The 112,417-nt window shown below is 36.5% G+C and overlaps 18 protein-coding genes, 1 long non-coding RNA gene and 1 pseudogene across 28 annotated transcripts; 13 read left to right on the top strand and 7 right to left on the bottom strand.

The window, feature by feature from the left end:
- The first annotated feature begins 1,530 nt into the window (after positions 1 to 1,530).
- LOC110859501 lies at positions 1,531 to 5,096 on the top strand. Its single transcript, XM_022108459.2, has 2 exons — positions 1,531 to 3,000; positions 4,704 to 5,096. Exons 1-2 carry the CDS (start codon positions 1,531 to 1,533, stop codon positions 5,094 to 5,096), a joined length of 1,863 nt encoding a protein of 620 aa, XP_021964151.2.
- A 10,477-nt stretch (positions 5,097 to 15,573) lies between these two features.
- On the top strand, positions 15,574 to 17,842 carry LOC110859500 (RCC1 and BTB domain-containing protein 1). The gene is made up of 8 exons (XM_022108458.2): positions 15,574 to 15,915; positions 15,989 to 16,356; positions 16,419 to 16,490; positions 16,547 to 16,897; positions 16,956 to 17,080; positions 17,148 to 17,254; positions 17,424 to 17,554; positions 17,611 to 17,842. Exons 1-8 carry the CDS (start codon positions 15,669 to 15,671, stop codon positions 17,719 to 17,721), a joined length of 1,512 nt encoding a protein of 503 aa, XP_021964150.1. The 5' UTR covers positions 15,574 to 15,668; the 3' UTR covers positions 17,722 to 17,842.
- A 551-nt stretch (positions 17,843 to 18,393) lies between these two features.
- On the top strand, positions 18,394 to 20,245 carry LOC110859499 (TD and POZ domain-containing protein 1-like). Its single transcript, XM_035859536.1, has 7 exons — positions 18,394 to 18,777; positions 18,834 to 18,902; positions 18,975 to 19,346; positions 19,411 to 19,535; positions 19,603 to 19,709; positions 19,870 to 20,000; positions 20,067 to 20,245. The coding sequence occupies exons 3-7, from the start codon at positions 19,035 to 19,037 to the stop codon at positions 20,238 to 20,240; spliced, it is 849 nt and encodes a 282-aa protein (XP_035715429.1). The 5' UTR covers positions 18,394 to 18,777; positions 18,834 to 18,902; positions 18,975 to 19,034; the 3' UTR covers positions 20,241 to 20,245.
- A 10,229-nt stretch (positions 20,246 to 30,474) lies between these two features.
- LOC110859556 lies at positions 30,475 to 31,775 on the top strand. Of its 2 annotated transcripts, XM_022108523.2 has the most exons (4): positions 30,475 to 30,600; positions 30,718 to 30,834; positions 31,353 to 31,451; positions 31,591 to 31,775. In XM_022108523.2, the coding sequence occupies exons 1-4, from the start codon at positions 30,529 to 30,531 to the stop codon at positions 31,675 to 31,677; spliced, it is 375 nt and encodes a 124-aa protein (XP_021964215.1). In that variant the 5' UTR covers positions 30,475 to 30,528; the 3' UTR covers positions 31,678 to 31,775. The 2 variants fall into 2 exon arrangements, with proteins under 2 accessions (XP_021964215.1, XP_021964216.1); XM_022108524.2 differs by lacking the exon at positions 31,353 to 31,451.
- Positions 31,776 to 31,779: 4 nt separating this feature from the next.
- LOC110859557 lies at positions 31,780 to 35,591 on the bottom strand. Of its 2 annotated transcripts, none has more exons than XM_035859601.1 (7): positions 35,065 to 35,591; positions 34,537 to 34,911; positions 34,384 to 34,427; positions 33,974 to 34,089; positions 33,047 to 33,253; positions 32,506 to 32,586; positions 31,780 to 32,243 (listed from the first exon to the last, which is right to left on the bottom strand). In XM_035859601.1, exons 4-7 carry the CDS (start codon positions 34,059 to 34,061, stop codon positions 32,005 to 32,007), a joined length of 615 nt encoding a protein of 204 aa, XP_035715494.1. In that variant the 5' UTR covers positions 34,062 to 34,089; positions 34,384 to 34,427; positions 34,537 to 34,911; positions 35,065 to 35,591; the 3' UTR covers positions 31,780 to 32,004. The 2 variants fall into 2 exon arrangements, with proteins under 2 accessions (XP_035715494.1, XP_021964217.2); XM_022108525.2 differs by having other exon boundaries at positions 34,537 to 34,612.
- A 3,621-nt stretch (positions 35,592 to 39,212) lies between these two features.
- On the bottom strand, positions 39,213 to 41,747 carry LOC118438777 (annotated as a pseudogene).
- A 1,211-nt stretch (positions 41,748 to 42,958) lies between these two features.
- On the top strand, positions 42,959 to 44,007 carry LOC110859498 (thioredoxin-like). Its single transcript, XM_022108456.2, has 3 exons — positions 42,959 to 43,138; positions 43,236 to 43,466; positions 43,749 to 44,007. Exons 1-3 carry the CDS (start codon positions 43,034 to 43,036, stop codon positions 43,812 to 43,814), a joined length of 402 nt encoding a protein of 133 aa, XP_021964148.1. The 5' UTR covers positions 42,959 to 43,033; the 3' UTR covers positions 43,815 to 44,007.
- A 7,161-nt stretch (positions 44,008 to 51,168) lies between these two features.
- Positions 51,169 to 52,247, top strand: LOC110859456. Of its 2 annotated transcripts, XR_002548861.2 has the most exons (3): positions 51,169 to 51,288; positions 51,372 to 51,534; positions 51,635 to 52,247. XR_002548861.2 is itself a non-coding variant. In XM_035859511.1 (2 exons), exons 1-2 carry the CDS (start codon positions 51,483 to 51,485, stop codon positions 52,036 to 52,038), a joined length of 456 nt encoding a protein of 151 aa, XP_035715404.1. In that variant the 5' UTR covers positions 51,307 to 51,482; the 3' UTR covers positions 52,039 to 52,247. The 2 variants fall into 2 exon arrangements, 1 of the variants encoding a protein (XP_035715404.1); XM_035859511.1 differs by lacking the exon at positions 51,169 to 51,288 and having other exon boundaries at positions 51,307 to 51,534.
- Positions 52,248 to 52,527: 280 nt separating this feature from the next.
- Positions 52,528 to 54,070, bottom strand: LOC110859455. Its single transcript, XM_022108413.2, has 4 exons — positions 53,882 to 54,070; positions 53,747 to 53,809; positions 53,255 to 53,364; positions 52,528 to 53,180 (listed from the first exon to the last, which is right to left on the bottom strand). Exons 1-4 carry the CDS (start codon positions 53,921 to 53,923, stop codon positions 53,018 to 53,020), a joined length of 378 nt encoding a protein of 125 aa, XP_021964105.1. The 5' UTR covers positions 53,924 to 54,070; the 3' UTR covers positions 52,528 to 53,017.
- Positions 54,071 to 57,948: 3,878 nt separating this feature from the next.
- LOC110859497 lies at positions 57,949 to 61,496 on the top strand. 3 transcript variants are annotated; one of them, XR_004837052.1, is made up of 3 exons: positions 57,949 to 58,279; positions 58,604 to 59,559; positions 59,632 to 61,496. XR_004837052.1 is itself a non-coding variant. In XM_022108454.2 (2 exons), exons 1-2 carry the CDS (start codon positions 58,264 to 58,266, stop codon positions 59,104 to 59,106), a joined length of 519 nt encoding a protein of 172 aa, XP_021964146.1. In that variant the 5' UTR covers positions 57,949 to 58,263; the 3' UTR covers positions 59,107 to 61,496. The 3 variants fall into 3 exon arrangements, 1 of the variants encoding a protein (XP_021964146.1); XR_004837053.1 differs by having other exon boundaries at positions 58,604 to 59,923; positions 60,009 to 61,496; XM_022108454.2 differs by having other exon boundaries at positions 58,604 to 61,496.
- A 549-nt stretch (positions 61,497 to 62,045) lies between these two features.
- LOC110859454 (abscisic acid and environmental stress-inducible protein) lies at positions 62,046 to 63,747 on the bottom strand. Its single transcript, XM_022108412.2, has 3 exons — positions 63,319 to 63,747; positions 62,458 to 62,628; positions 62,046 to 62,387 (listed from the first exon to the last, which is right to left on the bottom strand). The coding sequence occupies exons 1-3, from the start codon at positions 63,464 to 63,466 to the stop codon at positions 62,260 to 62,262; spliced, it is 447 nt and encodes a 148-aa protein (XP_021964104.1). The 5' UTR covers positions 63,467 to 63,747; the 3' UTR covers positions 62,046 to 62,259.
- A 2,886-nt stretch (positions 63,748 to 66,633) lies between these two features.
- On the top strand, positions 66,634 to 67,771 carry LOC110859452 (platelet-activating factor acetylhydrolase IB subunit beta). Its single transcript, XM_022108410.2, has 3 exons — positions 66,634 to 66,955; positions 67,044 to 67,165; positions 67,334 to 67,771. The coding sequence occupies exons 1-3, from the start codon at positions 66,726 to 66,728 to the stop codon at positions 67,684 to 67,686; spliced, it is 705 nt and encodes a 234-aa protein (XP_021964102.1). The 5' UTR covers positions 66,634 to 66,725; the 3' UTR covers positions 67,687 to 67,771.
- Positions 67,772 to 68,329: 558 nt separating this feature from the next.
- Positions 68,330 to 71,712, bottom strand: LOC118438773. Its single transcript, XM_035859507.1, has 6 exons — positions 71,405 to 71,712; positions 70,491 to 71,173; positions 70,260 to 70,383; positions 69,080 to 69,581; positions 68,767 to 68,900; positions 68,330 to 68,549 (listed from the first exon to the last, which is right to left on the bottom strand). The coding sequence occupies exons 1-6, from the start codon at positions 71,459 to 71,461 to the stop codon at positions 68,469 to 68,471; spliced, it is 1,581 nt and encodes a 526-aa protein (XP_035715400.1). The 5' UTR covers positions 71,462 to 71,712; the 3' UTR covers positions 68,330 to 68,468.
- Positions 71,713 to 73,092: 1,380 nt separating this feature from the next.
- LOC118438775 lies at positions 73,093 to 76,471 on the top strand. The gene is made up of 5 exons (XM_035859510.1): positions 73,093 to 73,364; positions 73,571 to 75,028; positions 75,099 to 75,321; positions 75,495 to 75,658; positions 76,205 to 76,471. The coding sequence occupies exons 2-5, from the start codon at positions 75,011 to 75,013 to the stop codon at positions 76,322 to 76,324; spliced, it is 525 nt and encodes a 174-aa protein (XP_035715403.1). The 5' UTR covers positions 73,093 to 73,364; positions 73,571 to 75,010; the 3' UTR covers positions 76,325 to 76,471.
- On the top strand, positions 73,355 to 74,046 carry LOC110859453 (ribonuclease 3). The gene is made up of 2 exons (XM_022108411.2): positions 73,355 to 73,364; positions 73,571 to 74,046. The coding sequence occupies exons 1-2, from the start codon at positions 73,355 to 73,357 to the stop codon at positions 74,044 to 74,046; spliced, it is 486 nt and encodes a 161-aa protein (XP_021964103.1).
- Positions 76,472 to 78,137: 1,666 nt separating the features above from the next.
- On the top strand, positions 78,138 to 79,122 carry LOC110859457. 2 transcript variants are annotated; one of them, XR_002548862.2, is made up of 2 exons: positions 78,138 to 78,249; positions 78,945 to 79,122. It is a non-coding gene; the product is annotated as an uncharacterized LOC110859457 (long non-coding RNA). The 2 variants fall into 2 exon arrangements; XR_004837054.1 differs by lacking the exon at positions 78,138 to 78,249 and adding an exon at positions 78,258 to 78,716.
- A 1,867-nt stretch (positions 79,123 to 80,989) lies between these two features.
- On the bottom strand, positions 80,990 to 83,630 carry LOC118438776. The gene is made up of 3 exons (XM_035859512.1): positions 83,280 to 83,630; positions 82,103 to 82,242; positions 80,990 to 82,035 (listed from the first exon to the last, which is right to left on the bottom strand). The coding sequence occupies exons 1-3, from the start codon at positions 83,332 to 83,334 to the stop codon at positions 81,778 to 81,780; spliced, it is 453 nt and encodes a 150-aa protein (XP_035715405.1). The 5' UTR covers positions 83,335 to 83,630; the 3' UTR covers positions 80,990 to 81,777.
- A 4,091-nt stretch (positions 83,631 to 87,721) lies between these two features.
- LOC118438774 lies at positions 87,722 to 92,870 on the top strand. The gene is made up of 3 exons (XM_035859508.1): positions 87,722 to 87,848; positions 87,986 to 88,214; positions 88,565 to 92,870. The coding sequence occupies exons 1-3, from the start codon at positions 87,831 to 87,833 to the stop codon at positions 88,858 to 88,860; spliced, it is 543 nt and encodes a 180-aa protein (XP_035715401.1). The 5' UTR covers positions 87,722 to 87,830; the 3' UTR covers positions 88,861 to 92,870.
- A 3,266-nt stretch (positions 92,871 to 96,136) lies between these two features.
- Positions 96,137 to 100,041, bottom strand: LOC118438771 (zinc finger protein 615-like). Its single transcript, XM_035859503.1, has 3 exons — positions 98,314 to 100,041; positions 97,768 to 97,983; positions 96,137 to 97,677 (listed from the first exon to the last, which is right to left on the bottom strand). The coding sequence occupies exons 1-3, from the start codon at positions 98,582 to 98,584 to the stop codon at positions 96,425 to 96,427; spliced, it is 1,740 nt and encodes a 579-aa protein (XP_035715396.1). The 5' UTR covers positions 98,585 to 100,041; the 3' UTR covers positions 96,137 to 96,424.
- LOC110859451 (zinc finger and SCAN domain-containing protein 12) lies at positions 98,417 to 104,612 on the top strand. 4 transcript variants are annotated; one of them, XM_035859505.1, is made up of 9 exons: positions 98,417 to 98,551; positions 101,393 to 101,465; positions 101,615 to 101,980; positions 102,049 to 102,144; positions 102,235 to 102,445; positions 102,676 to 103,320; positions 103,575 to 103,877; positions 104,087 to 104,161; positions 104,234 to 104,611. In XM_035859505.1, coding segments are annotated over exons 3-9 (1,686 nt in total). In that variant the 5' UTR covers positions 98,417 to 98,551; positions 101,393 to 101,465; positions 101,615 to 101,625; the 3' UTR covers positions 104,235 to 104,611. The 4 variants fall into 4 exon arrangements, with proteins under 4 accessions (XP_035715398.1, XP_035715399.1, XP_021964101.1 ...); XM_022108409.2 differs by lacking the exon at positions 98,417 to 98,551 and adding an exon at positions 101,025 to 101,246; XM_035859504.1 differs by lacking the exon at positions 98,417 to 98,551 and adding an exon at positions 101,025 to 101,281.
- Positions 104,613 to 112,417: the final 7,805 nt, after the last annotated feature.

The following is a 112,417-nucleotide window of genomic DNA, read 5'->3' as shown; positions in this document are numbered from 1 at the left end:
AAGGTAAATTGGTAGTGGTGGTGGTGGATAAATTGACTGCAGTGCAAATTGGTTAGCAAATCCCCAAATTGCAACGAGAGATTTTTTGGCCAACTCTTCACCAATCGAGTCATTTTCAAGCCTGCACTTTCTCCGCAAGTTTACTGCCATGTCAATGAACGATTTCAACCAAGGTTCTTGGTTGAATATTATTGCTTTATGCAAGGCAACTACTTTCATTCCCTTCTCCAGCAAGTACCGTAAATGCTTATGTAATAGTACCACGTGTGATTTGTTGTGTACGTCTATTGAAATTCGTGGTTCTCTTAAAGGATCATGAGATCTTTTCATCATCATGTTGTATTCTTCTAGTTGTTGAGGTGAAAGTTCCAATGCAGAGATTATTCTTTTTCGGGGACAGAGAGGAAGAAGGTCTGTTTCGTCCCTCAATTTCTGACTATATGAAAGCGAACATTCTACAATTATTCCCTCGTTTCCCTCATCGGGATAGTGGAGAAAGTCAACTTTCTCCAAGTCATTCATGGTCATTCAGCGATATCCACTCTTTGGAAGATAGAATTGGCTACAGCCCGGAAAGCAATTGTTGGCATCCAAAGAGAATATAATACTCTTGCCTGGGTATGCCTTAGAAAATTTGTAATTTGACCAGCTCAACGCTGCTATCGTGTTGTCTTGAATCCATCTAATAATGTCTGGTTGTTTGCAGCACTCAAACTCAGCCCTGGAATTGGACATTGCCACTAAAAAGGAAAATGTTTTACAGTATAGCGGTGAAAGAAGGAAGTTTTTCATGGAATAGTGGACAAAGTGTCTAATTACGTCACTGAATTGCAATACAATTATAAATAAAACATTTTCCAAAAGTTTAACTGAGGTTTTGCAGTTTAATGCATGATAGATATGCCTCAATTCCTCAAATGCGTTTCTCGACATTCCTTTCTTGTTGTAATCTCGCAATAAATTATATTCTTCTGGAAACGTAGGATGATCTAGGAGGTTGGCGATAACTTGGCAAGGTAAAATTCGATATAATAATGGATTTGTCGGGTTAAACGCTGGAGAAATGTTTGCAAACAGAGATTCATATCCTTTGTGAAAAGCTGGAAACCATGAAGAGAGGTTTCTGGTGGTGGTTGTGGTAGTAGTGGTAAAAGTATTCCAAGAGGAGTAAAGTCTGCGGACGAGATCGCTGAGGTCGGCGTCTAAAAATTCTCTGCTGCCCGTGAACTATCAAAGGACGAGATAAATGCACTTGAACTTGGACTTAATTATGCCCTCCCTTTATTCAGACACAAACAACTAATTATTGAAGCTGGGATAAATGTGGAACTTTGTCTAGGCGATTTTGAAACCAGCGAGTCACACAAAAATCAAGTAAGAGCCGGAATTGCAAGGATCCTACATTCAGAAATAAACAAACCAAATAATTTGTCCAAAGAAATTACCTGGATCAAACCAATCTGCGAAAAATTAAAAAGTGACCCGAGCATCACAATAATTCCTGCCGATAAAGGGAACATGACAGTAGTAATGAATACCTCAGAATACAACAGTAAGATCCAAAATCTACTAGATGATCAAAACTACAATATCGTTGAAAAGGATCCCACTACTGCACTCCAGAAAGAAATACACACACTCTCAAAAGGTCTTAAAAAATTAAAAAGACTGAGCGAATCCGAGTTCCGTCACATTTCCCATTCCAATTGCAAAATTCCACGTTTTTACGGATTACCAAAAGTCCATAAGGCCAATATCCCTCTCCGCCCAATTGTGGACTTCCGAAATTCTCCTTCCTATAACCTAGCTCACCATTTGAATAAGATTTTAAAATGCATGACGATCAAATTTCCAACTAATCTCAAAAACTCATACGAATTTGCACACAAAATCAAGGATTTCATTGTCCCAGCAAATTATGAATTCGTCTCATTTGATGTCGTCTCATTATTCACAAAGGTACCGATACAACAAACGTTAGCATACATCAAGAAACGCCTTGAAAAATCTACTGAGTGGAAAACAACAACGAGTTTAACTTCAGATGAAATTATGAAATTACTCAAAATCACTGTAAAATCCAACTACTTCACATGGAAAGGTGAAATTTACAAACAAACTGACGGCTCACCAATGGGCAGTCCAATTTCACCAATCATCGCAGAATTTTGCCTACAAGAGCTAGAAGAAAAAGTTGTCTTAGATCATCCAGACATTGCCTTTTTCAAACGTTTCGTTGATGACGGTTTCGCCTGCATAAGAATTGGATCCAAAGAACAAATTCTCCAAGCCCTGAACAACTTCCATCCTTGTATTCAGTTCACATGCGAATCAGAAGTAAATATGAAAATTCCATTCCTAGATGTTCTAGTTACGCGAGATAACATGGGAATAGTTCATCGACAAGTTTATAGGAAACCCACCCACACAGGAAGATATCTCAACTATCATTCATACCATCATCCTTCACAAAAAATCGCAGTTATTGATGCCCTAGCATACCGAGCATTATCAATTTGTGATGACGAGTTTCTAGAGGACGAGTTAAAATTTATAACGGATTCTTTAACAAAAAACGGTTATCCCAGAAGCTTGATTAACATGCGACTTTCTAGAATGAAGGACAAATTCACTAACCAGTTGCAATCCCAAAATCAAGACCCAGAAGATCAGTCACCGAGAATAATTCTACCATACATGGGGCCAGTCACTCACCGAATTACAGCATTTCTACAAAAGAAATTGAAATGTAAATTTGGATATTTGACCGGAAAGAAAATGAAGCAAATTCTTTGCTCTTACAAAGAAAATCCACCACCGGATAAAATAGGAATTTATCGAATTCGATGCTCATGCCCATCAGATTATATTGGCGAAACAGGTAGACCACTGCATTTAAGAACCAGAGAACATTTGAATGACATCAGAAAGAAAAACATAAAATCGGCCCTGGCTCTTCACATGCTAGAAAAACCCAACCACCAAATAAATCAAGACTCAGCAAGTCTCATTTTACCGGAACGTCGAAATTTTCACAGAAAATTTCTTGAAAGTCTTTATATCAGAAAAACAAATAATGCGATGAATCAAGATCAAGGAATGAGTCTAAACCCAATATGGTCATCATTGATGTTACCCCTAATAAAAAACCCTTAACAACAATTTACAATTTAAATTAATGCCCAAAGGTTCATGTTTATCAAATATTTTTCCAAATATTAATTTAAAGATCCCTGATGATGATACAAGTGTAGTATCGAAAGCTCGGAAATAAATCTACTTTATATTAAAATCAACCATGCCTTCCGATAAATCTACTATAAACTCTGCTGCTTATTATATGTATGCTGTTGTTTATGATAAGCCCGATTACACGATTATCCTTCATTGTTGTATCAATTCGAAAAAGGCGAGGATGATTTGTGGTTAATATAACTTTCGCGTCGGTGTCCAATATTTCTGATCCTACAACAATTAAGCAAAATTTCTGCATCTTAGCATTACAGGAAACACACGCAAACGAAACGGTTGGGAATCCGCTAGAGGTCGCCCTCGGGTCATCTCCTCGTATGTAGTGATGGTGATGGGTTACGCGAAACCTTTTCGACGTATACTTTAATCCACAATACGGGCAAGAATCTGTACTAGCCGCGGCGTTAGATGGCGCTGTTGGAAATATAGCTTTAACACATGTGTAACTTGGGTGATACAGTAGTCTGAAAGAATTAAGAGTGACTCGATAAAGAATGTGCATGCATTTTCGCCAACGTAGCTCTCCCCGTGACTAATTTTGCCAAATGGATCAATTGCACAAATTGCAAATCCAGCCACCTCATTTGAATTATTAAATATGAGAATGTAGAAAATCTTGAAAGTGACGTCATTCTTCATCTCTTGGTTCTTGAAAGTGTAGTGTGTTTCGGATGGAAAGGTCATGACTTTCTCTCCTGTTCCGCAAGTCAGCATATGCAAATCATAAGTTTTGGGAACATTTGCTAGACAACGAGAACAGATTCGCAACCTCTCTAAATGTCGATCCCCTTTATTGTTGTACACTGTTGAAATATCCTCCATTAACACAGTAATGATTTTTATCCTCTGGTGGGGAAAGGAGTAAAAGATGCACAATCTCTTTCTTGCATTTATGTATCTGCATTTATGTATCTGGGAGTTACATGGCTAAGAGCTGCAGCAGAAGAAGAAGAAGAAGAGATTTATCATTAATTATTATGCACAATGACAGCTTTCTTTCATGCAGCTTCCCCATTCAGTTCAGGTTGTTGAGATGAGTCATCATCTAGATGAAGAGAGATATCTAAAGAAGAAAGTTTTAAGTCATTAAAATTCAAGTTTGAACTGTACACACGCACTGCATGAGTCATGATTCTCTGGTCAGAAGATGAGTCATCCGTTTTCAAGCGGCGGTCAGTATTACCAACCTAAAACACTGAAATCAGAAATTTAACAAATATATATAGCAGGTGGCTGGTGGACTCTCCTCACACATACTGAGGCAAGCAATCATGAAGAAAGCAACGAGTACCAGCAGCTGCAGCCATAGAGAAAATCGCATTACATGGGAGGACATGGTAGGAAATTTTGGTGGGGACAGCGAAATTTCCTCCTCAACAAATAACAGCAACAATTCCACCACAACAATGGCTTTACCCAGCTCACAATCATTTGATTTTGGAACTTCACAGGCCGACTTTCTCAAATTTCTGTCCGCTTCTTTGCAGCAGCAGCAGCAGAATTCACAGGATTCCGTACCTGCATTATACCAGGACGAACCGGTTTATAAACATCCGCAATTTTGGAGAGATGTAACTCCGTTTGGAAAAATCCAAATTCGTCAATTTTGGGACCCATTGGACTTTGCATATTACGCAATTATTCGCAAGATTAATCGCAACGAAAAGATAGGAAATTTACCAGACTCGTTGATTCGCATACCCGTGAAAGATATCGCAGATGTCGTATCGAGAATGCGAGAATTATTCACAGAGATTGACTCTACAAACGTGCGGGATGAAATTCCATCTTTGAAGGGCAACCCTTATGCTGCTATCGAAGATAGAAACGATGATAACTTTTGACATCCGAGCTTTACCAAAATTTGTGAATGAGGGCTTCAATTTCGGCCAATAAGAGTGCATAGATTGCTTTTAATTAAGTTGCTCAGTCCACGCACCAGTATATATGATTCGTGGAAGGGCGTCTCCATCACAATTCCCGTAGGTTGCCTGCATTACATTATCCACCAACTCGAGACATACGACCAGGATATCCAACAAGCAGAACAAAGTCGTCTGCTTTCACTTTCAGCCTGAGCAGCGGCGTGCATAAAAACGAGCGGAGAAAGCTTCACTTGCTCAGAAACATGCCAACTCCTTCCAACGAACACCACTCTCGTCTTACTACCACATTCATCGTTGCAAAAAAGTTTCTCGTTTCCCTCTGCTTCTGCTGCATATCTTTCTGCTGTGCTCCGTGATGAAGTCGGAAATTATCGCTCCAGAATCTCCTCATGTTCCCCGAACTGTCGACTCGTCGACACAAACACCATCATCTTCTCCCATACTGATAATACCAAATCCGCCAGTTTTCAACTTTGGGGCGGAGGATATTGAAGACTCAAACGACGGATTTGGAGAGACTAAACCCGCACCTTCATCACAAATAGAACTGTTGCAGAATAAAATCGCCGCTCTTAGGCAAGTAGTCCGCACCTCGCGAATTACGCAAGATGAATATCAAAAGGAAGTAGCCGAAGCAAGAAATTACAAGAGAAATTCCGCAAATACAATCCAGATGCTACTTAAAGGACTTCAAGCTTCGCAGAAACATCTTAATGATCAATTAAGATGTGCAGAGAAGACAACAGACCTCATGGGGCGAGTGTTGCAAATTTTGCCCCACTCAACGTCCCAATCTCCCAATCGACAAGATGATCCAATCCCATCTTCTTCTTCTTCTTCTCCTCCTAAAAAATAGACCTCTGCCTCTGCAGAAAAGTAAGAATTTTGTGTTTATAATAATTTTGGTTTTATAATCGTATAATAATCTTTTGTACATTAAACTTTTTTCGTTTGCAGATTTTTTCAGTATGATGACTCTTCTTGGCACTTTCTCCTCGTCGTTTCTACTACATACTCTCCTCGTCGTTTCTACTACATACTCTTCATAAATAATCTTCATGTGTGGGGGTACTTTGTCTAAAATTTGTAACATAAATGTAATTTTCAATAATGTTTGTATACTAAATTTAAAAAGTGTTTCCAACAATTTCCATAATTGTGTTGTGCAATAATGTTTACTAAAAAAGTTTTTCATGCAACTTTTTATAGCGTGAATGTATTGTCAATGTTTAAATTTAAAAAGTTTTTCAAGCAATTTGTAAGAAATAGTAATTGTCAAGTACAGTGAATGTAATTTGTAATTTGTGATTTATTGACTAAGAATGTAATTTGTAATTTGTGATTTATTGACTAAGAATGTTAAAATGCAAATAGGCGCCATTCACATTATCTAATTTGTGTTAAACCTTAAATACTTATTTGAAATTTAAAATAAAGATTAAGTTTTTTTAGTTTAAAAAAAACCTGTCTCAAATTTTGCAAACTCAATTAGCAACATGTGCATGAGAGAATGAAGCAGCCTGGATTAATTTGCATTTTACATGTCGAACTTTTCGTTCCTCGCATCTCATGTCGTTTTGATGGCCAAAATACATCATCAAGCCTGGATGGTTTTGCCACGGGTGGTGGAGACTCAACTCTTTGTTTCGTAGTCGTCTTCCTCGTTGTTGTGGTGGTAGTGGTGGTGGTGGCTGGCTGTGACGCTACATTAAATTGACGCAAACTTTATGCATGCCAAGGATGAAATATTTCACATATACATATGTACATACATACCATTCGATCTTTCTTTCTTCCAAAACGGGCCACTGGTAGTCGTGGTGGTGGTGGTGGTGGTGGTAATGTTGACCAAAAGGCGATGACGGCTCACATGAGATGAATCTAAATGAAACGAAAATTTAGTTTATAATCATGAAATTTCTACCAAACAGCACATTTATGCTTTTGCCTTTATTATCTTGGCGTTTCAGGGGGGCTAAAGTGGTGCTGGTGGTGGTGGTTGCAATGATTTTTGCAATCTTCCTCTTTAATGGCTTCTCAGCTATATTTAATTAATATTGTCACACATCCTTGCGGTATTCGGGGATAACACTTGATTTTATTTTCCAAATTGCTAGCTTTCAATGACCACGGTCATCTTCATCAGGCATAAATAGAAATCTTGGATATGATTTACATACAATTGTTTCATTTGACATGCATATACTTTGATCAATATGAAAAAATTCTAGCAAATAATTGTTACTAAGTCACAGCTTTAATTATAAAAAATCTAGTAGTGTTGAGGACCATATAGGGTTGACATTGAGTCCGTTGGATATGTTAATCTTGTGGGATAGCTTTCTGATGTGTAGTGATTCCTTAAACCTTCTGAAAAATTTTCTATTTTCTGGGACAATTAGTTTAACCGAGTTTGGATCTATATGGTGGTCATTTTCTAGCATATGAATGGCGACAGGCGAAGTAGTGCTCCCTCGTCTAATGTCGTTTTGGTGTTCAGTAATTCTGGTCATGAAATCTCTTTCGGTTTCGCCAACATAAACGGCCGGACAAGAATCACATTGCATACTGTACACTCCAGCTCTTGGTCTTATTATTTTCTGCTTTGCATTGCACAATATTGATCCAATTTTCGGACCAGGAAGATAACCAATCTCTACATCTAGCTTGTTTCTTAGATATGTGGCGATCTTTGAAGTTACGTCTCCAGCCCAGGGAAGAATAATTCTCTTTTTCATATCTTTCTCGTTTTTTTCTTTTGGAGGTTGTAGACATTTTTTCCGTACCCTTATTAATCTGTCATTGATTAAAGATGAAGGGTATTCATTTTTCATAAGGATTATTTTGGTTAACTCAATTTCATCTTGCACGTGTTCAGCATCGGAAAGTTTGACGGCACGAGTCATTAGGGTGTCAACAACTCCAATTTTATGTGCTCGTGGGTGAAATGACCGGAAATTGAGGTATTGACAGGTTTGTGTAGGTTTCCTGTAAACACAGTGACCTAAGGAAGAGTCATGTTTAGAATAGATTAGGATATCAAGGATATCATTTTTATATTTAATTAAGTTAAATTGACAAATTTACCCAATTTACAAGCAAAAAATACACTTCATTTACGTTTGCACTCCAGAATACGTCGCGTAATCTCGAACTCAAACTCTTGGCCAAACCCGTAACACTCAAATTCCTCGTCAAAATTTATCCCCACCATACATCCAGTCTTCGCAAGGCAGCTAGCGCAGTCGTTGACCAAGTCACAAGCTTCAGGAGGGCGAGGAAGGGCCACACCTAACGCCACGACACTGTAAAACAGCAACAAACCCAAATACATTTTACGTTGTTTGTACCTATACATGTAACTTGAAGGAAGGGAGGGTTTGTGTGTGATTCAAAGGGAGCAAAGAATCGATCTGATTAGTCATCATTGTCTTCGTGGTGGTCGAAATGAAAAATTGTTTAAAGTTGTCTCATTTTTCGCAACAGTCTCCAATTTCATGTACCTCAAATCTGTCCCTTGAATATATGTAGCTGGAATAAGATAAACAATCATGTCACTAGTCATACGCGGCGGCTGTGTCTGTGAAAGAAATGTTAAAGTCTCGGATTACTAATCATTAGCAGAGTTGTTGAACTTTGAGTAGCACACAGTCTGAAAGCTAATTCTTTACTCTCCTTCTCCGTCATGGACAAATTGAATTGTTTCGACTGTCTCAGTGTTTTTTAGAAATTATTTCGGAAGTATGGAGAATAAAACAACCCTCTGCTTTTCAGCACTGGGTCCACCTAAAATTTATTTCGAAAGAATAATTTCAGTGAAGGAAGAGTGCCCACAGGACGAAAATTCTTGTAAGTAAATATCCGAGTACATACATACATATATACTATAAGAAATTGTTTACATAGCAATGAAACAAAAATTCAATTGGTCATAACTCGTTCACCGCCCAACCGATTTCCAAAATGTTATTGTCGATTTGTAGACCATTAATTAGTGTTTCGAACCGCATGCATTATTTGTCTGGAAATATCAAATTATGGAATTACGAGCATGAGTAAAATTTAAATCCAAAAATCAGCGCGAAAAAATTGTTTACACACTTGCAGTCTTTGGCAGATTAACGATGGAAAATTGCTGCTCCTATCGAGATAACTTAATAAATTCGATGTATAGGTATTCTAGGAATAAATATAAAAAATAAAGTGAATGTCACTTTCGCAAATGGAAATTCCTGTTGAGATAAGTGAGCCACAAATTCATGATTAGAAATTTTATGGAGTCGATGGTTATCATACAGAGCATAAGCTACAAAACACAAGTTGGTGACATCAACAGCTTCAGACATTACACGAGAGTTAAAAAATATGAAATGCATTTAGGAAAAATTAGAGGGGTGGAAGAATAACAAAATTTTCCCGAAATATGTCCCATTTCTAGTGAGATTGGTCGTACTTAAACAGTAAATATGCGATGTGTGCGAAAGAATGATAAGCCAAAGTAAACTTAACACTTGTCAGGAACATTGGACTCAGGACAAACCAAAATACCACTAATATTGAAAATATTCAAACGTGCCCAAAAGTTACGGAGTTATATACCTCGAAAAATAAGTGCCGCAAATCGTGAAAGTTCGAGCATACATCATTTCCTGGGAATATGTCCTCAGTCTGAATTATTCTCATCCCAGAATGGTCTTCTAACTAAAAAGTATTATATTTATGTATGTATTTTATACGCATTTGTTCTCAACTCGAATATCGCGAGATGATAGAATCCTAAGATATACCATCTCGAGGAAACGTGAACTGAAACTCGTCGCGCCTTTAGGAGATAGCTCCGTAACTTTTAGGCACGTTTGAATATTTTCAATATTAGTGGTATTTTGGTTTGTCCTGAGTCCAATGTTCCTGACTAGTGTTAACTTTACCTTGGCTTATCATTCTTTCGCACACATTTACTGTTTAAGTACGACCAATCTCACTAGAAATGGGTCATATTTCGGGAAAATTTTATTATTCTTCCACCCCTGGTTCTGGAAGAAGAGAGGAAGAAGACAAGCATTGAATATATATCCTCACCTAATAGAAGAGAATGTCTCGTAAGAGTTATTCAGCCACCTCGATCTGAACGTGAAATGCCCTGATTGGCGGAAAAGTGGTGGTGGTGGAGAGGGTAAGAAATAAGTATTAGAAACCTCTATGAGTCGCCGCACTCCAGTTTTTACTCCATAAGCACGCCGTGGAGAGAGGCCACGGACAAAGATTTCTTATTCTGGAGGTGGGTTTGTTTTCTTGATATGGCCAGCCAATCACATTACTAGACGGACTTTCCTATACTGAATTATTTACCATTGGATTTCTCATCTGTATAGGATACCGTGATCTGTGGAAGACAAGTACATATTGCAGAGGAAATGCCTTTGTTCCCACTCGGCGGCGGCGACGAGGAAGCAGCTCTCTGATAAGGCAGCGTGTGCAGAAAACTGCCATTTTCATAAATAGATGTATGTAGATGTATGTAGCAACATTTCTTTATTTAAAAAACCTTAAATCATATACATTAGCTAAAAGATTTGTGTTACAGTTTTATTTTGCATACCATGCAAGAGAAGTGAATAAATTTGCCAAGAGAATTCAATTTACATATTTAATTGTTCACTACACAAATTTATTTATGTATGTACGAGCAGCAGTCCTTTTATAAAAAAAAGTTCTTCCCTCCACACAGGGATTCCGCTTCCAGCGATGATCCTTCTCCTGGTCGTCATCGCGCATGACCTTGCGCATGACGGCGTCGTCGTTGCGCATGACCTTGCGCATGACTTCGTCGTCGTCGTCGTCGCGCATGCTTCCCTCTCGATCCCGGCGGCCAATAGAGGGTCTTGTCCATACATCACGTCGAATATCACCAGATCGTCAAATTTCGGAAGGATTCCGCCATTTTGTTTGGAATCTGCATCGGTCCATAAATTTGCACCTCGAAGTTTTTCAAATTTGGGAAAATCTGCAAAATTCTGAACCAAATGTGCTCCGATGTATCGCAATTTATGTCGAAGCATTTCAATCTGAGATCCTCTACAGTTTTCCATAATGCTCTTGAAAATCCGTTGGTAAAGTAATTCCCGAGAAATCGAGTACCTCTGAAGGTATATTTAGCTATGAGTAGCTCAACCCGCTTTAAACTCGGGAGGTCATTCTGGGTCAATTTTGCGAATCCGAGGTCAAACATGTCCACAGTGGGGAGGAATAAATAAGTGAGTTTCTTCATTGTTGGAAATACGAATCTGGTGGGGTCAACCTGTGGAAATTAATATTTGTTTCAGACGCGTGTATGGCAAAAATACGAAATTAGAGCAAAAAAATTGGCGTACTCAAGAAATTATTCGCATATCCCAAACCAGAAAATATGCACAAAACAACGCGACTTATAGGAATTCGTACTTTGAGGTGTTTTGGGGTAAAACGAATTTATGTATTCGGTTGGAGGAGTTATATTTTTTCTCATAAATATGTTTTTTTTTAAATTAACATAATTTTACTTATTTGGCAAGATAAGATTTAACGACGTACATACATACATAAAATGCCTGGAAACTAAATAAAATAAACTGTTTTGCAAAACTTGCGAAATTAAATAATGCAAATTTGCTAAGCGTGTTGTGATGGGAAATTTTCGTGACTTGGGCGAGTTTTAAATTACATGGTTCACGAAGAGTTGAGCCATGACGGAAATTAAAATTTCTGAGAAACCTTGCCACTTGGAGGCTCAGAAGGCTTTTAATTAAACTAAAGGGAATCTAGGACTGAAAGTGGCATAGTTTTCAATTTCCTGGGTCAAACCCATCTGACCGTATTATTTATAGTAGAATATAAAATTTGGACCCACCTTCAACCAAGGCTCCTCGAACGGCCTTGCCACAGCAGCCTGGAAATATTCTAGCGATTCGGAAACCTGAGTCAACATGTCGAGAATTTTTTGAATTATGACATCATTACTGAATTGTGGACTGAAATTTTGAAACAAAAATTTAAAAAAATAAAATAAGTACAAAATTATATTTATTTTTTTTAGATAATATTTAACGTATGACTTACAAGTTCGTGTTTGAATGGAACGGGAGAAATTTCCACTTGAAATACCTCAGTTTTTTGCAAGATGACAAATCCGGGAAGAAATTGGTTTCATCACATATCTTCAAATTCTCCAAGTTTAAGGACTACTTAATAATTTTCGAGGCCAGGGAGTGTCACTCCCTGGAATCAGTTATCACTCCCGGAGTGATAACTGATTCCAGGTTCGGACATCTCGAAGAAATTATGGATGTTTAAGCACCTCAGGTTAGGCATGTTGAAGTTGGCTTGCAATTCGCAAATTTCGTGTTGTGGTGATAAATCACCCTTTATTTTGAAGACATGAGTTGTGAGAGATTTCAAATTTTGAAATTTCACGTTCTGAAGGAGAGAAAACATCGTGTAGAGATTGTCGTACATTGAGAAATTAATTTCATGAAATTTGTCTTCATATTTTGCAACGAAATTAGCGAAACTCTATTGAAATAAAGGATCGCGGACATGTTGAATATCGTCCGTGCTGACGTACCACGGTATGCTGGCGATATTAGAGGCGACCGAAATGTGGCGTAGGAGGTCGCTATTTAGGGGATAATCGGGATTTGAACCTCCCAATTTGAGGAGGAATTTGTAGTAACGAATGTAAAAAAATATCGTCTTCTTATTCCGAAAAATCTTGTTTGCCTCGTTTTCCCAGAATTTTGACACTTTTCTAACCTCCTTCAAATCATTGGTTCTCAAACTTCTCAAGTGAGCAAAGATTCCGTGGAGAATCTATGGAATTTTTTAGATTATTTATTACTTGTATAAAAAGTAAACGAATAATTCGTCTTGCGTCGAAATTCGAATTAAGTGTCGACAACTTGTGAAACTTTTGTAATTATTCGACCTACCAGAGAATTTCCTAGAGCTAGATTAATGGACAAATTGGTTGACTTGGGTGAAGTCATGGCTTATTTTACCAGACTCGAAAATGAAATTTGTGTATAATTTTGACTTAGAAGGTGTGAATGAAACTGGAACAAAATATGTATGCCGGTGTGACGTGTAAGTTCACTGATTACTTAACTTACACGTACATATATGCGCATATGTATGCACCGAAAACTTCGGTCCTAAATTTGAATACAGCCACTAATCCTGGACTTGAACTAAGGCATGTAACTATTTATAACATTTTAAAATTAAGCATAACTAAACTGAACCCTTTGACGTGTATGCATATGTAAACCATATTAACATGTAAAGTACTTATGTACATGCATGCATACATATTTATTTTTATTTATTTATTTATTTAATACAATAAGACACCCCAGTTGACTGGGTCATTACGTCTTAAGGAAAAAACAATACATAGCTTGAATAAAATAGAAATAGGTTATTTATATGTATGACAAGACATTATAGGGTTACACGAAGAAAATTGTGTTTTTTATGTAGAAATTGATTTTTGGATTAAGTATAATAATTATGATTAGGTCGACAATATTCTATCCTTTAGTGGGCATATAATTATTAGATTTAGACCTTGGATGTCGATAAACACGACAATAATTGATTTGTTGAATTTTAGTTGGATTTTCAGGCTTAAAAATATTTTCAGATACAATGTTATGATGATTAAATACATATTTACTTTAAATACACACTTTAAATTCAGACTTATACCATGACATTACGATAGACAATATATCAAGTTATTTGGCGAAGATTTTTCTCTCAATTTTTAGATGAGATTCATTTTTGTAGATTTGAAACTGAATCCTTCTTCAAGTCAGGAGGGATTAACGTTCTTACATTTCCATATTTTGTGATGTTGAGGGTAATTGGGAACTTTGACTCCCACTTGCAGTTATTAGCGAATATAGCACCATCCTTGATTTTGAAGACCATGTCATTTGTTCGCACAACTTTTTTGCTCCATTCCATTTTAATTTGTTTTGTAGAATAGCCTTCACTTATGAGTTCTTTTTTCTTTTTCCGCATGCTTGTTTATGTATGTACATATTTGTGTGCAGTCGTATTCTTGAAGTAGAGTTAAATATTTTATAAAATTAGTTTGTATCGTGGATAATGTGTAAATTTGCATGTACTGATACCTATTTACTTCCTGTATAAATGAGTCTGGTCCTATATTTAAGCGATATGTGTAATTCCTAACAAATATGCTGGGGAGGCTTTGGCTACGCCAAAGTAGTGCGAAGCTAGTATTTAAGAATAAGTTAAGCCTTTCATAAAAGTAGACCAGTTTACTGTTTCGTTTATAAACGTACTAGTATGTACATATGCATCTCTCATTGTGAACCCCGTGGTGAAAAGGTAGAAAAAGATCCAACCTAATTGCATACATACATAAATATGCTTGTACCCAGTGTTTTTCCCCTTGGAGGTCCTAGAGTGTACAGGCAAAATATTTCGTATGGTATCCACACCGCAACGTGATACTTGTCATTTAGTTTTTTACGACTTTTATTTCAAAAAAGGGTACAAAAAGAAAATATGTATGTAGGGTTAAAAATATGCCAGTGCGACTTGAGTCTCGAGCTTGTAATTTTGTAAACGTCGTAATTATAATATTTGTAACATATTTGTACGTTTCCCTATATATTGTGGAATATTAATGACAATTTTTAAACAAAATCGGGTTACTCGTGACCACACAATTTTATTGAATAAGTTATACCTAGCAACTTATAACAATTTAGAACTTATTCCTAGACATTATTCCTAGACTATTACGATAGTACCAAAATAGTCGAATCTATAGGCCTGACTCAGGCTAAATCAAAACTGCACACTGCAGGTTTTTTATAGCTAAATTCTAAAAATTCTAAAAAAGTTTTAGTTATTTGTTTTTAGAAAGTCGACCTCAGTGTGAATTGTCAATTTCCTATTTATTACGTTCTTTATTGTCGTTCTTTGAATATGTCAAATTGAAATGTTTATTTTAGGCTTTGTGGTACAAGATTCCGAGATCAATAGCCAAGGTCAAAAGGTCAAGACATTAACTACGTAACTCATAATTTTTCAGGTTTTGGAAAGGACTGTTGTCAAGTTTATTCTTGAAAATCGACTCAAATAAATTCATCATTTCATCGACTTGGTGGGGGTGGAGGCATTCCAAAAATTAGCAGTGGCCGTATTTCTTAAATAATTTGCGATTTTTGGATTCAACAATAGTTTTACTTCAAATAAAATTGTAATTTTTCACTATTCTAAAAATTTGTTGCCCGTGTTTTAACTAAATAATTGTTAATCATATAATTCTCACCTTCCCCACCACAAGTTGGCTCGTTGACATGACATTAAATCCCAGTTCCGGCTGATCTGGTGATTTTTTCTCCTTTGTCCTGTCTACTAGACAGTGTCTAGTTGCAAGTTGTTGCACATTAAAAATTAACTAAATTGATTCTCTCCATCCATTTTTATAACTTTAAGTTTTTGGTCCCTCGCAACATGGAGCCATCCAGTGGTGTCATTCCCACAAGCCAGTTGACGATTTGGGATGTATTTGACCAAGTTGAACCGGAAGGCGAGGAGATTTTGAAGACTGTGAAATTAGCACATGTCAACAACCAGGAAGGCTTCGTCGTCACCACGGCGGACGAAACTTACGCCTTCACCCTTGAAGAACCAGATGATGGGTCGTCGGAGGTAGTTAAAACTACCCGAATTCCGGAACTTTGTGGAGTCCAAGTGAAAGGTAGACGGGGAAATTATTCAAATTATTTTACATGCAAAAAGTTAAACGAGGTTTTGTCCAAATTTATTTCTAGAGTTTGCTATTGGATCGATAAACTTGGCGATAACGGAGGATGGTCAGGTTTACTCGTGGTGCAGTAATTCTGACCCAGATCGTGAGCAAGTCCAGCAGTTAGGCCGGGTAAGCGGGGAGGGAATAAGGTCAGCTGGTCGCCCTGCCCCCGTCACGGGGAGTCTGACGGGGCAGAAAGTAGTGCAAGTTGCGATACCGGGAGAAAAAGGAGGTCACGTCGTAGCGTTAACTGTAAGTGGTGAGGTGTACGAATGGGGTCCCCCCTCATGGGTTCCGCGACCCATGCCAAGGGGAAGTTTTGGGGGGAAGAAGATTATCTCTGTGGCCTGCCGTGTTGACCACAACTTGGCCCTAACGGAGGACGGAAGGGTAAAGCAAATTGTATGCAATTTGGGCACGAAACTAATTTTTCCATCTTTTTTTTTCACCAGCTGTTTGAGTGGGGATTGGGGACATTTGCTCCGCCACACCGATCGGAACTGTGCGGCCCACCAGTGATCAAGGTAATTTTGTAGGTTTATGTATCCATTTATGTAACTGACTTGGAAATTTGGTCCAGATAGTGGCGACAAACCGGACTTTTTGGGCGTTGACGGTTAATGGAAACGTGCACTGGTGGAGGGCGCGAGGATCTAAAATGAGAGATTGGACCCGGATATCAGATTTGGCTAATGTCGAAGACATCGTAGGCTGTTGGATACAAGATGTTTTGGTTGTCGAGGCCAGGAATAAGTCATTCTTTGGGTGTCATTTGGCTCCGATAGGGTGGACGATTGAGCCATATTTCAAAAATTCAATTGACAAGGTACTCGCGGATCTTGCACAGATAAGTTATCGAACTCTTGGAGCGTCAATGAAGGCTAAACAACGTACGTTGGGTGGTGATATTGCAAACTTGTGGAGGACAAAGGTTAGTGGAGAATGGATCCAAAATAATGGTAAATTTATAAAAATTGCACATTTTACAGGAAAACTCGGACATTACGTTTACCGTGGAAGGGAAAACCATCACAGCGCACAAGTTTATTCTGACATGTCGAAGTGAATATTTCGCCAAAATGTTAAGCAATGAGTGGAAAGAGGGGAACGGATCGTAAGTACATATTTTAATTTTTTTACAGGTTTAGAAAAATGCAATTAATTACGTTGAAATTTCGCAGCGAGATTGTCATCAATGACACGGTGTATGCCGTCTTTGAAGCCATCCTCTTCTACATTTACCACGAGGAGGTCAAATTTGCGAAGGACGAGTATGAAAACATTTTTGGTATTGAGAGTCAATTTTGTTTAATAATTACCTTAAAATTGCAACTCTATTTTTTTATTACCATTAAGAGTTTAAAGTTGAAACAATTTTATTTTGTTTGAAATTTTTTAATGAGGCAAATATCTGGGCCAGAAAAATATGAGTTATGACGTAATTATTTTAATTCCAGACCTCATGAAGTTGGCCGACTCCTATTGCGAAATCACCATCCGGCAGGAATGCGAGAAGATTCTGATTCGAAACGTTAGCAAGGAAAATGCCTTTTTCCTCGTGCGAAACGCGGCCTTGGCGAACGCTTCGGTACGAAATTTATATAAATTTGTTGTGAAGATTTGGTAAATTCGTTATCATTTTAGGACTTGGAAAGGACGGTGGTCAAGTTTATTTTGGAGAAGGGACTCCTTTCTGCAAGATCACCGCCTCAAGAGTTGATCGACTTAGTGGGGATGGAAGCATTCCAAAAATAGGCCATGGCTACATTTCGTCCATAATTTGCGATTGCGGAATTCAACAATGATTTTACTTCTTAATTTCAGATTAAATTTAATTTCTTTCAATTTTTGAAAAATAAAATCCAATTTTTCACGAGTTTTAGAATTTGCTCTTTGAAGCTGCATAATTTTAAATACTTGAATCATTTATGTAATTCTGTCTCAACTTCCACACCACAACTTGGCTCGCTGACACGAATCCCGGCTGATTTTTTTGGCCAGATGAACTGGGTAAATTGTTGAGAGTATAGCGGTTCGACTTAAACGTGTGCTCAAGTTAAGGGAAATAAACTTTTTACCTTGTTTTGTTTTCGCTCATTAAAAGTTAACTAACATGGAGCCATCCACGCCTGGTGGGGTCATTCCTATGCACAGGTTGACCAAGTTTGACGTATTTACGGATCTTGAACAAAAAGGCGAGGAGATTTTGAAGACTGCGAAATTGGCACATGTTAACAACTTGGAAGGATTCGTCGTCACCACGGCGGACGAGACGTATTCCTTTTCCAATGATGATTTGCTCAGTTCTGTCGCTACAATTACGCGAATTCCGGAACTTTGTGGGGTCCAGGTGAAAGGTAATGATTGTAATTATTTTATGTATTTTATTTTTAAAAAATATGACAATTTCTTTGATTTTTCCACTTTCCAAAATTTTTTATTGGATCAATTAACCTCGCAATAACGGAGGATGGCCGACTCTACTCGTGGAACATTAATTTCTCCCTACAAGACCACACACCCAAACAATTAGGCCGTTTGGTTTCTCCACGTGGCGGGGAGGGGATAGGGTCAGCTGGTCGCCCTGGTCTTGTCACGGGGAGTTTGACGGGGCAGAAAGTGGTGCAAGTGGCCATCCCGGGCGAAGGAGTGGGCCGTGTCGTAGCGCTAACTGGAGGTGGAGAGGTGCACGAATGGGGGGGCAATTCCGGAGTACCGGAGACGATTTCCAAAAGATATTTTGAAGGCAAAGCGGTCATCTCCGTGGTATGTAGTTTTGAGGAGACCCTCGCCCTTACGGAGGATGGAAGGGTAAGGTAACAGCAACATTTTGGCAGGAAACTAATTTTTACGTGCTTTTCCATCAGATTTTTCAGTGGGGAAAGAGTTCATACAAGCCATGTAGGTCGGATCTACGCAGCACACCGGTGACAAAGGTAATTTTTGTGTGATCGTGATATAAATACGTACACTGCTGGGTTGAAATTTTTGTATTTATTTGGGTACAGATTGTAGCGTCAAGAAAAGCCTTGTTCGCACTGACTGTTGATGAAAACTTGTACTGGTGGATGGATCAAGGATCTGGAACGACAACTACGTCGGTTTGGTCGAAGGTGACGACGTCTCCAGAGTTTCGCAACATCCAAGACATCGCAACCTGTTGGAAGAGAGATGTTTTGGTTGTCGAGCTGAAGAATAAGTCGCTCTTTAGGGACGAGTTGGTAAATCAGGGGTTTAAAATTGAACCGTATTTCACAAATTCTATAAACAATGTTACGGACATGTACTACGTCACCCGTCGAACTATTGGGGCGACCAGGGCTGGAGAAATTAAACCACGCACGGTGGGTGGTGACATTGCCACCTTGTGGAGAACAAACGTTAGTGGGGAATAAATTAAAGTGAAAATTTATGGAAAACTAATGAAAGTCGTACATTTTACAGGAAAATGCAGACGTTACGTTTTCCGTGGAGGGGAAAACCATCACAGCGCACAAATTAATTCTCACGTGTCGAAGTGATTATTTCGCCAAAATGTTTAGCAACGAGTGGAAAGAGGGGGACGGATCGTGAGTATTTTTTGGAAAATTTTGGAGATTTAAGTTTTGTTTGTACATATTTATTGAAACTGCGCAGCAAGATTGAGATCAAGGACACGAAGCACGACGTCTTTGAAGCCTTCCTCTTCTACATTTACCACGACGAGGTCAAGTTCTTGGATGACGAGTATGAAAACATTTTTGGTAAATTTTCTTGACTGTTACCCTAAAATTTCAACTATCACTTTCTAGAATTTCAATTTGAGTCAAAATTTCGAATTACAAAAAAATGTAATCCAACTCTATCTTTATGACAGAGTTGGGCAAAAATTAGTTCGACTAACACACATATTTTGCATTCCAGACCTCATGAAATTAGCGGACTCATATTGCGACATTACCATCCGGCGTGAATGTGAGAGGATTCTGATCCACAACATTGACGAGGATAATGCCTTCTTCCTCGTGCGAAATGCAGCCTCCGCGAATGCCTCGGTATGAAATTTGAGTCGGTCTGTTGTCCTAATTTGATAAATAAGTAGGTCATCATTATCATTCCAGGCCTTGGAGAGCACTGTTGTCCAGTATATTTTCGAAAATGGACTTCTCGCCGACAAATCATCGCCTCAAGAGCTTATTGACTTGGTGGGGATGGAAGCATTCCAAAAATTGGCGATGGCTGCCATATATCATTGCTCCATAGTTCGCGATCGAGGGGTCCAACAAGAATTTTAATTTAATTTCTGTCAAATTTTTCGAATAAATTGTAATGTATCCAGGATCGAGAAAAACGAGTTGTTGATTATGGAGATTAATTTATTTATTCGCACATTATTAGATTCGTTCAAGTCATTCTATTTGATGAGAAATTTATTTAAAAAATCTACTCTGCAAAAAAACACGTTATCCGGAATCAGTAAATTATATTGAACTGCATGATGGAGGGACGAAATTACTTTACGAGTATGGAAAGGGTATGGTCGTCCGTCCATTTGTCTGTATGAGACCGCAATAGCTCCCCGAAATTTCGAATTTTCTGAGCAAATTTTGCATGTGATTCGGAGTACTAACCTAAGAAACCTTGAGTTCGAAGATTAACATTACTTATCTCGTACAGATGCTATAAAAATGTATCGGTTTATGTTAAATATTGTATGAAAAAAACATTCAAGTTTATTCTGGTAAGTTGACTCCCCCATATGCAGCGGTGGCGGAAGATGACGTCATCGGGGGGACATTCCCTATCCCGTAATGTTAACACGCTGTCTATCCTTCAATGTAAAATTCCACGTTGAGGAAGCATTTCGGTTTCAAAATATTTTGCAATTTTTTATTATCATTGATGTACATGATGATTAGCTCGTTAAGCTAAAAAAAATGTAATTTATTTCGTCGAGATCGAATAGCACGTCGTGACAATCGGTGCCATCAATGGCACGTGGCACCGCACGCAGAATTTTTCGACTCGGTGGCACGCAGCACGGCACGTCACCCCAAAGTTACAAGTGTGGCCGTGAAGCATATAATTCTGTGACGGAATCTCTGTCTCAATTTCCCCACAACTTGGCTCGCTGACACGAATCTGGGTTGATCTGGTTGGATTTTTTTTGTTTTGTTTTTGCTCATTACACATTAAAAATTTACCAAATTTGTTCTCGCCATTAACTCGTTTCGTTAATTTTTTGGTTGTCACAAGTATGGAACCATCCACCCCGTCTAGCGGTGGTGTCATCCCTAGAAGTAGGTTGACCAATTTGGTAGTATTTACTGACCTTGAACCGGAAGGAGAGAAGATTTTGAAGTCTGCGAAATTGGCACATGTCAACGACTCGGAAGGATTCATCGTCACCATGGAGGACGAGACGTACTCCTTTTCCTATACTAAGGGGGAGTCTGATATTAAAATTACCCGAATTCCGGAACTTTGTAGCGCCCGTGTGAAAGGTACATCACGTCCTGATTGTCATTATTTTAAGGAAAAATTCTTTAATTTTTGCACTTTCCAGAATTTTTCACTGGATCAATTAACCTGGCTGTAACAGAGGATGGTCGACTCTACTCGTGGTGCATTAAATTCCTCCCAAATAACGACCGCACGAAGCAATTAGGCCGTTTGGTTTCTCCACGAGGGGAAGAAATAGAGTCAGCTGGTCGCCCTGGTCTTGTCACTGGGAGTCTGACAGGGCAGAAAGTGGTGCAAGTGGCCATCCCGGGAGAAGAAGTGGGAAATTATTGCCGTGTCGTGGCACTAACTGTGGGTGGAGAGATGCACCAATGGGGGGGGCGTGCCGGTGGCGTGCCTGAGACGATTTCCAAAGGCAATGTTGAGGGGAAGGAGGTCATCTCCGTGGTCTCCAGTGCCGACCAGATTCTCGCTCTGACGGCGGATGGAAAAGTAAGATAAAATTAATGACATTTAGGCATGGAACTAATTTTTACGTGCCTTTCCATCAGATTTTCTAGTGGGTCGAGTGGTCAATCAGGCCACGCATGTCAGATCTGAGCAGTCCACCAGTGACGAAGGTAATATTTGTTGGTGCACATATTAACGTGATATAATATAAATATGTACATGATTGTGTTGAAATCTTATTTTTTTCGCCTTGACTGTTGATGATCAAGTGTACTGGTTGAGGGTTCAAGACCCTGAGAGGTCGGTGGTTTGGACGAGGGTAGCGACGATTCCACATCTTCCCATCATCCAAGACATCGCAACCTGTTGGGCGAGAGATGTTTTGGTTGTCGAGCTGAAGAATAAGTCACGTTTTCGGTGCCGTTTGGTTAAGCAGGAGTTTAGCATTGAGCCAAGTTTGACAAATTCGATTGACGAAGCTGTTACGGACATTTCCGAGGTAACCAATCGAACTATTGGAGCGTCTAGAGCTGGAGAAGCTAAACCACGCACGTTGGGTGGTGACATTGCCAACTTGTGGAGGACGAAGGTTAGTGGGGAATAAATTAAAGTGAGAATTTATGAAAAATTAATGAAAATTGTTTTGCATTTTACAGGAAAATGCAGACGTTACGTTTTCCGTGGAGAGGAAAACCATCACAGCGCACAAGTTTATTCTGACCTGTCGAAGTGAGTATTTCGCCAAAATGTTCAGCAACGAGTGGAGAGAGGGGAACGGATTGTGTGTGTTTTTTGGAAAAATTTTAAAGATGTAAATTTTGTATATATTTATTTAAATTGCGCAGCAAGATTGTCATCAAGAACACAAAACATCAGTGATGTGATTCTGTTTGACATTTTACGAGAAGAAATAAGGAGAAACATTCTCACTCTGCCCCACTAGTTTTGACGATCTTGAATTTCACCTCGAGAGAATGATAACACTTGGCTTGAATTAAATAGTCGCAAATATTGTCCAATGCAATAGAAAATTTTCACTTTGGTTTTCTCCAGTTATTTATCGATAAATTAATTTCTTTGTACAAATCCGGCCAATTTATCAAGGTGAAAGTGACGTGCATTAGGGGAGGATATTTATGAAAAAGTCCATAAATTTTAAATAATTTGTAATTTACAAATTATAAAACGTGAATTTTATTTAACAGATAATTTTTTTTCAGCAATTTAACTCGGATTTCCAATGGAGCCCCTCAGTGTGGAAGAGATCGCACTAAATAATCCAATCGTAAGCCGAATAATGTCAAAATTATGAATAACAAAATTGTAATATTTTTCTAAAAAATTGCAGATTTTGACAGAAATGTTAAAGCGGACATCAAAATCGTTGAAAACTGCGCGACTAGTTTCCAAATTTTGGAACGAGATGGTCCTCTCCCTTCCAAATTCGAAGCTTGGATTAAACCTGCACTACAAATGGGGCGGAAGCGAAGATTCGTTCCCACTTTTCGGAATAAGTTTCAATTTGGATAAGCGCCTTGCTAAACGGATAAGCGCCACCTGCCCTGCCCTTCCCAGGCCGATCTCCCCTCTCATCATCGTCACCTTCACCTCAAGGCTGACCTATTTTTGTGACAAATTTAGCGAAACTGCAAATTTTAGACCTTTCCATCAGTGATCCAGCTTGTCTCAAATATATCCATCAAGTTTTATCAAATTGCTGCCCGAATTTAAAACAGGTCCGAATTGAGTGTGAATTTAGACGTTCTAGAAATTTGGAGGAAATTTTGTCGGCCCCACTGCCACCAAAAGTTAACTTGACCTTGTTCAAGTTCTCATATTGGATAGAAAAGTCCCCGATCTTTCCTCTGACCAGTTTTGTCCAGGGAATTGTCAACGCCGCCCCAAATTTGAGAGAGGTCACCCTTCCGTGGGGATTTTGTCCAGATTTTGCAAATTCTAAGCATCTCTCCTCCTTAACGATAGGACTGACTACCCTGAGAGCACTTGACGTCGTTGGCTTCAACCCTGCTGATCTGTCCCACACATTAGATCAAGTTAGTGACCAGTTGGTCACGCTTTGTTTCGAGGAGAACAATCACATCCCAGGCGCATTCGGCTCGGAGGCCTGGACTCTGGCAGAGTTACCGAGAAGGATGCCAAAGTTGAAAAAATTTCAGAACGTGGCTATCGACATTTTTCCGTATAACGACGTTTTGCAAGATCTCGACAGAATGCCAGTCCTGGAAACGCTGGTGATTGGAAAAACCGTAAAACCGGGGACTTGTTTGCATCAAATTTTACAAAAGATTATCGACTCGAAACGGGTTTTTGTGGGAGTGAGAAACTTGAAGATTCTGGAGTTGCAGGATCCCCAACTTTTGGAAGGATTGAAGACGACGTTTCCCTCCTTGGAGAGCTTGTTGTTGAAGACATTCTTCCACGGGGTGGGGGATAGGATGAAGTTGGGCGTCGTACTCAAGGCGTGTGGGGGTTGGAAGGGCTTGAAGCATTTGGATTTAAGGCTGCCGGTGTCTAATCGAGCAGAAACATTTCGCGTTTTTACAGAGTTGTTGGAGGGGAGGGAATTGTATAAGGGTGAGGTTTTGAATTTGTGTATTTTCGCAGATTAATATGTATGCTAAATTAACTCTTCAGGGCTGACAACGTTGGAAATTTCGAAATACGGTGGGGACAATGTTATCCGGGATTTGACGGAGGGGGAAATGGATCTGTTTAAGGAGCTGCTCATCGCAATGGATGGAATGGACCGGGTGACCATTTATCTTTCTGTGAGTTATTGTACATATGAATTGCTTAATATTGAACAGATGTGAATAATTTGGTATTACATATTTCTGTTTCCAGTTTGGTGGTGAATCTAAGAGAAATATTGTGAAGTTCATGACCTCCAAGAAAATGTTGGTGTCCAAGTTTAGGATGTTTAGTGGAAAATCGACGTCTATCGTGGGTGAATGAATAATAGTTACAGATTTGAATTTCGCTAGCACATACCAGATCACAACTTGCACAAAATTAGTGAAAAAGTTTGTCCAGGCATGAATTATTGAATTTGTATTTATTTAATTTTCCTCTTAAACTAAGAAAAACTCAAAAAATATGTAAATAAGTTTCTGTGTAATTTTAAGTTTATGCACTCGTAATCATAATTATATAATACCCTTCACTAACGAAGCCTTGAATCGAATTCGAGTCTTATATATCAATAAATAATTCATTAATTTATGTTTACAAATGTATTTAATTGACATAATTATAGTACATACATGATGATGAATTTGCGTGAAAAAAATTATTAGCTTGCAAAAAATTTTTTTAAAAACGCATGTTTGGATTTTTCTCCCATAAGCGTACCCCTAACATCAAAATTCTTAGAATTACGTCTAGTTTCAATAAAAAAATAAAACCACCAAGAAAAAAAATTTCTGCGGGTACCTGAGTTTTGGGGTTTTAGGTCAAAGCCAGGTCACCTTTGACCTATCCGATTTTTTTCAAAGGTTTAACCGTGACCTTCCCACAAATGCGATTGGCTATCACGGTGCAAAACTTTAGAGGTCTATCTTGCTCCGGTTCTGAGATATAACAACGGCAAAAGTGTCCGGTTGAATATGAGCTATAGTGTAGTTTCCCTCCACTGCAGTGGCTTACATAAACCTATCTTATCGTATGCTTATCTTTAAAACTGCTAATAATATGTAAATACGAATGTGCGTCGAATATCAAATTTGAGCTAGAGCAATAGTCTTTCAGAAAATAATATAACTTGGTTCTGATATTTTCCTGCAAATGATTTAAAACCTTATCCAACCCTAGTTTTCTTTGCCACTTAATTGCCATCTCTAAATCTTAACACAAAGTAACAAATTAATCGTGCAGATTGAAATATTTGAATAGAAATCACATATCGTTGCCCCTTTGATCTGGAAAAATTGCATATTTCCAATCCCAGCCGGAATCCGGAGCACCCTTAGCGACTTAACCTCCCTGTGTAACAACCTCCTTTCTCCTCTAGCCTCCAACATCCCTACGGCTTGTCTCATTTTTACCAACACTATTTCTGACAGGTCCCCAAATTTAATAAACCTACCGGCAATGACGGGAATTATGGTTAAAATTACGACTGCAAAACTAGGAAATATCATGTAAAAATAAAATGGCAAGGCATTAAACATTTTCAGTGTGACGAAATTAACCACTAACGCGACGAAGAATAACGCAAATAAATACAGTCCGGCAAAAAAATTGAGAATGTATTGATCCCATTGAAGAATGACGTGTAGTTTGATATAGGACGAGGCCACCTCGGGGAGTGGGAAAGTTGTGAATTTTGACAAATTTTGTGACAGTTTTGTCATGTAAAATGTGTAGTAAAGCATTCGCTGTGTGGCGAGGATGATGGCGCATGAGAGTGATCTCAAGGCTTCGGTAATTCCGATGGATAAGTAGAGAAATTTGCCAAGAAGGATAATTGCGGTGAGGATTAATGACCCGCCTGCGAGGGGCGGTCCACCTGCAATCTTGTAAAGGACGAAGGGTGCGCCCAGGTCACGATGGAGATAGAATGGCACGATGACCAGTGGGGTGAATGCATATACGGTTGGAATTAGTTGGAATGCTCGAACCAGGGTGGATGGTGGTGATGATGAAGAAAGTAAAGCTTTACGAGGTTTGTGTTCTACATAATTGGAAAAAAATTGTTAAACAGTTGGGATATTCAAATGGCATTCAAGAATGTTTTTTGAGTGAGGAGAGCTATTTGAGTCGTAGGTCTGTACATACATACATACATATGTAAATAGGTATGTTGAATGTGCATTCTTCCGGTCTGAGTCCTTGTATTTCATATTTGCAGATTTTGAAAGTTGGTAATTGATTATAGATTGTTTCTAAGGTGAGTTAATATGTTTTACTATTGACGAATACAAAGTAAACACCCTCTGTAAGTTGATCGCCATATGCAAATCATGTTAAACGTGCAAGGAAGACTTCTTGCTAACGCACCAGTATACATATACATATGTAAATATGTACATGCATACATACATATTTACATGCGTACATACATACATGGATAAATATCACGGGGCCGTTCATTCGATTTTCTGGGGAAACACCTCCAAAAGTTTGTAAAATTGTCAGACAAATTTTATCTGAAAACAAAATTCGGATAGTCTCTCATATCTCAAATTTTATGGTTCAAAGCTCCCATTCGAAGGAGGTCTTTATGTTTGCATATTTACTTACGTTTTCTCTCTAATAGGAATAAGCAGTCGACAAGCGCATTTGCCACATTTGTCAGTATCTCCATCTTCCCGGATAGTTCATAATAAGCTACAAATGCCGATACATAGATAACACCAGAAACCGCACATATCAGAATTTGCTTCGTATCGAGAAGCCTGACGGTGGATATGTTAACCAAAAACAGAATGGCCAGGGATGAGAACGCCGTAGCAAAGATGAAGGAACGAACAAGGAATATACCAAATGTCGAGGTGATCGATCTCTCCATGTGGTTCAGTTGTTGATTCTCAATGCTGAAACTGATCGGAAATATCCAATGATATTTGTAACATTTCACAAATGTTGATGCGACAAGCCAAATGTTGTCAGTGTCCATTTTGATGGGGTTAAAAAGAATAGTGATGCTAATAGTAGGATGACGGATGGAAAGAGGTTTCAGACTTTTCAAAAAGTTGAGCCCTGGGAGGAATTAAAATTTTTAAGACACTACGCAAGTTTGAGTCTCAAAATTCCTTGGATGGCATATATCTTGGATTGTAAATACATGTGAAGTCAGAGTGATTATAATTGTGCTAAAAGTGGATTGAACAGCAATTTTTTCTCGATTTCTGCCAAGGCTCATCTCTTTCTAAATTCAGACCATGTACATATGTATGCACATTGCTCGTGTGCTAAATTAAAACTTGCTTTATGAAGACAATAGCTAATTTATTTATGAAACCTCCTTATCGCTATTTATGTATGAATTTTCTATTATTTGGAGGTCGATTTTATTAATTTATTGCGTCTGGATATGTAAATGTGTAGTTGAATAGTAAAAAATATTGACCTTTCTGTTGGAGTGGAGTTTTATAAGTTATTCAAGGTAGCATTATGTATTTACATATGTGAATACCATGTTTATGTACATTTGTCAACATTTTACTTCTTTTTAATTATGCATTTAAAAAGAAAGAAAGTTGATACATATGCAGGTATGTAAGTGGCATTAAGTTTTATGAACCATTTAATGACTTTATTCTATGTAAGTCTGGGATATGGAAATGGTCGTTCTATTCAATTTCTTATAAGTATACATTAAAAGTTTGCTAAAAATTATTGCTCGAATTACCCATGGCTAATACATACATATTCTAATCTGAATCAATAACTCCAAGCTAACAATTTTCCTCTTCGTAAAATTTACCATCTGCATTTGCACGTCAAACATATGCTCAAAACCTTATGTACAATAGTGAATCAGATAAATGATGTGAAATCTAGTCATGCAAGCACTACTGAGGGTGGGGCAAGATGTCGGAGAAATTTTCAAGAATTTTTCTTACCTATAGTCGAATTTTTTTTTTATGAGATACTTGCTCAATATGGTGCCCCTTGTTCTTAACTACAAGCCTGCATCGTTTTTTCCATGATGAAAAGACCTCTCGACACTTTTCTGGGGTAAGTTTTGACCACTCCTCGTTCAGCGCGTGCCAAAGTCCCTTTAGAGTTGTCGCTTTCCTGTGAAAAGCCCGTTGTTTTAGAAAGCCGAATCCGAAAAAATCCAAAAGGGCAATCTCAGGTGACTTGACAGGGATGTCCTGATTTTCTATGAGCTCGGGACCAAAATTTTCTTTCACCGTCTTGGCATACAGTAGGGTATTCCGTGCGGTATGCGAAGACGCTTTATCGTGGTGAACATTTACTTTCTCCTCCTCCCCAGGACAGAGCTTTGGTATTTCTTTTTCAACTAATGGCACCAAAACATCAGAAATATATCGGGCTGCATTGATTTTGACATTTGGTGGCACTTTCGTCCAAGGAAGGGGACCACGGCCGGATAATGCTCCGATGATCATCACTTGGTCACCTAACCTCTTCTTCTTCTGACATACACATTGAATGGGACATTTTCTCCATGACGCACGCAGCAAATTGATCTCGTCCCGCTGCAGTCATCTACCCTGAATAGTGCTTCGTCGATTGTGACGACGAACTTGTCCATTCCTCCTGCAAGTCGTCGTTCAACCAGCTTTCGGGCGTCGATCCTGCAATTCTTGATGTGGCGTTCGTTCAGGGCGTGAACTTTGGTCTTTTCCGCTTGACCTTCCCCAAATCCCTCTTAATAATTCTGCGGATAGTTGTTGGGTTGGATTTGAGCAGTTTTGCGATGCTGCTAATGCTCTTTGGGTTTTTCTGGTTGGTTAAACGATTGAGCGGATTTTTAAGCTTTTTGGTACGTTCCGCAATTGGGTGGTTTTTTGGGGGAGGAGTCAATCCCAAGTTGGTGAATTGTCTCTTAATACATTGTCCGTTTCGTATTTTATAAATTAAGGACAGATTAGCCTCATGGCCATTGGTTTAAAGTCTTTTTTAAGCACACTTCCGGTCCAACCTCGTTTGGTAAAGTCTTTGACTAGTACCTCCACTTCCGAGGAGCATGTGAGGTGCATTTTTGAAATTTTTGAACCAAAAAAAATCACACAGAGTTTTTGAGTTTTGCTACAAGATTCTGGAACCAATTTAATTTGCCCTTCCCGGTTTTTGAATATCACGTCGTCAAAAATTTCTCCGACATCTTGCCCCATCCTCTGTATTAGATCGCGTTAGGAAGTCGGCAGAATTTTGAGCTAATCACAAATTCTTGTAAATATTAAAAACCTCTCCAACAACGCAACAATGAACACGTATGTTCTCATTGTGCATGCAACACCTATATAATCCTCCGCACAGTATGGAACGACAAACTAGTACATTAAAAGGTACATATGTACGTTACGAGTACATTAATGTGTACATGCGGACTTTACTATTTACCAAGTTCATGAGAACAATAATGATTAAAAACGTTAAGCGATTGATGTAAGTTATCCCAACTTTTAAATATTTATACTGCAGGTATGTATGTATGTATCAAACATTATCAACAAGATGCGACCGGTACTTATCGAACAATCAATCCAACATCTCAAGTGTTAATTAAGCTGTGTCATGACAAACACAAGATACATACGCAATTGACGCAAGAGAGATATGCATATGTATGTATTTATGAATGTGAATGTATGTACCTCCTTTCATTATTGCCTACATACATCTATCTAATTTGGGACGTGCATAAAGAATGACGGTTTGGGTTAAATGTTTATGTAGAGTATCTCTTTAGCATTCTGCACAACTTTGTATGTATGCATGTAGTGGTTAAAACGACCCACATGCTTTATCTGCTAAACCGTGCACGTTTGTACTTGAATATTAATTTGTACTCGCATTATGATAATGACAGATTACAGTAATTGAATCGTATTTAATTCCGATAAGCGAGAGATCACCGAACGTTTTTCCCGTACGTATTTATTTAAGAGTATAAAACAACACGCCATCGTCCACAGGGGTCATTCTTTTTTGTGTCTCCTGATAAAACGAATAATGGCGTCAGGGAATTTCAACATGGTGAAAGTCACACTACTTGGTGTGCTGTTGGTAGGGGTTTTTATTCAGGTGGTAAAAAAGATTAATGGGAAATTTTGTAAATACAACGCAAACATACGCAATTTTGTATGCAAATTAGTTAATTGTTGCAAAATATACTAATTTTATACATATTTATGCACACAGGCCAGCCATGGGATGGATGACCAGGTAATAAACCGACCCGTCGTACCATATCCAACAACCAGGAAGGCTGTCGTGATGCAAGACATAGCGAATAATTTGGGACCAGACAAGCCAGAGGTAATAATTGTTTAAAATTTTATATTTCAAATTGCAATTTTCTAAGTTTTTACGTTTTATGATACGTCGTGTGTGCATGTGATAATTATGTATGTGTAAGAATAGCCTCAATAGGCCATGAACTAAAAAATTTGCACAAACAAAATTTATCACGCGACCTGGAATTAAATACACCATTTGATTTTAAAATTTAAACAAAAAGTCAGCCATGGTGGATAAATGAGTACCCAATACACATTATTGCATGTGAGGTGAGTTTGGGTTTGATGATTGGGTACAGAACTTGCTAAAATTCATTATAAAACATGATAAAATTGTGTACCAATCCATGTACCTGCTCCGCACAATTATATGAAATTGATTGCATTTTTTAAAGTTTTTGTAACTTGTGCCGCACTAAATGGTGGGCTCATAATTTAGTTAAAACTGATGTATGTACAAGTGTTTCATTTTTAGGTATATGTCAGGCTATAAATTAAATTATTTAATTTGACTTGATTTTTAATTAAAAATATGAGAGTTCTGGAGTTGGGGACCAGATTATAAACCGACCCGTTGTTCCATATCCAACGACTAGGAAGGCAATGGTTGTAAATTTTGGGTTGGATAATGCACAGGTGATAATTAGTCAAATTTTTCCATTTTATGATTCTTACGTTCTAAACACGCACATGAGACGCCCTCCCCCTAATTTTAATGGTCACCTTCTTACGAGATATCAATGATATAACAATCAATATACTTAATTTATTTTAGGAGGTGGGTCAAGTTGAAGAAATTCTACAAATTGATAAACGACCTGTCGTTCCACGTCCCACGACTAGAAAGGTTCCACAATTTTGAGAAACGGACAACAAATAAATTGAAACTAATTTAATCCAGGAATTTTATAAATTTGTGGCATCGAAAATGGCATCGAAATAAAAAGTCAAGTTAACGTTTGTAGGTTTCAGTTTGTGTTTAATATTTCTAAAATAAATATATATGTAAATCAAATTCTTAACATGCTGCCTAAGCATGAAGCAAATTCATGAGCACACGAAACTTTCTCCCCTTGAAAATTAGCCATTGTCATAAACACATAGTATTTATTTAAGTCCACATTTCTAAATCCAAATCCTCGGGGCAATCCAAACACTTTCTGAACACTTTGAAATATTGACGGTACATTCAAACTTCTGGGCACTTGAAGGAATATCTGGCCTTTCTGAGTTCGTTAGCATCTACAGGGTCGGGTCCATCGCCGCCCATTTCGTGGCTCAATTTTATCCAATCAATGCCATACTTAGCCCTCAAGGCTTCCCGCCAGTCACTCTTCTTCCTCCCATAGACGTCCACAATCCTCGCAATTTCTGGAGGTGCAAAGGGTCTGATTACATTTGTCCAGAGTGGGACTGCTATGTCGGGAGCTAAATAAAATAAAGTTGTGTACTTATTTATCTATAATTTGGTCGGCACATTCTAAATAATCCGGTAATAAAATACTTCCGAGCGGTAGATCGAAAGAAATACTAAAATCAAGTATTTACTACAATATTCTATACAAAATACGGGCATAAGGTTTTACTGCACAGGTAACAATTTTTCTACAAATAAATTGGTAACTTTACTACCCAACCGGATGATTCACAGTGTGCACGCAAGTAGAGTTAAATACATTATTTTTCTTACTATTTATTCCGAGCGCAACATAAATCAAGTTAGGGAAATGGGCACCCAAAGATTGCACGAGATAAGTGTAGAAGGGAATACCTGCAGAAATAATGTCGAGATTATTCATTGATTCCGTATTGTGTAAGCTTTTAAATATGTAAAACGTTTCTGAATTAACTAGTTTGATGCCACATTTATAAAACTAAAGGGTGTGAAAAAAGGTGAGTTAGATTTTTTGGTAAAAAATCTAACTGTAAAAATGTATGGTTTAGGTTTTATGTACTGTAAAAAATTTTACAGTACGAAAAGTTGAGTCTAAACGTATCTCGAATTTCTGTAAGTTAAAATATTTAGTTTCGGGTCGAACTTTATCGACAATAAAACTGGCAATTCGAAATGAAGTTCCGTTCATATAGAGTGTATTTGGGTTTCGAAAAATTGCAGTTTATGGCGAGATCATTGAATTATACGGGTGCATTTAACTCTGTGCGAACAAAAATTTCCAACTTAATTGAAATAAACGGGCTGTGGAATTCATAAATAAAGAAATTTCACTTACACCGCGGACAAGCTTGAACTTGCAAACTTAACGAGGCCATGTCCAGTATTAAATTTATCCGCGTAGCGTTGGCCCCATCAGCTTGCATATTTCTTAACATGATGGACATTTCTTCAAAGCATTTGTCAATGTAGCGACGCAATTTGTCCGACTGGCCGGCAATAGCAGCTCTGCGCATGTCCCATTCACCAACGAAGAGGACTAAATCTGGATGAATTAAGTGATTTTGTATTAAGCACGATTAAAAATTACTGTGTGGAGAATGTACGTATGTACATTATAGGTATGTAGAGTTGTACTCATTCATATGCCTAGGGCATTTAGGCATTTATGGCATGCCTTATTTGCCCAATTTGCCCGGCGTTTAAATTTATGTATGCCCACATAAGGATAATGTTATAATAAATGCCCAGGGCATAAATGCTATGCGCTAAATGCGCTAAATGCCGGTCATTTATTTTTATGCCCTGGGCATTGTACAACTCTATTAATGTACATAGCCAATTAATAGGTGTGTTACAAAGTTGGGTATGTAAAGATACAGGTGATAGAAATTTTGCTAAGATCGATACATGTATTTTTTAAATCCTCGTGCGATTGTCTTATAGAACGCATACAACACATTTCCAATTTACTATGTAATTTACAACAACCTTAAAATCTCAACTAAAATTCCTTCGAGTGTGTAACTCGAAGCAAAGACAGATACGATTCGACACCAATTTAACCAATTTTTTAACTTTGTTAAATTTCAAGAAAGTGAAATTTTTAGTTTTCAACATAAAACTCATTTCCATATGTATGTATGTATGGTCGTAAACCTGTTGGACCAGGTTTAGATGATAATATTCGTTTCAAATCCGGCAACCTTCCCATATTGTAACATTTCCGTGCATGAGTTTGTCCCTGCTACATAAATAAACTTACTTGGGTTTCCCTTATCATCGCAACCATCCATATTAAAGCGATACTGGTTGTTGAATTCGGTCCAATCCTCGTCCAGTAAAGTGTCCATTTCTTTTTTCCTTGCGCCACATCAGATTCTAGGTGGATATATAAAACGACGGTTTAATGCATATCTGCAGATATGCCACTTCATCCCAGCACATCCTAAAGATATACCTAGGATCTACCAATGTCCGCCAAAAAGACGTCTTTTGGACGTCTCATATCTCTTATAACATGGGGCACATCCAAAAGACGTCTTTTTGGCGGACATTGGTAGATCCTAGGTATATCTTTAGGATGTGCTGGGACGAAGTGGCAGATTGGGTGTGTTTCCATAATACATAGGTATTTATGTATTAAGCTGTATATAAATTTACGACCCGACCTACCTCTCGTAACATGCCAAGAGCCGCAGGAATATCAAAATTTCGGACTTGTGTAAAAAATTAATGCATATGTTACATATGTTACACTTTGACATTTGTTAAACTTTCGAGTTCCACAAGTATGAAAGCAAATAATTTGATATGAATGCAACTTACCTCGAAGCCATTGGATGAGGTAAATGTCTTTCTTCATGTACTCGTGGGGCAGATCGGGTTCCATGATTTCCCTAAACTGGAAATTGTTTATTAATTATTTAGTTTTATTGTATGCTTGTTTTCCTTAACTAAAACATATGCCTGATTTCAAAGCGGAGAGTTTAAATTTAAAACCATTTTCCTAAATAAATATATACTTTCTAATTCTAGTTTTAAATATTTCAGTAATTTCTGAGCTCGGCATAAATACGTAAAGAAGTACTTAACTGGTTCAATTTGTTCATAATATCTTTTTACCGTTCCCATTTTTATTCCCATTGCGCATGGTCAGCAAGCGCTCTACAACGTTGGTTTAAGATATGGACATGTCCAAAGCTTATAGGAACAACATATGCAAAACTTTTTTCGATATTTTGAACTTTGATATGCTCACGTATGTACCTATGTACAGATGGACAGAACTAGGATTTTCTCATTCCCTTCATGTCAATGTCAAAAATGTACATAACTGATTATTAAGTTTCTTACCTCGTCCAATTTCAATTTCTGTTCCCAACTTATGACCAAATCATCGTTTTGTGCCTCAGAAGGAAACCCGTTCACAACCAAGATTAACACAATCAACACCGCGAGACACATCTCGACAAAATTAGTTAGTATTTACTGCGGAATAAATCTAGTTTAATATTTATAATCCAGCCTCGACAAGAGTGAAACTCATTCTGCGTAAAATAAGTAAATTACAGATGTATACATATTTTTTCCCACAAATTTTGTAAGTGAATCATTTTCCTCAACCGCTCTAGACTATCTACATGGCAGCGTAAAAATTACTTACATAAATATTTAAGCACATGAGACACCAGAGTAGGCATCGTGGGAATATTCTATATTTGCATAAGTTGCATTCTTGTCGGATTAGAGGAAATGGAGCTCAATCAAACAGTGTGTCTGCTTTGTAATTTATATAATGTCGTGAGCTCTATTAGATGTGCATTTCTTTTTTGACCTTGTCGTCTGAGAAATTGCGATACTAATCTTTTACATAAATCCTGATTTATATAAACACATACATAAATACGTTATGAATCTTTTGTAGTCTGAGGTTAACATTTCAGTAAAAAATACATACATTTATTTTTCTATATTTTATCCATCTATGTAAATACGTATTTAAGTATATACACTCTTAGAAAAATCATCACCAAATCAATTCCACGCGGTGTCACTATGTGACTTAACCGGGTTGGAAACAAATCGATTCCGTGCGGATATTATTCTCGTTTTCACCGCAGCGGAATCATTTCCTTCAACTAAGGTGACAATATCATCTCCGCTCTGTTACAATCTGGTTCATGGTTTCGGTGGCAGATTGTAACAAGGCAGTGTCAAACTTAACCCGATTGTTATAATTTTTGGTGTTTTCCGGAAATAATTTTACTCCGGCAGGTGTTCTTGCTTTTCATGTACGGTAACGATGGTTTTAACCATTTGGAAATGTAATCAGCACACTTCAGGTACAATTTTTGTAATAATTTAAATAAAATTGACATTTATTATAATTCAAAATCTCTAATAATTTATACAACTTACAAATTAAATTATAATCATGAAGTACAATTATATTGGATGTAAATATGTATGTATGTAAATACCTCGCCTGTTCAAGGAGGGATGATGGCGCAAGATTGGTCCAAGTATTTAGGAAATTAATTCATATTCACTGGGTGATGTAGGGAAAACTCACAGTTGACCTGTATAAAGATGAATAAATCCAATTAGTATTTGCTTGAACGTGGATCTGTATAGCTCTACATTGTACATTAGAATTTATAATTGTTCACATAAAAAATTCAAAAAAAAAATTATTTTGATTAAAGAAATATCTACCTTTTTATAAAAATGAGTATTTTGTTCCCAAATCGGACTTCCTTTTGACTGTGGTAAGTTAGCAGTAGGTAGCGAGTCGAATGAGCCTAAAACATAAATAAATATTTGAAAACGGACGAAATATTTGAATTAGCTAATAACTAAAATGAATTAATTGATGAATACCTCTTAGGAACTTTCCCCCTTAAGTTCAAAAATTACGTACGAGCCAGTATGACGACAGGACCTCACCATCTACTTTTGCGCTGTGGTCGCCCTTGGGCAGAATTTCGTCCTCAAAATCTGTTCCAAACTCGGATTTTATTAAAATATACACAATACAAATATTTACTTTGTTAAGTCATTAATTTATAAATATGCGACCTTACATGTCTCTAAAAAATCCAGGCAATTAGTGAGGAAAAAATTAATTTCCTTCCTTTGATGGCACGGGATACACGAATTAATTTTTTCTCCATGTTGTCGCTGGTGGTGGCGAAGAACAACTACGCAATGGAGCATGCCGCTTCAACAGGCTAGATTGTTGCATTGTTGTGACAAACTGACCACAAGCGGAATTAATTCTATTCCGTTGGGTGCAAAATATTATCACTAGCTTGGTAGACGAATCAACTATGCAACAGTAATAATTAGATTACTATTATGGTTAAAATTTAACTCTGTATTGTGTTAAGTTTAACACTATGTAGAAGTGTTTGCATTTTACGGTACGGTATTACTTCTACACTTTCACGGATACAATTTCGGACATAATTTTATTTCCGTGCCCGTGTTGTTCCTTATAACGGAATGAGGGTTGCGATTTTTTTGGGAAATCATTACCGGTTTGCTAAGAGTGTATAATTATTGTACTAATTTATATTATAAGTTGAAGTAGAATTCCTGTTTGTTTACCGGCAGGTTTTATGAGCCTTAAGTACATAAAGTGTGAAGCTATTACGAATGTATTTCAAGCAGGTGCTCGTGGTGGTAAATTTTTGCGATTAAAAACCAGTTTTAATCCCCTAGCTGCGACTGTGAATATGTATCTAAGACGAAGTAATAAATATTTTACCCGATTAATATCTCCACAATTGAATTAATTAAGTAAATATGTGGCCTCTTTGATTTGACCAATATAATCATGTTACCCCCGAATTTGCATGTGGTTGAGTCGTTGAGTGTTTGGAAAAGCTGGATAAGCTTACATAGGTATTTACAAGTTAATGATAATCTACCCCATTTTCATGGGTATGTATATTATTACCTGTAAGCCAAAAACACCTTGCAGTTCACTGATTAAAATATTATCGATTATGTGCTCAAACGTAAAATAATAAATGTGATGCAATACAAGAAGTCCTCAATTTTATAGTATCCGTAACTTTCATACCAATTATAAATAATGTTTAGGTTTCCGAAATTTAGAACGAATGAAAATCCACCCATAAAATATATTTCTTCCCGAATTGCGTATGTATGCTCGCTTTAAAATTTAATGCTGCGCAATGCTTAATTAAATATAAGTAATTAAAAATATGTAAGTTTACTCCAGTTTTAACCTTAATTTAATTACAATACAAGATCAAATTAATGTTGGTGGTATTATTTACATATGTGTTTGCGTTTCCACTAAGAACGAGCAATATTTGCATAGATATGTATGTAGCCACATACTTATGAATTGTGGGTAAATATGTATGCATGTAAATAAATTCACACGTACATAATACTCAACTGTATAAATCATATACATATTAAGAAAATGGCAATTTTGACGACATTTTGATACCTTAAATTGTCAAGGGCACAATTTCTGAAATAAGGGCCGTTTCCCTGCGTCCATATGCATACAAAAAATCTTACATTTGATTGGACATGACGACTACCGATTATGCAAAATAATACATACTTGAGGGCTGAAAAACTCCAATTTGGGCACAATCAACACAACAGTTACAATGTTTCTCAATCACGACCAATTCAAAAATTTTGAGCTTATTGCAAAAGAAGACATGCCAAGCTTCGATGTAAGCCCACAAACCTTGAAAAATTCCAACGAAAATTGACAACATGAGCAATCATGTTTTGGCAAACTTTGGAAAAACGCTTATTTCAAGCTTCCGAAAAAAAGTTACATCAGTGGTGGGATATAGATTCTTAAAAATGGTCCGAAAATTAGATGTATATTTATCCTAGTTTAAACATGCCAAATTGTATCAAAATTCATTTGACACTTTGTTAATTACAGATGAAAACATCGGGTGCCCCTTATTCTGTAGGGTTTTAATAACGAGTGGGATATATGGAGGTTAATATGCAATGGCAGAATGTGGGGCTCTATGGTCTAAAGGTATGACGCTTCGGATCTAACGAAGAAGTACAGGTTTCGAGTCCTGTTGGGTCCCCTATTTTTGCCAATTTGCCTATTATTCCTCCTGAAAGTTCTCAATACACTCGCCTCCAAATTCCAAAGTCAATATTATCAGTTTACATATTCTATTTATCAATCATTCAAACTAACTACCATTCACTACCTCTCAATAATATATCCCACAATTCACCACTTCACCATAAGTAGTATGAAACACTTTGGTTTATTAGTCGATTTCGGCTAAACAGGCAAACCACATAAGAGCGTTGTTTAGAACAATGTCGGGATATTTAGTGTTCTTTGTTATCCATTTTTATACATTGATAAGAACACTGGGTTTTAAATCGAGCAAGTCTATATATGCATATATGTACATTTAGACTGAGGCAACAGTTTAATTCGTGCATGAAGTGATGTATGTATGTCCAAGTAGTACATTTTTCACATATATATTTATTTCACCTAATAAGAAAATGACTCATTTCATAAAATGTAAAGACGTCTGACTTTGTAGAAATTAGAAATTAACCCAATTTCTCTTAAGAGGCTAAAGCATCTACAATTTTCCACGTGGTATCTTCTTTAAATAAATGAGGGCTATCTTTCGAATCATACCGGCTCGAGTCTGCAATCCACACTTCTCCATTGTAATGTCGAATAAATCTTTGCGGGTAGTTGTACGATTCAAATTTGAACTCTCCCGGGTTTTCTCCTTTTCTTAGGTAAAAAGTGGCGTCCAATTTTAAAAGAGTGCTGCCATCGTCGTGGCTTAGTTCAATGCGCCAATTTCTATGGCGCAAATATTGACCGGGGTAATTGAACGATTCCAAGGTAACCAATTGTTTATTTGCTAGTCCGGGAATAAGCCGCCAAGTCGAGCTCTCTCTACCGTTTTGACTTTGAGTTGAAGTAACATGGTTTAGAATCCATCCCTTAAAATCCTTGTGACCCAAGTAATGATCCGTTATTCCGGGTGTGGTTACTCGGATAGACTTCCAACTGTTTAGGACGTTCTGCTCGCTGTGAATTTAAAAAAATTTTAGGAAAGGCCATAATATCGACCTCCATGATATAGCTGGGAGAAAGTTCTTGCAACTATTTTTCGAAAAATGAAAGGTGAAAAAAACTCTAGAAACACCCGTCGCTATAATTCCGGGTCGCTAGATAGTTTCGTGCACTTTCGTACGGTTTTTACGCGTGCGTTCTCTGCATTTTTACAGTTTTTTTGCATTTCTTGATGGGTTTTTACTATTGGTTGAAGTTACTTGCATTTTTACTTATCTGTGTAAGAAATGGAGCAAGTCCTTAGGAAATGATATTTAACTAAATGTTAAATTGCACGCTGAATAATTGTAAAATTTTAAAAAAATAATTCTAAAAGTTAAAACAGAAATATGTGACTCCCGTCTTTACTTTGAAATAATCTTCTCGATCCATGTCGAATATTTGGAGACATCCGTGTAAACTCCCGGGACTCCAGTCATACCGCAAGAAATTCCGAAAGAAACCACGCCACATAAAACTTTATTGTTGCCATCGTTACAAACAACCGGTCCGCCAGAGTCTCCTTTAATAAAGTACATACATAATTTTTATTCAGTGATTAGTCTTCGATAATTTGCATTTTAAATGGAAAATTTGATAAAAGTGTGTAATACCTTGACAAGAGTCTCTTCCGTCACCTCCGAGGCAAATCATATTATTTGAGATGACAGCTTTTCGGTGGCATAAACTTGTCGACACTTGTCTTTCAAGGCTATTGGAATCTGTACTTTTTGCAAAATATCAGACAACTTTCCATCATGTGTCACTCTTCCCCATCCTGTCACTGTTGCAGTTCCTTAAAAAAAGTTGAGAATCCCAAACTTATTAAAAACACTTCTGTCATGTGAGATTTTTGCACATAAATTTCTGTCTTGCAAAACAAATTCTGTCTGTCCCATGAAACATTTTTCTCATTTTCTCGATAAGGGACGGACCGACATGACTGTTCCATTAGCACCGACTTGGGATAAAGAAGTCTAACCTAAACTCAACCAACCTGCAAAATCAGTTGCTATCTTCGGCCATGGAATTGGCTGGACAAACGTATTTAGTTCCAGTTTCTTGTCTAACTGAATAATTGCGATGTCATTGTTATACCTTGTCGGTTTATCGTATGACGGATGGTTGTGAATCCGACCAACTTTGCGACTTTGTTCGGTTCCCTCGTCCTTTGAAATTGTGTGGTCGCCAGCCACCACAGTCATACCGTTAAGTATTTTGGGATCTTGCAAACAATGGGCGGCAGTCAGGATGAAAAGCGGGGCGAGAATTGAGCCCCCGCAGAAAATTTGGTTATTTATATCACGGAGATTTACCTGGTAGGGGAACTCGTTGGGGATTGCGTTACTTCCGAGCAAGATGTTCAGAGTTACCCCTAAAAAATTTGGGGGTTGTAAAATTTTACTAAAAAATATGTTATTTTAAAGTTATTTTTAAGTAATTAATTACCTCCGAGCGAATAGTTTTGCATTGTTTTTATTTCTGGGGGTGTATTTAAGTTTTAAAAATATTGGCCAAATGGTGTTAAAAATGTGAAGTTGGAAGTTGTGCAACTTTGTTTACTAAGTAAAAATGAAACACGGTCGAATTTGAGTTACAAAAAATTGCGATTGTAAATATTTTCAGTGCACCTTTATCCCTACAACATTAATATATATTATAACACGATATATTTAACATTTAAATATTTATGTATCATTATTAAACTGTGCTTTCACCTTGTGCACAATATTTAATGCTTGTTTAATGTGTATTCATTTAATTTTACTTATATTACAGATATTAATTGGGATTTAATACATGTGGATATTTTTCAAGTGAAAATGTACACTCTGGAGTTTGGCGTATAGTGGGTAATGATGTAAATGGTAAGAAATGATTTAGGTGGTACATACATCATCACGTAATTTTGGAAACCGGTTTCTCGTAGGATTTCTTGGAAAACTTTTTTTGACATGTGCAAATCTTGTTTTTGGGCTACGTGATGGAGCGTTAAAATAGTCGAGGACCATATGAACTTGTTAGTATTTAGCTACATACATGCATATTTGTGTTTTATAGTAAGCATAAGAAAGGCTAAGCAGATAGCCGTGTTATTCCTCTATAATTACACGAACTGATGAATTGAGAACGTCATCCAGGGTGGGGGACGAATCGTCCAAGCATTTTGTGAGGATAAATGAGGAGAATAAATTCGTTTTTATTTACAAAAATATGTTGTTTTTTACAATCATGTAGCAGGTATTACTAGGATAAGATTGCTACCAAAGCGAAGTAAATTTGTTACCGCATAGTAATATTTTTCATGCAGGAGTTTGACTTATTAACATGGAATGAATCCTTTGAGTTATGTAATCCCAGGTGAAATTATATCTTCTTGCGAATCACATCCCTGCAAAGACAAAATTTCCTTCCATCGTGGGAACACAGGTAAATTGGCATTGTGTTTGTATGCACGTATGTTTATGCAGAAGGCATTAACTGATTCGAAATTGTTAATTATAATTATAAAGCCAAATTTAAGAAAATATGAGGCATTTGAAGTGATTTCTTCTCTTGGGTAAGCAAGTTGATTATTTGTATGACTCATATATGTATGTATGTAAGTAATCAACTTCCTGCATTAACCGGAAAGAAAGTAATTATTGCAATTGGGGAAGAAAACCATGCCCGTCTGAGGATAGGCCTCAATTTTATTACGAAAATTAAATGCAGAGGTGGAGGCGGAGAGAAGGGGAGGAAGTTGGTATTGATGGAACGTTCATAAATCAACAAATCTCGTTTAATGAAAAAAATGCGGAGATTTGCACGCATTATTTTTGCAAATGGGGTTCTGCCTGAGGATTATCTACCAAAAGGAAGCACAATGAACTACCAACACTATGTGGAAGTACTGGATAATCTAAATTACCGTATCAAAAATGGAATAATTTGTGTATTAATAAAAAATACAAGTGTGTCTACAAGACTAATTGATAATTGATGACACGGGTTTTCCGTTTATTGTTTTACCCTATTCCAACCTATGTTGCATCCATGTAACGCTAATTACACCTCACAAATTGATAAATTGGATCAATTAGTGGACATAATTACCATGATATTACTCACCTCGCTGTAAATAAAAGCAGGATTCAATTCAAACCAAGCAAACTTCACTTCTAGCTCTACTCAAAAATTTCCACTGGTTTTGTTCTTCAAATTTTTACCATGTTTCCAAAATTTGGTGGTGTTTTTAATTCCGTAATCCTGGCATTGTTCGTCATAACGGTGATCTCCGTGAAGAAAGTGTCCGCAGAAGTGCATGAAATAAAGGTAGAGAAACATGCTTAAAATTATTTTTGTACTTTATCGATAAATTCGTACATAAAATGAATATTCAATTCTATAATTTTTTCATATTTTTCCAAAGTCGACAGCTGAATTTGACAACTTCCTCCAAAGCGGAGTTTTTGCCGCGAATTTTTATGCCGATTGGTGTGGCCAATGTAGTGACCTGGCTCCCCAATTTGACCAACTGTCCCGAGATTACCCAAACTCTGTATCCTTTGTGAAAATTGATGCCGACGCGGTGAATGAGTTGGCCAGAAAATATGGCGTTCGGACACTTCCAACAACAATTATATTCCGAGACGGGCACTTGGTTTGTACTAATACTAAATAATTTATGTAGTAATATTAGGCAGGTTGAGAAAACGAGGGAGTAACGGAATATTTTTTGATTGTGACGGTACATATTGATGTACTGCTGATTTTTTTAGTCTTGACGAACCGAACAGTTAAAATTTACTAAAACCTGTAAAAATGCAGAGTATGAAGCTAAAGCTTTAATTCGTTTAGTCTCAATTAGTTCGCCTTCTCAACCTGCGTATTTTTGCTATACCGACGAAAACATATTTCATATAATGTTTTTGTACGTATATAGCAGAGAACTGTACCTGGAGCAAGGATTGAGCCCATAAAACAAGCCATTTTGAGTGAACTTGAATAAGGCAAACAAATCGATGCCAGGGACAACGAATCTGTATCACTATGTGGAGGCAATAATTAATTTAAGGTTCATGAAATTCTGTAAAAAAGTTCATATTTGGAGTGAAAATGCGACCAAATAAATTATGATACGAGAAATTATCGTAAATATACCTTAATAGATTTTGAGAATAAATTTGACTTGTTGAGTTATCATGTGCAAGTACATACTACAGTCGTCAAGCTGAAGGTTTCGTGCATTTTTTTTGTGCCAATAAGTTTCCAATTGCCAAGTTGTGAGCATATTGACATATAATTTTCATATAAATAGAATTTGCCGTAATGAAAAAATACTGGTTTAAACAGGTTTGAAATTTGTATGTACAACTTGAAACCATTGACTATTTGAAATAAGATTAACGCTTAGAAACTTCAAAATTTGTAAGAATTTTACAAAATGACGTGCATTTTATACACTTATGAGAATCATTCAGACGGGTTTACATTTGGACGGGGGTGTGGACTCGGACGGACACACTGTTTTTACATTGCTACCAGTTTGGTACCTTTCATCATAAGTTGAAATTTGGAACTTCCGAAGACTGTTCATTTGAGTTAACACTACCTGGAAATTAAGCCATTATCAATTAATGGAGATACATATTCCAGCCACCAGCGGCAGATACATATGTATATATTTCGCCTGTTTTCAGGAAAATGCACATGCTTCAATAAATTATTAAATTTCTAGCGAATTCCTCTTCATACGCTTCAACTTAAAATAAAATAAACTAAATATTAATTAACATCACATGGATTTAGGCTATACTTGTGACCGGCCTCATGGCAATAAATATACAGCTATAAAACACACTTACTGAGAAATAGATCAAATTTTTTGCAAATGCATTTGTTTATAAGTTAACCCATATCCGTGGAATAACCAAAATTCATAATGTTTTGCGCACTAGGGAAATCAAACTTAATTATGTATGTATGTCATCTACAATTCATTAAATGAAAACATTGCTGTTATATAAACATACTGCGGGTTACTTACTAGCAAAGTTAATATTGTTATGAAATACCAATGATTACGGTGAAATATATCTAAAATAACATGACATGCTCACCACTAAATTTATTCAGACACTAAACTTTCTGTCATGATTCTGTTATAATCCTGTGTTCTACTTAAATCCAGGAAACAGAAACTTCAGAAACTTCCCGAAATACGAATGCAAAACTTATTTTCCAAATCATCATGTATTTCACTCAGTTTCTTCCTTTCATATTTCGCCATGTCAAATTATCCAACCTCATACACAGCGCTCCTTTCGAATTTGACTCGAAATCTGGGAAACTCATCCTTCTGAAATCCAGTTGGCGTATCACACAAATGAATTCTCTCCTAACGCTGATGTACATTCTGGTGTTGCTCTATAATTTTTTCTTTGGTCACCTTACCATGCTGAAAAGGTTGCAAGGAATTCCATTCATTATGAGCTACGTAACCCTAGTCTCGGATGGAATTTTCAACTGGACATTGCCCCGATACAAATCATCAACACAATTCTAAAATTTGAACGTGATATAATTGACGGTAAACCAATTTCTACTCAAATTTTCAGTAGTTTTAATTTTAATTTAACCCTTTATTTAGTGGAAGACAGTCCCTCAACATCGCTGGAGGTGAGGGCTATGCTGATCTTCTTCTACGTGGCAGACTTCTCGATGATGGCGATTCCAATGTTTGTATTCTTACTACTTGTCGTTGATCCATGCACGCCTCCCTTCCTTCTCTCGTCCTCTGCTGGCTGCCTGGGTATTGCTGGGATATCGCAAGGGCCGAAATTCTTTATAGCCTTGTTCGAGGCATGGGTGGCTCTGCAACTAATCTATTCCGGAGCTTTTTGTATATTGGATGTCATGTTTACCGGAATTGTAGCAATTCTAAGCTACTGCCAGCTACTGGGAAGGTTAATTTTTTACAGTTACATGAATTCTGCATACTGCGACTACAGGGTCAGCGGCCGTATTTTGCTAAAATTATTACTGACCTTAAAAATGTAGTCGACGTCGATGCATTTGTTCCGTTGGTTCAACGTGTTCCCCAAACCTCTGGCTAACTTGCCTACATCGCCGTTTCCACGAATTCATTACTTTTCCTATATCTTCGAGGGTAATCTTCTTCCACTCAACATTAATTTTTTTCCAAAGGCAACCAAAGTTGTATCTCGTGTGGAATGAAACTTCTGTTTCAAAAGTCCAAAACCATAAAAATCTAAACGACTGGCATCAGCGCTCTTCACAGGTATCCAGGAAATCGGAATAATTGAAATCCCTAACTATTGTTTTTATTCGGCTGAATATTGGATCCTTCTTCGACACGTTGTGCGAGGAGGCGGCGTCATGATGTAAACACTTTGTCCCTCTCACCAGGAGAAAGTTTTGGATCTGGTTTTTCCAAAAGTGGTTTAAAACCTTGGCTATATAATAGCCTGCATTTTTCTTCACTTTTTCTGGAACTTTTATCAGAAGAAACACACCACGCCCACTCATAACAGCGACCACCATAAACTTTTTGTAAAACTTCTCTTTTTTTCATGCAAAAATTCCGGGTCGGATTCTGCAGCCTTGCAGGAATATGTTTTTCTTTCTCATTTACCATTTTGAACATAACAAAGGGCCTCATCAAAAATTTAACAAAATTCCCATATTCTTCTCACATAGCTTCTCCTACAACTTCCCAAAGTTGGTCATCCAGTTTTGCTTCAGAGTAGCATTTAGTCTGTGAACCTTGATCATTTTCGTCACCTTTTTTTTGAATCTTGTTCTTATTGGCCGTACTCACGTGTAACTGAGATATTTTCACGACTTTTGCAATTTGGTTTTGGTCGAAAGGTTTTATTTCCTTGTCAGGGCGTCAATTCTTCGAAAAACGGTACGCGACACCTTTTTTTGGGGCTGAAACTCTTTTGGCGATGAGTGTGCTGCAAATTAAGATTTTCTTCCAATTCCAACGGAATTAAGTACATTAGGCACTGTTCTGCGAGAAACACTATCTCCGGATAATTTGAACTTGTCAACAATTTTTGTTTGTGACAATCTTCCTTCGGAAAAGTGCTTCTTGAGATGGTCGACTTCGGGGGACCATCTTCGTCATTTTTGGACCAATTTTGTTGAACTAATTGTTTTACAGATCTCTGACAACTCCAGTTTTACAAAAAAATATATAAGTACGCAAAACTACTTTCGCGCGGAAGTTTGTCAGTTTTTAGGTTGAGCAAAATATGGCCGATAATCCTCGGTACTGAAACATATTTAAAGAATCCACATACTCTGGTAGAATCTTGTGGCAGATAAAATACTTTGTCAGTCTTTTTTGCATTCAATTTCAACTAAATCAATTTCAAAATTTCCCATGTCTCACGTGCCAGTGTAAAGCCATTGATTTGCTAGTATGGTAAAATAATGGTTTAATTTAAATACAGGAGGATTGGAAAATGTTACAACATTTCGGGAAATCTCGCTTGGATAAAACTCTATCGAAATGTTCAGATTTTGGAGAAACATTTGAATGTGTTTCTAATGGTTCGGGTGGTCCCAACGGTGATAATCTGCTCCATAACGCTTCAAGTCATCTCCCAGTACGTCTGCATCAAACTACATGACAAGATAGCAATGCCAGGCTTCCTCGTGTTTCCACTGATGTGCGTGGACGCCTTTGTGGTGAATGTGCTAGTGTACAGTCTGGCTTCTTGGGTAAATAGTACGTCGACTGAGGTCCTTCAATCGTTCGAAAGAAATACGATTCAATTTGGCGGGAGGAAGTCCATTCTGGCGAGAGAGATAAGAGCATGTGGCGTGCTCAAGGTAAAATTTGGCTCGAACTTTATCGAGAACGGGACTCCGTTGGTGATTCAAAACTTCTGCTTGGTCCAGACCCTGAATCTGTTACTGATCAGTGGGGGCAAAATAGGACGATAGAGACGTTAAATATTTATTCAGTTGGATAAATATCCCTATGCTTATGGTGGTTTCTCCTACGGGGAAAACTGCAATTACAGAAAACAATTAAAAGCTGATTTTTTTTGGGTTACTTTTCTCACTGAATAAAAAGGAATGTATAAATATTTTTAATAACCGTTGTGACGCTATAAATAAGAATTTGTTAAGAATTTAACAAAAAAATTAGTACATTAAAATATATTTAAACTATGTGCCGGATATTTCCCATATGTTGCAGGAAACAACGGCTACAATGTGAATTATTTACATTTGTAGTTTACATACATATATCCAATATATGGTCAAAATCTATGATTATTGCGAAAATGAATCATTTATTAACATCTTAAATCGTAAATTAACAGTTTATGTAAATATCTGTAGCCAAGTTAGAGGCAACCCTCCAGCCAGGAAACAATTTCAGAGGAATAAATCAACTTTGTTTTACATTTGTCTCACAGTGGGATTATCGGTTCGTAAAATAATTAGGTCTATCTAGAGTTATATGCAGTATAGGAAAATTAAAATTAATTATGCATGTCGATGGAAAATCATTACAGCAAAAAATGGCTATTATGCAAATATAATGTTATATAACAATGTAAGTATTGAAATCAAATTGGTACATGTACACATTCGGAAATATTTACTAACATGGAAATGTCATACATAAATTTATGTGAAAGTCTTGAGAATTAAAGAATCCGGTTCAATATCGAACTATTCGATTAATCCCACGAATCCGGTCTGACCCAAACATAAAAATAGAAATTTCCAGAAAGAGCGATACAAAAGCTTCACATTTTTCTATTTAGGTAGTCGCAATGTATTTCACTCAGTTTAATAATTAATATTGCAATATTTATTTGTTAAATATTGGCATAAATTTGAACATATGTAGTTCGGAAGGTGTTGCGAATATGAATTAGAGGGCAGTCCATGTTTCGATGAGTTTTACCGCGCTTTATGTTTAAGATACTCAAAATCGAAGAATTCAAATTTATAGCGCAATAGATATTACGGATAATTTTATTAATCATCCGAGTTATGTATTGAGCCAATTTATCTATGCAGCCCAGGTCGTCATGTCACATATAATAAGCAAGTTCATAGTCTTCTTGAACCATTTCAGTAATTCATTTCAGTCATATGTACATACATATGTACATAATTTGATGCTACTTATTATGTTCGTCATAAAAATGAGCTGGGTTGGCGTAAATATTATTCTTGTAATTTCATGTCATCATCATATGACAAATTTATGTATATTATTTAATACAATTTTCATAGTCATGCTACACTAAAGTTAAATATATTTATTCAGCTTGAAGATGATTCATGATGTCATAAATTATCTTGACCTTTGATGTTTAATTTAAGATATCAGTGGTGATGTTTGTCGTGCTTGTGCCTTTCCTTATGCAAGGAAAGCATACATCTGTGGCGTGATTATTATAAAAGCAAATATGTGTATGAGTCATCCATTACAGGGTAGTGTGCATAATCATAGATCGGCATGGTCGCGCGACCATTATTGGCAATAATGGTGCGAGCTACATATGTACAGTGTCGGACAGATGTCTACGTCCACATAGTCGCGTCAATTTCATTTTCAAATTGTCACTGAACTACTGAACCAATTTTCATCATTGATATATCAAATTCTCACAAATTTAACGTAATTTCATAGCACATTATTAGTTTTCCGCTAAAAAATTTATTTTAGGCCAGAGATGTATTTTAATTCAAAATGAAAACAATTGGATGGACAAAAGTCAACGTCCAGTCAGAGAAAACATTAAAAAAAACTGTAATTTATAAGGAATGTTATAACAATTAATTTTTAATATTTGGTTGGGCCTCCGTTCGCTTTAAGGACGGATTCAAGGCGTCGAGTCATAGAGTTTACCAAATTCTTGGTCACATCTTCAGAAATGGTTTCCCAAACTTCAAGAATTCTGGATTTTAGGCCCGGAATTCCTGAAAAAGATTGTTTTCTTATTTCTCTTTCAATGTGGTCCCACAGATGCTCAATGGGATTCAAGTCTGGAGATTGGGGAGGCCATTCTAGCTTCGAAATTTTTTTTTCTTGAAGTATTCCATGGTGGACTTGGCAGAGTGTTTCGGATCGTTGTCTTGTTGGAAGACAAATCGTCGTCCAAGTCCAAGTTTTCGAACAGATTCCTGGATATTACGGTCGAGTATTCCCTGGTACTTTTATTGGTCCATAATTCCGTCAACAAATTCCATTTTTCCTGCCCCACTTGAAGCCATGCATCCCCACCCCATTACCGACCCGCCGCCGTGCTTAACTGTGGGGTTGAGATTTTTTGGATTCAATGCTTCTTTTGGATATCTCCACACTCTACGACGCCCATCTGACCCAAAGACATTGAACTTTGACTCGTCAGTCCATAAAATACTGTCCCAGAATGTTTGTGGCTTGGAAATGTGGTCTCTGGCAAACTTCACTCGTTTGGTTGCATTCCTCGGTACAATAAGAGGCTTCCGGACTGCTCTGTGGGATTTCAAATTTCCCTTGTTCAGTGTTCTTTGGATGGTCCTAGGACTAACTTGTTTGTCGAACATCTCCTTGATCTCGGTAGATAGCTTTGGAGCACTAAGTGAGGGTGTAACGTTGACTTTGTTGAGCACGTGGCGTACTTCTCGGTGAGCCAAAATCGGTTTTCGACCACTTCTGACCTTGTTTTGGACTGAACCATTAGCTCTAAAGTTCTTAATGATTGTCTGGATGGTTGTCCTTGCTAATTTATACTTGGTCCCTATTTGTCTCTGCGACAGCCCCCCTTTTTGTCCACCCTTCCAGTCCTGAATGACAAGATCTCGAATAGCGATAGGAATTTCCTTGCGTGTCGACGCCATCATATTTTTCTGGAAGAAAATTATTTAAAAATTAATGCGGCATATGTTATTGATAGATTTATTAAGTTACCTGATTTTATAAATTGGAGAGATTTTTGTTGTTGACAATTAAAGTGAAGTGGACGTAGACTTTTGTCCGCTCAAATTTCATCCTCTCTCGCTCTGCACTATGATTCTCAGTTTTCCCAGAATTTTCAGAAATAACTCATGTTTTATGAAATTACGATAAATTTGTGAGAATTAGATATATCAATGATGAAAATTGGTTCAGTAGTTCAGTGACAATTTGAAAATGAAATTGACGCGACTATGTGGACGTAGAGATCTGTCCGACACTGTATTAGTCAATGGTTGCTAAAAAATTGGTCACTGTAATTAGGCGTTGGTCAATGGTCGCAAAAAATTGGTCACTGTAATTAGGCGTTGATCAATAGTCGATGATATGCCGATCTCTGATCTTTTAGTCAATAAAGCCACAAAGAGTATTCCAGAATATAAATAATAACAATTCTACAGAACTGAAAGTCAGTCGACGTGCACCAGAACTAGGCCAAGTAACCAGACTGGTTTGAACTACTTATAAAAAAATCAAACCTTTCGTAAGTTTTTAAAGATATTGTTCATCTTCCTGTACATGTTTTCTTTCTTGATTTTATAACAAATCATAATTATTCGAAATCAGGACAGCAAGTACAATTTGAGGCCCCACAGACACTCAAAAAATACAGTTACATATTTCTGTAAGATAAATCCTTAAATAATTTCTCCTTTGGGGACCTTCTCCACTAAAAAAATGGAAAAACAAATTATAATCTTGTTCATGATCCTGGGAATTTTCCATATCGGTAAAATATTTTAAACCAAAGTTCCAAAACTAAACAAAAATTCATCCAAGTTAAATATTATCAGGAAAATTAATTATAAAATTAACTCCTTCTTTTCTAGGGTCTGATGCCGCATGCGACTCGGGTTTATGTGACCAACTTTGCGAAAATTTTAAACTAAACGGCGCCTGCGATTCGGAGGGACGATGCGAGTGTACCTTCCCCCAAAAATGTAGCGGAATGGAGGTGGCGTGTGACGTGGCGTGCAAAGCTTTGGATATGGACGGTGAATGTGATGACAATGATAATTGCGTGTGCAAAGCAACTCCGGAATTCTGTAACCCATTAGACTGCTATGAATCCTGCCTATCTGATCCAAGGGCAATTGGGTGCATCTTAGTGGTCCCAGATTGGTGCGTATCGTATGGACCGTTCAAATTCTGTGGTTGTATTTGCTACAGGTATGGACGGGGAGGGTATCTTGGGCAGAATTATAATGTCACAAAATTTGTCAACGATATTTAATTTGGGATTTGTCATGTCATTGCATATTTGCTATTAGAATTATTTCAAACAAAATTAATTATAAGTATAATCAGGCTATAAATAAATATTTGTCTACTTTAACTTTAATTTCATGACCGTATGTGTAATTTTATGTTGAATGTGGTAAAATACATGATTTCCAAATTCAATATACACCAATAAACTGACTGACTAGGTGTACTTTTTCATGTTATTTGAAATATGAGTTATAATTTAACTTTTTGCATGCATCATGATGTGGTTGGATGGCAAAGTGCAAAAAATTTTCTGCGAAACCCATTTGCGAATATTTTATCAGCCTAAAAGATTGTGAAATGGGCGTGGAAATAGTGGAGATGGGAGCGGTTCATGCAACGCATTCGTCATTGTCACTCGATCACTAACTCGATTGCGATGTGGATTGGTGAAACAGAGGCCACAGTGAGAACTTTATTTGCTTAAATCTCACTAACCGATTTTCGGCGATATAGGATTTCAATGCTGAGTAAACTCTGTCTCTTGCGAATGCGTCATAATAAGCAAATAAAGTGAACCACGACAATAATTCTACAGCATGTGCAAATTTACTTAAAAAAAATATATAAAAAAATGGTACAAATACTTGTATAACTAGTTGGACGTCGAGCCCAAAGTGTGAATTTATGAAGAAATCTTTATGAAAATATTTTCGAGGTTGATAATACATACATAAATGTCCGACGTATACATACTTATTATGACTCCTAAAATGTGAAAAAAAATCGCCTACCAGATAAAAACCCACAGTTTCACATTATCAAAATATTTATTCAATACAGTAAACTATAAAAATTGTAAACTTTTTTTGAACAAAAATTGGACATGATTATCCAATCAATAATAAATAATAAAGTGAGTCAAATCAAACTAATCAATTATAAGTGAAATTTAGTATCAATATCAGCGTAATATGTATTACCGCTATATATGTATTGTGACATTACCAGACAGGTGGTGGAGTTTCAACAAAAACTATGGAATCTGGAATGGTAGATACACGATTTCCCCCATTGCCCCACCCCCCATAATTGCCCTGTCCATAATAGGACCCAGCTGTTGGATAACTACCCTGATATCCAAACCAATTACGTCTGGGAGGATTGCTAAAACATGTAAAATTTTAAAAAAATAAGAAGAGTTTTTATAGAAAATTAAATTAAAGTTCACTTATTTTTACCATCCACCATAAATTATGAATGGGAAGGATTGTCGAGATTTCCTCTTGTTTGGCGTCAAAAATTGTGGGGGAGGATTACTTTTGGATGGATGTTTCACAAGATCGGCATCCTAACATTGAAAAAATATGTATATGATTGATTATCCATCAATCATTTTTTATTTCAAGAACAATTTTTAGTCTTGGAGTATTATTTTTTAATTAAAATGCACTAGCAGGAAAAATATGCTATCACAACGTCTAAAAATGCAAAAATTCCCTTGGAAACATTTGTTGGTTATTTTCACAAACGATTTCATTATGATGATGCAGTGATTTCGCACCTCTGCAATGTCATTATTATTGTAATTATTTCATTCAAACCATCTTCAAAGGCCTTACGAAGTTGCTTAAAGTAAGTTTTCTACTATTAGAATTGCTGTCTTTTTGAAATAATTTTTTTTATATGTGATTTACTAGTGAATAGGGAAAGTCAAGTATTTTAAAATTTACATTATCCGTCTCAACCGGTAAAGCGTGACCAATCCCGATCAATGTTCCCAGTAAACAGAACGTCTAAGGAATAAAATGTGTATTTATTGCTTGACAAATTTGGAATTATTTAATTAAATGAATTTTTATAATTACCAACACTATTTGTACATGCGACGTTATATTCTTGGAATTCATATTGTATGGAAATTTTAGATACCAGAAATTTCAAATTATTAAAATATGTAGATAACAATTCAATAAAACAAATTTGAACCTTTGAAATTGTTAAATGCAAAAGTTTTTTGGAACTGTATTTTTATATACGTTGTAGTTCCACTGTCACTGATAATACTGACGCAGATAATAAAATCAGAGCTAAATAAATAAGCGATTTTTATATAGAGAAATATCTCACAAACTGGTCCACCAAGCTTAGGTCATCTTCATCTATTTTATTATAGGTGGGACAATTCATACATATGTACAACCGGGATATTAAATAATTTCATTGGCTTCGGGTTGTGTAAGGTAAATAATTAAACCTCTTAAACCTCCTAAATAATTCAGTGTAACTGTCTACATCATAAAAACTGTCGTGTAAATAATCGTAATAAAACAATTTCACGTACATACAGGGTGGTTTTTAAGCCAGGCTACAATGGAAATTTTTCTATAGAAAAATTTAGAATATTTCCATTAGTTCCCAAAGTTTTGCCCCTGAAAAGATACATTTAGTCGTATTCAAGAACAAAATGTATAAGACAAAAATTTTCCTTGTCAATTTAAACAGTTTTTTGTCAGTCGTCATAATATGGCAGTACCGCGGCAGTTGACCTCGGAAGAGAGAATCTGGGTCAATGGTGAATTTGTTACGACAAACGGTGCTATTGCACGAATGATTCGTTACTGGTCATTTTTCACTGCACGAACAAATGTTTACGGGACAAAGAAGAGGTTTCGTACAGGATCGATTCTGGACAAAAAAGAACAGGTAGACCGAAGTCCGTAGTGACTGAGTAAAACTCTGATATGATCCAGATACCTATTCATTAACATGGACCTAACAATTTCCACAAGAAAATTATCTCAACTGACAGCGATAGGCAAAAGTTCGTGCGTAAAAATCATGAAGAAAGGGTTAAAGATGTAGCCTTACATTCTTAGAGTAATGCAGGCTTTAAATGCCAACGATCCTCAGTTAAGGTACGATTATTGCATGTTTTTTTTTCTTATGAAAGTTGATCAACATTTGTAAAAATTTTCTGTGGCCGAATTTCAAAATAACCCACAACTTCACTCTTTGACTTGGTCGTCGGATGAAGCATAATTTCATTTAAACGGAATGATTAATCGTCACAATTTGGGAAAAAACCGAATTTTGGAAAAACTAATTTTGGAAATGTATCTTTTCAGGGGCAAAACTTTGGTAACTAATAGAAATATACTAGATTTTCCGATAGAAAAATTTCCATTTTAGCGCGACTTAAAAACCACCTGTATATGACGTTGGCATCCGCTACCAAGCTTGCTAACTTATGTACATTGCTTGATTTAAATCATGATTTTAGTGGTTTTAATAAAAGCAATTACGTAAGTGATATTGTTTTATTACGGTTATGTACACGACAATTTTTATGATATGGACAGTTAGACTGAAGGAAGAGGTGATGAGTACCTCACACAATGTATGTCTGGTACCCGGAGCCGATGAAATTACTATTCCCGTTGTATGTATGAATGGTCCCAGCAATAATAAAATTAGATGGAGATGACCTAAACTGGGTGGACAAGTTTGTGAGATATTTTTCCTTATATAAATCGCTTATTAATTTGGCTCTGATTTTATTATCATATGGAAATATATATGTCTGTATATGTATGTAGCATGACGTCTTTATATTTTATTAGGCTAGCATTTCAGCATTTGATGTAACAGGCTTATTGTAAAATCCTTGCGATATATTTTTATTGAGGAAATTAATTCCTCCTGTTGGATAGGGATGGATTAAAATAGAGCTTTTACGAAATTTTATAACCAGAGGTCGACGCCGACCAATTTTCGGAGGCGCCGGCCACAATTTTTGGTGATTTATCGCCGGCGGCGGCGCCTAAACTGCTACCGGCGCGAGATCGGCGGCATCGACCTCTGTTTATAATCTTATTGCGTTCGTTTTGCATGGCTATGGCTACATATATATTTATTATCCATTCACAAAGAGTTGAGCCTTTGTAGATTTTGTGAAACTATGCCATTTTCGTCACAAATTTCGTAATCAGCATTATGAGACAGGAGGTTCTAAAAGTCTGTCATGGCTCAACTCTTTGGAGAATATATTCTCCAATTAATGCCTCTGTTGCTTAAAGTATTGATTTTCGTCATTAGATAATTCATATATTTTGTCCGTTTTCAAACACTTACTTATATTTTCGGTTTATTCACTCGCTACCTGCTGCTAACTTACCACAGTCAACAGGAAGTCCGATTTGGAAACAAAATACTCCTTTTTATAAAAAGGTAGATATTTCTTTAATCAAAATAGTTTTTATTTGAAATTTTTTGTGTGAACAATTATAAATTCTAGTCTAATTTAAAATGTAGAGCTATATAGAGCCACGTAAAACCAAATACTAATTGGATTTATCCATCTATATACAGGTCAACTGTGAGTTTTCGCTACATCGCCCAGTGAATGAATTTAATTTCCTAAATACTTGGACCAATCTTGCGCCATCCATCCTAGAACGGGCGAGGTACATACATACATACATATTTACATATATACAATATAATTGTATAACATGCAATATAAATTACATATGTATGCGGTATAATTGTGTGTATGTACATCATGATGATAATTTAATTTGTAAGTTGTATAAATTATTAGAGATTTTGAATTGTGATAAATTTCAATTGTATTTAAATTATTACAAAAATTGATCCAAAAATGTGCTGATTTCATTTCCAAATTGTTAAAACCATCGTTACCGTGCGCGAAAAGGAACAACAGCTGCCGGAGTAGAACTATTTCCGGAAAACACCAAAAATTATAACAATCGGGTTAAGCTTGACACTGCCTTGTTACAATCTGCAACCGAAACCAGGAACAAGAATGTAACAGAACGGTGATGATATTGTTACCTTAGTTGATGGAAATGATTCCGCTGCTGTGAGAACGAAAATCATATCCACACGGAATCAATTTATTTCCTACCCGGTTAAGTCGCATAGTGACACCGCGTGGAATTGATTTGGTGATGATTTTTCTAAGAGTGTATACAGAAAAAAACCTCAAATGGACTAATATTGAAGCCTAACTCATACCAATACAAATACTTCTACACATTGAATATCTACATATTTATGTATGTACATAAGTGTTATCTCCCTTTTTCACTGTTTCGTTGAAAACATGTGCATATTAGCAAAAATATACTAGTACAAACACATACATATGCACGTAAACACATGCCTGCTTATGTACAAATATTTTCTTCAAAAATATATAACGGTAAATTTCATTATAAACTAAAGAAGATATCATCATTTGTTTTTTACTGAAGTGTTTTGTATCAAATCTTCCTCCACAGTTTTGAAAACTCTTAGTTTTTTCATGCAGAAAGTTCACTTACAAGGGCTGGCAGAACGTCGAGATACCAAAATCATGCAAATCCAAAGCCGATTAAACTTCTGAGTTATGCATGTTTTGTTTGCATTTTTTGCAACTACCGATATTTCATACGCTCGTACATATGTATGTATTCTGTAATCGTATATGTACATACATGTACATATAATCATGCTCGCATACCGACATTTATTTAATATGGGAGAAAGCCATTTTGGTATCATATACATGCATTTGTGTATCCATAATGTGCATTTCGACCGTTAATGGACCCTACGGAAAGCATGTTGCAGAAAGTAAAGTAATTAATTCTCACGAAAATATTCAATATGCTTCGACACGTGTCCGTAAGTACAGAACTTGGTGAACTAAATAATACTTAAATCAATGACATCCTTAGTGCATGTCCACATAACTAACTCCAACCTACACACACATTTCGACAACGCCAACAAAAGCATGGGCGAGATACGACTAATACTGTTTATGTGGATGACATTGGCCTTATGTGCATATGCAATAAGAGAGCTATGCATTTGGCGAGATGGGTTTGGTTCGTGTTTTGTCATTCATTTGGGTAACCAAGTTCGTAATTTTTTGCAGACTCACCTTGTATCTGAACCAGAGTTCGCGAATTGTGCATCAGCACCACTAGTATTCTCTCTTTCTCGTCCAGACTTGTCCAAACTTGTTTCGCACAGAGTGAGAGACCAATTCACTCCACATTTTGCGAAACGTCACATATTTACTGGCTCTTGTAACCGAGTTGGTTTCATTCATATAAAAGTGCATCGACTCCACCAATGCAGGCACACTTGTTTTTTGGAAGCAGGAAGGGAAAGATTCTCCATGAAATAGTAAAACAACATTGGTTTTCTAACGCAGCTATATCACCCGGAAATAAATATGTGGACGATTAAAGGTATGTACGGGTTTGCAACAAATTTTTGCATTTCTTTATTCCCAATTTTGCAAATCGAATATCAGGAGTAAGCATTTTTTTCTCAGTTAGTATTTGTCACTTACTGTGTAAGCTATTTTTAAAATATCAATTTCTCTCAAATTTTACCAAAAAACAAAATAAAAATATGTACAAGTTATCAAGTTTTCTTTAGTATTTCTCTCAACTTTTCCATATACTTAATTTTGACTGCCCTCTATTCTGAATATAAGCTATTCTGATCATAAAAAAAATCACCAGTTCCAATAAATGTACTGTTTCTCAATTATATTTTGTTCATTTTAGATCCAAACTTATCCACAAGCATGGAGAAAGTTTACCCGGTGGATAAAATTCTTGAAAATATTGACGATAAAGTTCTCACCGAAGATAACCCACCCACACCAATTCATCCCCATGACACACAAGTCATCAGCCCAGCCGACCCACCAACCAGCACTGAAGATAACCCACAAGTCGCCGAAATGGACATAAGTCCTCCCACCTCGCCTGCCTCAGAGCACGATAAAATCCCAGTATTCGACCCACCCACTCCACAAGCTAAGAGCCCCATCACTCTTAAAAAACTTTTCCCCTCCTCAAAATCCCCACTTGGCAAGAGATATCGCACCGTGAGCAAGAAGTGTACAGGAGTAGTGACAAGTTCTCACCTCCTGGGAAACATTATTCAGCTTTTGGAGTCCCAATTTTCCTGCAGTATCAGCTTCAAACGGTTGCGACGTCGTTCCCTCGTCTTGATCCGTTCCGATTTTCCGTCCCCAATTTATAATGGGGTTAAGTTCGAGTAAAATATTGAAAATATCTCACAAAAATAGATCCGTAGCGTTTTTCCATGATTCCAAAGGCGGGTTCTATCAGGGCTGCATCGTCCAAGTAGTTGTACCTACCTTGCAAAATATCAAGAGCGATAGGTTCAATTTTTTCTTTTTGAAACTTTTTCCCCAGGATTTCAAAAGTTTCGCGGTCTTCCAGAGAAATTGAAGTCGATTCCAATTCAGCCGCAATGATGGCTCGCACATCGGAACTTTGTCCATGGCGACCTTTTCTTCCTATGCCGGCGATGGTTTTATTATCCGCGGCTAAATCTCGGAGGGTTTGAATGCTCTGAGTTAATCCTGGACTGCTTAATGTGTTTGTCAGGTTGGACCGATAGATGGCGCTGACAACGAGACAATATAGTAACCAGATGGCGTAGATAAATCGAATTTGGCGTCTGGGCTCGGCAGATTGTTCGAGAAATGGTCGTACCATTAAGACAAATATGGAGAGGACTGGGGTAGATTGAGATTGATGTCGGCCATTATATATTTTAGAGGATAGACGGTACTGCAGAATGATACAGGTGCCTATAATGCAACCAAGAAGGACTGATGCGACAAGGATGCTCCAACCAACCGGTGAAACTAGAGATGCAAAATATCCTGCGAAAAACTCTTGCTGTACTGTAACAAATTTTATACGAAATTGTTCCCTCGAGTGGATCAGTTCGGCTATTCCGGATTTTTCAAGTTGTTGGGTGTACGAGGATATCCCGAACTCGATATGTCGCTGAGATTTGTCAAGTGGGAAACGTCTAATACAACAAGCATCAGCAGATAAGTTGAGGTGTTCCAGTATAATTTTTACCACCATTTGGTGCCGATTCTTAACCAGTCTCGATCTCACGTAATTGTTACTGGATACTTTGTAGTAGTCGCGTAGAACTCCTTGTGACGACCGGAAGTAAGCGTCTAACTTGTAGAAGAATGGAATTCTACGATATGAAGTGAAGATTTCGTGTCCAAAAAGAAAACATGTTTCTTCTTTGGTTTGTTTGATAACAAGATGATCGTTTTTATCAGGGACGAGTTCCACTAAGCGGAATGGTAAACCTAGTGCCAGATTCGACTTGAGGTTTGAAGATGTGAAGCCAATAAAGATATACAAAGTTGGGGAAGATATTCTCAAACTTAATATAATTTTTGGAAATTTTTGGAATTTCAATGATATTTCGTTCAATATTACGATGGGACACGTGTCGTGAGGAAAATGGTTTCCGGATGAAAATAAATTCAGATCAGGTTTATGTGTATTTGTTGTGTATACTTTGAAATCTGGATATAAATCAGTTATGCATAGTGTACTTTGTGGTAAAATGGTGGTAAAAAGTATGGATAAACATAAAGTAAGATATTTTGCAGTCATTTTTCCTTCCCCAAACTGAGGCTCAAATAAACTTTTTTGCAGGTGAATACATAGTCCGTCTAAACATGCCTACGTGCCTAAATGTCTTTGTACAAACATATGCGCATATACAAATTGTCAAGTTCCCGAGTTTTTTGGGTGAAATTATTCTTTAATGAGTCCTCATTGGGCAATTTGGCGGTGCTAATTAAGGTAAAGTTCAAATTTAAATGGTACTAAGGTAATACTTATGTCGGTTCTTGTAACTCTAAGCTTCCGATTGATATGATATTAACACATGAAGTTGGACAAGTCTGATTACGGAAGTACTTACATACCTATGTGCAAATATTTGAGAACTCTATACTTTTATTATGTACATATGTATGTACGACTCAACTGCACTGGTCCTCTCGGACACAATACAAACGTAATATAAGCTTAAATATATTTTAGCAAGGAAACACGTTATTATAATAACGTGTCTCCTTGCAGGTACATGTGTACTTTCTTCAAATTTAAAATGGAAAACTGGTTTTCGCCTCAATAATTAAACCAACTATTTAATTGGAGTCGACAAAGAATTTAAAGAAAATAATGCAATGTGATATTGTGTAATTTAGTATCATACATAAGTTTGACGATCTACTTGTGAAAAAATTGTTTAAAAATTTTCGGTGTTAAATCATCATATTATTCTATATGATCAGCTAAATTGTACTTCGGTACTTCGTAAAATTTGGTCATCTAAAATGGATCTTAGTTTTTCTCGACTCAAGTTTCGTAGTTACAAACAAAAGATGCAATTACTTGCAAAAGTAGTATGTAATATATTCATGTACATAAATACCATAAAAACCCTACAGTCATATTGGTATACACTTCGTGTTGATTTGGTAATTTTAATTTCTGGCAGGGTTGGTAATGCTTTATCTGTATTGTAAATTTCTCATTAAGTTTTAAAACAGTACTTTATACTACGATCAGTAATAAATGGGATATGAGCTTTCATAAAGTGCACATACATACATTGCAATGTATTTATGCACATATTGTACACACATAAAACACATATCCATGCAAATTTATGAATATTATACTTAAATAAATGTGGATGATGCTATATAAAATTTACGTATTCACAATTACGGTACTCCAATTGCATTGAAGAAGAATTTAAGCACTACTCTATCTTCTTCCTGTTCTCCGTGTGCTGATCAGAAGCAGGTTGAGAGTTTGGTTCAGGCAGAAGTTCTGAATGGCTAGTGGGGTACGTGGGGAATGAATATCGAAAATAGGTAAGAGTATTTGCACTATGTACATATTTATGCTTCCAATCACAGATTGTGTCGGCCTCTGGAGATATTTATGGTGTTATGAAAGACGGAAATTGATAGTTATATAAGTACTTCAACAATTTCGGTCTAGTTGCATTTTGAATCTTACAAAATACGACAAGTGACACTTGTCGTGAATTTGGGAGTTAATAATCGACATTTTGAATCTTATTCGTGCATTAAGCTCGTTTAGATGTTATTTAACAGCAGAAACACTGGTGAGAGGATATAGTTCAACTGCTTATATAGCTTTTATTGCAACTAACCTTGATTGCAAGTATTTTTATTGGTTTCAAACAATAGTTACCCCCACAAATAACCGACCAGGATTTGCTCCTGTATGATATGAAATATTATTATGGTTAACAATACTCCTAAACATTTACATAATCCACTTTATTATAATATTGGGACGTCCCTGAGCTCGGTATTAGTCACACCTCAGATTGAATTTCCATAACAATTGGCTTGGCCAGCATAGGTACATTGTGGGTAATCATCTCCACCACTGTTGTGACCACTGTTGTGACCACTGTTGTGACCACGGTTGTAACCTCGGTTATATCCACCTGCATCAGAAAAAGACGAAAAAACCTGACGTATATTCTCTTAATTATTATTCAACTGTAAATCTCTCACCCCTAGCATAACCATAACCACCACCGCGGCCATAACTGCGACAGTAAGGATTATTATTTGCATTCCAAAAACCGTTGTATTGGCATCCTGGCGAGAAATTATAGCCATAATTACAGCATCGAGGTGTCCAATTTCCTCCCCTCCCGTACCCGTATTGCCGCTTGTTGCGAACTGAAATTGTGTACTTAGAATTATAAAGATCTATAGGCTCGTAAGACGGAAATCATTATGTACTAATAATGCTAGGAGCAAATATATTGAGGATATTCATAATTTCTTCGTAACGTTAGTATTCTTCGTACAGTAAATAAGTTATGAGATTTTGTTAGCGTCGTTAGATTTTGACATCGAAAATCGCGTTACTATCTACGCTTACGATTTTTATCAACAATGTATGAAGTGCAACTCTCCGATTTGGTGGAAATTTTAAAATTGGGTAGTCCAAGTCAATTCTACCAGCATTTATTGAATCAGTTTGTGCCATGGCTGGAATTTGTCAAAATATCCAAGGTAAAACTTCAAGAGCGGGCATTTTTTTCCAAACGGTGGAAGAAAGCTCCACTTCTATTCTTTTTAGATGAAAAAATGGCCAGTTTTTCAATTTGACCTAAAATATTTTGACAAATTCCAACCATCGCACAAACTGCCCCAAGAAACGTTAGTTGTATTGACTTGAACCACTCAATTTTAAAAGTTCAATCAAATCTGAGAGTTGCACTTCACACCATTGCATTGTTAACTTGACCCCTTTTCGTAAACCATTTTTCGATACTATGTATACGAAGAAATAATGAATACCCTCATTGTAGAATGTAATATTACATAGTAATATAATATTAATCAGTTAAATACTTGACGCACCATCGTGCAAGTTACCCACGAATGAATTAATTTCATTCGGAGGGGAATTATCACCAAGAAATTCGAGAGAAGGGGATTCATCGCGTTCTTCCGCGAATGTTGCCACTGCGAGGAAACAAAGTACGACAGTCGCGATATCGGATTTCATCCTGGTGCGTGTGTTTGAAATCTGGTCGTTCGGTTAAATCTAAATATTTAAGAATGACTAGTTCAATGGCAAACATTGTGTCTTTTATATTCAGACTGTCTCACCAGTCATGCTAAGATTTTACCTATATTATTTTAAGATTTTATCTGTTTTATGTATAGCTTGGGAGTAAATTACGTCAATATTATATGTTCAACCCATTGGTGTTATTTTTTTAGTGATGGAATTGAATCGTCATCAGACCTTTTTTATTGCAGTTTTGCATGCTATTTATAAATATTAATATGTATGTATTAATATTAATATGTGTATTAAATCCGGGTAAAAATGCACACTTAAGTATGATACATAAGACTCCTACTATTATTACACTATATTATCATTATTACATTATTACGCTCTTACATATTATGGATCGTATGTAAAAAATTGCTAAAAAAAATTATTTCTGCATTGTAAAAGAAATTTATGCAAAGTCATATTGACGTTCGTTTCGTCAAGCTCGCAATTTCTTATACACACATCACGTCAAGCGAGAGGACAAATGAATGTTTTTTTCATATGATTTAAAAAAGGGTGAATTATTAATTGAAAGTATTTATAAATCAAGCATGGCCGGTTGCATAAACTAATTTGACTGACGGCTAGATTGAAAAGCGTATAGTTAGTCAAACTAAACTAGCAGTTTAAGCTCAAATACATAATATACAAATACCTATGTATTACTGTGTACTGTAATTCTAGCGATGCGTATGTAGACATATGTATGTATGTATGTGTTTGCATGCAAATGTGTACATACATACATACATGTATAACCAATCAGATCAAAACGGGGACAATTTTCGTTCAAGCAATGTTCTACTAGAATGGTTGAATTATTCAATTTGCTTGATATATATGAATCTTATGAGGTTATGATGCAATAATGTTATATGTACCGAGTTTTAGTATATTTTTGTCCTTATATGTATGACATGAATATTACCTTGAGGTGTAAAGTCCCATGTAAATTATTGGGGTGCCTCATTGAAATAAATAAATAAATCAATCAATCAAGCTAAACTATTCTTTTGTGAAAATTCCTCAAATACTATCTAGCAACAAAATATAAAGAATTAGAGAAAAAATATTCATGGAGAATAAATTCTCAATGATTTCATCATACAGATGTCAGGTATGTAAGAGTACATATGTCGCTTATTACTTTTACTTGTATGTATGTATTTATTTATAGTTGATTAACAATCGTGTATCAACATTGCATGAAAGGAGACCGTTGAAACTAATTTTTTTATCACCACCAAACCCGCACTACTGACTGACTGCTGGCAACTGTCAGTCGAGCACAAAATTCTCAGTCCGTGTTCATCGCGAGTGTTCACCGTGGGCTTTTAATATCTGAGCACCCCGTTGGACGCGTGTTTTTCTGTACAAAAACACTAATTTCTCCGAAACGACTACATGTAGGACCATCATTTTTTTTCCTCGTGTAGTACAGTGATATGAGAGTATCCCAGCAAAAAATGGTGCATATCCAATTAATATTGGAAGAGAGGTGAGGGAACGCCCAAATTTTTCGAAAATTTGGAGTTGCCTGGAACACGGTCAAATTGTGCGAAAACCGCAAAAGCCTGGAAATCCAACCAATGTGGGATAGATCGCCAGTATAGTCGGCCACAAGAAATGCACAAATTACAAAGAATTAAAAATCCAAAACTGGTGGATCGGTGAGAAAAAGTGAAAAATTATTAAATCAGTAAAAACTGTGTGTGTAGAAATCGAACGAGATAAGTACACGGGCGGTATAGTGATACGTTACGGGATAACCATGGGGACAACCTGTCTATAAGAGACCTGTGAAACCACGCCTCAGCCAACAGAACATTCAACAAGGTGTGAAATTGGGTGAAATATGAGAGAAAAACGGCTATTTGAAGCAGCAAAAACGTAGTCACGAGAAACTATCTCATACTCTCCGTACTGATGAGCTTGAACTAAGGACTTGCCATCAGGTAACCCACACAATTATAGATATTATGCAGGAGACCCGAAGAAAATTCCTCCAAAAATGCGTCCAAAACATGGACTCAAACTAATGGTACCCGCAGGATTCTGCGCTCAAAGGGTCACAAAGCTTGATTTGTGGAAGATGGAACAGTCCACTCGCAATTCTGCCGAGACAAAATCCGTGTCATATGCTTTCAGAGCATTGATAACCAAGGATTATTCCCCAATAAAAGAAAAGTCAGATTTCAGCAAGACGGCGCTCCAGCACACCTTGCAAACATTGTCGGTACTGTTTTGGATGACCTTCGTTCCCTCGTATGGTGGGAACGGGTGTCGCCAAGAAATTCACCCAAATTGAATCCAGTCGACAGATTTTGATGTCAGCTAAAGGATTTCGCGTATTAACCTCCATACCCTACTACAAAACCCAAATTATTAAAAAGATTTCAATAAGAATGCTAAAAAATTTCAACGACCATCTTGTAAAATTTGGCCTAGCCCTTCTAGAAACACGTTGATGATATGATTGGCGCATTGGATGGACTCGCTACATATTGATATATTACTGTATGAAAATTTACTTAATTCTATCGAGTCAATAAAAAGTTATTCTTATTTGAGATATGAGGTTCATATCTGCTCAGATATTAAAAGTCCACCGTGTATATGTATAGCAATTCCAATTCATAAATGTGTAGATATTTAACTAGTTTTTTTTTAATATTCTTCGAACGTTACTCGTAGAAGCATTGGTTGAGTTAGTAGGTAGTGATATCTATGTAAATACGTGCTTATTTATGTATACATAATTCCGATGAAACTGGGATATATTTTTTTTGTAATGCATTGTCACAAATGTGGAATGATGGTCTAATTTTAAACATAAGTTTCATACATAATTGTTCGCTTTTATCACATTTTTTCACTTTTTGCAAACAAATTTACATAATAATCATGCCTATTCCATGCGGTATTCGGGGTTGATATCGTGACAGCACATTAGTGAATTGATTGATCACGAATTCCACCTTTTTTAACAAAGATAACAACGATGCCCAATTTAATTTATCATCCATCCATCACGTTTAATCTTAACCTTGTCAACAGTTATGCATGTATGTATATAAACCGAGTTTAACTAAATTTTGCATAACTTACATCCCCATGACAACACTGAGCCCATTCAATTCCTGACATTTGAGAAGACCACACCTTAAATAATTTCACATAACAATTTGTATATTTCGTAATGCAGCAGATTTTTGTAATCGCGGCCTTAATTACGATCACGGCTGCGGGATCGCCATGGATTCCTGAACCGCAAGAGCAGCTAGATTGGATGCCCTGGTTATGGCTGGACAGACATCAGGAGTTTGTAGATAATAGCCAACTCCATGGTTCTAACTTGTCCGTAATTTTCTTTGGGGACTCCATCACCGAGGCGTGGAATTATACGGGGCGGTCCGTGTGGGATGCGAGGTATTAAAATCGTGTCAATTTTGAAATTTGAGTGACCGCTTCCTGTTGAAAATTACATAATTTTAATACATAATTTTAAATACGCAAGATATGCTCCTCTGGGTGCGGCGAATTATGGGATTGGCGCCGACCGCGTGGAGCACGTGCTGTGGAGAATTATTAACGGGGAGGTGGACAATGTATCGCCGAAACTTTGTGTTGTAAAAATTGGTGAGAGGTTTTTTAGTTTTTGAGGTTCGAGATTATGCTGTGTTAATGAAGTTCACGATATAATTATGATAAGATAACAAGTAAAATCTGACTTAATTTATGTAGGCAGAGTTTTCCGTTATTTTTTGTTTGACTCAATTTTTATAAAGTAATTTAATTTAATTTCAGGGACAAATAACATTTGGGGCAATACGAACTTTGACATCGCCCGCGGGGTTGCCGCTATCGTGTCAGAGTTGAGAAGTCGACTTCCCACCACGAAAATCCTCCTCCTCGGTGTCCTCCCGCGCCACAATGTGCAAACCATGGTGCACGTGGACCAGGTGAACGAGCATCTTGGAATCCTCGACAATGGCGGCACGGTTCGATTTCTGAACATGCGCGACACCTACTACGTAGGCGATGGCGTCTTTAATACCAATTTGTTCGACCCGGACATGATCCATTTGTCTGGAGAGGGGTACACCGCCTGGAATCAGTCGATGGATGCTCTTTTCACGGAAATGTGGAACTCTACTTAATAAACTTACAAGATTTTGTTTGTTCATTGATTATTTAAAAAATATATGATATAAAAAATAAATGAGTTTTATGAAGTTTGTTACATTTTCCGGATTTAAATTTGAGATTAACAAAAATTTGGAAGACAAATATTTGAAATTGAATTTTTTTAAATCTGGACGTGAAAATCGGTTTACATATGGAATACGTAAACCTTTTTCCCATATTCAAATTGAAAAATAAAGTCGACCATCGACCAGGGTTACCCATTACCGGGTTATTTCTCATGCGACTAGTTTATTACATAATTGTCCCTTTTTCTTCCATAGACTTTCTAAGCAATGGAAATCCTAGGGGTCTAGCTTGCATTTGCTCCGAACCCAAACTTGGATTCAAGACCCTCAAGCCGAGTGTGGAGGTGCACGTATTTGAACATTTCTGAATTCATGTGGGTGGAGGTGTCAAGGTGGATTTATGGACTCGTGTGTCGCGATATAATTTGCAAAATTATCTCCATCCTGAATTTCGCTACGATCCCAGAGCCACATATTTACATACATGTAGTCATACACTTACCATTAATATTGATGAATTCAGTTATCATTTAGTTTTAAATTAATTAATATGAATTTATGTGAATTGTGCTGGTCATAGTTTTTTATTAAAAATACTTAAAAACATTTATTGATATACAAAGATATTTAGAAATGATAAATTTTATTATGTCGATTTCGACGTACACATACATTTTTAATTTGCGTATTAAATGAAACTCTATTTGTCCGAACGTCTGCAAAATTTTTCACATCCGCTTTTCGAAGCTGACCTTTAGTTCATTTTTTTGAATGAAGTCTACCATCCGGGACAGTGCTGCTGGGTGGAACTGAAATAAATCAGGGCAAAGTAAATATGTCAAATATAAATTTGTACTTTTTTTAAAATTAAAAGTGTAAAAACTTAATACGATTTTTAATATAGACTTATACGATTGAAAAGCGATTTTTTCGCCCTCGATAGATTTTAATGTATGTGTGATATCTCAAAAAATATCTCCTCTTGTTTTATATGAAATTAAAATTTTCTTCCATTGCTACACTCACCCTAAAGCCGTGTAAAGACAAGTTTGGCTGCCAGATTTTAAAAACTTCCTCATATTTTGTGCATCCAGGGTCGATCCATTCTCTCGTGTTTGAGGGCGTCCTACATCGCACGATGCTGATGTGTTTAAATGATCCTACATGAAAATATGGACAAATTTGCGTAATTTAGAAATTGTCTATAAAATTGAATAACATTTGACATTTTGCATAGTGTTCTAAGCTGACAAGATTTGGCATGAATGTCAAAATTTAAAAAAATCTGATTTATATTTTTGCCTGATTTTTTATAATTTAATCAAAACTTTTTGTTTACCATGTGACAACGCTGACTCATCCTTCCCACGAACGCTACCAAACCGCATGGCTTCCATTAATTCGGAAAAAGTGCAAATTTTTGGAAATAACATGATCGTCAAATTCCACGGACACTGGTACAAATTTCGAAAGGATTCCACCATCTTGTTGGGACTCTGCATCGATCCATAAATTTGCACTGTGAAGTTTTTCAAATTCGGAAAAATTTGCCAAATTTTGGACCAAATGTGCTCCGATGTATCGCAATTTATATCAATGCCATCAAATCTGAGTTCCTCTACGGTTGTCCACAAAATTCTTGAAAATCCGTTGGTAATGTACTTCCCGAGAAATCGAGTACCTCTGTAGGAATTTTCTGCCATGAGTAGCTCAACCCGCTTTAAACTTGGGAGTTCATTCTGGGTCAATTTCGTAAATCCGAGGTCAAACATGTTAACCGTGGGGAGGGATAATGTAGTGAGTTTCTTCATTATTGGAAATACGAGTAGGGTGGGATCAAACTGTGGAAGTTAATATTTGTTTCAGATGCGAGTATGGAAAACAGGAGAGTTCAAGAGTTTGGCATACAATTAGTAAACAATTTAGTAAACAATTTAGTAAACAATTTAGTAAACAATTTAGTAAACAATTTAGTAAACAATTTAGTAAACAATTTGGCATACTCACGAAAATATTGGCATATCACACATACATATGTATGGCAACTGAGCATATGTAAACACAGCAACTTGTTAGAATTCGTACTTTAAGAATTGGTGGAAAACAAATTGATGACATTTAAGAAATTGGCACGGTTTAAATGTAATTTTTTAAAAAACTAAATCAAATTAAGTGTTTCGGAAAACTTGTAAAATAAAATAATAGAAATCTTCTACTTGTGTTGCGATGGGAAATTTGCGAACTTTTCGTGAGTATGCTGAATTTTAAATTCGAGAGTTATTCTTCATTCTCCAAGAATTCCGCCATGACGTAAATTAAATAGGACTGGAAATTTCAATTTTAGAGTTTAAATCATTAAAAATTAAGATTGCCTATACAGTCTCATAATGATTTTAATTAAGCCATGAGGAGACTTTAAGGCTGAAAATGTCGTAGTTATATATCAGTCAAGGGTCAACTCTTGGTGAATGGAGAATATGTTGGGCAACAACTCGAATATGTAGAACATTGACACACACCGTAAGCAATGGCGGATCCTCGCACGATCTTAGCACGGCAGCACGGAAATATTGCAACGTTTCTGAAACCTGATTAAGCATGTCGAGGATTTTTTGAATTGTAAAATTGTCACTGAATTGTTGGCTGAAAGTTTTTACAAAATTATTAAGAAATTTAAGTGAGTTTTTATTAAAAACTTTTTAATAACATAGTTGCAAAACTATATTTCTTTTTAAAAAATGCTAACTTACAAGTTTGTGTTTGACTTGAACGGGTGAAATTTCCATTTGAAATATTTCAATTTTTTACAAGATGACAAATCCGGGAAGAAATTAGTTTCATCATTTATCCTCAAATTTTCCAAATTTATAGCCTGCTTTATAATTTTTGAGGCCATGGCGTGAAAATTGCTTCCAGTTTCGGATAGCTCGAAATTCTTAATGTTGAAACTCCTCAAGTTTGACATGTTAAATTTGGTTTGCAATTCGCTAATTTCGTTTTGTGGGAATAAATCATCATTCATTTTGAAGACTCGAGTTGTCAGACATTTTAAATTTTGAAACTGGATGTTACTAAGGAGCGAGAACATTATGGTGTAGAGATCGGTGGACATTGAGAAATAAATTGAGTGAAATTTGTCTCCATATTTTGCAGCGAAATTTGCGAAACTCTGTTGAAAATAGGGATAACGTATGTCGACGTAATATGGTACGCTGGCGATGTAAGAGACGACGGAAATGTGGCGGATGAGGTCGATATTTGGAGGATAATCGGGATTTGAACGTCCTGTGAGGAGGGATTTGTAGTAACGGACGAATGAATAGGTCGTCTTATTTCGTAAAATCGTGTTTGCCTCATTTTCCCAGAATTTCGACACTTTTCGAACCTCCTTCAAATCCCTGGTGCTCAAGTGAGCAAAGATTCCGTGGAGAATCTATGTAATTTAGAAAATTACCTAAATATTTATAACTTACATATATAAAAAATAAACGCTTTGGGATTGTCGAGGGAGGCGAAATTTTTGAAATTTATAATTCGAGTAATATTTAGAAAATTTGCACAAGGTTTCCGAAAGCAGGTGCGATTTGAATCGTTCCATATTCAAGTTATCCGATTCGACTTGAATTAAACTCGGCAACTATTTATCTATAAGTATTCGCCTTACCAGAGAATTTCCTACAGCAGTTATAACCGACATATTGGTTGATTCTTTTGAGGTCATGGCTGGTTTTACTGGACCCAATGAAACTTGTGTATAATTTAGAAATAGTAAACTTTTTTTAACTGGTTAAAATTTCATGTATTTTTTTATGTCTGCTGGTGTTAATTGTGTAAATATTTATATGTATTTCTCAGTCTACACTCAACTGATGCTAACAGGCTAAAAAACGTAAGGGCTGATGTGGTTTCCGATTCCAGAAAATTTTACCTTCAGATTAAGATAGACTGATACATTTATTTCAATGAGGCATCCCAATTACTGGGACCTTACACCTCAAGGTAAGAGGTACATACATATAAATTAAAATAAGACGTCTTTGTAGTTACATGTATGCATTGGTAAGTAGATATGTATGTATAGACCATTCGCCTGTGTATGTACATATGTGTGTAGTTTACATTGACCAGTGTGTTTGAAAACCTTGAAAAATATGTACATACGTACATATGTAAATGAGGTGCACACCTTTTTTGAATAGACATTTTTTTTGTTCATATGCAAATCCATAGAAATATGCAGGTTACGATTTTTCTATGCATTGTACGAACACCAGGTACTTATTTAGTGCACGACGATTAGAATAAGTTAAGGCTACGATTTAAGGTTGGGATTAATTTGTACGACTCCTGCGAGGTCAGCTTTTACGGATTTTTGATTGTAATACATAATTCAACTCTGCGAATACATCACTTTACTCATTTGAATAAAACCATTCATAAGTTAAGCCTCTCTTTAAACTAAACACTTTTACTGTAGCATTGACGTGTCAACCTACCAGTACTAATCCTGCCGAGGTGAACAGGCAGAAAAAGGATCCTAAGTAAATAAGTGCATAAATGTATTTGCATTCAAATATCTCTGAGGATTATTTTATACATATTTGTACATGGTGTGTACACCTGCAAACATGCTTACATATGTATATGCATAGAATATGCGTAATACATAATAACCTTCGGAATACGCATAGATGCACCTATAGATACGTGGTCTTACATATATTATGAGCACAAAAATATACTAAAACCATGCTCATATTATTCTGTATCGCTTTACCTCTAGAATAGTACAAGTTCACAAGTAAAATTACATTACCTACACAATTTCGTAAGTATATATGTACCCATGGAAATGCGCATAAATACGTGTATTGCATCATTACCCAATTTGTATAATTTGCAAATTTACCAAGTGTGAAAAGTATGTGTCGTTCCCTACATTACGTTACATTACATTACATGACGTCCGTGCATAAAGTTAGTCCGTTCATAAAGGATACGATAAATTGTACCCAGAAAATGTCTCATGTTACATATTTACATGTAATATTTATGGACAGAATATATACCACGATTTCTAAATAATCCCTCAAAAAAATATTGGTCACGTCCCTTATGCACGATCTCAGATTTGTGTCATTATGCATTAAACGTTGCAACGTATTTACTCAATAACAACAGCACAACAATACGTATGTACAAGTTCATGGAGTAACTCGGCAATAATTGAACCCATGTTGACGATTTAACAGGAAATGAACGACGTATGTACATATGTCCTTACTAGAAAATCGTAAATGTGAAGTTTATTCACCGTGTTAAATAAGATGACCAGTGAGTGACATAAATACATAATTCGTGTTACTCGGTTGGCCATGACGTTTCTGGTTGCATTATAAAAAATAAACGTATGAATTTATTTGCATGTCACTGCCACCAATAAAAAGATGAGGGGTGTCGTCAATGCAGTTTACTTGCAGTTCAGCACGCATCTGGAGAAAAGTGGAGAAATAATTTTAAAAATTTGCTACAAATTATTCAGAAATATTTCAACTAAATTGCTAAATACTGTAAGGTTTTTAATCACGCGTAAATACTGTACTTACTTGGAAAAATGGGACAAGGTAAATAACTTAGAAATCACAAAATTTCGATTTGATTTATAATCTGGTTTTTAAATTTCATATATATTTGAATTTATGGTAACAAATACATTTTGGAAAATTTAGTTGCATTAAAACTGAAATTTGAAAACTTTAAATTGGATATTTTAAAAATATGGATTGTCAAAAATTTAAAACGTTTTTACTATTTTCTTTCAAATTTCCAGAATCGTCTTCACACTTAGAACTGGAACATTTGATCGGCTACTCATTCAGAAGCAGGGGATTTCTAGATAAGGTCAGTTCTCGTGATGTCCTGGACGGCAAACGTTACGAACTTTTGGGGGACGCCTTAATAAAATTTACCCTAATGGACCATCTTTCTCGAAAATATCCAGACTGGAATGATTTCAAAATTTCAAACAAGTTGGACCTTCTCCTTAATCGAGACCGGAGTAAAGAAATCGTTGATAATTTTCATCTCAAAAAATTCGTCAATATGGAAAAATCCGATAAACTAATCCTTGATTCCTTGATTGGTGTCATCTATGTCGACGGGGGCGGTGAGGGGGGCGCTGGATGCAAAGCGGTTAAAAAGGTCATCTACAAACTGTGGCAATTAGGAGATGGTGCACCGGAAACAAAAAAATATTGGAATCGTTCACTTTTCCATGCTGTCAAAATTAATCGAGAATGTTTCTAATGAAATCAGTATCCTACCAATGCAATTGCGTATTTATTTGAATTGAATGTTATATAATAAAACCAAAAAATTAAACGTTTATGCTTTTGTAAATATGTATAATTTGTTGTGTATTTATTTCAGACATAAGTGTATCAATACATATTCTGAACAAATTAATTTATGGGGATTTCAGATTTAGGCGTAATATATGTACATATTTGTAACCTTCTAGTTAAACGGTTTTACGTAAATGGATTACGTTCACGCTACATTGATGACCAGCGTCGTGAATGTCACTTATCCAAATAAATTGTTATATGGACTTTGTATGTATGTATACTACAATAAATAGTTTACGCAAAATTAAGAAATAACGCATTGATTTCGAATGTATTTAATGCAAACGTGTAGAAAAATTTTAAATAATGGTAACATGTATGTAAATCATTACCGGTAAGGTGATAAGGAGCATTAATGCTGTTCAGGAATGTATGTGCATAAAGTATTATAAATCGAGTATTAAATTTCTACCATGTAATATCGGCACATAATATGTATATGGGTAAATATTAAATACCTTGGCAGGTCGCTAAAGGTTCAGATTTGCATATACGGTTAGGAAATATTCCGACCATTAAACTTGTCAAACGTGTTAGATTTTTCTAAAGCAAATATTAACAAGTATGTAGTCGCATGGGGTGAAATAAATATCAAGTCCTGTCTTCGCTATAGGGTTTTAAAAAAATTGGATTGGCATAATTTCTACCTGTTTAAATTTTTCCAATTTTTCCACCAAATATGAAATGCGGGTTAATGAATGCATAAACCGGTCGGAACATTATGAAACGTTCGTATGTAAGTCGGCATTGCAGGTCATGAAACAAAATTAACTAGAACTTTTCTCAGTAACTGTCTGACGCTAGACGGGTGACGATTGGCACTTGGATCGTAATACGTGTTGAGTGGATAATATTTTAAAATAATGAAGTTGGCATTATTCGTAAGTTAAGTTTGCTGATTTGATATTTAATTTGTATTAACAAGTGTGGTTAATTCAAAAAATATTTTAGTTTACCGCCACAATGGCCTTGATATCTGGTTTAGAGTCGAACCATAATATGCATAAAAATTACTCCAACTCGTTCCTGAAATCCACGAAGAATTGGCTGGATGGAAAATTTTTGACTGATTCGAACCCTGGAGACTACACGAAACCATCGTCCCAATTGGAGGACGGGATGCACAAACGGGAAATTCGAGACATCCAGTTGATCAAGGAATATGGGATTTCGCGTAAAATAATTATTCAATGAATCTGATACCTATAAAAGTATTAAGTTTGGCGTAACGCTTGTTGTGCCACAATGCAATATTTTCATTATCTCTTGGGTGGCACTAAATGATGGTTAAACAGAAATATTTCTAATCGTACTTAAAAGTCGGATATTTGTTACTATTCTTCGCAGTGTTGAAGACTGGGAGACTGATCGTGAAGGGAGGCAGTATCTTCAGCCTGGACAATGTCGGCGGGATCCGTGGCACGACCAAATGGACAAATTCCTACTCAGCTACTTCATCGCAACTCAGTATGGTGGATATCGTATTAACCCTGAACACGCTCCAGGCCAAGGTACATATTCAACCATATATCTTATCTAAATGTACTTATTTCTGTTCAGAGAAACATCCTGAGAAGTGTCACTTATCCTAAATGTCAAGTGTACATAAAGTTAAGTTACATAAAGTGTTAAGTGAACCTATGTACATATATAGTAACTTCATACATGCATACATTGGTAAATTCCATTGTGGAGTGGTGAGATTAAATTTTTATTATTACGCAACGACGTTGCTACATATGCGTATATCGCAGTACGCAATGGACGATGAAGTATGTCGATGAGGTAACAGTTTTTCCCGAGTGCGAAGTTCACAAAATATGATGTTTTGTGCACTTGGCACTCTTACACGTATTGACGGATATTCAAAATTTGAATATCCGTCAATGTATGTAAATATCAACGTCTATGGGACGCACGTTAGAAAACCTGGTTCAAAATCCCTAATTTTCATACTAAATAAAGGCCCGTTCTCCTCCGCCACGTGCAGGTTTAAGAGTGCATCAAATCATACTAATCTGCAAGCATTTTATTCGATTACTTGTTCTTGTTTTTAGCTAATGTACCAAGTAACGGGAATCTACTTAGCTCACCCTTTTGTGTGTGTACCGCACCCAAATGTACCAGCTACGCCCCACAATACGAGTGTGGACCTGGACGTGTCTGCAAATTTCTAGACGCATGTGGGTGGAGGTGCCAAGGGGGATTTTTGGAATTGTGTGTATCAATTTAAATTCTGAACAGCCTGTGTGATGTGATACTCACCATGACGATGAGCAAGACACGGACTTCTCTTGATGAATAAATGCAATAAAAAATTTAAATCCTCTAATGCATTTATTACTTACATATGTACGTTGAATAATTTTAAATTCCATATCATAAAAATTCATTTAACTCTCATTGTGGAGATATTTAAATTGATAATCACGTAATTTATTGATAGTCCAACGTACGTGCATATTTTCACTATTTATTACAAACTTTGAATTCGAACACATAATTCAATACAACATGATATATTTATTTAGACTATGAACATAAGTCACTAGGCCAAACCACATTGTGAAGCAATATGTTCAGCTAAAGTTGGCACTGGTTTTATTATGAGCATGAAATATTCTTAAATGACAAAGTTGATAGCGAACAAATTTATGGATATTTTAGTGCAATTTTTTATACTCAATAATGATGTGTTAATGTGGAAGTTCAATTTACCAGGGTATTGCTTAGATATAGGGTGCTTCGTAAGACACAAATCTGTCTTTGAATTTGTAGATCCATATTTGAACTGTGTGTGTCGAATGGTGATAAATTTATGCATATGTACATATATGTATGTAAGTATGCATGTCCCCAAATAATCAAGTTTCTTGATGCACATGGTCCGTAGTTTTAACAAACTTGAGCACTCATGCAAACAATTTCTGGATTAGAGTAAACAATTAAAATTAATGTTGCAAAGTTTTGAGTCACGTTGTACCAAGAGTAATTCAGGAAATGTGCCTTAGAGGATTTTAATAACGGAAATGGGCCAATTCCATTTCAATTGGTGGGGGCATGTCCTTCTAAGAAATTTATGGGGAATACGAATGATACACCAAAAACTTCACCAATAAATGCTTCCCGCAAAACATTAAGGTCTGTCAAATCCTGCCAAATCTTCTGCATACACTTTAGGATTTGCAGATTTACAAATAATGGAATAAAATTTTTTTCGAACCATGCACACATATGTATGAATGTATGTATATGTAAATTCATATAACACATACATACATATGTGCATAGGTTAGGTACATACACTCTTAGCAAAATGGTAATAATTTGGAGCAAATCATTAAAGGGATGGAATGCATATATGACTCTACCAGATTGTAATAACGATCGTTACTGTTTAGTAATGTGATGGTAATAAAGTGTTACCAATCGGAAATAAACATTAACATACCTGGTAATAATTCGTTACCAAATCAATACCATTTGGTAACAAATCATAACCAGCCCAGAATGCATATATGACTCTACCGGGCTTGTTGATTTTTTTAAGAGTGTACATATGTACATACCTACGAATATTACTCTATCTTACATACTATGTTGCAATTTTATCAATATTAACCCCATAATATGTTTACATATGTACCTATCTGTGGTTTCTCTATCTTTCTTTACTTCCTTTTTCTGATGACTTCAGCTATATTCAGCTATATGTGGTTCTTGTCTGCTATTATTTTGTATATGAAACATTCAAATCGTTTAATATTTTTGTATGTATATGCACATCTAGACATGTAAATACATATGGTGGATATTATGGATAGATATTTGTGGTTTCTTACGTAATTTCTACAGTAGAGACTCTACTTGCTTAATTTCTATTGAATGAATGGTACATATGCATACCATTCAGAAATAATTTGGTAATGTATCCAAATTCCCGGATGTGGTTGTTGTCTTTACATATTTTATGCACGAAACATTCAACTTGCATAAAGCACAGGTTGCATTCCATCAGTTGAAAATTGTAAACCATAGAATTAGAGTATATATGTATTTAATTAAATCCCTGCTGGTTGACAATGTCTCCCAAAACAATTAGGTAATGACTACGAACCATTATTTACTAACAGGAGAAGCATAAATTCATAACACAATTTAGAAAAAAACTTCTTTTGAAATTTATGTTCTAAAATAAATCCAAAAATTGTATTTTTGTCAAGAAAACGTAAATAGACATATGTGTATGTTCTACGATCAAGCAATATGTCAAAGGTTATAGAGGATCAACCAGTCGCAATAAATATGAGAAACACTGAAGAAACTGACATTACTGGTCAGCTGGAAATTGGACAAACATCGAAAACAATTAAGCGAAAAATCTCACCTGCTGAACTTGGGGCTTGTTTATTCCTTGGGATAATTTTTTTTCCTCCATTAGCAGTTCTTTATTTCACAAAAAGTTGTACTGATACATTTCTCACGTTAGGTGCCACCTTGCTTGGCTGGTGGCCAGGGATGTGTGTGGCGTATTATAAAATTGTCGCTGTTTCTGAACAGGAGAATAATGTAAGATTATTAATGATTTTGCAAAAATTAAATTAAGACAAGAAATCGTGTGTTTGATAATTTTTTGCAAGTATAAAGAAATAATTGATCCCTAAAAGTTTGAATTTTTACAAAAATGGTACAAAGCATATCTAAATAATAGTAAATATGACTGGCAACGTATAATTTGTTTTTAACTTATATTTGGTGAATTCAACAATTTTTTAACTGGACATTTGAATTTTCCAGGATTCGGGTTGTTGTGATGGTAGGCATTGTGATCCTGATCCTTGTTGCTGTTGCTGTTGCGGTGGATGCGACATTTTGGATTGTGACTGTTCGGGATGCGATTGTGATTAAGAAATAAGTGTTAATAGCAGGATTATTTTTGTGAATAAATGGAACACCAATTCCAATTGATAGACTACGTAATTAAGGATACAGTGTCGGACAGATGTCTACGTCCACATAGTCGCGTCAATTTCAGTTTCAAATTGTCACTGAACTACTGAACCAATTTTCATCATTGATATATCAAATTCTCACAAATTTAACGTAATTTCATAGCACATTATTAGTTTTCCGCTAAAAAATTTATTTTAGGCCAGAGATGTATTTTAATTCAAAATGAAAACAATTGGATGGACAAAAGTCAACGTCCAGTCAGAGAAAACATACAAAAAAACTGTAATTTATAAGGAATGTTATAACAATTAATTTTTAATATTTGGTTGGGCCTCCGTTCGCTTTAAGGACGGCTTCAAGGCGTCGAGTCATTGAGTTTACCAAATTCTTGGTCACATCTTCAGAAATGGTTTCCCAAACTTCACGAATTCTGGATTTAAGGCCCGGAATTCCTGAAAAAGATTGTTTTCTTATTTCTCTTTCAATGTGGTCGCACAGATGCTCAATGGGATTCAAGTCTGGAGATTGGGGAGGCCATTCTAGCTTCGGAATTTTTTTTTCTTGAAGTATTCCATGGTGGACTTGGCAGAGTGTTTCGGATCGTTGTCTTGTTGGAAGGCAAATCGTCGTCCAAGTCCAAGTTTTCGAACAGATTCCTGGATATTACGGTCAAGTATTCCCTGGTACTTGTATTGGTCCATAATTCCGTCAATAAATTCCATTTTTCCTGCCCCACTTGAAGCCATGCATCCCCACACCATTACCGACCCGCCGCCGTGCTTAACTGTGGGGTTGAGATTTTTTGGATTCAATGCTTCTTTTGGATATCTCCACACTCTACGACGCCCATCTGACCCAAAGACATTGAACTTTGACTCGTCAGTCCATAAAATATGTCCCAGAATGTTTGTGGCTTGGAAATGTGGTCTCTGGCAAACTTCACTCGTTTGGTTGCATTCCTCGGTACAATAAGAGGCTTCCGGACTGCTCTGTGGGATTTCAAATTTCCCTTATTCAGTGTTCTTTGGATGGTCATAGGACTAACCTGTTTGCCGAACATCTCCTTGATCTCGGTAGATAGCTTTGGAGCACTAAGTGAGGGTGTAACGTTGACTTTGTTGAGCACGTGGCGTACTTCTCGGTGAGCCAAAATGGGTTTTCGACCACTTCTGACCTTGTTTTGGACTGAACCATTAGCTTTAAAGTTCTTAATGATTGTCTGGATGGTTGTCCTTGCTAATTTATACTTGGTCCATATTTGTCTCTGCGACAGCCCCCTTTTTGTCCACCCGTCCAGTCCTGAATGACAAGATCTCGAATAGCGATAGGAATTTCCTTGCGTGTCGACGCCATCATATTTTTCTGGAAGAAAATTATTTAAAAATTAATGCGGCATATGTTATTGATAGATTTATTAAGTTACCTGATTTTATAAATTGGAGAGATTTTTGTTGTTGACAATTAAAGTGAAGTGGACGTAGACTTTTGTCCGCTCAAATTTCATCCTCTCTCGCTCTGCACTATGATTCTCAGTTTTCCCAGAATTTTCAGAAATAACTCATATGTTTTATGAAATTACGTTAAATTTGTGAGAATTTGATATATCAATGATGAAAATTGGTTCAGTAGTTCAGTGACAATTTGAAAATGGAATTGACGCGACTATGTGGACGTAGACATCTGTCCGACACTGTAAGTAATACTTATATCATTGATTCACGTAAATACATATGTATGCATATGTATACGTATGTATAAATGTATGTATGTATGTACACTCCGCTAAAATTGCTAGTTCGATCCCACACATTTCTCATTACTGACAATGCGAAGGCAAACCATGTTCAACCCAGATCTTTTTATGACCACCATAGGTCAACTGATCAGAAACAACAGTTGGTTCGGAACTTGGGCGGATATGCAAAATTCAGCGACTGATGGGCGCTGAAAGTTTGCCGTTTTCCATCCAGAAAACGAGTTTTGCACTTTTTACTGCGAGAATCCCTCGGTTTCTGGAACTTGCCGCACAAAAAAGTTGCCAAATTTTGCATATCCGCCCAACTTCCGAACAGAACGTTATTTCTGAACGTTATTTCTGAACAGTTGGTCTATTAAACTATGGTATGGTCATAAAAAGATCTGGGTTTAACATAGTTTGCCCTCACATCGTGAGTACAATTTCATTGAAATGATATTAAATGCAAAAATGAATCAATTAACAAAAACAGCTGCATTTTGTTTTGGAGACCACTGCAAAATTTTATTGAGGTTGTGACTTTCCATGAACTTAATAAATGCATTAAGTGTAATTAAATAAATTGTTATAACAATTTAAATTATAGTTTGGTTAGGAAATGTACAACTCCTGTGTAGTATTGATATTTAGCAATAAAGAACAGGAGAATTATATTTTGATACATAAAAAGGCAAATAATATCTAGACATTTAAAATTTAATTGAAAACAGAGCATATTAATTGTTGTAAATGTAACACCTTATTTATTCTTGTTGAAGTTGAAGTAGAATAATATTTAAGGGAATGCAAGACAATATCATAATTTGAATTTTATATTTTCGTAATCTGCTGGCAAGATAAATTTTCGAAATATCGGTAAAAATATACATATATTTCCCATATCATTTTTGCACTTCTGTAATCCTTTTATACATACCTACCCTATTCCCCCGTGAAGAACAAGACTAATCGCATACAAGTTTTTCTCCTGCTATTAACAACACCAGGTACGCATTGTTTCCACACAGCGCTTATTTTATATCCATGCACGACCTTAAACCCGACGGTGATAGGACGCCACTCATAGACCACTTCATCGTCAAATTCATCAGGTATCATGTTCACCTCAGCTACATATTTCTTCCCCCCCAATTTTGTCACGTTGTCAAATTGTGGCCAAAAGTAGGTGGAAAGTCTAACCTAAATTATGCATTGGATATTACCTTGTGTGCTAAAATAATGATCATATAATTTATAATTTACTTACATTTCCATTTCTGTAAAGGACAGTATATGATTGATGTTGGTCTGCACTACAAAGATACCCCGGATCTTTAGAAGCCGATGGAAGCCAGAAACTAATTGGTAAATGATTAATATCTTGCACAATGTAACTTCGGTTGCACCCTGTTCAAAAATTAGTTATTGAGGTATGTAGTTTTGTCTAAAAGTGTTTGATGAATTAAAAATTAAATATTAATTAATTACAATTTTAATAATAAAAAATAAATAAAGTGAATTATATGTATATGCACCGGATCGGAAAATGCCGGCTCGGAAATTTTAACCAGTTCTGTTATTGAAACCGGGTTTTTATGGGTTGGGGTTTTTGTGGGTTTTTGTGGGTAGCCAACCTCGGAAAAACCACCCTATTACGCAATGTTAAATGGGGGTTTTTGGAGGTTTTTGTAGGTTTTTGTGGGGTTTTCCGAGGTTTTTGCAGGGTTTTTGTATGATTTTAGAATTTTAGACGAATACAAATTATATTTTCGGTTTCAGAATGATTCTGAACATTTTCATGTGCGACATGACTATTTAAGTGCAATTATCACATTTAGCCTATTTCCCTATGCTTAAAAACATACTTTTGACTTGAAAGTTGAAGTCACACATGAAAATGCTCAGAATTTCATGCTTAATACAAATATTAAAGTAGTTTCACTGTAATACTTAATTTGGGAAAATTTGTTTCATGTCACCCCAAAATTATGCAAAAACCCACAAAAACCCCAAAAACCAACGAAAACCCCGGACAAACCCTTGAGGCTGGGTTTTTCTAGAATAACCCCAGGGTTTTCCGAACCCTAATTAAAACCTTGTAGTATGGCATATAATTTAATGAAGGATGGATGTCAGCCACATCGAATGTGCCAAAGTGGGAATGTGAAAGAGTCATCAAAAACTTTAATTGTGAAAATTTTAGATACGCTGCGTCATTAAGTACATAATTTCAATCTCGTCCAAAATATGCAGAGTAAAAAAATTAGCCGGGTTTCTAATTCTAACCGATCTCTAATTTTAGCCGGCTCTATGACCCTAAGTTTTGAATTTTAGCCCCGGCTATAAATAGTGGATTTACGGTATGCTTGGAATTTGTAAGAAAGAACATGTTTCTGTTTAAGTGTATTTATTGGATTTATGTAATAATTTCTGAATCGGGTTACCTTCTCGTTGTCCATATGCGAGCCTTGGATCATTCCAATGAAACGATACCCCCATTATTACTGGAACAATGCTTGATTCAAGGTCCAGTTTATAAGACTGGACAGATACTGTTGTTGAAAGTGATACTCGGGTGGCACTAAAGTTTCGTGCAGTTGGCGAAACCTTATAGTCGTATTCGAACGGCTAGGCCATGGCTGTTTACAGTTCGAATCCAGTTGCAAAATCTTTTCCCCCATCGTCACAAAATTAGATAATAGTGTGAAAATAATTAAACAAAAAGAAATTGTGAATTTTATCAGATCCATTTTTTAACGTTTGGGTAAAATAATTATTTTCTAGCTGTAATGCGCTCAGGAGAAGCCCAGAAATTCGATTGGACACAGTTATTTTTGAGCAGTGGAAGATATTGCACGAAAAGGTGACCTCATTTATATTTAAGTTTTCTTGGAAGGATAGAAATTTACGGGGTACCTAGAACTAGAACTTGTGTCATCCTTGAAGGGTGTGATCCAGTACCATAGAAATATATGAGAAAGTATACTGAAGGCAACAATCTTGTCGGCATTGTAAATCCACCCTCGCCCAAATCCACCCTCTGTCCAGCCAACCCCCGTTCATATTGATTTTGGGATAATGTGAGATTAACAGAATCCAAAGTTATTTGGCACCTCGGGGTATTCATATTAAATTTATGTTAGGTACTTCTCCGCCCAACTACCGGCAGTGGTGGGATAAGAAGTAGCAAAAATTTATTAACTTGGGACGAGGGATGTATGTAAGACCTATAAAAAGTTATAACCTAGCAATTTTCACATAGGCAAATGTTGCCCATATATAACTTTGTCATAAAGGTGAATATTGGTCTACATAAGAAATATTAAGGTGAATGTTAGAAATTAGATATGACAATTTGTCAATAAAGGATACAGAATCCTGAATAAATTGATTCCCACAGTTTCAAACACACATTGTATGATACACTTATAGGACATAACAATGTGTCACACTGATATTAATTTATCACAAGAAAAGTTGCATATGTACAGATATTTAATCGAAATTCGAGTATAAAGAGTCCTAGATATGTTATTGAGGGCTTAAACAAGGTCTACAAGTTGCCCTGCAAAAAAATTTAACCTGATACGAAAATAATTTCCCACGAGATAAATCAAGTTAACTTGAAAAAATTGATCCGATGAGCTAATCTTGAAAATTAAGTTGATTATTTATCGTCCAGTGAGTTTGCTTATGTTTCGCATTTATTAAATCTATTAAATCTATTAAATTTATTAAATCTAAATTTTAATTATTGTATGTCATACAATAATTAAAGTTCAATAGAAATTATAAAGTATGTACATACATATATTAAGAAATATTATAGTATTATGAAAATCATACATAAAGCGAATAATGAAGTTTTAATAAAATATTTATGTTATAAATTATGGAATAAAGGGTGACGATTCTTAAAATGCAGCAAGCAACTAAAAAATAATTCAATACAAAATGATATGCATGCATGCGTTAGGTTAAACGGTAAAAGGTAAAGTCGGTACTTTTTTATTGCGAGCATAAGATTACTTGTACGATAAGGTAGATACTGGTCCTAATTTATTGTGATTTTTTTATACGCAAAAATGAGACAGAAGTTGAAGTTAGCCAGTGGATTACAAACATGTCTTAAAATTTATAGACCATTCAAATTGTGTATGCTACGGATATAAATACGTATTTATATTTAAATATGAATATATAGCAAAGAAATTTTATATTTATATAAAAAAGTTATGTAACTTACCCGTTAATAAATAATTGCTGATTCGATCTAGAAGAACCAGTTTTTGAATTTAAAGATGAATAAAATTCTACTTGATCATGCACTGTGGACTAAATTTTATATTTGTGGGTCAAATTTATTTTTTTATTCGACCCTGTTCAGTAACTATTTGGCTTTGGAAGAGTGACTTTGCACGCTTACGTGTTGTGATATATTAAATTTACGGCTATTATTACAGCAGAGTTTCCGCTATTACAAAGGGTAAAACAATGGATGCAAAATTATTGGTAAATTAATAGATAACTTCTGCTGTATATTTTACGTTAATGGAGGTAATTGGGGATTAATTATTTTCAGTTTGTTGGTACAATGGGATTCATATTTTCCATCGCGTCGTCCCACGCCCATCGCACAATCTATTCTAATAATACAATTCCTGTCGGGAGGAAATCGTTTGAGAAAATTTGGGAAAATTGGAAACTTGAAAATTATACGAAGCCCTCGTACCCATTAATAAATGAAGACGCGAGGCTGTCCGGACTGGAAATGCCGGATGTTCAGTTTATCATGGATTATGGAAACTCGTGTAAAAATTTTAATTACTGCTACTCGTCTTTCCTAGAGTATTGTATAAGTTATGTTGAAGTCAATATGTTGGTTAAGGCGATCTAGGTAAGTGACATTTGTGCAAATTTCAAAGTTTTGTATCGGTCTATGTACACGCAAAGTTGGAAATAATTCCCGTCAGTTTCAAAATTATGGAACACATTGTGCATGTGATTCATCCCGAAACACATGCACAATGTGATAGCGAGCGGAGGCAGTATCTACGGCCTGGATGGTGTCGACGGGATCCATGGCATGACCAAATGGACAAGTTCCTGCTCAGCTACTTCATCGTGACGCAGTTTGGCCCTATTGATAATTCACCCAGGGGAATTGTTGATGGAGCCATTTTTGGTACTCCTAAACCTTTAGTCGTTGGTCAACCAGTGGTTCCACCAGTAGTTGTCCAGCCGGTGGTGGGCCAAGGAGGGTATATTGTTCCACCTGGGTATGTTGTTGACCCGTATGTATACACGGGACGATAAGGAAAACTTATTCGTGACAGAGTAAACAATTTCTGTAGTGATCATTTGTGACATGTTGATGAGGGCTGCAGGCCGTATGTCAATAAAATACTATACTATACTATTCGTGACAGAGTATATTAAAAAGATTTATGTAAATGTGATAATCCTAACAAGAAATATTAAATTTTCGACAAGTTAGTGCAAATCTGGGATAATGTGTGTACGCATAAAGTATAAATTCACGTGTCATGTTTCGTATGTATAAAGCTCATGCAAAAATTTATGTTCAGAAATTTCGAAATATGAGGGAGTGGCAGTTTGTACAAATGCATACAGACATAAACGGTGTCTACTTAATTTCTGAAAGTCCCATGTTTTGGTCAGGTGCACTTAAACAAATCGACCTTGTACGGAAACCAGCTTATGTAGACATGTAATTATTTCTTCCCCTTGAAGCCTAATGTTATGGAATTTTATAAACAAAAACTGGTACAGATTCAAGCAATATTGGGTGATTAATGCTGCGCGCTTCATATTTGGAGAAAACTGAGAGCTGCTCAATATGGTTTTCACCCGGGAGGATAACGAGTATTTATTTATGACTCCTAAGTAAACCTCATAACAAGAAATATTAAATTTGAGACAAGTGAATGTAAAATCATAATATTTAAGTATGTCTGCGTGTAAATATATGTGTATAGTCAATTCACTTGATGTAATATTTCATTAAACGGATACCAACATATGTACATAAATATATAAATGCATAGACGCAAACAAGTGACCATGAAGTTCAATCATACTTCACGAAATGAAACTACTTACGTACAATTATTCACAAAGGTTATGTTTTTATTGTTGAGATGCATTGATATTTGTGTTTTGCATTGATCATGCCTGACATTTTTCAGCAGTCTTAATAAACCTTAAAATTTCAATTGAACACGTTAATTTGTACTCAATACAAAATTATATAGATTAATAAAGTGGTGGAATAAGCCCCATTGTTATAAAAGACAGCTAAGGTTGGTAAACTTGATTTATTTCTAGAAGGAAATCATCTTGTATTATATTTACATACATACATACGTATTATACAATACAAAATTAAATGGATTAAATCAGTGGGCTCAAACCCTGTCTGAGTCAAGCAACCGAATCTTAACGCATATATGTATATTTACATACATATGTACATAAACTTGTATTATTGCGAGCATGACATACTCTTGCATGATAAAAGTAGATTTTGACACAATTTGTTGATTTTTTATTGTACTTCTTTTTACTCTAAAAGTAGGTTTATACAGGTATTTACATAATTTGACAATCTACATAATCCTCCGTATATGGTACTATGCAAAGTTTGCATTGCAAACACGTAATTTAAGTTAAAGGTTGTTAAAATACTTTATCGTAAATATATCTATATACGTACATTTTAATATGTACATATGAATGTAAAGAAGACGTGTATATGTACTTTCTCAATACGAACCGTGCGATAAACTTTGTAAGTCAGTATGAATATGAATGCATGTATGTCTACCCAAATTTAATTCTCACACGGGGTTCAGTAACTGTTAGACTTTGAGACGGTGACATTCTACTGAGTAGAAAATATTTTAAAACAATACACATAAGTAGGTCGAAGGGTTAGCTTTTTGTGGTTTCGGTTGTTGATATATCTTAAAGCAATGGAGTTAAGATTTTTTGTAAGTTAAGATGTACATAACTAAACTCGACGTATTTATATTTACTAAGGGACGAAGATACATTATAGTGATGGAAATGGAGTTTATTGTACCTGTAATTATTAACCTAACCGTAATTATGTCTAAATTATTTTCAGTTTGTTAACCTGATTGGACTCATATGTAGCCTGGAGTTGTTACACCTTCTGCCCACAGTATGTTCCGAGTCGACAGCCTCCGACGGGAACATATTATTTTCGAAACTTTTGAAAAACTGGGAACTTGGAAAATATAGGAAGCACACATTCACTCGGGATCGTGGTGACGCAAAGCTGTCGGAATTGGAGATGCCGGATGTCCAGTTTATCATGGAATATGGAAATTCACGTAAAAAATGTGGACGGGTTTAATCTTCTATGAAGTTTTTTTTATTAGTTAGGGGCATATGAGCCACCGGGCTGATGTCTTAGTAAAATTAAGTAGCTTATATAGCTAGTAGTTATGTAGCTTAGATGAGATTGACCACAGAAGAAATAAGGATTAGTAGTATGGAAAATTAAGAAGAAGTTTGAATTTGCACTGAGTATGTACATGCCTCACAAAACAAGTCACCTTCCTACATATAATATGGTTGCATATTTTAGGTCTATCGATTATCTATGTAGCCAAAACAGCCCATATTAGAAGCACCACACAATTGTAACAAAACTTCATAAATTTGTTATATTTTTTGACAGTTATGAAGACCGGGGACCGTGAGGGTAAGCAGTATCTTCAGCCTGGGCGATGCCGACGGGATCCGTGGCATGACCAAATGGACAAATTCCTACTCAGCTACTACATAACGAATCAATATGGGGGATATGGATTTTCTGGGTCACCTCGAGGGCCTATAATTGAAACTTTCAATACCATTTTTGGTCCTAGGGATCCAGCACCTCCGCCGGCTATAGACCATCCTGGAGTAGTAGTGGATCCTGTTCAAAATATAAGGAGAGAGATGCTCGACTGTTGGAGTATTTTCAGCTACTGATTTATTAAACGCAGCTCATTGTCATACATATAAGATCATCATCTAAGTCATTCAACTTTTCATGCATGCATTTATCCACCCATAATATTAGGTGGTCAAGTATGTGCAATGATGCACATTTAGCGACATAATTCATATTATAACATACACAATCAGGGTTATTTTCAACACTCCCTTTAACAATTATTTACGTATGAATAATAATATGATTGCTTGGTCCATTGATCTCCTTGAGAGGCTGCTCCTCAGCTTGGCGTTGAATCCGTTTAGGACACATATTGCATTTCTTGACAAGAAATACTATTGCACACAGAAAAACTACTAGTGAAAATAATATCCCTAAAATTAACACTGTTATTTCTGATGCTGTCCAATTGTCATCGCTGAATGAGAACACCTGCAGATTCCTGGCTTCTTTTTGAATCCGTTCGTCATTTGTGTTCCAGATTTCATTTAAGTCTTCACTTAAATGACTCCAATTGACTCGCGGATTCAAGTGCCAGTTTACGAGTTCAGAAAAAAGATGATCTTCTCGCTCTTTATAGACGACACGTAATATATTTCCCTTGAATTCAACCTCGTTCAGAGTGAATGTCAAAGATAATGGCAATGTGAATACTTTGTCTGGACATTTTACTCTCCTCTTGCCCACCAAGTACTCTCCTCCTGGACAATATACATGATAAAGACTGTCAAGTATTTTTACTTGTACAAACTCTTTTTCATCTCCAATTGCCGAAATCTGACACTTCTCAATCTTATAGAGTTTTCCTCCGTTTGAGAAGGACGATTCATTTCGACACTTGTTTGAAGTCGTCATTTCAATGTTGTTGTGAGCTTTTTCATAATAAGTCTCATACACACATTCTTCTCCCACATGCAATGTGGCAACAGTCGGGCCTGAGTATTCCATACGACAGGTTAAATTATCTCGTTTCAACATTAAGAAAAACGGATCTGCTGTTAGTTTAGTGAGATTTTTGTTCACTATTGGCACCGAGAAATCCAAATTTATTTGAGTTCTCTCCTTGTTCATTTGGCATAAGTGAAATATTCCAAACTCCACTGGACACTCGTCTCCACAAGGCAGAGTGAAATTCAGATATTCCAAAAGGTCAGGAGTCATTTGTTTTTTCTTCCATGCTTTTTTCGTGTCCCAAATCACTTTTCTCCCCTCAACCAATTTACTTGTGAGGTAAGAGATTAAATATTGTATGGTTACAACTCCTTCCTTAAAGTTGTTTAAATCATTCATTGTTTGCTGGACTTGGTAACCAACTTTAATTATCTCCATTTTAGAACTTTTATGTGCTGACGGTCTTCATAAACTTGTCTTTCAAGTGTATTGAAAGCAAATTCTAGTTCGTCTTGTCGAGTTTCTAGTCGGTGTGTCTCTGCTATTGCATAACTGCCCAGTCCGATCCCAGCACTTCCAACACAAGCGACAAGAATAAATCCCACAACGACAGGAATTACTCTTTTTTGTCTTCGCCTCCCTTGTGGTGGAGAGCAAATATCTTCTAAATTATTTAGAAATATTTCGTCATATGCTTTTTCACATTGTTTTTTCATGATGTTTGCAATTCTGGGTTCCAAATCATCCAATGGCAAAAATTCGCATGGTGAAATTCCAAAAATCCGAACATGCTGTAAAGTAGGTTTCTTTCCTATAACTTGTTCGTATGGAGTTTTTTCTGTATTTTTTGTACTCAAGGTTCTGTTGAGTACGTAGCATGCAGTTCGGATTGCATCCTCCCAGTGCGATTCATGCAGCTGACTTTGGATCAGCATTGACCTCGCTGCATCTTGTTCGATTCGCATTTCACGTTCTACGAATCCATTACTGGGACTGCACTGAGGTGAGTTGAGACCGAATCGTATTCCTCGTTTAGAGAAGAAGGATACCAATTCTTGGCATTTGTACTCGCCCCCATTATCCGATCTGAACATCTTCACGTTATTTCCGGTCTGAGTACGCATGAAGTTAATCGCATCTATAACATTCATTGCGGTTTCACCTTTTTTCTTTTGGAAATATACTTGTCTAAAAGCTGATGCTTCGTCCTTTACTACAAGGAAGTACGAATTTCCATTTTTCGAAATTGCATTTGCATAACCAAGATCGGAATGTAAGCATTCTCCTGGCAAATACTTTACAGTTTTTTCAACTGTAACGTAACTCTTCTTCTTGGACTTTGCTTTCATGCATATTTCGCACTTGAAATTCACATCCTCTCGCTTCATATTTTCCAGGCCATACGCAGCCTCTTTGTCCTTAGTATCGTTCAGAAACTTGGAATTAATATGGGCTAATCTCTCGTGCCATACGACAGGCTTGATACAGGCCATCGCTCTGTTTACAATTGGCTTGAATTTCATTATTTGAAGACCGTCTCTTCGTTCGGCTTCAATATCACGCTGTCCATCGCGATAATAAATAATTTGATTATTTCCGCTTTTGCTTACTACTAAGCCTTTGTCGAGAAGAACATTTTCTGACAGTAAATTTGCCCCCCCTGGCACATATTCAACTTGATAAATAGTTATTTCTACCCAAACTTTGTTAATAAGTGCTTTCACTTTCACTGCTCCTACGCCTTTTACAAGCATGAGAGAGTTATCGGCCATGCTGACCGATTTTGGGCATGGGTATTCTGTATATTCGAAAAACCAGTCTTTTCGCCCACAATAATGGCGATTTGCACCAGAGTCATTTATCCAAAGGTCACTTAGCCCACCAGCCATATAAGCTCCTTCTGATTTTTCATCAGATTTCTGTTCCTTCTTTGCAGAATCTTTATCTTTGAAGGTGCACTCACTTTTCCAGTGGCCCTTTAATTTACAGATGTGACATTTAGTTTTCTTTTTCAGATCACTAATTTCTTGTCTGGTTCGCTTTGGTCGCTCTTTCTTGGCTGCATATGCTTTTGATGTCTCTTCGACATGTGAAGCATTTTTGTACGTCTCGCCATCTTCTAACTCCCAGGTTTTCAACCTGGAGAGAAGTAGAGCTGATGTTTGTTTCGCAATCTCAACTGACCTCCAGGCCTCTCGAAATTGGCGAAACTTTTCGTCCATCATACTGGAAATTATCCTAGCGACCTCCATCTCGTCATCAATTACAGCTCCCATACTTCGCAGTTGGGCGGCATAATTTTGTATTTCAATCATTGTTTTAACTGGGGACTTGCCTGAGGTTACCATAATGCTGTAATATTTCTGCCACAGCACTTGTTTGCTCTCTCCACTGATGCTTTGGTACATCGTGTTTAGTTTATTCCAGATTTCATGGGCTGTTGCACACCCAGAAATCGACTCCACCTCGGCGTCAGTCATGCACAAATATAACGAAGTCATAGCTTCATTGTTGCGTTTATCCCATTCTTTTTGAGGATCACCTACTGCTGCAGGTCTGGTGGATGTTCCGTCCACTATTTCGTTTAGGTCATGCGACCTAAATAGGCTTGACATCCTCACTTTCCAAACACGGAAATTATCACCGTCAAGTTTAGATATCGAAGATGTGTCAAACTTTCTACCCACTATTGTCGTAGTGGTAGTTGTTGTCGTTCCCGAAGTCGTGGTAGTCATTTTCTGACTTTATTGTCTCAAACTTATATTTTTAAACTTAAAATCTTTTCAGAAATTTAAGTTTTTCAGAAACTTTGCAGAACCCGTGCTGATAACGTGTTCAAAATATAAGGAGAGAGATGCTCGACTGTTGGAGTATTTTCAGCTACTGATTTATTAAACGCAGCTCATTGTCATACATATAAGATCATCATCTAAGTCATTCAACTTTTCATGCATGCATTTATCCACCCATAATATTAGGTGGTCAAGTATGTGCAATGATGCACATTTAGCGACATAATTCATATTATAACATACACAATCAGGGTTATTTTCAACAGATCCTTCCTACCTTCCTGCCGGGGTAGTTGGTTATGGTGTTGACCCAGGGACCGCTGGGTTTCAGTATGGGGGAAGATAAGGAGTACTTATTTATGACACAGCTTACTAAACTATGTAATTGTCATATCGTAACAAGAAATATAAAATTTAAGACAAATGAATGTAAAGCTATAATAATTATGTATGTGTGTCTGTAGTGTAAATTCACTTGATGTCATATTTCATAAAACGCGGATACCAGCACATGTAAATATATAAATGCATAGACGCGAACAGGGGTCAATGAAGTTGAACCACTCTTCACGAAATGAAACTAATTACAATTATTCACAAAGGTCATACATATTTTTCATTGCAGCGAGACATTAATCTTCGTGTTATTCATTGCTCATATCTGGCATTTTTCAGCATTTTTAATAAACTTTAAACACGTAGAACTGCATTCAATACAAAATGATATAGATTAACACAGTGGGTTAAGCCTAATTGTTAAAAATGACAGCTAAGGTTGGTAAACTTGTTTCATTTCGAGAACGAAATATTCTTGTATGACATTTACATATGTATGTATGTATGTATATATTATTCAGCACAAAATTAAAAGGATTAAATCAAGTGGCTAAACGCCTGTGTGAATAAAGAAAGCCAAACTTAATACTTATACAGGTCGATGCCTAAACTTGCCAGCATGACATTTATATTCTTGCATGACTCAGGTAGGCAGATGGTGTCCTAATTTATCGATTTTTGTACATCCTTATGGGAAACACATGTTGGTGCACGTATTTAATTTTCGACAGCCTAATGATTACTACTTTTAAGGTCATTATAATAATCGATTTTGGTCGTAGGGATCCACCATCTGCGCCGCCTGTAGTCTCGAATATCCATTATGTGCATCCATCGTATGTCCAGCCTGGTGTATTGGATCCTTACTATCCACATGGGGTAGTTGTTGACCCCTATGCTCACCAAGGCTACGTTCAGCCAGGATCTGTTCATCCAGGGGTTGGGAGATAAGCAAACCCTGATTCATTGTATATAAATTTTATTGTCTAGGTTTATGTATGTGGTTATAATATGGTAACAAGAAATATTAAATTTTAGACAAGTAAATGTTAACCGGAGTGTTTTATTGTATCCAATAAATACATAAATAAGTAAATAAATACATGGTTTCAAATGTCGATTGAAACGAGCTAATTCTTTGACCAGTTTCAGCCTTTGGATAAAATTTTCTATGGGATCAGAAAGACTAAAATTGTTTAAGGTCAAGCAATTTCAGGTCACGTAAAAACTTTAAATTATCCGAAAAATTGTACTCAAGAAGTAAAAGATTTTGAAAATTTCATGCAATGTAGATAGTGACTAGCATTAAGCGAAAGTTCCTTCGGAAAAATATTCATTAACAAAGACAATTTTGAGGATCACGTGAGACGCGTAAAAAACGTATGTTCTATTTAACATTAAAGGATTTGCAAATTTCTGGAGGAATTTTAGATCGGCGCGCCAGGGCGCGCCGCCGTCGGGCCCTCAATCTTCGCGCTGCGGCGCGCCGCCGCCGCCTATGATTTTTACTCCTCACGCCGCCTATGATTTTTACTCCTCACGCCGCCGATGATTTTTATTCCTCACGCCGCCGCCGCCGAAATTAGTGTCGGCGTGGAGGTGTTTATACACAAATGTAGGTAGGTGGGTAATAGCTCAACCTGGTTTTACAGTGAAGATGTCATTCTTTTGTCTAAATACAGTGTCATGCATATATCTCCATACACATAAAAATTTGCCTTATCTTCCAAATTGGTGGACATAGACATTTGAAATTTTGCAGGTTTGTAGTTTGGAAAGATTGAGGAGGAATGCCGGTCCTATTTTCGAAATATGTGGAAAAGGTCAAAGGTCACAATTTTTCAAAAAAGCTCAATTTTCACCTACCACAAACAATTTTTTTCCATGGTGTTTTTATTTTTCTATCGAAAGAAGACGTAATTCTGAAAATTTGGACATGTCGTACACCTCTGTGCGATTCTTTGTACGCCCACAGTGATTTTGTGAAAAGTGCAGTTTTGAAAAGTTATAACATTGCGCTTATGGGGCAAAATCTCAAAAACTACACTTTTCAGAAAATCACTGGGCGTACAAAGAATCGCACAGAGGTGTACGACATGTCCAAATTTTCAGAATTACGTCTTCTTTCGATAGAAAAATAAAAGCACCCCATGGAAAAAAATTGTTTGTGGTAGTTGAAAATTGAGCTTTTTTGAAAAATTGTGACCTTTGACCTTTTCCACATATTTCGAAAATAGGACCGGCATTCCTCCTCAATATTTCCAAACTACAAACCTGCAAAATTTCAAATGTATATATCCACCAATTTGGAAAGGCAAATTTTTATGTGTATGGAGATATATGCGTGACACTGTATGTATGCTTTTTGTCGGAGAGGTGCAACTGGACAGATTTATTTCACAATATAAATACATTCAACATTACTAGTATTATAATCTAAAGGATTTTAGTTTTTCTATTTATGTGAAACTACAATTCAGGAAAATTATAATCACAGGGTTACTTCGGTTTCCTATTTTAAAAATATTTGAATTTCTTTATAAATTCTGAAGATAGTGGGTGTCAATATTTGAATACATTGCAGTTAAAGTTGTACTCATGCCTATGCCCAGGATATTTAGGCATTTATGACATGCCCTATTTGCCCAATTTGCCCGGCATTTAAATTTATGCCCCCATACGGATAATGTTATAATAAATGCCCAGGGGATAAATGCCAAGCCTAAAATGCCCTAAATGCCGGGCATTTATTTTTATGCCCTGGGCATTGTACAACTCTAATTGCAGTATAAATTTGTTACACAAGCCCATCCTTGTCTGGAGGAAGCACTAAAAATACGAAAATATGAATTGCTTTAAAGGTACGGTACCTTTTACCAGAACGCCGCAAAGTTCCGGAATTCGGGTAACGTTACACCCACTAAGAATACGGGGGAAGATATAGGCTTCGTCCGCCGTGGTGACGACGAAGCCTTCCTGGTTTTTGACATGGGCCAATTTTGCAGTCTTTAAAATCTTCTCTTCTTCCTCTCCCACGTCGCGAAAGATCCTCCAAAGTTTCAACTTGTTGCGGGGAATAATGCCTCGCGAGAAGGTTGAGGGGCTCATTTTATAAAAAAAACGATTATCAGCTGAATTAACTGGCTTTACTGAAAATCGTACGCAGAAAGAGATGGTAAATGAATTTTTAGTCAGCACGAAAAAAACAAGACCGGGTCAGCCGGGATTCGAGCCAGTCGAAGTCAAGTTGCTATGGACGATAATACAGCATAAAAAATCAATTTATTCAAGTTTTCTTAAAATTCGACTATTATTAATTAATTCAATTAACTATAAAATTAATTAATTCAATTGTTATTAAATAAATAAATAATTCCACAATTTACGTCCATCTTACACAAAGTACTTATTTTCAAACATTTATGTGATTGGACTTTCCAAAAAATATGTGGGTATGCATTTAAAAACTATACAACTTACATACATACATACATACATAAATCCATGCGTTAATTTTAATAAATTGCGTTAACCCACATGAATACATAAATACAAACAGACAGACATTCCTATGTCTTGCCTAAGTCTTCAGCCCCTCGCCCCCATGCACCTTTCTCACATGACTGGTCAATACTTGCCTCTGTGTATACGCCTTATCACACAGCTTACACTTGAACGGACGCTCCCCCGTGTGTGTGACCTGATGGTCTTTTAAAATCTTCCTGCATGAAAACCCCCTCCCACAAACTTCACAAATCCAATCCTTCACCCCACTATGGATCTTTATATGGTCCTTATAAGAGGACACCGTGGTCAACTGCTTCCCACAAATCTCACACATTCTGGCCCCAGTCCGTCTATGGACGCGGGAAACGTGCCCCGCTAACGATAATCTACTGGTCAAGATTTTCCCACAACCGTCCTCTTCACAGGGAAAGGACTCCACCCCTTGGTTTTTATGGGCCCGCTCTTCATGCGTCGTCCTCGCTGATAAGGTGGTAAATCCCTCTTGGCAGGTGGGACACTTCCAGACAGCCTCTTTGTGGGTGGAGCCCATATGTTGTAACTTTGTGGCAATGCTGGAGAACCGGATGGGACATCCAGCCAGGTCGCAGGGCACGGTTTCTTCCCCCGTGTGAGTTGAGGACAGGTGGAGGCTGAGGTCGTCTTTTAGCTTGAATTCCACTCTACGGCAGACGAGGCAGGGGTAGGACTCGAGGCTGTCGTCATGGAGTTGGGCGTGGGTGGTGAGGTGTGACTCAGCCATGTGGGAGGAGGAACACGTGGGGCAGATAAAGGTCAGTAGTTCAGGGTGTTGAGTTCGTTGGTGGGTGGAGAGTTTGACCTCGGTAAAGAAGGTGACCTCGCACACCGGACAGGGAAGTGGTTGCCGGATTCGTTTGGCTTGTTGGAGCAGGGGGCATGACACGCGGTTGTGGTGGTCGAGCTGATCCCTGCCTTGGAACCGGGTGTCACAATTTAGGCAGAAATGGGGAAAGTCAAGGTTGGTGTGGTTTTCAACATGGCGAGAGTAGAGTTGGGAAATGGCGAAAGTTATTGGGCAGTGGGGGCACGCCAAGGGTTTTGAGGGCTCGAGGGTTTCATGTTTTTTTAGGAGGTGGGTGACCCACATATTTTTCCCGGTGGTAGCGAAATCGCAGTAGGGACATGGGAAGGGTTTCACCTTGCCGTGGACGTGGTCGACATGGAGGCGGAGACGGGATTTGGGGTGACCACCGCGGAATACTTTGTTGCAAATGGGGCACGCTTGGGGCTGAGGGGGTCCTTTGTTTCGGGGTTGGTGAAATTGGAAGGGTGGGAGGGGAGAGAGACCTGTAATAAATAATACATAAATTGTGAAAAAAAGTATGCAAATTATTGGCAATAATTTTTTGCAAGTATTTAATGGTATCAATTGTGTACTTATCGCGTCCTCTTTGGGAGGTGAAGGAGGTGGAGGGTCGAAGGTTTGGAGGACGAAGGTATCGTTGTCGTCCTCTTCGTCGTCTGCTGCAGGGTCAGGATCGACTTCGATTTTGCAAAAGAATTCTTCGGATTCCATTTCAGGTTCGGATTCATATTTCTCCTCTTCTTCCTTGGTTTTAGCGAGTTTGACCAGATCAGCTTTTCTTTTTGTTTCTAAATAGATTATAATTTGTTAAAATTCTGGAATGTTTATCATGATAAACATTCCAGAATTTTATAACATGAATGTTATAAATATAACGTATTTAACGTCATCGCGAGTGTGTAAAATAATTAAATTTATTTGGCATATTTCGCAGCGCAATATGCGCAACACATTTGGCAAATAGTTTGCGAAATAATGTTCCGCAATAAAAACAAGGCAGGTTTCCTGAGTAAATAATTTCTAGACAAAAATCCTTCATGGATTTCCACTTCCAAAAATGAGTAAATTTCGCAAAACTTTAGCCCAATATAAAATTCATAATTTGCAAATTTCCTCACCTTTCTTAATCCTTTTCTTAATCTGTTCCACAAGTTCGCCTTGCTTCGTTAATACGAGATTCAACTCAGAAATTAATCTTAAACAGTGGAAACAATTATTCCAACTTGAAATTTGCTCTACTGCGTTATGAAGGGGTAAATTTTGTAGGAAAATGTCGTTCTTTCCTAAAAGTTCGCAAATATAATTAGAATATTCCACTTTTATGGAAACAATTTCCTGGTCGGATACACCACATAGGTAACAAGCACCGAGATTTTGAGGATTATCCATTTTTTTAAGAATACTATGATTTAATTTTGTTCACAAACAAAAAATTCCTCAGAGCGAAAACAGGTGATTTAGAGCTTGAGATTTGTTTTTTCGCTCGTCTCAAAATTTTTGAGAGGAGTGAAAGTGAAAGTTGAGCGTTTTTTAGCCGGGTTCCATCAGCTGTCAGCTGCTTTGTAGAGGTGAGCAGAGCTTGGGCTTTTATCGGGCTAGCCCGGGACCGCCCAGGCCCACAGGGCTTTTTGCGGGCCGAGCTTTTGATAAATCAAAATTTTACGGGCTTGGGCGGGCCGGGCTTTTTATTAGACATACATGGATGGGCCGAGCCTGGGCGGGCTTTTTTTCGGTCGGGCTCGGGCTTTTTCAAAAAGCCCATGAAAAGCCCGGGTCATAATTTTTTGTTTGGAATGACATGAGACAACATAAAGTGCGCTAAAACAGCGCCATTTCCAGTTGGTATTTTTTCTTATTTTTCTCACTATTTATTTACTATTTATTTACTGCTGTTAATTCACATTATTTTGCTCCTTGAGCATTTATTTTGATTGAAAAATAATTTCAAGGTAGTTACTAGTTAAATATGGAAACCGATTGTTGTTATCGGTGTGGAAAAATTGGTCATCATAGGCAGGGCTGCACAGCTAAAGTTTCAAAGGACGACGAATACAAGATAAGCCGTCTTTGTAAGCGCATATACAAAGAAAGTCAGATTTCTGGTTCAAGTGGAATGAAAAATTCAGTTGGTAAATCTACAAGCCTTCGGGATTTCCCTGTAAGTGATTATTTATAAAATATAATTGTGGAGCGCTCCAAGAAATGTATAATTTTAAACAATTGTTTTATTTTTACAGATATCAATTCTGGAAAATTGCTTGAATTCCAGCAAGTCATTTTATTACGAAATGATGACGAAAGTTGAAAACTTTGGACTACCCAGTCTGGATAATGACGAAATAACTGATTTGTGGCACCTCCATCACGACATCAACATGCAAATATATGCACACAGAAAGACGGATCAGGATTTAGCATACTATTGCAAAAAAGTGAGCTGCTGAATTAACATTTTTATTTCTCATAAATGTATATTATTATCTAACAATGCCTTAATAATTTTTTAGCGACAAGAAGGAAATTTTAATTCCACTGGAGAAAAAGAAACGCTGGCGTAGAAGTACGAAGATTTCCATGAAATTCGACAAATAGTTGACTATTTAAATAAGTTGACCTTAAGATGCATTAATGCCAAAGCGTCAGCTACAGTGTTTTGGCAAATGACATCAAAATACGAAGGTTATATGCAAAACATTCGAGTGATTCTGGGGCGCCCCATTAATATTAAAGATCTTGAATCGGTCAAAGATCTTTATGCGAAAGCCCGCAAAAGTTTGGACCAAGCTGTTCGAGAGAGCCGCAATTAAAACAACACGGCCGAGTCTGCTTGGGCGAATACATGAAGATAGACAGTTTTATATGGATGGCATATCTATTACATCCAAGGTATTTTAAATTATTAATGCTTTGTAGGGCGCCCTATAATTTCAATTAATGATTAAGATTTAACCATAATTGTTCAAATTTAAGGTACAAGACGCCCAAAGGTGATGATGAACGGAAAGACGCGTATGACAAGATAAAGTCTATTATGGTATCTCTTGCCAGGAATACTACACCAATGAACCGAGATGACATCGTAAATATAGGAGGCGCCCAGTTTCCAAAAAAGGAAAATTTTCGAAATTTGAAGATTCGTCGGATGATGAGTTAGATGAGGACCCAGAAGCAATTGTAAAGAAAGAGTCTGATTCTTATATTGGAATGAAATATAAAGTCCAAGGTATGTTCAAGTATGCTGTTTGGTGTTTACCCGGCTTTTTATTTAGCTTTATTGCATGTTAATTATATTTTATACTGGTCGCAGATTATGATGATGAGAGCCCTCATGTCCTAGAATTTTGGAGTGGCGCCACACAATTTCCGTTACTTCAAAAAATTGCGCAAAGGACATTAGCCATCCCTGCCTCACAAGCCAGCGATAAGAGAGTATTTTCTAGCACCGGGTTGACTATGACAGCCCGTTGCACCGAGCTCAGCGGTAGTACATTGTCCAACCTGACATTCATTAACAAAAACTATGACCTATTTATTTGTTAAATAACTTCACCTAAATAGAATCAGTTTTTTTATCAAGTAAAATAAATTAGCAATAATATAAAATCGTGTGATCTGGGTAATTTATTTATTTATTTTTCCGTTAGTATTTAGGGAGCCCTGCAATGTTTATTTTCTTGGAATAATTATTCATGGGCCCAAGTGAAAAGCCCAATGGTCCCGGGCCAAAAGCCCGGGACCATTGGGCTTGGGCGGGCTTTGCCAACTAAGAAGCCCGACGGGCCTGGGCGGGCCGAGCTTTTTTTTGTCTCAACTATGGGCGGGCCGGGCTTTTTTGTTGGGCTTTTGAACCGGGCCTGGGCGGGCCGGGCTTTGAAAATCCCGGGCTCGGCTCACCTCTACTGCTTTGCACTAACTTGTAGATAAATATTTTGTCGTCTTGAAAAATTAATTTGTGGACAGTTTTATAATAATTTACTAAATAAAGTGTGCTCCCGGCTCAAGCTCAAGGTTTTTCACATTTATAAAAGAATTGGTTTTAAGACGGATAACGGTAATTTAAGCTTTGCATTGGTCAAATTTTCAATGGTATATAATTATTTATTTCTGAAAACATAGGATTTAAGAATTTATTTCGTATTTCTAATTTATAAATGTTGTTAGGTACGAGTGATGAATTATTTGGTCGGTTTTTTGCAGGTTTCGAAATGACAGAACTTAATTGTTGATTAAAAATTCCATTAATCACGGGAAAGTAGTTCAAAGTAGCTGTGTGAGTAATTTACATGCAATTGTAATTTAAAGGTTGCACTTGCAGTGTAGCATCTATTTTTTAAAATTTCTTGCTTAATTTGCGAATCCGCAAAAAACGTATTCATACGTTTTTTACTAACAAATTATTTACGCGTATTTTTCTTGCAGATTTATTAAAAATGTCGAATATTACGCACTGCATTTTGTGTCTGGCTTTGACTCCGACCAATCTAACGACTCAGGTTTCGACCTTGTCCCAACTACTCGTCCTCACCCAGGAGGAAACTGATCTCAAAATCAAACAAGAAATAGAAACTTGCACCCTTTGTCCCGTCTGTGACCTCAATTTGCAAACAATTTCCAAATTGGAGAACCCCATCAGAAAAAGGGAGAAAATTGTGGCGATGAGGGCAAAAATTTTGAAGTCCAAAGAACAATATCAAGTCACAATTAATGGTGATAAGGACGAGGCTACAGAATTCGCTAAGGTTTTGCAAATGCGAACCCAATATTTCTTCCCTTTGATAACGCAAGGTTGTAAGAAAAAGTATTTATAAAATTTTAACTCAGAAATTTATGTTATTTTAAATATGTATGTGTAGATGATAATATCCCTACTTTGGAAATTAAGGCGGAACCAGAAAACAATTTTAAGCAGAATGATACTGCATATTTAAATGAAAGAGCAGATCCTACAAGTTGGCTAAATCCTAATGATTGTTTAATTAATTAATTGGGATAACAATGTCAATTTTGTTAACTTTAAAAAATTGTATTATTTTACGTAGAAAACGAAAATCAGGATTGTAAATTGGAAGTTAAAGAAGAGCCAGAAAATGAAAATTTTGATGTGAACTCTGGAAATTTGCATGGCACAAATTGGCACGTAATTGAGGGTATAGCAGAAACGGGGATGATTAATTCTGAGAGTTCCGAGGACGAGGAGAAGTCTGCCGTCTGTATTTTACCAGATCCACTGCCCGTGCAACCTGCAAAAAGGTAAATATATTACGCAAAATCAAAATGATATAATAACTGGTAATAAATCAGTACCGAATGAAATGTACATATTTATATATGCATACACGTCACTCGATAATAAGTAACATGTCATTGCAATCCGGTAATTAATCCAAACATGTGCGGAATTTATGTATTTACGACTTTACCAGTTTTCTAAGAGCGTGGAATTACTCAATCTGCTTTAAATTTCCCTCAATTTTATACAGAAAGAGGAAAAGTCCACTCACAATTAATACCAGACGCCTCACCTACTCCACAATCCAACCCACCATCGAATCCTCCTCTGACGACGAGCTATACTTTGAAACTGAGGCCTACACAAATAATAAAGTCACACTGGTCAGAGTCGAACTTGGCCAAGTAGCTGGCACTGGACAGTGTACAAAATGTGGGAAATTTATGACTGGATTGGCCCGACACTACAGTCGACCCCACCCCTACGCATGCGCCATGTGTCCCTACACCTTCAGAAAGGCAGGCGTTAGGAACACCCACCAAGAACAGGAACACGGCACCCCCACCATTGTCCCGCAATGTAACATCTGCCGGAACAAGTTTGGACATATCGAAGTCCTTGAAAGGCACATGGTTATGGAGCACGAGACTGACGAGAAAACCTTCACATGCGCCAAATGTATGAAGGGGTTCAGTTTGGAGGTGAATTTTCAGAGGCATTTGGTCCTCCATGAACTGGACAAGGAGAAACCGCTCATGTGTGACGTGTGCGACAGCCGGTTTCCCAATCAGGATATGCTCAACCGACACCTGCGGACGCATAAGACGACGACGAGGGCGACGTATCAGTGTGAATTTTGTGACGCTGGGTTTACGAGAATTCCTGCATTGGAGAGGTACGGATTAGCACAAATTTGCAATATTGAAGACAAATTTACGTATAATTGCACATGTATTTAAAATTTACATATGTATATGTAGCTCGTGGCACGAATTTATCTTACTTTATGAAATTCGCAGATTTTTATGCACAGATATTATGTATTAGCTCTGTGTTTAAAAATCTGCAAGGTTAAACATCACCAATTTGACGCACATGTTAAATATATTTATGTACATGTATCAATGCAATTGATTTTTGTTTTTTCAGACACGTTCGTTTGCACACGGGCGAAAAACCCTTCAAATGTGACCACTGTGATGATTCGTTTATCGACATGAGGGCAAAAGTGCGTCACACGGCTCGCCTCCATTCATCCACTCGACACAAGTGTGACATTTGTGAGAAGGACTTTTTGAGCAGGATTTGCCTTTCCGTCCACGTGGAAAATGTGCACAAAGGGATCAGACGATTGCAATGTCCATCCTGCCCGGAAAGGTTTCAGGATGTCAGGTGTCTGAAATCTCACAAAATTCGACAACACGGCGAGGATCCCTTCATTTGTGAAGAGTGGTGAGTTTCGCGTGCACATAATTTGCCAAGGTTTGCAAAACTATGCAATTTAGCATTTAGCAAATTTTGGGGGTATTCATGACGACTTCGCTTGTTCGCATCTCAACAAAAATTTCAAAAATATTTTACGAACTTAATACAAGTTTGCAAATAAATTTCCTGGCTTATTTTTCAATTTGCTAGATATGAAAATTACTTTTTATTTCTAGTGGCACAAAATACAGCACAGCAAGTGGCCTTAGACTACACCAACTTAAACATTGTGGAGTTAAAAATGTGCCATGGTAAGTGCGTGAAATTACATAAATTTATTTGGGATTACTTTCGGCGAATAATGTTTGACACATTTTTCGCAGATTTGTCGCCCTCTGATTTGGACGAGAGGGGATTTATTCAACCATAAATTAACCCACCAGAACGCCAGTTATATATGTCATGTAAAGGGTTGCGGAAACGGGTTAAAAAAAAGTGTGACCGCCATGTCAAGTTGGTTCACAAGACGAAAAAGAAAAACACGAAGCGTAGGAAAAAACCTCGTGAAACTAGACTACCAACTATTGGCAATTTTGATGAGAACCGTGCAGAATTGGAAGACTATACTAATCTTTTTGGCGCATGAGTGCTAAACTACATACATTAAAGTATGAAAATATTGTACAACTTATATTTTAATTCTTTGAATTGACAGCTACGTGTATGTATTTATCGAAATAAATAAACAAATTTATTTCTAAATGTTGCGTTATGAAAATATTGTCTTCTCGGTAAAAGCGGTCATCACAATTTTCTAGAGGTGAGTCGGGCTTGACATTCTCAAAGCCCGGCCCGCCCAAGCCCGGTTCAGTTCAAAAGCCCGACTCAAAAGCCCGGGTCGAAAAAGCCCGAGCCCGCCCAAGTCCAAAATAATTTTTATTATTGAAGTTATTCACCTGAAGTTATTCCAATTTTGTTGCAATTTGTACACTGTCCAGACTAGGTAACCCCAAGTTTTCAACCTTGGTCATCATTTCTTGATAAAATGATGTGCCAGAGTCCAAACAATTTTCCAGAATTGATATCTGCATAAAGAAATACAAATATTTACAATTATATATATTTAGAGGCGCCTCACAATAATCTAAAAAATAACCACTTACTGGAAAATCTCGGAGATTTAAACTTTTGTCCATGACGCTTTTCACCCCACTTGACCCAGAGGTCTGATCTTCCTTGTGCATGCGCTTGCAAAGCCGGCTTATTTTATATTCTTCGTCCCGAGAAACGTTAGCTGTGCACCCCTGTCTGCGGTGTCCAATTTTTCCACAACGATAACAACAATCTGTTTCCATAGTTTGCGATTTAAATATTTTTGGATTGATTATTATTTGTCAAAACTCACAAGGCAAATAACAATACAAGGTTAATAAATAAACACAAACAACAGGGGGAAAAGTCCAACTTGAAGTTGGCGAATTTTAGCTTTATGGAAAAATGTCTCAAATTCTACACAAAAAATTATGAGTCGGGCTTGAGTCGGGCTTTTATAAAACCCGAACCCGACTTGGGTAAAGCCCGCCCAGGCCCGCCCGATAAGAGTTTGGCACATTAAAAGCCCGGCCCGCCCAAGCCCGGTTCGAAAGCCCGTCACAATAGCCCGGCCCGCCCAAAGCCCGTCGGGCCTGGGCGGGCTCGGGTTTGCCCGGAAAAAGCCCGAGACCGGCTCACCTCTACAATTTTCATCAAACTTTGTTCGACTGTTGGACCTTTATAGCAAGCACTTTTGGCGTCCACGATCTAAATATGTATTTTATCAAGCAGTTTTTTTTACTATAAAGTGTTACCAATTAAAAATTGAGAGTGTTGATAAGGGTTTCAAAATAACGAAGCATGGCCACCAACAGCCTTTGTTTCCAAACCAAACAACATAATATGTTGTTGCATATTATGCAACAGCTTAGCAACAACGAACTCTACCAATTGTCTTCACATAATTTAGTAAATTTTGCACGACTACATATTCGGCGATCACAACTATGATGCTGCTCAATTTTCAGGGGCTTTAGCGAAAAGTGGAATTAGCAGTGAAATGGGTCCATTTAAACAGCCATAAAAAAATTATTTTGCGATCTTTTTAAGCTTTGTTGCCTACATATGATTTCCACATCAGATAAATAAAAAAAAATAGGTTTAAATATGATTTTGCCATCATTTATGAATGCATCATGAAAATCTACTTTAGAGTAAAAGATAAGCAAATTAGGAGATTAAGTTACCAAAATCCAGAGAATGAGATTGGCAGTGCTATGAAGCCGAAATTGCTGGTTGCTCCTCCTGAGGCAAAAATATTCCTTTGGGAGAAAAACGCAAGCGTGGTCGACCCAGCAAATCAACTAAAGCTCTTGTTATTGATTAAATACATGACGGAAATTTCAAAACTTTGACTGAATTTTAAAGGATTTTATTTGATTAATAAAATTATTATCTTGTAAGATAAAATGGCTGATTTGAATTAATTGATGGCAATTTTTTGTTAAAAGGATGGGAAAATCATCTCATGGCAAAAATGTTTAAAAAGATGACAAAAAAATTATTTTTTGAGGGCGAAATAAATTTGATCCCAGTGAAATTCCTTTACAAAATAAATCATGCATACGTGTATTTGATTTGATTTGAACAAGTTTTTATTAGAGGGGTCGTATGAGCGTCAGTACAAGTACTGATTTTCAGCTCTGGACTTCTGTAGACATTTCTCGAATAGATATTTATAAAAACTTTACTAATCTAAGATAACCAATATACATTCATCATATAGGTCAAGAAATCACGATAATAAATGAAATAACATAACAAAAAAAAACATTTCAAATCCTTTTCAATCCACAAAATTGTGAAAAAACATCATTGCGAACTAAAAAACTAAAAAATCTTTCCAAAAAAACAAGAAGAAATTCTAGATAACAATCGGCATTGCAACCGAGTATCCATCAGTAGATAGTTATTAATCCTATTCCATAATTATCAAACATACTATTTAGAATCTGATATATGTGCATAAATAATTCGATTGTTGACATAATTTCATTATGTTGTACACATAACAGATTGAGAACTTTTGCTAGCTTTTTAAGTACCTTATCACAGTAAAACACATGTTTTACCTTCACATTAGTATCATCATAACTGTTGCATATAAAAGTTGGTACACAGTTTGGCACGACCAATTTTTGGTAAATAAAATATTAAAGTAGGAATCATCGGATATTGTAATGTTACATCGGTTTTTGTGATAATAATTGAAGCAGTAAATACACTACAGGATTCCATTTTTCCAACCAGAGTTGATTGATTGATCATGGTAAGGTGGGTAAGTTGCCGAGTTTTTTGCTAGCTCATCTTTAAAGACGACAGAGTATAACGTCTAGGGCATCCAAGATCGGTTTTTCCGATTTTGTAAAACCGGTTTTCGAGTTACTCGAAAACCGGTTTTACGATTTTTTAAAAAACCGGTTTTACAGAAAACCGGTTTTATCACACTCATAAATCGGTTTTTCGATTTTGTTGAATTAACCTGTTTTCAAGAAAATTAAGTATCATTTCTTGCTCTGAAAGCAAGAATTAATTGTTTTCACATATATTTTAATCAAATTAGAACCAACTTTTTGCTATTCTGGAAATTTTATTCGATATATTTCTTTTTAATTCGCAAAACCGGTTTCAAAAACCGGTTTTAAACCGGTTTTGGAGAAAATCGAAAACCGGTTTCACGAAAACTTAATAAAATCGGTTAATCGAAAACCGGTTTTACAAAATTTTCCAATTTTGGATGCCCTAATACCGTCCCGTTATGCGTGAGTGGATTAGTTATATCCCAAATTTCCATATGTTCCAAATTTCCGTATGTATATTGGACCTACGTATGAATAATTTATACATATTTATATTACACGCGCTTGACACCTAAGATAGGCATTGCTTAAGCATGAATTTTGCTGCAAAATCTTTAGCTAATAACTTTAGCTAAAAAGTAGACATACAGTCCAACAACCGCCCGCTTCCTCCTCCTCCCACGCATTATACGGATTGACAGTAGGTAACAGTCGATTTTTTAAGCTCAGGTTACCAAGTTGTATGATAACACGATGATAACGTCATACCCCCCACTTTTTACATACCACACCCACCAGCACAAAACTACTATTTGTGAGTAATTGATGTAGAAAAACGATTAAAAATCTGGACTAATTTTGACGTACAAATTGCGATAAAATTAGAAAAATAATGGATCGTATTTGCAAAAATATTATTTGCGACTTGTTTGCTCGACTGAGAAATAAATTGCTCGCTGCTCGTGTGTCCTTCCTTCTTTTGGCGCCATGTCCCCTTTAATTTGACCCGGGGTGACATAACTATCAACTCGACCACACCCCCAGCCCCAACATCAAATTAATTATTAATTACTGTCTTTAATTACTTGTCATCATCAACAATCACTAATTAATAATAATAATGCCGTGGAAAACGTTTTAATTAACTAAGCGGTAAAAATAAAACCTGCAGTGCAGACTCCATATAGCCCGAGTCAGGTTAGGCAGAGGCGTATCTACAAATTGTCCGGCCTGTGAAAAACAAAATAGTACGGCCGTTTTTATATTATGGAAAAATATCTTCCTGAATATTCCTAGATTGTTCTGCACTTTTATAAGTTGATGGGTCTACACAATCGATATATGTATACGCAACAAATAGAAAGTTCTACAAGGTCATTATTATTAATAGATTTGCCGCGGGTCGCGGTTTAAGTACCCATTACCCGCAAACTAACTCGCACGAGATTGCAGGTACCAGCTAGCTTGCGGGTAGCGGGTACCACCCGCGCGGGTACGGGTATCGGGAATTTTTTAATGTTAGACTTTTTGAAATAAAAGTTTTCTTGCAAAATATGTAGTTGTGAATGAAACGAAGTTAAAAGTGGATTTTCGCTAACATTATTAACAAACATATTTAGTTGGTTCATAAGTTCTACAAAAGTTTATTTTCTAAATAAATTTAATAAATATATCAGACTTTACTAGGTGCTACTTTCATAGCATTTTCTAGAAATACTATATAAGTGATTAACAGATAAAATCAGCTTTACTTTGAAGGTTATCATAGTTCATTATAGTATTAATTCTCATAGCGGGTACGGGCACGGTTACCCGTGCGGGTCCGGGTAATTGGACTGCGGGTAGCGGGTCGTTTTTTGCTACCCGCGGCAACCCTAACTATTAACATTTTCATTTCCATATATCGTATCATCGGCAGGAAGTAAATTTTTGCAATATATGGGTCCCAAATGGGATGACCTAGCCCATAGGAACGAAGCAACTTTCCATAATTTGAAAAAAATATCCTGTAAGTTAATCAAACGACGATTTCCGGAGCATTTCGTGCTCGATAGTGACAGCTTATTGAACCGTTATGTGTGTAAATATATATTCATGCAAATGCTGCAGACTGTTGCAGGGTTTAAAACTCAGGTAGTACATAATATTAAAGTATGTAAATAAGTTAATTATAAACGTATGTACGGATGGTCTGTGAAAATTTTAGTCTGACATTTTTCTAATCACCCAGCCCTGCGCATCATTTTAGGCCGAAATTAATCAGAAACAAATTTCAACGTAAATTATGACAATAAATTAATGCTGTAATACTGATGATTTCCCCCTAATTGTTGAGTTGAATTGTTGAATTGTTGTCTTAATTTGTAAATTCATATTCCACATCTTAATTCTCTTAACCACATAATTCGTGTGGTTTGTTATTAAGAATCCACATTTAAGAAATTTATAGAAATGTAAAAAATTTGAAGATTTGAATTTTAACGGACGTCAAAATAAAGGTGTTTTAAGCTGTCATAATTTTCTAAAATTTTGACGCAATTACAACTTAAGTTACAGAATATGTATTTTTTCTCAAGTAGACAATTTTTCAAAATAGTACAACTGTATGAAAATAGTAAGTTCCAGAACACGTACTTATTTCTTAGTAAATGCAATGAACAGAAAGACATAACGGATTATTCTTACACTACAACTGTAACGTATTGTATTTAAACGAACTGCAGATAACGTTAACAACCTTTTCCGATTTGAGAATAAGAATGTCGATTTTTTGCATATATATACATATTTACGTATCAGATATTTGCAAATTTTTTTGCATAATTCATACATTTGTATATGTAGTAAATAGTTACATACATGCATATGTATGTATGTATGTATTTGGTGGGGTGACGATCCTGCCATTGATGGACAGGACTAATCAGCTGCGAAAGCAAATGCTGCTTATTGCAGTCTCCCCAATACACGGCACGTGCCTTAATGTGCTGATTCCAAACCTCCCCTAAGACAGATAAGTCCCCCTTGACTTAAAAATCCTCCGGTCCTGACTATGAATTGAGTCAGGACCAGAAAGAGACTTGGTCACTTCTTCCGACATGCATATGTATGCCCCTCCAGGAATTTTGTTGTTGTTTAATTCGTTGATGCAAAATTTCTCACTTCACAGACTGATTTTCGTATTATTATTTTATCGCGTTAAATTTAATTTATATATTTTATTATAATAAATTTTTAATAAATTATAATAATAATAATAATAATAATAATGATTTATAATAAACTTAAATTTGTATTATTTATAAATATTTTATAAATTTAATTTACCGTAAATTCTCTATTAGAGGCCCGGGCCTATAATTGAAACTTCGAGCCTCGAGACCCTGCCTATATTAGAGGCCGGCCTTTATTAGAGACCCGGCCAATAACCAAAAAATGATGGTGTTGACCCGGCTTGTATTAGAGACACTGTTGAATTTTTAGATAAATATAAAAAACTTTATTTACCCGATTTTGAACAATGAATATTTTTATCTTCTGACCTATTCAATGCGCTTGTTGAACCACATATTTTAATTCCAATGAAATATTACGTCAAATGATAAACCATTCCATACTTTCAAAACCCACTCGACAGTTAAAGATTTTGATTATTTGAAGATTAATTGAAGATTTTTTTATTGCGTACAAGCAGGGCCGTACCGTGAAATTCTCAGGCCTGGTATTCTACTAGACTCCGGGCCTTTTCTATGCAAATGAATACAATATAAACATAGGACATACATACATATGAATGTATGTATGCATGTATCTATGAACATATGTATGCACATATAAACGCATAGAGGTTCATAAATTGGAAATTACGTCTATCAAGAAGCGATACTCTATATCGTCGTACTAATTCTGAAAGGGAATAAGTGTAGTCGATACTTAATTCCGAAAGGGGATAAGTGCAGTCGATTCTTAATTCCGAAAGGGGATAAGTGCAGTCGCTACTTAATTCCGAAAGGGGATAAGTACACAAGAAATACATGTTAAAAGGCTGAACTTATCCCCTTTCGGAATTAAGCATCGACTGCACTTATTCCCTTTCAGAATTAGTACGACGATATGTATTTATTCGAGTAATGAAGTACTAAGCTCATTTAGTTGAGTTAAGTAAAGTTAAGTAATCAAAAGTTTCTGCTTTGTTTTAAGTAACACCAGAAAATTGCCGTAAATATGGGACCAAATATTTATTAAAATTCGTGTAACTTTATTAAACACTAAATATTTTATTTTAACATGAGTCAGGTGAAGGTATAACTAATTTGTCAAATTATACTAGGAAAAAGACTCCAACTAGACTCTTACACATTTTGAAGTTGCGAATTCTGAGATCATTTCATCAAATGCAATATTGTGTGTAATTTGGTGTTCAATGGAAAGAATTGATAAATTTATCAACCTTACTTGGCCCATGGACGAACGCAGATAATTCTTGATTGTCCTTAATATCGATGGTTATAGGTGATCTATCACTTTAGGTAACCGTCACCTGAAGCGTTAGAAACATCTGAAAGGCACAAGCGACGTTAGGAAAACATGATTGCAATCAGGCCTCACAATCTATGGGTAGATAGCCACCTCCCTCAATCCATTTTTAGCTACAGGGAGTTTGGTCGAGATGTTCGTCACGGTAAAAAACCTAAAAGTGATCGATTGACTTGAAATTCAAAACATAAGGTTGTAGTGACCTGAAAAAATTATTCGTGTTATATTTTAATCGCCATGACCTTTTCTCGACACATACGACATGATTGGCTAAAATTAACCGATTGACTTGAAATTCAAAACTTAATGGTGTAGTGATCTAAAAAAATTTATTTCCACTAAATATCATCCAAGGTTGGTTAAAATATTGGTTGACCCATTTTAAGCCATAATGGGCTTTCTTGTAGTATAACTAGTTTTTCAATATTCATTATAGTCTATAATGAACGTGTAACACAATGTGTGCGACTACCAAGTACATACATGTATGTGGAAACGTAATACATATGTATGTACATATACATAAACGAAGATGTCGCTCTTGCTAGAATGAAATCCTAAATATTAAAACACATTTTAATTCAAATAGACGTATGGATTTTATGGAGTGCTAAATCTCTAGGGCTAAAGTTAAATTAT

This window comes from Folsomia candida, unplaced genomic scaffold (assembly GCF_002217175.1).
Source record: "Folsomia candida strain VU population unplaced genomic scaffold, ASM221717v1 Fcan01_Sc026, whole genome shotgun sequence".
Classification (NCBI taxonomy): Eukaryota; Metazoa; Arthropoda; class Collembola; order Entomobryomorpha; family Isotomidae; genus Folsomia; species Folsomia candida.
Note: the sequence above shows the minus strand (reverse complement) of the source record. Positions and strands in the feature narration are given on the sequence as shown.

Excerpts from the sequence above, each read along its gene's own strand:
- LOC110859501 (XM_022108459.2), top strand. The coding sequence starts at position 1,531 with ATGAATACCTCAGAATACAACAGTAAGATCCAAAATCTACTAGATGAT. Across the intron at positions 3,001-4,703 it reads ACCAAATAAATCAAGACTCA|GCCGACTTTCTCAAATTTCT; the intron begins GCAAGTCTCATT and ends GGAACTTCACAG.
- LOC110859500 (XM_022108458.2), top strand. The coding sequence starts at position 15,669 with ATGGAGCCATCCAGTGGTGTCATTCCCACAAGCCAGTTGACGATTTGG. Across the intron at positions 16,357-16,418 it reads CCCTAACGGAGGACGGAAGG|CTGTTTGAGTGGGGATTGGG; the intron begins GTAAAGCAAATT and ends TTTTTTCACCAG. Across the intron at positions 16,491-16,546 it reads GCGGCCCACCAGTGATCAAG|ATAGTGGCGACAAACCGGAC; the intron begins GTAATTTTGTAG and ends AATTTGGTCCAG.
- LOC110859499 (XM_035859536.1), top strand. The coding sequence starts at position 19,035 with ATGGATCAAGGATCTGGAACGACAACTACGTCGGTTTGGTCGAAGGTG. Across the intron at positions 19,710-19,869 it reads CGAGTATGAAAACATTTTTG|ACCTCATGAAATTAGCGGAC; the intron begins GTAAATTTTCTT and ends TTTGCATTCCAG. Across the intron at positions 20,001-20,066 it reads CAGCCTCCGCGAATGCCTCG|GCCTTGGAGAGCACTGTTGT; the intron begins GTATGAAATTTG and ends TTATCATTCCAG.
- LOC110859556 (XM_022108523.2), top strand. The coding sequence starts at position 30,529 with ATGGCGTCAGGGAATTTCAACATGGTGAAAGTCACACTACTTGGTGTG. Across the intron at positions 30,601-30,717 it reads TGGTAGGGGTTTTTATTCAG|GCCAGCCATGGGATGGATGA; the intron begins GTGGTAAAAAAG and ends TTATGCACACAG. Across the intron at positions 30,835-31,352 it reads TGGGACCAGACAAGCCAGAG|AGTTCTGGAGTTGGGGACCA; the intron begins GTAATAATTGTT and ends TAAAAATATGAG.
- LOC110859557 (XM_035859601.1), bottom strand. The coding sequence starts at position 34,061 with ATGGACACTTTACTGGACGAGGATTGGACCGAATTCAACAACCAGTAT. Across the intron at positions 33,254-33,973 it reads CGATGATAAGGGAAACCCAA|ATTTAGTCCTCTTCGTTGGT; the intron begins GTAAGTTTATTT and ends TAATTCATCCAG. Across the intron at positions 32,244-32,505 it reads TGTTGCGCTCGGAATAAATA|CTCCCGACATAGCAGTCCCA; the intron begins GTAAGAAAAATA and ends TATTTTATTTAG.
- LOC110859498 (XM_022108456.2), top strand. The coding sequence starts at position 43,034 with ATGTTTCCAAAATTTGGTGGTGTTTTTAATTCCGTAATCCTGGCATTG. Across the intron at positions 43,139-43,235 it reads CAGAAGTGCATGAAATAAAG|TCGACAGCTGAATTTGACAA; the intron begins GTAGAGAAACAT and ends ATTTTTCCAAAG. Across the intron at positions 43,467-43,748 it reads TATTCCGAGACGGGCACTTG|CAGAGAACTGTACCTGGAGC; the intron begins GTTTGTACTAAT and ends GTACGTATATAG.
- LOC110859456 (XM_035859511.1), top strand. The coding sequence starts at position 51,483 with ATGGAAAAACAAATTATAATCTTGTTCATGATCCTGGGAATTTTCCAT. Across the intron at positions 51,535-51,634 it reads CCTGGGAATTTTCCATATCG|GGTCTGATGCCGCATGCGAC; the intron begins GTAAAATATTTT and ends CTTCTTTTCTAG.
- LOC110859455 (XM_022108413.2), bottom strand. The coding sequence starts at position 53,923 with ATGAATTCCAAGAATATAACGTCGCATGTACAAATAGTGTTG. Across the intron at positions 53,365-53,746 it reads TACCGGTTGAGACGGATAAT|GATGCCGATCTTGTGAAACA; the intron begins GTAAATTTTAAA and ends TTTCAATGTTAG. Across the intron at positions 53,181-53,254 it reads TTCATAATTTATGGTGGATG|CAATCCTCCCAGACGTAATT; the intron begins GTAAAAATAAGT and ends TACATGTTTTAG.
- LOC110859454 (XM_022108412.2), bottom strand. The coding sequence starts at position 63,466 with ATGAAATCCGATATCGCGACTGTCGTACTTTGTTTCCTCGCAGTGGCA. Across the intron at positions 62,629-63,318 it reads CGTGGGTAACTTGCACGATG|TTCGCAACAAGCGGCAATAC; the intron begins GTGCGTCAAGTA and ends ACACAATTTCAG. Across the intron at positions 62,388-62,457 it reads TGGTTATGGTTATGCTAGGG|GTGGATATAACCGAGGTTAC; the intron begins GTGAGAGATTTA and ends TTTCTGATGCAG.
- LOC110859452 (XM_022108410.2), top strand. The coding sequence starts at position 66,726 with ATGCAGCAGATTTTTGTAATCGCGGCCTTAATTACGATCACGGCTGCG. Across the intron at positions 66,956-67,043 it reads CGGTCCGTGTGGGATGCGAG|ATATGCTCCTCTGGGTGCGG; the intron begins GTATTAAAATCG and ends TAAATACGCAAG. Across the intron at positions 67,166-67,333 it reads ACTTTGTGTTGTAAAAATTG|GGACAAATAACATTTGGGGC; the intron begins GTGAGAGGTTTT and ends ATTTAATTTCAG.
- LOC118438773 (XM_035859507.1), bottom strand. The coding sequence starts at position 71,461 with ATGACCTCAAAAGAATCAACCAATATGTCGGTTATAACTGCTGTAGGA. Across the intron at positions 70,384-70,490 it reads TTCAAGTCAAACACAAACTT|CCAACAATTCAGTGACAATT; the intron begins GTAAGTTAGCAT and ends AAAAACTTTCAG. Across the intron at positions 68,550-68,766 it reads TGTCTTTACACGGCTTTAGG|TTCCACCCAGCAGCACTGTC; the intron begins GTGAGTGTAGCA and ends GATTTATTTCAG.
- LOC118438775 (XM_035859510.1), top strand. Across the intron at positions 75,322-75,494 it reads CAAGGAATATGGGATTTCGC|TGTTGAAGACTGGGAGACTG; the intron begins GTAAAATAATTA and ends TATTCTTCGCAG. Across the intron at positions 75,659-76,204 it reads TGAACACGCTCCAGGCCAAG|CTAATGTACCAAGTAACGGG; the intron begins GTACATATTCAA and ends TCTTGTTTTTAG.
- LOC118438776 (XM_035859512.1), bottom strand. The coding sequence starts at position 83,334 with ATGGGGGTATCGTTTCATTGGAATGATCCAAGGCTCGCATATGGACAA. Across the intron at positions 82,243-83,279 it reads CGCATATGGACAACGAGAAG|GGTGCAACCGAAGTTACATT; the intron begins GTAACCCGATTC and ends ATTTTTGAACAG. Across the intron at positions 82,036-82,102 it reads TCCTTTACAGAAATGGAAAT|GTTAGACTTTCCACCTACTT; the intron begins GTAAGTAAATTA and ends TGCATAATTTAG.
- LOC118438774 (XM_035859508.1), top strand. Across the intron at positions 88,215-88,564 it reads CATGGAATATGGAAATTCAC|TTATGAAGACCGGGGACCGT; the intron begins GTAAAAAATGTG and ends ATTTTTTGACAG.
- LOC118438771 (XM_035859503.1), bottom strand. The coding sequence starts at position 98,584 with ATGGATAATCCTCAAAATCTCGGTGCTTGTTACCTATGTGGTGTATCC. Across the intron at positions 97,984-98,313 it reads TAAGAAAAGGATTAAGAAAG|AAACAAAAAGAAAAGCTGAT; the intron begins GTGAGGAAATTT and ends TAATCTATTTAG. Across the intron at positions 97,678-97,767 it reads TCCCAAAGAGGACGCGATAA|GTCTCTCTCCCCTCCCACCC; the intron begins GTACACAATTGA and ends TATTTATTACAG.
- LOC110859451 (XM_035859505.1), top strand. The coding sequence starts at position 101,626 with ATGTCGAATATTACGCACTGCATTTTGTGTCTGGCTTTGACTCCGACC. Across the intron at positions 101,981-102,048 it reads CTTCCCTTTGATAACGCAAG|ATGATAATATCCCTACTTTG; the intron begins GTTGTAAGAAAA and ends ATGTATGTGTAG. Across the intron at positions 102,145-102,234 it reads TGAAAGAGCAGATCCTACAA|AAAACGAAAATCAGGATTGT; the intron begins GTTGGCTAAATC and ends TATTTTACGTAG.